The 121,979-nt window shown below is 31.8% G+C and overlaps 9 protein-coding genes and 1 pseudogene across 11 annotated transcripts; 6 read left to right on the top strand and 4 right to left on the bottom strand.

Annotated features, from left to right (window-relative positions):
• Nucleotides 1–740: 740 nt before the first annotated feature.
• Nucleotides 741–3,913, bottom strand: LOC105164142 (putative (S)-N-methylcoclaurine 3'-hydroxylase isozyme 2). The gene is made up of 2 exons (XM_011082724.3): nt 2,935–3,913; nt 741–1,479 (listed from the first exon to the last, which is right to left on the bottom strand). The coding sequence occupies exons 1-2, from the start codon at nt 3,841–3,843 to the stop codon at nt 880–882; spliced, it is 1,509 nt and encodes a 502-aa protein (XP_011081026.1). The 5' UTR covers nt 3,844–3,913; the 3' UTR covers nt 741–879.
• An 11,776-nt stretch (nt 3,914–15,689) lies between these two features.
• LOC105164143 (F-box protein PP2-A13) lies at nt 15,690–18,796 on the top strand. Its single transcript, XM_011082725.3, has 3 exons — nt 15,690–16,210; nt 16,660–16,778; nt 18,042–18,796. Exons 1-3 carry the CDS (start codon nt 15,881–15,883, stop codon nt 18,457–18,459), a joined length of 867 nt encoding a protein of 288 aa, XP_011081027.1. The 5' UTR covers nt 15,690–15,880; the 3' UTR covers nt 18,460–18,796.
• An 85-nt stretch (nt 18,797–18,881) lies between these two features.
• Nucleotides 18,882–26,034, bottom strand: LOC105164144 (putative transcriptional regulator SLK3). 2 transcript variants are annotated; one of them, XM_011082728.3, is made up of 11 exons: nt 25,914–26,034; nt 23,829–24,775; nt 23,488–23,616; nt 23,208–23,256; nt 22,695–22,906; nt 22,501–22,569; nt 21,247–21,347; nt 20,483–20,576; nt 20,336–20,405; nt 19,703–19,882; nt 18,882–19,531 (listed from the first exon to the last, which is right to left on the bottom strand). In XM_011082728.3, the coding sequence occupies exons 2-11, from the start codon at nt 24,711–24,713 to the stop codon at nt 19,152–19,154; spliced, it is 2,169 nt and encodes a 722-aa protein (XP_011081030.1). In that variant the 5' UTR covers nt 24,714–24,775; nt 25,914–26,034; the 3' UTR covers nt 18,882–19,151. The 2 variants fall into 2 exon arrangements, with proteins under 2 accessions (XP_011081030.1, XP_011081029.1); XM_011082727.3 differs by having other exon boundaries at nt 18,882–19,882.
• A 6,703-nt stretch (nt 26,035–32,737) lies between these two features.
• Nucleotides 32,738–39,743, top strand: LOC105164145 (lysophospholipid acyltransferase 1). Its single transcript, XM_011082729.3, has 8 exons — nt 32,738–33,186; nt 35,053–35,108; nt 35,904–36,124; nt 36,216–36,624; nt 37,849–37,934; nt 39,067–39,130; nt 39,218–39,330; nt 39,417–39,743. Exons 1-8 carry the CDS (start codon nt 32,879–32,881, stop codon nt 39,555–39,557), a joined length of 1,398 nt encoding a protein of 465 aa, XP_011081031.1. The 5' UTR covers nt 32,738–32,878; the 3' UTR covers nt 39,558–39,743.
• Nucleotides 39,744–46,487: 6,744 nt separating this feature from the next.
• LOC105164239 (BAG family molecular chaperone regulator 3) lies at nt 46,488–49,602 on the top strand. The gene is made up of 4 exons (XM_020694299.2): nt 46,488–47,041; nt 47,133–47,389; nt 48,071–48,217; nt 48,863–49,602. The coding sequence occupies exons 1-4, from the start codon at nt 46,807–46,809 to the stop codon at nt 49,073–49,075; spliced, it is 852 nt and encodes a 283-aa protein (XP_020549958.1). The 5' UTR covers nt 46,488–46,806; the 3' UTR covers nt 49,076–49,602.
• A 4,208-nt stretch (nt 49,603–53,810) lies between these two features.
• LOC105164146 (transportin-1) lies at nt 53,811–70,921 on the top strand. 2 transcript variants are annotated; one of them, XM_020694654.2, is made up of 29 exons: nt 53,811–54,249; nt 55,100–55,387; nt 55,813–55,902; nt 56,021–56,098; nt 56,204–56,284; nt 57,388–57,438; nt 57,621–57,706; nt 58,751–58,817; nt 58,908–58,964; nt 59,054–59,083; nt 59,165–59,224; nt 59,405–59,518; nt 60,317–60,430; nt 61,160–61,258; nt 63,436–63,561; nt 63,651–63,734; nt 63,868–63,939; nt 64,102–64,212; nt 64,838–64,921; nt 65,373–65,480; nt 66,018–66,119; nt 66,333–66,395; nt 66,479–66,553; nt 67,759–67,830; nt 68,568–68,692; nt 69,064–69,115; nt 69,208–69,276; nt 69,361–69,420; nt 70,133–70,921. In XM_020694654.2, exons 1-29 carry the CDS (start codon nt 54,052–54,054, stop codon nt 70,217–70,219), a joined length of 2,703 nt encoding a protein of 900 aa, XP_020550313.1. In that variant the 5' UTR covers nt 53,811–54,051; the 3' UTR covers nt 70,220–70,921. The 2 variants fall into 2 exon arrangements, with proteins under 2 accessions (XP_020550313.1, XP_011081033.1); XM_011082731.3 differs by having other exon boundaries at nt 53,813–54,249; nt 63,660–63,734.
• A 5,888-nt stretch (nt 70,922–76,809) lies between these two features.
• LOC105164240 (MATE efflux family protein) lies at nt 76,810–78,321 on the bottom strand. Its single transcript, XM_011082854.3, has one exon. The coding sequence runs from the start codon at nt 78,319–78,321 to the stop codon at nt 76,810–76,812; it is 1,512 nt and encodes a 503-aa protein (XP_011081156.1).
• Nucleotides 78,322–86,702: 8,381 nt separating this feature from the next.
• On the bottom strand, nt 86,703–88,458 carry LOC105164241 (sugar transport protein 1 pseudogene; annotated as a pseudogene).
• Nucleotides 88,459–100,128: 11,670 nt separating this feature from the next.
• Nucleotides 100,129–101,339, top strand: LOC105164147 (ethylene-responsive transcription factor ERF027). Its single transcript, XM_011082732.3, has one exon. The coding sequence runs from the start codon at nt 100,258–100,260 to the stop codon at nt 101,014–101,016; it is 759 nt and encodes a 252-aa protein (XP_011081034.1). The 5' UTR covers nt 100,129–100,257; the 3' UTR covers nt 101,017–101,339.
• A 14,458-nt stretch (nt 101,340–115,797) lies between these two features.
• LOC105164148 (dehydration-responsive element-binding protein 1E) lies at nt 115,798–116,804 on the top strand. Its single transcript, XM_011082733.3, has one exon. It carries the CDS (start codon nt 115,874–115,876, stop codon nt 116,501–116,503), a length of 630 nt encoding a protein of 209 aa, XP_011081035.1. The 5' UTR covers nt 115,798–115,873; the 3' UTR covers nt 116,504–116,804.
• The last annotated feature ends 5,175 nt before the right edge of the window (nt 116,805–121,979 follow it).

The raw sequence follows: 121,979 nt of genomic DNA, 5'->3' as shown, positions 1-121,979 counted from the left end.
CTTCTACTTTTATAGAAATAATTTTTGTAGAAAAAGTTGGAAGTTGTAGCAGAATTAAAAATGTGTAGTGTTTGTAAAAAAAAGTAAAAAACAGATAAAATCTAAATTGATAGCTTTTGGAGAAAAATCACTTTTAAAATAAATTTAATTGAGGAAAGATTATTTTGTTTTTACGTGCTGTGAAGATGCTATTTTTTTGCTTATTATTTTCCTTTTCCACCAAAAATTGTAAGTTTTATTTCGATTGGTATTTCATGTTTATATTTTTAAAATATTAAAAAATCAGTTTAATTTAATAATACTGATAATATAATTTTGAATTCATGTAGAATAGTTAAACTTGCATGATTGCAAGAAATAATTATTTTATTAATTAATCAAATAATAATATGTTAACGAAATAATATAATTAGATAATGTAGCATATAAAATATAAAAAGTTAAAAATATTAAGTATTTGGAGGTGCAAATTTAATTATTAAAATTTAAATTATTTGGGAACTTCGATTCAACTTTAAATATATAATTTTTAAAATAAATTAAAAATGATAAAATTGAAATAAAATTATTATAGTAAGGGTAAAATAATTAAAAATAAAATTTTAAATTTATTTATAAAAAAGCCAAAACAGCTAAAATGGTGCTTCTAACTATTGGCCTCAAAGTGCTTTTTTTTGCAGTTTTAAAATCAGAAGTTAGTATCTCAACCATTTTAAAAATAATTTTTTTGGAGCCAGAAGTTGAAAAGCACTATTTTGAAGCGCTTGCAAACACTCACTGAGTTGGGCAAGTTCAGACTAAAATGTTTCCCACAGAAGAACATGGATGCATGCCTTTATTAGTATAAAGATGAAATGAGCATGTGAATAGCAAAGTTGATCATTCTGGACTCATCTTTCTAGCTCTGGGAATCAGCAATAATGGCTGGACCATCTGTGAAGTTGCCCGAAACGTCTCATCAACAGTTGCATCCAGAAGTGACCAATCAAAAGAATACACCAACCAAGCAAGAAGGAAAGGAACAATCTTTGCAGCCATGGGTAGGCCAGGACAGATCCTCCTCCCTGCACCAAAGGGCAAGAGCTCGAAGTCGTTCCCTTTGAAGTCCCTAGTCGAGTTGAGAAACCGTTCCGGTCTGTACTCCACCGGCTCCTCCCACACCGTTGGGTCACGCCCGATTGCCCAAACATTGACCAGTACTCGAGCGTCTCTGGGAACAGTGTAGTTCATGACTAGGCATGTTTCACGGGCACGGTGGGCGAGCAACAGCGCTGCAGGAGGGTGCAACCTGAGGGTTTCTTTGACACAGGCCTGGAGATAAGGTAGTTGTTCCAAGGGGAAGTCTGTGAGTGAATCTTGATTGAGTACAGAATGAAGCTCTTGTTGAAGTTTGATCATGGATTCCGGACTGCTCAGTAGCTCTAACATTGTTCTGTTGATTGTTGAGGTGGTTGTGTCTATACCAGCAGTCAGCAGCTCCTGCCATAGCATATAGTATTAGGAAGCAATACATCAGATTCCTAGCTAAAACAAGAAAGAGGATATAAGCAATTCCAGTTTATGAATGCTTTTCTTGTGATTAAATGAGCAGGTATTGTTCCACGTCCGCTGGTATGCATCAAAATGTTATCGAAACAAATTCATTATGTCATTGATGGGATTAAATAATATATTTAGGGATAATTACAGTCCCCTCTATCGATGTTTGGTGTAATTACAATTAGATTTTGATTTGAAAAATTACATTTAACACTTCTGAGGTTGCTGACGCTAACAAATAAGTCCTCTGTTAGTCAAAATTCATCTAATTTGTTGATATTACCTAAATATATATATTGATATATATATATATATTTATATAGTTACTCTAATTGATTTATTACTGATTTATTGCAGGTCAGACAGGTCTTTGTCTATCCAAATTATCCTCATCCGTCTTCACGTATTAATGCATGTGAGGAGGTATATCTTCACGGTTATAAGGGTAGTTTAGACAAAATAAACTATGTGACCTGCAATAAGTTAATAATAAGTCAATCGAGAGTAACTATCAATTTTCATTCAGTTTTTTTTTATTAATATCAACAAATTTAATGGGTTTTGACTAACGATGAGACTTATTTGTTATACAAAAGTAAACATAAAAAATACTAAATGTAATTTCTTAAACCACATAAAATTTAGATGTAATTACACAATATTTATGAGTGTAATTATTCCATATATTCTAAGACCAGAGTAGTCAATTCATCAATTATATGTGCATTAATTCATCAATTATATGAGTGTAATTATTCCATATATTCTAAGACCAGAGTAGTCAATTCATCAATTATATGAGTGTAACTATTCCATATATTCTAAGACCAGAGTAGTCAATTCATCAATAATAGAAGAATCAGAAAAAACAGGGCAAATTGGCTGTATATGTGCATTTCAATCTTTTATAATGTAAAGGGGCTTGTAGTCTTGTATGCATATTCAAGTTCTTGGTTTAGAGCATGGTATAATTGATGGCAAGATATGATAACAAAATTGGTTTTAGAATAATTAATATTAGATAAATTGATCATGACGTCTTAAGGTTAACAAGAGAATTAAATATATATATATATATATATATAATGCATAATTAGATGAAAAATAATTATGATGAATAGTTTTGATTGATTTGATTCCAAAAGTGATAATTGAAAAATGAATTTTGCACTAGGAATACAGGTCGTCCATACCCTAATGAAAGAATCATGTATAAATCGAAAATTTTCGATAAAAATGTAAGTGTAATTTTTTAAAAAACATAATTTTATTTTTCGTTGTGTGTCTAACTGTAATTGACCCTATAACAAAACTTAATGTAATAGACATCCTTGAATTTTAAGAAAAGTAACAAAGGGTACTCAAATTTTGAATATGACAGTGCTGAAATCAAACCTCAAACAATTTGTTGATCTCTTCGTCAGTAAACCCTCTGGAAATGAGCGCGTCCAAGAAATCTCTGTTCTTCAACTCCGCCTCCGCCGATCTTCTCCTCTCCCTGACAACACGCTCCCACAGCCCCCACATCCTTTCCGAACTCTCCCTGTGCTTCTTCCTCAGCCCATGAGGATCAAATTTCCCCACAAACAACGGGTAGAAATCAGCCAAATTCGGAGCAGAAATCGCCTGAATAATCCCCCTCAAGAACCCTCTCACCTCATTACAACACCTCTCCTCCTCCACCCCAACAATGTCCTCCGAGAACAGTACATTCCCAAAAACATTAACTACCGTCGCAAAAACCACCCGCCCCAAATCCACCGCCGCCCCTTCCTTCGTCCGCAAACTCCCTACCATCTCCGCCACCTTTTCCTGCCACAGACGCCGCTGGGCCTCCAGAGATTTGGCCGAGAACAGCTCCGCCCGACAAATCGCGCGCACGTTTTTCAAGTGGTCGCTCAACGCATCGCCCCAGAAAGAGAGTCTCTCGATTTCGGACGCTGTTAATGGGACAGCATGAGGGACGGTCCGAGCGGAGAACGTCCGATCATTTGTCTTGAGGATTTCCACGGCGGCGGCGGGCGATGATGCGACGACGAGGGTTTCCATTCCGAGTTTCAGGGAGATCAGAGGGCCGTAGGTCTGGGAAAGTTGGGCTAGAGAAACGTGAGTGAGTGGCTTAAGGAGATGGATTGTGGCCAAGAAGGGGCATGGAGTTGGGCCTGGTGGGAGTGGGGGATTGCGGGGTTTCTTGATCAAATGCTTGGAAATGATGAAGTAGAGTAAAGGGAGGAGGAGAAGTGGAAGAAGGAGTATGTGAGTTTGTGGTGAATGAAGGAAGAGTTCAGCCATGGATTCCTGCATGGAAGCTTAGCTCTGTCGGTGGGAACTGGTGGCGTAACGCCTCGGTTGCAAACATATACCAAATAATTTCCACGTTTAAAATATAGTATAAATAAAAATAAAATATACAAATTAATATATTATATTTTATAAGAATAAATTTTATTTTGCTATTTATATTATATTCAGTTGTATACTCTGTCATTTCTTTTTGTTTTTTTTTTTATTGATTTATTATCTTAATTTTTAGAGATTTGCAATTTTGTCATATACCAACTTTTTTTGATCTATTTTTTTATTGAAAAAACATCACATACAGTATATATATGTGATATTTTAAGGCCCCACTTGGTTCGTTTAATTAGATATTATAAAATTATTTATGCATAATCACACGTTTAGTTGATATTATTAGAATTTGATATTAATATCGAATCCGATTTTATTTGTAAGAATTTACGAAATAATAGATTCCATCTCTTGAATCAGATATACAATCTCACTAATTATTATAAACATGTCTCATTTACCCTTGCATTCTCACTGCTCTCTCTGTCTCTATCTCTCCTCTTCCTCCCTTTTTCTTTCCTCCCCACGAACAATAATCAGATGACTTGTCTAAAATAATCCTCATACTTCTTTATTTTTCTAAATGATTAAGAAATTGTATTTTAATTATAATAATTAGATAATAAAAAAATATTACTTTTATTTTTTTTGTGACTTTTAAAAAATATTTGAGTTTTGATTAGTTGCCAAATTGAATGCATATGTAAAACTTATGTTTCTTATAAATACAGAAAAACTAAAATATTTCACAAATTAATTTTATTTTAATAAACAATTTTGAATTTTTTTAATCATTTACAAGCAAGAATATAAAAATAAAAATAACTTAACAAAAGATATCCTTAATAGTTTTTTTATATTTAATTATATTTTATAATCCCTTCAATCAAATACTATATTATATTATCATATGGAATATCGCACGTATAATACCTCAAACCAAATAATATATAATGGAATGTGGAATTAATTATCATGCAATTTCTCATCCCACCCAATCCCATCATGCCTAATTTTATCATATGAACCAAACAAGCCCTCTTAACCCTGTTTATATATACATAAATATACACATTTTCAGGTACAATATATACATGTAATCTCAATATCACAACAAGCATAATCAATCCACAAGATTTATATATACGCACATATCAAACACTACAAAATAAAACTATTATTTGTAATTCACCGTCTATATTTTTAATTCTTCTCAACACATCCCAAAATGTGATTTATATATCAATTGACGAATTAAGAAAAAATTGCATACCGGCCCGACCCGACTAAACGCAAAGTTTGGACCTAGCCCTTAATGGATAGACACCACAAAATCTACTCCTAAAAAAATATTAGTTGAGGAATGAGTTTGCAATTTAGTAAGCAAATAACTAGCACTATATATACATGTACAGTAAAGATAGTCCAGTTAAAACAAGATGAGCAACGTACGTAAAGTATAATCAATTTAGTTTCAACACAAATAAACTTTATCTAATACGCAGTCAACTCATAACAAAACAACCAATTAAACCCATCCTTTTCTAGTCTGCTTACCAGAAGGTGATATAATGTTTTCTCTACCAACTCAGCCTCACTGTTCATTACATAAGTGAATCCTCTTGACACGCCACACAGACTCATCAATCTCATTTCGCATTATAGCTCTTTTGATATCGCATCATAACTCTTTTCATATCGCATCAATACTCTTTTATTTTCATTTTGCCACATAGATTATTCAACAGCATCAAGGAGTATTCACATCACAGTTATATACATAAACACCACATACCTTTTAGAAAATTACAGGTACACCCGAGAGGTGTTGGTGGAAAGTTTCGTTATCCAATAGGAGGTGCACTTGTAATTACAACAAATACAAACTCAAAAAGATATACTTTTAATTTTGCTAAGGATATGGGATATTTGTGTAATTAGACCTACTAACCTGAGGGTGTGTTAAAGTAATTACCCTATAGAAAAAGAAAAAAACAGATAAAAACCAAATTGAGTAATATTTGGAGAAAAAGCACTTCTAAAACAAACATAATTGATTAAAGATTGTATTATCCTATTTGTTAAAAGGTATTATTTTTGTTGATAATAATTATTTTTTCTCAAAAAATAATAAATTTTATTTCAAGTATTATGTTTCATATTTAAGTTTTCACAAATATTTGTCATATATATTATTAAAATACAAAACTAACAGAAAAACTCAATGTTTATTTCAATAATACTCATTTTTCATTCACACACAACAAATAAAAATGATTGCCAAAAAGAAGTTATTAATTAATCATAGCAATTTAATTTATATTTTTCATGATATATGATAATATATAATACTAAATAAGTGAAGTGTAAATTTAGTAGTGTTAGATTATACAAATTATTCGAAAACTCTAATATGAACTTTAGATTATACTTTTAAAAGTAAATAAAAAACAATAAATTTGAATATTACAACACGAGTAAAGTAGTCCTAAAAAAAATCGAACTTATTTATCAACTCTGAGACGCTTCAAACAATTACAAAACATTCCAAACATTTCAAAAATACTTCAAAACTTTCCCGAAACTCATTATAACAACCTCTAGTACAAAAGAAATTAAAAAGCACTTATTCCAACCCACCACTACCAATTCCAACCCCACCACAACAACACAAGATCTGAGCAAAAGATTTGCAGAACATTAACTGATATTGACAGTTTAATTTTTTATATTAAATATGATTACTATCAACTATTAAAATTTAATTGATATAAGCAAAGCGTTCCATATTGATTACAAATGAGGAGTTTGAACAGTTTATAAATTTCAAGACATTCTATCTCTAATGAAGCGGATCTTCAAAATAAAATTTTGAGGTCCATGCAAAATTAGATAGGACAATATAACACGCAATAAGAAACGAATCGAATTGCAAGTCACGTTATTAGTATTATTTTTTAAAAAAAGTTGGTAAGAAGTTTGAAATTCAGGTTACAAAGTCGGGGAACCAGCTAACACGATTTAATCTAAGAATTGACAACTTCTCCAATTTTAAATATTAGTGGGACACAAATAACGTAGTACGAGATTTTGGTATTTTCAATTTTTTTTTTATCTTTTTTCTTTTAAAATTTTTAATTTTTATCTCCCTGTTCTCACTTCCACATATTTTTTCTTTTTTTTTTCTCTTACTATTTTTTTAATATTTCCTATAACTTTCTTCAAATTTTTTAGTATTTTTATTTTGTTCAATTAATATATATTTTAAAATAATGATTAATTTTCAGCTTGAGGTTTCGTAAAATTAGCTGTCGTAGCATGTAAGCATGATGTCCCAATGTGTATATAATAAATATTATTTTATATTATAAATAAGAATAAAGTATATAATCAACAAATTATATTTAAAAAAAATAACTTAAAGTATTATTGACACAATAAAATAATTAGTGTAGTAGTATCAAAATGACGTACAATCACTTTTGTTAGGGGTAAAAAACTAATCAAAATTAGTTCTTAAAATGTTCTATTAGAAATATAATTATCATATTTAAAAATTAATGCGACGGTATCATTAACGATCATTTATAGATACAAAGAATCTTTCTTTTTTATATTAGTATAGATAAGCTTGATCTATCAGAGCACACTTGGGCCACAATCATGAAACTTCTTGGGCCTTGGACTAAATTAGCCCATTTAGCAAATTGTTTCAAACTTTGAACCTAGTATATCCATAGGCAAGCCCAATGGGCCGTAACCAGGCTTTCATATTAACCTGAAAAATGTTTGCTTAATTCAGATCAATTGACAATAAAAAGATACAACCTAACTTATTTATTTATTTATTTATTTTTGCTGGGGTAACTAAATCAATTTTTTCCTTTTTTTGTTTTTTTTAAACATAAAAATTTGGATAATTTCGATCATGGCTAAGGTATGCCTCGAGAAATATTTTATTATTATTATAAAAGAATTTAGGTGATTCCGATTTCAATTAATATAAGTGATTCACATATCATATCAAGAATATTTATCGCTTATTGTAAGTTCTTATTATCTACCAGCACGCTTGCAGAGATACTTGTTATCTGCTAATGCAGGTTTTATACTGTAAACGATCCAAAACATGTCTCTAAAATCATAGACGAATTACTGTCATGCAGTCTTTATAGAGTAGAGAAATCAAATCTACAATTAATTTGATGTAGGCAAACATTCTACATTGGTTGCAGATGAGGAGTTTGAGTATTTTATAGACCTCAATACCTCCTCTCCTTAGTGAGTTTCTTTTTCAAGATCATACATCATGCAATAAGGCACCGATCAAATTGCAAGCCACACGTAAACAAAGTCATATATCCATCCGCAAGCGAGGACAAGGAGGCCCAGACCCCCTCTACATAGGAGGGCAACCTTTTTAGGATAATGGCATGAAATTCCTACAAAATCGAAACAAATAATACCTTACACAACTTAACACTAATTGAATCGTAAACCGCATCACAAATCATTAACACGTTATACTCTAGTGAAAATAGGGTTTAACTGCTGCGAATGTTTTCCGGCATAAAAGGAGTAAATTAGGCAAAAGAGTGGTTATGTTATATTATACCTAAAAATGAACATCACTTGGACGCCACGAATACAAATTTCGTTTTCTTTCCTACAACAGATTCCCATGGGAGACAATTAGAACTAACACTTGTGATGACTGAACATGCTTTTTTTTTTTTTTTTAATATTACATCGATTCATTTAATATATTAAAAATAATAAATAAAAATTAAATATATGCTTAATTCACTATTATATTCACATAATATATTAAGATGAAAAATAATATCAGTAATAAAATATTAAATAATAATTAAAATAAATATTGTAAGTAACAATAATTTTTATTTCATCATTTTCTTTTTCATGCACATAGCACACATGCCTAAAGTTTGAAATCTTGAAACTCAAAATTTGTCCCTTGAAAACTTATTTTATAATGTTGAAAACCTCGTTAGTGAAAATAATTTGTGCAAATTATCATTATCGATACGGCACAAGATAGTGACGATTATATTTATTATTGGTTTACTGTCACCGTATTTATTTCACTAGTTATTTATGACAATACCTTTAGACAAATTATCCTTAAGTACTGCTAATGATGATTTTTACGAGGACACTTGTGACGACTAAAATTTTAAAAATCATTATTAAAATTTTTGTCCCTTGGTACATATAATTAATGACAATTTTAATAACATCGCACAAAATAGCAAAAAATTAAAACCTGAAAACAACAACAAAAAAAGTGGAAATAAACAGATTAAGTAGAAAAAAAACTTTAATCTATCAAAATATAGATATATAGGAAGTGGGACAGTTGTAAAACGTTTATGTGGAGAAGAGTATTGTTTATGAATTTGTGGTGATGGTGTCTGATAAGAGAGTGTCAGTAGCCTGAGCTGTATAGCAATAGTGTTGATTTGGCATTTTGCAACATCTACCAAACTGCTTATGTTGGTAAAAAGTAGTTGCGTGCATCAACTCATTTCTTCACTACAACATTGTAATTATTTTTGTTGTTTTTTCCCCTTCTCTTACATTCTATTCCCAGTTACCATCTTTTGTTTTAATTCACTATTTTATCTTTGAGATACAAAGGGAACAGTGTTGCCTGCCCAATTATTATGGCTGCGCACTGTAACTAAACAGCCAATATGGTACTGTACCCAACCTTGAGTTGGTATGTTAATTTGGACATGTTGATTAACACAATTTGATGCTTTCCTAAAACAATACATGAGTTTTCTTATGACTAGAAACCCACCCACACCAAATAAAAAACACACAAAAAAAAAAAAAAATCAATCGTCACGAAGCTTTTTTTAGTAAAAATAATTAATCCACCGACACGACGGTCTGGTGATTTTTATTTGAATATCAGGGGTTTCAAATTTATAGAAATTTATGTAGCAAATTTACATTGTAGTATTCTTAATCAAAGTATACTTAATCGAATTAACTATTAATTCTTTTTATTCTTCCTTCCAATTTTTTAGGGAAAATTACACTTTCCTCCCTGAGGTTTGGTGTAATTACGAGTAAATTTTATGTGGTTTGAAAAATTACATATAGCACCTTTGAGATTTGTTTTGATCTAACAAATAAGTTATTCCGTTAGTCAAAATTCACCAAATTTGCTAATATTAATAAAAAAAATTCAAAATAAATAAATAAATTTAACCCCAATTGACTTATTATTGAGTTATTGCAGGTCAAACAAATCTTTTTGTAATCAAATTGCCCTCATACGTCTTCACGTGTTAATGCATGTGCGGAGGTATATAGTTTAGTCAGAAAAAAATTATTTGACCTGCAATAAGTCGGTAATTAGTCAATCGAGGGTGAGTATCAATTTTCATTTAATTTTTTTTGTCAATATCAGCAAATTCAGTTAATTTTGACTAATGAATTATGCCTTTTCTTTAATGAATATTATGAGGTATTTACAAGGGCATTCCTCGAGACCCTCTTACCACATCTATGTACAATATCTTTCTTAGTATTTGTGCTAATATTCTATCGGTTATTCGTAAATTTGACAGATTGATTGGCACATATTTTTACTCTCGAGATAAAAAAAAGTCGTATATTATTATGTTGGCGACAATTCATATCACTTTATAGTAGCTCGACTATTATAAGAATTTTCTAGTAACACAATGAACTGAATAATTCAAAACGATATTTTTCTCGGTTCAGTTCGTATTATTTATAATTCATATCAGTATAATTTTGTTAAATAAATAAATTTTATTTTCTCTTATATATATATATATATATATCTTGTCAATCCTTTTCTTTGTAAGAAAAAATCACATTACAATGTCATTATTGGTCAGTGTCAGTTGGATGATTCTCGTCATAAAAAGGACAAATTATGTAGATATATATCGATGTGCACTGAATTATGAGAGATGAATGAACTGATAAGGTATAGTGCTGTCTACTTATCAAACTTCACATATGATACCTTCACCTCAATTATTTGATTCAATTTACATTGATTTGAATTATTAATATATTGTTGACTATATTAATTCAGTCAAACAATATCTCAACGAGTTTTGACAAAAGAAAAGAATATTAGCGGAAAAAATACAAGTGCTTGAAAATTTTATCTTTTTCACGTTAATATTCTTCATGATTTTAACAGGATAATCATTAGTTACATTCATGATTTGTTGAAATTAATAAAAAAAATTAAATTAAAAATTCATAATTACATCTAATTAATTTATTACAAAACAAATTAATTCCCGTAAAAAAACAAACTCCAATTTACGCCCTAATAATTTAAAAAAATATAGTATGTGGGGAATTACAACGAGACAATAATACGTGGTTTTGCTGAGTCATACACACGTACCGAATCATTGTCTCACTCTTCATCGTACCTTCTTCCTCTTTTCTTTTACCATAAAATATTCAATAATAGTTATATATGTTGGAGATGAGTTCAGACGGGACTCGTTGTCTGTGTGCTACTACACTTATAACCCTTTCATTTATTCTTCTTCTTTGTTCTGCATAACTATTGCAATGGTTAAAAATGTTTGAATTGTTTATAAATATTAAGTGTCAAGTGCCATCTATTATTCTTGAATTGTGTACTCACATATATAAGTGTTTTATCTGTTCTTGAACGAAGTTTTCGAAATTGCTATTCGCAGATTTCAGAAGCTTGTTGTATCCTAAAAGTGAATTGTCATATCAATTCGGTAGCAGCTTATAGTGAGGACAATTATCACTTTAAGGAAAGTGTGTCTTGTCCACGCTTCAAGTCTAAATTTATACTGCTTCTTTCTTTATTCATTATTTTCCTAACAGATCGATATTTTATAATATTAGATATTATTTATTTTTATTTTTTTAGTTTAATAATTTTATTTAGAAAGGCATCTTATTGTATAAAATTATTGAAACTTTACAAAAAAAATATATATATATTTGTAACTGATGTGGGACGCGTGCTAACATCTGTATTAATGATAGATAGTACTGAAGTATGTCTGTATGGACAAGTTTGGTGGTAGAAGACGTGCACGCGTGTTGGCTCAAGAAGACCAGACATGATTTCTGGAAAACTGACCACGGAAGAATTTAACCTTAAAATCAAATATATTTATAAGATTTTACAAATTCATACATCTTATGATTTCAAATTTCTTTATTTTGAATTTTCAAGATGTTCTATTTCATTCTAAAAAGTAGTTATTGAAACATCTGGATGAAAATAAAATTACGAGATTTATAACATATATATGTTACTAAATATAAAAAAACCAAAATTAATTAAAATAAATTTAAAGTAACTAGTTAAGTTTTTTTAATAAATTGGGTCCCCCGTATATTTTTCTAAAAGGGTTCATATTCTCCTAACATATTATTTTTCAATCTTATAAATTTATTTTTTTTCTTACAACATTTCTTAAAATATTTTAAAAAATTTATAAGCTAAATACGTACGATGGATAGTAACAAGAGTGATATTAAAAACCTGAATAAATATAAAATTAAAAAAAAATACAATTTACCTTCTATGATATAAAAAATAAACAAAGAACACCATACAAAAAAATAAAATAATAAATTATCCACTGTATCATGAAAAATAAAGCAAATTACCCCTGAACATAAGAATGTAATTTTCTAAATGCTTTTTTTCATAAAAATTATCTATTTATTTCACATATCATACGGTACAAATTACATTCAACCAAAAAAAAAAAAAAATTAAGAGTGGAATGTATAGGAGGACACAGAGAGAAGATTGAGAATTGATGGTGATGAGTTATTGATAAGTGGTAGTGACTTAGCACAAATAAATGGAGAAATGAGGTGTTGTATGTAACTCATCACTCTCTCTGTCTGTCGCTCCGTCCCGACATTGATGCAGTTTTTGGCACGCAGGTTGCAAGGAACAATCATCTCAGAATTGAGAGAGAGATAGCTGCACGTGGATTCAAGCACACATGCGAATGCGTCCCACAAGACACGTACCCCAACCGAATTTCATTGTTCAGACCAAAAATACAAATAATATCACAAATTGATAAATTATTTTTTAATAAAAGAATAGTAAAAAAGTTATCTTCTCGTATTCTCTTAAATACAATAATTTATTTCTTTATATTTTTAAAAATAAAATATTTTTTATTTTTTTAGATAGAATGGTAAATTATTTTGTTTTTAAAATAATAATAAAAAATTATTATTATTATTATTATTATAGGAGGTGGTTTACTCATTTCCAGTAATAAATTACTATTCACCCTCCATTCATACATAGGCTATGACTATAGCAGCATTGTAAGAAGAGATGTTTGAATCTCAAGTCTTAAGAAAAACCACCAATCAAATAATCATTTAAATTATAATAAATAGCACAAAATCCTGTGTGTTTTTATTTTTTAGCTAAAACTCTTTTATGTGTTAATTTTATAAGCAAAATACCATTGTATTTTTTGAAATAAAATATATTATCCTCTTTTTATTGATTGGGTTAATGACGTTAAAATTTTTAAGGACTTGACCGTATTTTCAAGGGGTTAACGATATTTTTTCAATAATTCCGTACTTGTAATATATATGTATATATATTAAATATCAGGGAGATTATCGTAATTTAGCATTATATATAATAATAAAAAAGATGGGACATGTGTGATGACTGATGAGGAAGAACCTAGTACCTTCTACAGTGTTATATATATTCCAAAATTTAGGATATATATATGTGTGTGTGTGTGAGTACGAATGAACAGCAAAGAGATAGAGAGATGATGTGGATTCGCATAGGCATGCGCATGTGGTTTTCAATACTTTTTCGCTGGTTTCCGACTTGCTCATCCATTTTTTAATATATATTACCCGTTGCAGTATAATTTTCTTTGTGCATATAATAAATAATTTTATATTTTAAATTATATTATGAATAATAAAAAATATATATAAATTAATATATTATATTTCTTTAAAAAAATAAAAGCAACAAAATAAAAAGAAAATTAATTTAGGGGTGTAATTGATATAATAATAAAATTTGTGATACGTTGTCATATCCGTTATTTGTGAGAGAATTAAGAGTTTTCTTTTTTATATATAATATAGATATGCAATAACAAGAAGAAAGGAATAAAGCGTGTTTATGTTTGTTACGCGTATGTACTTTCTCCTCCTCATTATTTATTTTAACTAAAAATGAAGAAAATTAAAAGAAATGGTGAAATAATGTGAAAAAAAAAATAAATATATAATTTGAGACACAAAAACCTGCCTTTCACTAAAAATATTTTAAAAAATTATAAAATATATATAATATTATAATTTATAATTCAAAATAGCATTTTGGTCAGTTAATCACAAAAATTGGATGGAAACCTAAAGGAATAAGCTCGTTATTAGACGGATGTTAAAATCAGGAGAGTATTTGTAATTCTGCCAAACTTCAAAAAAGATGGTTGAAATTTATCCTTTTATTTAAATTAACAACCTCGTTATTTTGTTTAATATTTTTTAATTTTTTCAATTAAAATATATTTAAAAAAATAATTATTAAATACATACTCATTTAAGTGTGCCCCACACACTAATGAAACTAAATTATCCTAAAATGCAGTGATCAAAATGGATGAGAGATTTGAGGGCAAGAAAATAAAGTCAATCCTAATGTATATAATAAAATAGGGTAAATCTCAATTATCCTAAAACAAGTACATAAAAAGTCAAAAATAGCCCTAATCTAATATTGATTTTACACTAAATTCTTTTTAATTTATATACAGATTTATATATCTAAAGCAGTAATCTTGTTTCATTCTCCTTTTTTTTTTTGTTGTATTTTAATATTCTAATTATTTTCATGTTAATTAAAAAAAATCACATGATTTTTACAATTTTCCTAAATTTATTTAGCCTATTTGATGTGTTAATAAATAGGAAATTTCAATATTAATTCAGGAAAGAATGTGTGAATATTATTGAGATAATTACACTCCCCTCTCATTAGGTTCGATATAATTACACATAGAGCTCTTGTGGTTTGAAAATTTATCTCTAGTATCTCTGATATTTGCTTCCGTTTAACAAATAAGTCCATCGATTAGTCTCACTGAATTTGTTGATATTAACAAAAAATAATTGAATGAAAATTGATATTTTACCCTCAATTAACTTATTCTGACTTATTGCATGTCAAATAATTTTTTACCAAACTACCTTTATAATAGTGAAAATATATTTCCTCATATGCATTAATGCGTGAAGACGTATGAGAATAATTTAATTATAATTTTTTTTTTACATGTAATAGATCAGTAATAAATCAATCTAAAGTCAATATTTGCTTTTTTCTAATTTTTTTTTGTTAATATCAGCAAATTCGATAAATTTTGACTCACATTGGGTCTTATTGTTAAGCAAACCTCAAGGGTGCTAGATGTAATCTATCGAACCACAAGAGAAATACACGTAATTATACCAAACCTCAAGGTAGAGAAATGTAATTATCCCAATATTATTTAAACTTTAAGATAAAGAAAAGGAAAAAAAATAAATGGTAGAGGACAAACTTGTCATTATGCATCACAAATACCACGATTATCCACATATTAATCAAACCTAGATAGAGAATTTTGTTAATCCTCCACACAATTAAATATTAATTATCCTCCCACCCTTTACCCCCACCTCCCCCCACCCACCCCAACTGGTGTGCAGCTGCCATGTATATATTCACTCCGACGGCATCTTCTCTCTCATCACTCTCTCTCTCTCTCTCTAGATATATATATATATACATGTGTGTGTGTGTACACAAAAATCTGTATAGACCAACTCATTGTCTCACACTTTTTCAATTTGCTTCAGCCGAAAGGAAAAACAATATTCCACAAACTTATTCTCGCTTTTCATTCTTTCGCGGGAGATGGGCTTATCGTTTTCGTTCTTGGCTCGGAGTGGAAGCTCCGCCCCCGCTTCTTCGCAGGAGACTGGGTTGGGGGACTTGCCAGAGAGCTGCGTGGCGTCGGTGCTGTCGTACCTTGACCCGCCGCAGATATGCAGGGTAGCAATGTTGAACAGGGCTTTTAGGGGGGCATCGTCTGCGGATTTTGTGTGGGAATCGAAGTTGCCGTTGAACTATGAAGACGTTATTGGAAGAGTATTTGAGAAGGACGGAGTTTTGTTTAAGGGTTTGTGTAAGAGGGATATCTATGCCAGGCTTTGTAGGCCTAATTCTTTTGATGGTGGCACCAAGGTTTAATCTTTTTACCCTTTTGCATTTCTTTTTTCTTCAGATATGTGTTCATAAATTTCCCTGTTTTGTGTGACTGATCAATATATTTGCTTGTTTGTGTTTATGATTTCTTGGTGATTTTTGCTTGTTTTTGGAAAATTTTGGAATATGGAATAATAAGATTTTTATTGTTTTTCCTTGAGAAGGTTCTAAATAAAGTTGTAATATTCGACCTTTTATTTTATTTAATTTTGCGGGAGATTGGAAAATATCTCTTCAGGAATTTTGTATGTTTTAAAAAAATGGAAAATGATATGTAGCAAATATATACAAAGATGGCTTCTTGATTGTTATGAAATTTCTAAAGAATGGTCCCTTATTTAGATGATATATGGCCTGTAGAGAATAAGGGTAAGTTGAAATTTTATGTAAATGTTAATATGAGTTCTGTTTATTTGGATTGTTTGCAGAGAGTCTGGTTGGATAAGACAACAGGCAAGACTTGTATGTTGATATCATCAAATGGATTGGCTATAACTGGCATCGACGACAGGAGATACTGGACTCGCATTCCAACTGAAGAATCAAGGTGAGGGGTTTAGATTATTAGAAACGTTCTCGCTTTTATGCCGCCCAAAAATGAGTTTGAGATGGATTTATTGTGTTCTGAGGCATATTTTTCGAGATTGGTGGGTCAAAATCGGAGTATCTCCATGAATTCTCCAAATTAAAGGTTTTCCATGATTCATTTTTATTTTATTGCTTCAATGTTTTGCCAAGCTTTTGTCTGGAGATTGTGGTGCTATATGATAAACATATGATTATATATCCGTCTTGCTTGATGTAAATATACGAACTATACCATTTTATAGAGGTAAGCCTCTCAGGCCAATACCTGATCGTTCTAATTAATACCAATGGATAAATGTTGCAGCTGTTGCTTGTCAGTACTATTGCAGTGAAATTGTGGGAAGCAGTTAGTATTAGTTTGTGCACTATTATTTCTTTCATGAAAAAGATCAAATCTTGGGAATCTTTTTCTTTTGAAGTTGTAGAACGTTTATCTACCCCTTTTGCCGTTTGTAGAGCTGCCAAATGGGAGGTGATCTGGTTTTATCAAGCTCAGTGTTAACTTTTTAGGGATTAGTACTGGGATCTCAAGGTCAGCTGTGCAATTTGAATCCATGGTCGGCGCTGCCCTGCTCTATTAGGAAGTGTTGAAACAGCCACCACGATTCAATAGACTTTTCAGGGTTTCAAGAAGTAATAGTGCGTTTTATGTTATACATAAAAGATACACATAGGATTGCAGCCTGGCTTCTTGTTTTAGAGGGAGACAGATCACACAAGTTGCAATTTTTTAAAGTTATCCAAATAAAAGAATAATACATTTTGGATGTCTTGTACATCTTTACAGCCTCAGCAACTGGTAATTCAAAATCTTTGGTGACTATGCTTAGAGTCTTGGAATATGGAATTTTGAATATGATGCCTTCTCTTACTTTACTTCAATGGACAATGGCTAAAGTGTGAACTGATTGGGGTAGGGAGCATTATCTGTCTTTCATCAGACCTAAAGAAAGAGAAGGAAGAAATGGAGGGAATACATAATTAAAGGATTCGGACAAATTCTGCCGACTTAATCAATTAATTGTTGTTAGCCCCTAGCCGTATTTCTACTGAGAAACTTCTTTGACCTGGCATTTATGGAAAAGTATGCAACTTTCGGTTTAACATCGTATGTTCATTCAAAGTTACATTTCAGGATTTGTGCATTGTTGTTTCATTGGTCGGTCACCAGTATGTGTATGTATATGGATGCACTAATCTGGGATTTCATCTCTTCATGCAGGTTCTATTCCGTTGCATATCTCCAGCAAATCTGGTGGCTTGAGGTTTATGGGGAGATTGAGTTCCCATTCCCAGCAGGATCGTACAGTCTCTACTTCAGACTGCAATTGGGACGCATTCATAAGAGGTTTGGGCGTCGCCTTTGCAACTCCGAGCATGTTCATGGCTGGGATAAAAAGCCTGCAAGATTCCAGCTTTCAACTTCTGATGGTCAGGAAGAAACGAAACAATGTTACTTAAGGGAACCAGGAAAATGGATCCATTACCATGCAGGGGATTTCATCATCCCGAATTCTTGCAAGTCGATGAAAGTCAAATTCTCAATGACACAAATTGACTGCACGCACACAAAAGGTGGCCTTTGTGTAGATTCTGTAATGATAGTTCCTGTGGATAGAACCAGGCTGCAGCGTTTTTAATGCAACCCAAACTCTACATAGGAAGGTGTCCTCGGCAGACTAGTAGCAGTAGGCATGTAGTAGAAAAATGAGCAGTAATGGGTTGGTTGAGGCTTGAGTTGTGTCTCGAGAAGGCATGTATATACATAAAAATCCTCTCCCCCCTCCCCCCCTCTCTCTCCCCATCTATTGTAGAGCAGAGACATTGGGAATTAGAATTTTGTTACATAAATGCCCAGAAAATTGTAGTTTAAATGAGTCAAGAAGTGTAACAGATAGTATCATTTGACAAGTTTGAAGGTCGCAGATGTTCTTGATTTTCAAGAATGATAAGTTGAAAAGGTTAATGTTTCTCGTACTCGTTACAGTAACTTTGCTATAAGTGCCAGATTCAAGGACAAGTTTGAAGGTCGCTAATGTTCTTGATTTTCAAGAATGATAAGTTGAAAAGGTTAATGTTTCTCGTACATTCCAAATTATATCCATCCCATGTTATATTTGTATAGAGCATTGTTCTTGCAACAACATAGAACCCTACATTCATCATTCTAAATATCACAGATACTTTGAGCATTGTCCCATTTCTTGAATGGCTCGACAAAAAGGCTAAACAGTCCATTTCTTGAATAGCTCACCAAAAGGCTAAACAGACTCAATTTTCACCGTTGTTCCTATACCAAAAGCATGTTTCCTCCTAACAAACACCTGCAAAATCACCACATCAAATCCTCAATTTTAGACAGGCTTGTGGCTGAACCTTGGAAAGCTTCTTGGAGCTGCTCTGGTGAGCATGGTTCTGCTTTGACAGCAGCATTTTGACCGACGGAGGATATGCGACCGTGAGAGGCAGTCTGGGAGAAATTAGCTGCAGCTCTAGAGGCATCAGGCAAAATCACCTGTGCAAAAGCAGCCTTTGAGCTCTCAGCATAACGCATCTCATTGCTTGCTCGTTTTGGGTTGGATTGGTGGGCGTTATGCAGCTTTCCATATGGTTCTTGCATGCTCTTTTCCCTGTTGGCAGCTGCCATCTCCTGAAGCAACTTGTCCACTAGAGACTGATGAGGATGTTTTCCATGTTGGGAAGATTGGGATCCTTGCAAAATGGAGATGGGTGAGTTCTGTTCATGGGAATTTAAAGATTGAGTGAAAACCATGGGCTGGTTGGGATGGTCTGTCAAGCCCGACTCGTGCCCATTTCTTCTCATGGAGGAAGTAGAAGAGTTTTGTCCGAGCAATTGATGGTTAAGATCAAACAAGGCCAAACCTGAGCTTCCTGAGCCAGACATCATATCGCTTTCAGTCATGTGATAGCTATCAGCATGGCAACGAGGGTGAGGTTGCTGAGGGAATGTCGGTAGATTTTGAGCACCCGTAAATTGTTGCGTTCCTCGTGTCTCTTTCCAGTTACCAATCTTGCTGCCTTGGGAGTAACTGTTCAAGCACTCTACAACAAGATTTGAATTTAGTGTAGAGGGGAATTCGTTCACAAGAGAGCTACGTTACGTCCTAATGTCATAAAACAAAAACAGAAATGCAAAAAAGCTGCTATAAGGATGAGCATTTGGGTATAACTGCACCTATCTGGTCCAATAATCATCCAAGGTCAAAAGCTGGAAAACTAACAATACAACTTCAAGGACATGTGATAGCAACATCTGTGAAGACCTACATGGGATGAAAAACTAATAGTACAACTACTAAACCAATGTCCACTGATTTAAAACAAAAAGTAGTGCCTAGTGCCTCAAGTAGATAAATCAGAGACAACTTATAACAAACTAGTAGTCATGTTTTTTTTCTGGAAGAACATCGCTCGAAAGCAGGCACCTTTCAAACAGCAGAACATAAAAAGTGAAACTCTGATATCATTTATAAATAACTGAGTTTAGCCACATACCGATTGGTCCTATCTTTGTGTCATGACTGAATGATATGAGATCTTTCATACTATCGACAACTTCAGCTATCTGCCGACAATGAAGTTAAAAATATTTAACCATAAAAGAATTATAATACAGAAATCTCAGCTGCAGATGTTTTTAACCTGCAAGCACCGAATAAATCGTTTCGGATATCCTAAGTCATTCACCAATGGTAATTCCATATGTCTTGCAAGTTGATTTCCAGCCGACACAAACCTGCCCAAGGGAAATTTGCCGAAAGTCATGAGACTAATCTTAAGTCTTTATTAAAAAAATTGCAACCTTGAAACCAGATATTTTAAGTTCAACATATATATTCACAAAAAAGTGTAATATCAGTAGTTAATTCATGTGTCAACAATTTTATATTTAGCAAGGAATCTAGTCAACTCACAGCATGCAAAATAACCTTTTCAATACAACAGCAACCCAAAAATCTATCTTCATATTATTTAAAGTTAGTCAACTTTCATTTATACTATTAACAAAGCATGAGAGACTGTTTGGTGTTCTTATATTGTTTTACTAAAAGTACATTCTCAGCTTACTTGTAGAGTTACTACATGTAGTATCACACCATAAATAGGAGCAACCAAGACATGTTTAGTTTGATATCTTAGCTGCCACTTAATATTCTATAATAAATGTAACATTTTTACTTTTAATCAACATTTAATAAATTCACAACTAAAATTAAAAAATATATTATTAGATTTTAAAAGTTCACAACTATATAATTATAGTCAAGCATATTTTTTTTATATTTTGCACATGCACTAAGTGTCCTCACTTGCAAGCATTTACAGACCTCCAAGTAAGCACTTCGTCCTCAATGGGAAATAATATTGCTGTGCTGAAAGGGCATCTAAACAAGGAAAATGCTCACATATCACTTTTTTTTCTGAAAATCTCTGGTGAGACACTAGAAGATGCACCATTCCGAATATCATTTTCATATTTCTTGGCTGCTTGAACCAATTGATTAACCTGCAAGTAGAAAGAATTTCATTAGTGATTTTGTTTGGTATAGAATCCACATACTTTACACTATCTACCAACAATAGCACTTTGCTATGGTTTCTTATCAGTTATGTACGCTTGTTGGATATAATTATCATGTCCAGAAACACATGAAGCCTTTTGATTACTAGAAGTATTGCACAAATCGACCATTCCAATTGTCCATTCAACATGGCCCAAATGCCATTCATGATCTGAAACATTTCAAATGAGATAAAAAAAAATGGGGGTGGAATGCAAGCCGATTGTCAAAATTACTACATATATAATAAATGGGGTATTGTGGCAGACCTTTCAACAATAGACCTGGGAATCTATAATTTAGATGAACGTACAAAATTAATCTTCATGACCTTTTGCATTTTTATTTAGTTAAGATTTGTAGGTTGAGAAGTTTTTGTGTCAACTGAAGTGTCTAATGAAATCACTGATACGAATTATTCCTTCATTTATGTTGAAGACAAAGGCAATATTTACTCTTGAACAAGTCCAGTTACCTTGTTTTGGCATAAATTGATCAATACAATAACTCCAAATGCTATCAATGGCTTTTTCTGTCATTTACATGAGTTCAGGGGTTTTGAAGTTTAATTCATATTTAGGGCAGGCAAGGTTTAACAATGCATATAATAGAGGGGGTCAAACAGTAATCCGCTCATAATCAAATGGCATACAGTGTCACGTGCAAGAGTGCAGTTTCAGCGAACATGTTGATAGGGAATAATATCACTACAAACATTGGGCAAATATAGGAGTTCTTGAAGGTTCTAGTAAAACCCTATAGAATACTAGAAAAATATGTTTCTAACTGAACAACACAAGTTATATAATATCTAGAGTAATCATACAAGTATTCTTTTATGTGTTTCTCTTATCTATGAGAATCATATCTCATTCTTGGTTTATATAGATACATCTAGCTGTGACCGAAGTACTACGACGACATTAAGATTGGTCTCAAAAGGATAAGATCCATTTCTCCAAAGATTTAAACAAAAAGATAAAAGAGCACCAACAAACTTATAACTTGTTTCATGTATGAGTAGCCTCATGAGACGAAATTCCAAGAGCAAGTTATTGACCAAAAGCTGCATTCACCAGCCAAAACAGAACTAAGTACCTGAGGAGCAACCAGTCTACGGAGCAGATATTCCTCATGACTTTGTGCGCAAAATTCCCAGGACAATATCTATGAAATTTCAAACAATGAACATTCATATGAACAAAACTCAAATATAGAGTCACAGTTATGGTACCAAGTTAGATAGATAACGTAATGACATCAAATTATCAGTTTTGGAATATGAAACTTACCTTCAAGTCATATCTGAAAACAATGCGAAGTTTACCCTCGTGAACAACATGAAATTTTTCATAAACACTCTCTTGAATGGCTTTCCCGTATTCCAGCACCATTCCCGATGGAATTTGACATGCTCGCGGTAGATCTAGAAATAGGATCTCATCAAGCATACCACTCTCAAACTTTATCTTGAACAGCCTAGGAAGTATGTCGAAAGCCGCCTCTACCAAATCACAAGAATAAAAGCACAACATAAGCTTGTTTAACGCTAATTGTGAACACTTTAAGCAGCCACAAGTGGAAGAATCCAAAGGAACAAAAGCTTGAAATTTTGTGTAGAATAAATATTGTCTAGAATCAAAAGCTTGAAATATCGACTAGAATCACATCTGTAGGAAACTAGCAAATTTCAAAAGTCAGCAAAAAATAAGGACAAACTGTTCAGCCCCTGGAAGCAAAGACTGACAGTATATGGAATGTTATGCTTGAGAAGATACAGTACAGAAGGGCGCATGCAAGATTACCCAGTCCCTTCCCTGGTCTTGAACCACATATGTCGCAACACCATGTCTCCTGAAACAAAACAACTACTTCCCTTTCAGACAAAAGATGGGAAAAATGTTGATGGACTCGATGAAAATAAGATGAACACAGATTTGGAAATTAGGTTAACCTCAAAGATGAAATCAGATTAAAGCTGCATAGTTCGAGAATATATATAAATATATATATATATATATATTTATTACAAAAAAGAATATGAAATCTAGTTTCTAAGAAATGCAAGGTTCCATTGAGACTGACCATAGATTTAGGGCAGAAAACACCTGTGTGCAGGTCTATATTTTCATATGTAGAGAAACACCATCTTTTCTTTGAATCAGGGGCATAATACTCAGACACAAATTTCTTCCAATAGGAAATGTCGTTGTCCTGTTGGAAAAACAACGGTGTGTCAATCGAGATTTATGAAGACACACAAACAACTTGGTTTTTCTGTATTATCATTTCTAAAGTTACACCAATCGTTGAATTTGACAGGGAAGCAAACAAAAATGAACCAGACGCCGAGAAAATCCTAACACACATAGAAAGATGTAATATTAAGACAACTACAATATTTAAGCCATGAAAAAGTAACTAACATGTGTGTGGTTCCGGAGATGATATAGATACTGCATGAATCTTCGGGAACAAATACCACCATCAAGAAAAGGTGCACGAGTCCCTTGTTGATTACCCTGGTCTTGCAGAAGACTTATCATCTGCTGTTCCTGTAGCTGTTTTGGTAGCTGCAGGTGATAGCCTCTAATCTGTGGAGCTGTATGTAAATTCAGTTGTTGCAGCTGATTTTTCTGTCTATGCAGCTTGATCATTCCCTTTAGTTGTGGATTCTGGTCCTGTAACTCCTTCAACAATAATTCCTGAATAATCTTCTGCTGCTGGATGTTCTCCTGTTTGGCATAAAGTTTTGGTTTCTTTGGAATTGGAGTGAGAGTGTCAGGCTCCTCTTTTATTCTAACAGGAAATGAATCTTTACGAGTTTGTAGTTTTGACTTGTAAAAATGTGTCAAACCAGCAGTATTTTTAGATTCTTGCCTTTTTCTCTCCTTTTGTCCACCATGAAATAAACAAGACAATGCATCATCTTGACAAAGAACATTCACAGGATTGTCGCTTGAGAATGACATGGGTGATGAGGATACGCTGATGGAAGGTTCCATATTGGTGTTTCCATGACTCTGCAAATAAGGACCAGTTGGGAGAATCAAGTTGGCAACTGAAACACCAGCATCATGGCATACAGGGGATCTTGAAGTTGAAGATTTCCAGACAATCGTTGAGTTCATAACATCAGGATCCAAGTCTGTATTTGCTTGTGCCATACCAAGAATTGAATCCAGATCCTCTGCATTTATGAGTGAGTTGTGAGAACTTAGAGCCTCCAAAATTCCTCCACCTCCATTAACAGGTAATATTAGAGGAATTGGCAATTGGCTGTTGGAATCCAGAAAAGCCTCCAAAGCCATGTCTTGCTCGAGAGCAAAAACAAGATACGCCACAACTTGGAATGACGATCATGCGAGAAATCCTATAGAAATATGAAGCCAACAAAAAGGTAAATTTCTCCTATTCTTACACAAATGGCTCTTCACAATAAAAGAAGTAAACAGAGACTGCATACATTAAATTTTGCTAAACAATAATTCAAGCTTCAAATTTACCACTTAATCAGACAAGTAAATCCCTCAAATTTATCATGTATTACATAAAACTAATACCATAAATGCAAAGTTCCGAAAATATCTTGGAAATGAATGCAAAAGATAGCAATACAGAATCAGTGAATTGACTCAAAGCTAACAGAAACAATAACAAAGAAGATGGACTCGTGAAAGTGCCCAACAAAGATGCGACAATACTTGGAAAGAGTTATTCACAGACAGAATACGAAAGTCCATTTAACCCAGTAAATCATAAGCTTTATCTGTCTCTACTCAGCCGAAATAAAAGCCAAAATCTCAAACAACAAGCATAACCATTTTTTCAATGCTATACCAAAGAAAAAGCATTAATTATGAGGTAAGCCCAGAAAGAGTTAGCACGGTGTACACAATCACATCGAACAACCATGTCAAAAAGCAGAACAGGGGCAAAATGAAACATAGATAATTAGTTATCCAAATAAGAAAGAAAAAAAATGCTGAGACCAAAATAAAGAAACAAACACCTAAGGGAAGACTGATTTTTCACTCACTGTACTTACTTAACAGACATGCAAGCACAGATAAGAAACATTCTGCCAAATCCAACCAAAACTTAAGAAAAGGAAAAATAGAAAGAGAAGGAAAGGGGGGGAAACACATTTTCTCAAAACTCTCAGTGAAATTCCAAAAAAAAACCTTGAATAACATTTTTACATACAGAAATCACCAACAAAGATTTACCCCTTGATTCTATTGTTTTCCCTCAAAACTCAACTCTTTTTCCACCCAATTCTTCTTCCCTTTCTCTCGTTACACACTCATGATTCCGAAGTAGCTTTTAACAGCAAGAAAGGGAAGGAAAGGGAGGGGGAAATAAAAAAAAAAAGAGCAACATCAAAATAAAACCCAAAATCCAACACATCAAAAAGAAAAAAAGAAAGAAGAAGAAGCAGAAATCAAAATGGAACAGAATAACTCAAACTGATCATAAATGCAGAAGTAAACATTTCTTCATGAATATACCTCCCCAGAAGCTGATGAAGCTCCGGAAATCCTCTGCCATTTTCGCAGCAATGTGTGAACTGAGTGAGGAAAGATGGAGGGGGAGAGTGCGGTGTTTGTTTCTTTCTTATACGACGAGTTCGCGGGAAGAAATAGGTGAGTGGGAGTGACCGCCTGGTGCCAGTAACTGGACCCACCTCTCGACACGCGTCATGCGGGTCGGAGCCACCAAATGCCCTCAACCGCTCGGGTTTGCGGTGCGTGCCCGACAAAATATTTGGTAACGCTCCGTTTGTTTCACTTACATATCTTGAACTGACGTCACTCACCCATTCTTCCTTCTTCCTAATAGGGAGAATGCTTCATATTATAAATTAATAAATTCTTTTTTATGAAAATAACAATAATTTATTATTTTGTACTTTTTTAAAATACAATAATTTATATTTTTATATTTTTTAAATTAAATCATAAAATACATCATTAGATAGAAAGGTAAATTATTTTATTCTAAAAAGCACAATTTTAAAAGAAATATCACATAAGGTAAATTACTACTCACCCTTAATCTAATCTAATGCCAAAATTACATATTTAGTTTCCTAAGATAGGTGGTTAAATACTCCTAATAATCTGCTTTATAATATCTTTAAAATTATCCCAAAAATTTTAAAAATTCGACACATTTTTGCTTTTTCAATTTTCGCAAAATAATCTCGAAATTAGTAAAATTTGATACTTTTGTTCATTGCTTTACGAGATTCATGAGATTATATCTGGTCTAATTTTTTTTCAATTTTAGAATTAATTTGAAAATTCATAAAGTATGGGACTAAACATGTAAAATTTTCTCAATCTTAAAACTGTTTTAAAAATTCGATAAAACAAAGAATTAAAAATATTGAATCAGGGCTAAAAGTTCTAATTTTCTGCCTTGTAATTATTTGGCTGTAATAAGTTGGGTGAGAATTAAATTTTTTTTAAGTTTTGCATTTATTGAAAATTAATGTTTGGTGTAATAATTTATTAAAAGACGCGCGTAATTTGAAATTTGGTCATAGATTTATCCCATAATGTTTTCGAAATTTGTGAATAATTTCCCAGAACTTCTATAAATATGAGGTTTTGAATTAAATTCTCGCAATTAATTAGTTCATAAGTAACTTTAGTTAAATTATTAATTGATATAATAATATACTTTTTTTTTATTAACAAAAAATGAATATATAAACTAATAAAATATAGATTAAAATTTTAAAATCCTGAAATCGATGGTACCAAGAAAATTTATGAATATTTTAAAGACATTAAAAAATAGTAAAATATTTGAGAAATAATTATTCAATTTTATGAAAATAATTATTTTATTATTAGGTGAGAGCAAATTTTTGGTGTTTCGATTTTTTTATTATTATTTTGACATTATTTATAAAATAAAAAAGAATTATTTTCTTCCTCTTTTCGTAACCATCAAGTTGTTCGCTCTTGTCAACTTACACTAACTTTAATTTCTTATAATTTTCTTATTTTCTATTTTTATTATTTTTAACTTCTTTGATTAAAATTAATTATTATTTTGAAAAATAAAAATTAGTCTTTAAATTTTTTATTTAAGAATAAATTACAACAAGCTTCCATAAAATTTATCGTAATTACAAATACCCCTTAAAATTAATAGTCGACTGACAAATATCACTGGTAACAATTCATTATAAAAAGGTATTTGTCAAATAATCATTAATTTTATGGAGTATTTATAATATTCAAACAACAAAATATATTTATATTTATCGAGAACCTAAAAAACATTTTTTTGTAATTTACCTTTTATTTAATTATATACGTTTAATCAAGTGTCACCAGAAAAACTATGACAAATATAAATAAATCACGGCCTCGCAATGGTCATTAGCGGTTGTTTCTGTAATTATAGAAAAATTAAAATTTTTGCTTTGATTTTATTTAGCTATGATTAATAATATTGATTTATCATAATTTTTCATTATAGTCATTTATAATGTAGTGAAAACTCAATGTTTTTATATGGGGTGCTACAATCATATGTAATAATAATAGTAGTAAACAGTTTCCTAGGATTTCTGACTTGGGCCGTCCGGTTTGGGACAACCAATGTACTTCATTTCCAGTTCTCGAACAATGTACATCTTTGTCTCTGGTATCATGCCACTTCTCCTCTCTGGTCTAATAATTCCATATGATTTTAGGAAAAAACATATAATTATAATATTTGAATTCATAACTTTATTGGTTTGATAATTATTTTAGAAAATATAATTATAACTTTTGAATTTATAATTTTATAATTAATAATATAATAAGTTGAATTTATATAATGGGCATAATGATTGATCACACTGAAAAATTAAACTGTTTAAATTGTAAAATAAATACACAAAAAACTTTCATGTAAAAGATTTTTTTTGTTGGGATATTATATTTATTGTGTATCTATTATATTAACGCACTGCTTCACTTTTAATTTAAATTATTCTCTTATTAATTTTTTTAAATTAAAATATAATTTGGTGACAATTTAATGTGCAAATACCGAAATATATTGAAAATCATGGACATTCTCCATGTTCCCTTTCTTGTTCACTAAGGGCTTTCTGGAATTTTCTTCATATCATATATATATCTACACTAATATAAAAAGAAAAGTCCATCCACATTTGAAAACGACGTTTACTGATATCGCCGCACCAATTTTTAGTCAAAAGTGCCATTCACGATAAAATAATTAATTTAGTAAGCTTTTTAAAATTTATATTAATTGATATATTATTCTTTTTTTCTTTCTCTATTTTTTATTAATGTAATGTATTCATTTCTATATTTTACTCTTATTTATAGTATATGTTAAAGCGTGACAAATTATTTATTATATGCATGTAGAAACAACGTGCCACAACAGCTAGTTATTATAAAAAAAAATCTTTTTATTGTGTCAACTTTTGAATACTCAAATTTATCGTTTAATTTATTTATTTTGAAAGAAAATTGATCAAATTAGTAATTTCATTATTTTTTAATGATCCCATAGTTATAATTTTCTTTTCTTTTCAACCCATTAATGCGTTTGTCTCTCTCACCTTCTTCATATGTGTTTTTCGTCAAAATAACGGACAAATGAAAGTATGCCGTCCGTAAACAGGCACATTCGCATATGCCACAATTTCCCAATGCACTACAGCTTCACCGATAATTTCTAGGGCACTTTACACCCATTTTTTTTATTTTTTTAATATTTTAGGGTAGATTATAACTATCTATTGCTTTCCACAATTAATAAACCATGGTTCTCTTAGGTGTCTGTGATCTATGTGATGAAGGCACGAATAAGACGCATAGGCACTTATTCTCCTGATGCTGCTATGCCCGACGGTGTCTTATAGCTATTCGACGATCTGTTCGCTTCAATTGGCTGAACCGAAACTGGTCAATGGACATAGATTGGGCTACAAAAAAATAGAGGGAGCAACACATTATTAATTTGGTTTATCGTGCACTATTGGCTTTATGTGTGTATCATATTTGGAAGGAACGGAACTTAAAATGTTTTGAGCTGTTTGAGCAAAAACGACCGCACTTGCTGGAATCATTGTGGAAGGTTAGACAAAGAATTTTTAGTGCTTCTTTAGCTTGCTCTGTTAATTCTTATACGTTATATAGACTTTGGCGTATCCCTTGGTCTGTCAAGGAAGACGTCACTCATTGAGCACTTTTGTACTGTACGATTATACTATTTATTTAATGAAAATTACATTTACCTGGAACTATCTCTTCTAAAATTTAATATAATTAAGAATACTCCTTATTATTTAAAAAATTACTAATACCCCTTTAATTTTAATGATGGTCTAACAATTATCTCAATCTGTTAGATTTCATCCATTTTTTGTGGTGAACTGATCAAAATGCCCTAATAGAATATTAAAATTATAATTTTATTTATTTTTTAAAGTTATGTGATTTTTTTATGAAGTAAGTGGATAATTTTTAAAAAAAATTTATCCTCCCAGTTCGATTTTTTATAAATTTTTTATTTTTAAAAAAAGTAAAAAAGTACAGTACAGAGTTGACAATTTCATACATCCATCTAAAAATTGCATAATTTCATCAAACATCAGTGGGGTATTTTTAATTTTTCAAACGATGATGGATATTCGTAAATATGCCAAATCTAATGAAAAGTTGTTGTAATTTACCCAATTTTTTATGCAATAAATGCTTGTCATATATGAATTTAATTCTTTGTCTGAATTTATTAATATAATTAATCAGTCTTTAATATATTAAAATTACAGAAGGATGTATTAATCACTTTTATAATAATAATAATAATAATAATAATAATAGTAATAATAATAGAGTAGTACTTAATGCTTATGTAATCTATAAAGAGGTTCAAAAACTCGGTAAATGACCTCCGATTAACTATAATTAGTGACACGTTCAACTATTATTTGTTATTACTAGATGTTCACTATATATGCGTCACTAACTATATTTAATATGTGTCACTAATTAATTTTTTTTTGTCACTCATTTATGCTAATAACAATTTTACAAAATTATAACAATATTAAAATCATAAAATTCATTATTATGACAAAAATAAATGTTATTGTTACTAAATATATATACACATATATATAATTAGTGATGATATTAAAATTGATACTTGATTTTTCTTTTTCTCTTTCTTTTGTTAACTAATCTTCTATTTTTTGTAGTGATGTATGACCGAATTGTACAACTTCACAGAGACCATTGATACAATCTTCATCGTATGGCTGTAGTTGTGCATACTAGAGTTCGGGCATTGAACACAATTCAAATAATTTTGACATGAATCTAAAATCAATTAGGACTTCAACAGTATAACTACATTATTTCGAGATACCTAGATGTGGATGTGGTCCCTTCATCACCACTTTTGCATGAAGGGATTTTCATTTCAATTTCTAAACACAGCTTATAAGAGTAACAACGAGGCGGGTTTGGATGGATTCGTGGCTCGCGCTGCCAATTATAAGATAAACTCAGGACTCGCCCTTTCTCGATACAAAATCCATTGAGCCGGGTCAAAAATAATATATCAAATATCATATTTTGTATTAGTTAACTACAATAAAAAATATATTATTTATTACATCGAGAAATCGATAAACAAACTATTGATCTACTGTTGCTTTATTCCCAAATTATAAATTATTTAATAATTTCAGTTTTTAAGGAAAAAAATAAAATTAAGAACAAATACTATATTATACTTGACAAGTTGGAGCGAAGGAGAATCACTCATTGGAAAGAAGGGGAAAAAGTACATAATTACCCTCAACAAATGAACCACAGCCACGTGTTAAGAATTGGCAATCAATTAAATAGTAATACTGTCTTTACATCATAGTTGAATAAATTAAATGCATATAAATAACTCATTTATCATTCACAATGAGAATTTATGATTAGAGTCGGATAATTGATCGCTCTTAAATTTCTTACAGGCTTGAAATTAATTTGAGCGTAGGAGGGTTATCAATGAATTATTGGTTCAATGCTAAGTTTGATTATTAATTGGACTTGTGATTTGATTGATACCTCGTTGCATGATGTATTACTTTCGTAGGAGTCTCATGATTTTGTCTTGAAAAAACACTTTATAAGGAAAAAGGTCACCCAAGCTTCTCGTCTGTAATCAATGTTGAATGTTTGTCTACATTATCAATCCTAAGACGAGGGGCTTGAGACCGGCAGATAATGCAAATGAAGTAGTTTGCGACTCGATCAAAGGAAGGTTGTCTTAGCTTAGCCAATTCCATAGTAAAGTATTGTTCGCTTTGGCTGCGATCCCATATGAAGGAGCAACACGATTTTGTCCTATTAAAGCTCCTCATCAGGAAGATGAGGGATTGGAGTTTATAAGACACTCAAACTCCTCGTTTGCAATTAATATGAGATGGTTGCCCACATCAACATTTTTAAACAATTTTTTGCCAATGAAAAGGGGTCGAAATCTAAGAGTCACACATGTTGGGAGAGATTTAACTCTTTCACTCCCACCCCAAAACAAATTTAATTTCATGTCTAATGCTTCTGTTTGTTAGTACTGCAGTCTAACATCACGAAATAGTATATAAGTTACTGATCAGAGTCTCTTGTATTGTATCGAATATATGAATTTGGAAACAGTCGTATTTTATCCCTAATAACAATTCTTTTTTGGTATTTATTTGGATACTTCTAAATTAAAAATTATTTTAAATCATACAATTTTCATTTTGAACTGTGTTTTCAAATTATCTGGGGTTACATTTGGGTTTATGGAATGATTTAGATAAATGATTTCAAGTGACTCCATATAAGAAGAATTTGAAATTCATCAATATTTAACAAAACATCGATCAAATTTAGAGTTGAAGAATTCAAAATTTTTTTTTAAAATTATCCATACAACTCCAAATAATTTGTTACTATAAATTTAAAATTCATAATTTTAAATCCATTAATATAAATATAACGTGGAGTCATTTAAAATTATTTTCCTAAAATTCTAAATCATTCCATTGAATCAAAATCATTATATCCAAATGTTGCTTTAGAGAAATGATTTTGATATCTTTATATCAAAATCAAATATGAATTATATTTTTGTTATTTTTAAATAAAATTAAAAAAATATTTATAATTATGTTAAATTTTAAAAAAATTCATTATAATTTATTTTAATTTTTTAAATAACGAATAAATATTCATAGTTATAGGCAAGGGCATGTAGTTTAACACATAAACAAAGATTGTAGGTATTAAGGCAGCTAGGATGTGGGGACAATAAATACACATAGATAGACGAGCCCGGAGCCTCAGAGACAACTACTTACTACCTAGCGCAGCGGCAGTTGAACCATAGACTCCAAGTCCTCAGATTGACCCGCGGACTGCCCGACCCATCTCACCCCATTATGGAGCTGCCGGAGATGGAATCTATGGCGTCGGCTATCGGAGTCTCCGTTTCCGTTCTCCGCTTCTTGCTCTGCTTCATCGCTACTATACCGGTCAGCTTCTTCCATCGCTTCGTCCCTGGCGGAGCCACCGCCCGCCATTTGTACGCCGCCGCCACCGGGGCGATTCTCTCGTACCTTTCCTTTGGGTTCTCATCGAATTTGCATTTCCTGGTGCCGATGCTTTTAGGTTACGCTTCCATGTTGCTGTATCGGAAGTACTGTGGGATTATTACTTTCTTTCTGGCGTTTGGATACCTCATTGGATGGTACGGCTGGCTTTTCTTTTTGAACTTTTCGCTATTTTTGGATCTGTACGTTGCTCTTGCTTCAAGCATGGTACTTTTGGATTTTTTAACTTCTGGAAATGTTTGTCTTGGTATGGATGTTGTGTGTGGTTTTCTGTGAGGTTGAATTTTTGGAGGAGTTTGTTGTTATTGTTGCAATTATGTGTAATTAGTATGTTGCTTGGTTAAAGAGAATGGAAATATGACTTCAAAATGAATTGCGTTCTTCGAACTGAAAGCAACTGAGTTTTTCTTTCTCTTTGTTGAAGTCGAGCAATTAATTCAATAGATGAGTCGTTTGATGTAAGAAAGTGAAAGTATTTTATTTTCAATGGCAAAATGAATGTCCATTACATTTCATTGAATTTATACAGGTAGTCTCATGGACCTGACTTAGATATAATAAAATGTAGCGATTACATCTTCATTCTTTCTACTTTATGGTTTTTCTTTTCTTTGGCAAGGTGCCATTGAACAATTCACGTTTGATATTACGTTACTTGCTCAATGAATTGTCTGAACCTATGTAGCTGTAGGTAGACTCTCAGATGATGGAACCAGAATCTTTTCACCTTTCAAATGCACAAAACTGACACTTAATAGTTGTTTATAAAAGAGTAGAGGATAGAATGCATTAGTATTCACCAACTTGCTCTACATGATCTTTTTAAAAGAGGGATTTGGTTAAGGGTGCACCTGAAAGGCACCTGTATGACGGGATGCTCCAAATCTCATGGTCACTAGAGTTCTACTTTGCGCTGTTTATGAATCCTATGAAAAATGTGATTGTGTAAATACAAATTCCTACAAAGTATGTGTTACTAAAAAATTAAAAATTTGATGCTTTTTTCGCTTTTGTCCTTTTTCACTCTCTCTCTCTCTCTCTCTCTTATATATATATATATATATATGCTTACTCACAACTTTGAGCAGTCTCTTGTCCAATTAGCAAACCTAAATGGTATGAGACCTCTTTCCCATAGCAAGCAACAAGATTATTGTGTTGAGAAATTCAAAATGACAATTCCAAGCATCTTTTTGACATCACTACTCAGAGCCAAATATGTTGTTTCAATTTGGGTTCAACAACCAATTACTTTGAATCCCATATGAAAGTAAAATAAAGCATCTGACTGACTGGTTTCAAGGGTGTAGCATCAGCATTCTTGCTCGTGGAAGACACTGAATCCTTGGCATTGCCTGTTCACTTCTACTTGCAGCTGTCTAATTCAGCTTTAGAACGACGATTTGAGGGACATCCTCTGTTTACAAATGCCTTTATACATTTAAAACAGTGATTCCATAACTCTTTTGTACAGAATTTTGTTCTTGAGTTCGAAATAGCTGCGGAAAGATGCTCTCTTTTATTTTATGAAATGCTTCCCTTTTGGAGTTGGGATTTTTAAATTTTACTATATTGGCCCATCGGTAATGAACAGTTACTATTATGCTGGTGTTAAGTATATTTTATATTTTTGTCTTTGTCTAAGAAAACTTAACTTATAGAATCGTCAAACTTTCCTAACTGTTGAACATATCATGGATACAGATATAATTTGATAATGCAAATTTATCTTCTACCTTCTTTAGTCGATTTCTTAATATTTTCTTAATTTGGTAGCTGTAATTGTTCAAACGACCTGGTAATAATTTATGAGTGACCTCCATTTTCAGTTCTGTTCTTTTCTGAAATATGGGTTTGAATTAGTTGTTCAGTGGATGGTGTTAAGAGTGTAAAGTTCTCTGTTCTTTTCAATCAGAAGATAGTACTTCATACTAGTTGCATACCACTGTGTCTATGCCTTGTAATGTATTTTTTGTTTTTTTACTATTGGCATACATTTGCAGCCATGTATACTACATGAGTGGGGATGCATGGAAGGAAGGAGGAATAGATGCTACAGGTCAGCACCATTGAGTTACTGTTGCTGCCTTGTGAATTCATCATTCATCCTTGTCCATTAATAATTTTTATCTTCTGTTGCAGAATACTGCGTAAGCAACAAGAGAAACTTTTTCCAAGCACATAGTTTCAGAATGCACGGGTTTAGGCATATTAAGTGCATGCATGTCATAATGTACATTTTTATACTGCATTCAATCCAACTATGTTCAGTTCATGATCTGCTCCTTTCTGGTAGAGAGTTGTCAAATTGACAAGAGCAACTCTAGTATGCATTAACCTTATATGAGCTTATGTCAGCATATGTATGGTGGTAGTGCATGCATTTTCCTGTTTCCAATTTGTTATGCCTTAGTTATATATTTAGTAATCATTGCACAAGAGCACATTCTTCACTTGCTTTTGCTTTTTCTTAGATTATTAATCATGGTTTTGGTATTGTCAATTCAGTGAGAAACTTTGTCATTTGTTAAATATAATTGGGGTGATTGTTTTATGCACGGATTCTCCAAAAATTGATGTTTTGGAATCGATTGGGTTGGAGAGCACATTTCTCATTTCTGAAGTTCATACATTTTACTTTAGCAAAGTGGAGACAATTAGTTGTAATGTGTTGAAATTAGTAAATTGCCAGTGCACCTTTCTTGTTATCTGATGCTAATACGTTCTAGTTGGACAAATGTTCTTTATGTAAAAAGGCAGTAGTCTATTTATCTGAGTTCTGTTTAAATGAATCAGATACTTTTGTCATTTTGTTGAGGCTTTCATTCACGTTCTTGGTGTTCCCAATTTGTAGGAGCTCTGATGGTGATAACACTAAAAATCATATCATGTGCCATTAATTACAATGATGGATTGTTAAAAGAGGAAGATCTACGTGAGGCACAAAAGAAAAATCGGTTGCTCAAGTTGCCATCAATACTTGAGTACTTTGGTTACTGTCTTTGTTGTGGAAGTCACTTTGCTGGTCCTGTGTATGAAATGAAAGATTATCTTGAATGGACTGAGAGGAAAGGGGTATTATATTTATGTTTGTATTTCATGCTTCTGAATGTGTTATTTGTTGCTAGCATTGCTATGAATTCAGCACTAATTTTACCTTTGACAGATCTGGCAACCTACAGAGAAGGGATTGACCCCCTCTCCTTATTGGGCAACTTTCAGGGCTCTTGTGCAAGCTGCTTTCTGCATGGGCTTGTATTTGTATCTTGTACCACATTTCCCACTTTCCCGATTCACTGAACCAGTATACCAAGAATACGGGTTCTGGAAACGGTTAAGCTACCAGTACATGTCAGGCTTCACTGCTCGTTGGAAGTATTATTTTATTTGGTCCATTTCAGAAGCTTCTATTATTATTTCCGGCATGGGATTCAGTGGCTGGACAGATTCTAATCCACCCAAACCCCGATGGGACCGTGCCAAAAATGTTGATATACTAGGTCTGGAGTTGGCTAAGAGTGCTGTACAGATACCACTTGTGTGGAATATTCAAGTCAGCACCTGGCTTAGACACTGTAAGTTAGCTTTCATTTACCCTTTCGGTTAATGAATAAATACCAAGTAGTTTATAAGCCTGTTGATTGAAAATGGTGTTTCTCCTAGAACAAATTTTGAGCAAAAGTAAATCATGGCATATTGAGTTTTAAGTACAAATTATGACTTATTTGACCATAATGATAAAGTGATCCTTTACATGCCACTTGTAGTTTCTGTTCCTGATGAAAGCCATTTTCTTTTAATTTCTGTAATGCAAGGAAAAACCACTTACATAGATAAACATGATTAGAAAAACACTTTTAAGACTTACGGACAAGCATTGGCTGGATTGGAACTTCTGATCATCAATGATGTTGGGTATTTTAAGTATAGGAAAAAGGAAAATATGCATTTCGTTGCTAGACTATCACTTTAATGGTGTATCCAGTCTGTGTCTCTCCTTTTTGCATAGCAAACAATCTGTTACCTAATTTGAGGCCTCTAAATTATTTACTCATATAGCTTTCCGACAAAGGCCATTAGTTAGTACATTTATCATGCTTAGGCTTGTGCAGTGTCAATAAATAGATCAAATCATCCTCTTCGCCGTGGAAAAAGCTTCATAATTTTGTTACATTGAATAGAGTTCTTTTGGCAGAGTGTCTGTTCGCGAACAGCATGACATGACACAACAAGGATATGGTCAAAAGATCACAGGTAAAGAAGCAGAAAAGATGGGGATGAGGTCAAAAGGACATATATCTTGTGTTGGTTGCTTTGGTGGACATCAGAACTGTTGTTAAAGTTTTTAATGAAGTGATAATTTCTTGGATTGCTACTCTAATGTCAGCATTGGAAAAATATAAACTCTTTGTAATTTGAATTTTGGAGAATCAAAATCCTCTAGTAGTTTAGATGCTACTCAGACTTCCCTACATAAGAATATCTGATTTATTTATTTATATGTAAAATATGTAAATAAGAACTAGTAATTTTATTATTATTTTGATTATTGTACAAATGCTCATGCATGGATATCGTGTAAAACGCAATAGATAGTTGTTAGATGTGCAACTGAAGTTTTCAACTACTTGATTCAACTTTTGGATTGATGTTCATCTAAATCTTAGAGGTTGCATGGCATTTTGGTGATTTACTATGGATTTTGCTATATACTTGGGTTTTGCCTATGCAACAACCGTAAAATATGATCAATCATCTATAAGATAACTCTGTATCTGTCTGATTATTGTTTTGTTTAGATGTCTATGAGAGGCTGATTCAGAAAGGTAAGAAACCAGGCTTCTTCCAGTTGCTGGCTACTCAAACCGTGAGTGCAGTGTGGCATGTAAGCATAAAATCTATACTTTTTTCTCTCTTTCTTTTTTGACGCACACTCCCAGGTTTGAGCACATGTATGAAATCTATACTTTTTTGCTTTCCTTTAAGTTCCGAGTGTTATGTGTGTTTCGCTTTCTTTTTGTGATCACTGGTTGGTATCTGAAGAGCAAACAGCAAACTTGGTCGCTGTTGAAGTAAACTTTTGTGTCTCTATGCAATTCCCATAGAATAAGTTAGGGATCTCAAGTGAAGTTGTAGGAAACATATGGCCTGGGTTGATAATCAGTTTTCAAATGTAGGTTAGTTGTTTTAAATTCTGAGACCATGTTGGTTGGTGCATGGTCTATATATGCACATATGTGAGAGATACATTAAGAAATGGGAAGTAATGCTTTTTAAACAAATACATTGCCTGAGTTCTGTTAATATATCCTAAAGAGATGCAGTTTGACTGAACAAATTGTGATAAGCTGTTAACGAAAAGGGTCACGTGCTGCGAGTACATCTCAGGTTTATGAAATATGTCTATCTCAGTTTCGTCGGAGAGAGAAAAGAAACTAAACCATGGATCACTATGCCAGAACATTCTCCTTCAAGAGTCAAACAGTCATGATATTGACCAGAACTACAGAACTCTTAGAATTGCTCCCTCCCGTTTGTATTGTAGGAGTCTTTAGAAGTGCCTATTATATGTAGAGAGCCAGATTTGGCAAACAATACCTAATATTGCCCCCCCAATCAATGGAACACTTAGCCCCTATTTGTATTAAGTGTAACGCACTGCTGCAGTCTTTCCATGTCTATCAACTTCTATCATAGTGAAAATTTTATTTTAAATCTTATGTTGATTTTATTACGAGTTAATGTTTTTGAAGAAACAAAATAAGTTTCTCTCAAGTCTAACTGATTCGGAGCAGTCATGGTTTTGCTAATTACTACAATAACACCGGCATTATGATACCATGGAATTTGATTACATTCTCTCATCATATGAGATGCAAAAGCACCTACTCATAAAATGTATATTTGCTGAATTGTCTTGCTGATACCAACAGTTTCTGTCTTTTACCTGCATATTTGCACAGGCTAGTGAATCTAGACTAGCAATATGATACTGACTTAAATATTTTCATTTTAAGGGATTGTATCCTGGGTACATCATATTCTTTGTTCAGTCGGCTACAATGATTGCTGGTTCAAGAGGTAAGAATTCCACACATGCTAATATTGCATCATGGTTCAGCATTTTCTTCATCTCCTTCCTCCTAATTTCTGCTGGTTTATGTGCAGTTCTTTACAGATGGCAGCAGGCCAGCCAAACACCTCTGGTCAAGAAGCTCTTTGATTTACTGAACTTTGCTTACACACTTCTGGTTCTCAACTACTCCTGCGTTGGATTCATGGTTAGTCCGTCTGTCCACTTCCGTACATTGCTAGAACATTATTTATATCTGTTAGCAAAATGACTATGATGTTGCACTTTACACAGGTATTAAGTCTGCATGAAACAGTAACTGCATACAGGAGCGTTTATTACATTGGAACCATTGTTCCAATAGTCTTAATCCTGCTAGGCAAAGTCATTAAGCCAGCAAGGCCAGCCAGATCGAAAGCCCGGAAAGATGAGTGACACATGAGCTGCATCTTGGTACTTTTTTCTTAAGATCCTGGGATTAGATTAATGAAAGAGTAGAATTCTGATTCCTCTGCATCTTTATATTTATTCACAGTTTGTAACATTCAATCTCATAACAAAATGTCGAGCCTCGATTGGTTATGACAACTTAAATGATGGTTTTTTAAGTATATTTTCAAACCAAGTTGTTCTGACTACGTATTCAACTGGATGGAATTGATGATTTGGAGTTTATTTGTGAAAATTGAAAGCAATTTGGGGATTTGGGCCTTCTAGGAAGAGAAAATTGGGGATTTTTATGTTTGGTGGTACATGAATTTAATTTGGAGTCCTAGTCCCATTTTCATGTCGATCACGTGACTTGCACATGTCAAGAGTCATTAGGTTTTTACTACCATTATGGGAAGGAACCAAAACAGATCAATTTAGAGATGTTGGTTAACAAAATTGATACGATTGAAATAACGGGTACCAAAATTGGTACTTCTTTAGGTGATTAAATGTGAATTTTTCCCTATAAATATTTATTGATTCTTATTCTGATTATTTTTTATTTTTTAGCTATCTAATGTAATTATTGAGTTTATAATAAGAAAAGGAAAGAACAGCTGAAATAATGACAATACTATAAAATAAAAATAAATATGAGACAGAAAAAGATATGACCTTAAATTTAGAAATAATAAATTAGATATATTAGAAAATATTATAGTTTCTAAGATCCTTATAGTTTATATATAGTATTTGTGCCTTTATATATAATTGATCTTCCATTTTATGGTCTGTCAGTTTCTATTTTTCAATTATTTTATTAATCTCTATATTTTTAGCTCTTCTCAACTTTTACATTCCTTTTTCTTCTCACATTTTTTTCTATAACATCCTCAATATTTTATATTATTAATAATTTATTTATCTAATTAATCTATATTTTGAAATAAGAATTCATTTTAAAATAACTAAGTAAGCAAATAAAGTCCCAACAGGCTCCCTCATCACAGTTTGTGTTCCTAATTTCCAGAATGACTGGTTTGGAAAAGAAAAGACGAGCAAAGGAACAACTGAAATCCGACACATCTTTAAAGTCATAAGCAACGTGAACCTGACTGGATCAGTATCAAAACATCAAACCCTACAGCCCTGAAAATTGTTTGTCAAAGACATGAATGTAGGGCCAAACAAGGCAGCTGGATGGCTGACTTTGAACCCAATTCTTGAATTCATCAGCCACAAGGAACAAATACAAGTACTGCACTGCACTGCAACTATGTATACATATGTGCATAATTATGATGCAAAGGCAGAGCCAATGATGATCCAGTCTGGACCACTCAATGCTCTCTTATTGGCATAATAGCTAAAAATAAACCTGTTTGTTTGTGAAGTTGAGACATGTGCACAACATCCCCCCTATTATTGTTTAGTTCTTCTCAGGAATTGCATCAATGAACTGGCACTAACCCCACCTCCCCTCTCCTCTCCTCCCCTCATCCCCATCATCCAACTCTTTCTTTCATACCTTGCATCATTATTGAGTCGAGTCGAGTCTGCGTCTGAGTTGGGCTTTTTAAAATTTCAACGGATAATGTCTATCTTGTGTTAGAACACGAAGTGAATGAGTCGATAAGTTTGTATTCGAATTGGAGTTTATTTTTAGAATATGGGGTTCGAGTTTAATTGATTTGCAGTCGAGTTTTATTGAAATTCGAATCCAAAATCTGAACCAATGGTATTGTTGTAATTATTTGAGTATATATGGTTATTTATTGTATTGTGATCATTTTTATTGTAATGAGTTCATGATAATTGAAAGTTTAATGTATTTTTCGTATATAGTCTTTTACGGTCATTAAGAATAGTAATATTATTATTACTTTGAAGGCTATTAATGTTAGTTATAACATTATTAACAATATAGATAAATAAATAATTGTTTAGCTTATTTAGCATTTGAGTACCTCGAATCTGACTCTAAAAGAGTTGGAACCCGACAAACTGATCTATGAGGTTATATTTCGAATGATGGATTTGGAATTAGAAGTATCAAATCCCAAATAAATCATCTGAATTTATCTGAATAGTTTCACATTACCAAGAACTTTTGAATTTTTAATTTCACGTTCATTTTAAATTATACTTTTTAGGATACAAATGGCCTTCAAATTCATTTAATATGGAGTGATTTGAAATCTATTTGTTCAAATCGTTTCACTCAAACATTGGACATATCGATGCATGTAAAGAAGGTACTGCAAGAAGCGACTTCTCATAACTCGTCGTTGTCGTTTGTTTATTCTAATTAGACATGTCGCATGTCTGCAACAAGACATGTTATGAGCTAATCTGATGGACGATCATCAACCTAGTAAACTATTCTGTCAACATCTAATGTGCATATGTTGCAAAAATAAGTTGGATTTGTTGTAGTTTTGTTCATGGCTTTGCAGTTTAGGTGGAGGTTAATAATTCAACTAATACTTGAGTCTGATGGTTTAAGCAATTAATCAATTTAGTAGGTGGAAGGGATATGGTAACAACTATTAGGAGTGGATGTTCAAATTTTCATTATCCATTAGAGTTATATCTTTAACCTATCAAAATCTAGAAACCCTCTTATCCAATAGTCCACAATCATCGTATAGCATTGGTAAATTTTTCGTCCCATTGCCTATAAAAATTTTATTAATGGTCTCATAAATTACAAAAAAAATTTTATGTTTAGTATTTCATCAGATTTTGTTAGTATTTAGATGAAAAAGACCACGTGGCCGTTATCCAAAAGGCTAAAGAGTTAATGGTCACACGACTTCTAAAATACTAACAAAATCTGACAAAAAGATTAAAAGTGAGAATTTGTGTAACTTATAGATCCATTAATGAGAATCAGTAACTAATAAGACACAAAGCGTATTGACTAAAATACGGGAAGAAAAACATGCAATTTCCCTTAAAATTAGCTTCTCATTATTTTAAAAAATGAGTATTTTCTTCTTCAAGATAAAAAGAGTGAGTTACACTGTCCTACCCTATTATTATGAGTAATTATAGAAGAATCATCTCGTTTATGCTGTCCTCCCCTCCCCTCCTATGAGTAATCACACAAAATCCTCATTTGTCTTAGTTTTAAAAATTACATATATTTTTTTTTTGTCCTCGTGAATTTGAACAAAACTTTCTTACAACGTTGTGGGAATACGTAAGATCACTTTGGGAATTTTATAAATTTTTTTCATGATGAGACTATCAGCTAATTATGTGATAGAAAATTTCGATTGCCAATCAAAAACTAACTTCTCTATTAAAAAAAAAAAAAAGGGTTATGTAATCATTTGAAATAACCACATAATGCAATATATTTGTTTCAATTTAAAGAACAGAAAAAGAAAAACCACCAAGAAAACACCCCACAAAAGTAGACATGGAAATGATTATGAAGATGAAGACAAGCATGCCCATATCAGAAAAGAGTTCCACCCATATCAAAGTCCAGTTCTTGATAACTTGGCAGCAGTGCAATTAATGGGATGAAACTCAAAAATAATTGCATTTTGTTGAAGGTGCCACAGAGCATCCCAGGAAATGATGCATATGGGAACCATCACTTCAAGAGGGTAGGGTGGGGGGGGGGGGCTGTTTGTGTGGGGGACAGAAGCATTTGTAGAGTAGTGGAAAAGATGGGAACTGCACAGTGCAATTCACTTGTGATGTTTGGTTTGAGGGGAGTTAACATCAGTGTCTCTCTGGCATTTTTGAACTGACCACTAACTAACTTATAATGAGAGAGAGAGATGCTCACTGCACTGCACTGCACAAAACTGCACCCAGATTTTTCCAACACATACATACACCCTTTCCTATAGCCCATTTCTCCTAATTCACACTTGTTTTGTCACTTTGCTTGGACTCATTCATCACTTTCCAATTCCACGTGGATTAAAAATTGATTAAGTGATTATTTTATAGGTTCAGGTAAAAGAATTCAAATGAATTTATTGAATTTTTTTTCAACGAGTTATTCGTTGCTAAATTTTAAGATGTGATGAATTTGGAGGATAATTCTCATATCCAACAAACATAGCACATGACAATTTTGTAGAATGTGTCGTTAAAATAACGCACAAAAATTGGACATTCTTGGAGATAAGTAGTTGACAACGGTTAATATTTGAAGTCGCGTTAAGGTACTTAAGTAGAAGTTTGAAATAAGTAGTTATTTGCCGTGGCGACGTCTAAGGTTTGAAATAGAGAGAATTAGGCCTCCTAAGTAGGTATAGTAAAAACCAAAATTAATTGAAGCGACAAACTTTTTTAGAAGTGAGCATATCGAATGCAATATATATACTTGAAAATTAATATTTTTTTTATTTCATCTCCTGAAAATCATTAATCTTGTGTGTTGAATATTATTAATTGATATTCCTGAATTCTAATTAAATTATAGAAATCACCCATACTATTTGGATAATTATATCCGCACCCCTGTTAAAATTTTTCATTACATTAAAGAAACATTAGTATAATAAAAATATAACAACTGTTAGAACAACATCGGCGTAATCATTCGAATAACATGTGTACTTTTTTGTAATATACCAATAGTTGCGGGTTGTAAATATAATAACCTTATACTTTTATAGTACCAATACATGTTTGGTGTATGGTTAAAGTACCCTAAGTGATGATCATGCTTTTGCTAACAAATGTAAATGTGTTTTCCTTTTTCCTTTTCCCAAATTAAGAAATGTCTATTCACAATGATTGAAGGGATGCATTGTCTGGGGATGACTCACCAAACATTACTCAATTTGATTCAACAAAGTTGTAAGAACAGTTGCTTCAAGAAATTGGTTTCCCTTAGTATTTATTGGCTCTTTTTTGCATCTTATGCAATCATTTTCTATTAGTTGAAAAGAGGGGTGATACTATGATTCATGCAAGATTTTCAAAGCTCTATCCCCTTTCCCACTCCACCCACCATCAAAAGAAGTGGGAGAAGAAACCTATAACTTATAGACAGACAACATAGTTTACAAACATTGTTATCATCAAACATATTGTTGGAATGTAAAGTACCATGACTTGTTTTATTAAGATCTTTTAAGATAATTAATTTTAGAAAAAATGTGATTGTCTTAGTTTGGATTTATAGTTTTATAATAGATTATGTTAAGTTTAATGAAAGAATTAAAAAAAATTATTTAATGGGCACAATGGATAATTAGATGAAAATTAATTGTTGTGGGAGCAACGAGAGCTTTACTTGTTTAATCAGCTCAACGTTGATTTTTTTTCTTAACTATTGAACCATTTTCTTGTAGTGTGATATCCCAAAAATTATTACTAGAGAAGAGGTTAAACGGCACAAGAAATCGCGTTTGCACTTGAAACATAAAATTTGACATGCTCAATCTTAGGGCCAGACGAGCACTAAGTTGACCCATGACAACCGTACGTTGCGGCTAAGTGGTTAAGGTCGAATGTTGTCACACCTACGATGTGGGTTGGGGTCCAATTCCTTGCCAAGCTATTTGGTGGGGTTAAACAATTGCCCCAACTCATGTGTTGATTTCCACATGATGTTATAGAAACTCTGACAGACACACATGACACAAGTGCAATTTTTTCTAACAAGTAATTTTATTTTGTGATATTTTCATGTTCAATATATATAATTTTTTTTTTATCAAATTCACATACTTTCTTATAACTAGACAAGGATTAATTTTAGGAAAATGTGCGGTTTCTTGTTGTTTTTTTATTGATTTATTAATTTTTATTTTAGTGATTTTATCCGGGCAACACAGTACTGTGATGGGAATAAAGGAATATAAATGAGCAAAAAGCATTTAGTCTATGGAGAAATTCGAAATTGAAATTAATCACTATTTTTATTATAGGATTATGTACATGTACAAAATTTCAACCCGTTTAAAAATATATAGTACACATATACAATTTTTATTTGAATTAGATTTTAACTGCATTCAAATAATTACATACTAAGAAAATATTAATTAAACTTATCATTAATTATTTATTCTTTTTAAACTGTAATCCCATGACAAATACGGATAGTCCTTCCTCTGAAATTTAGTATTACACATAATTTTTTGTAATTTGAAACTTACATTTAGTATCCTTAAAGTTTGTTTCCATTTGACATTCTTTTGTTAGTTGAAATTCACTAAATTTGTTAATATTAGAAAAAAGTTTTGAATTACAAGCCATATTTACTTTGATTGATTTATTGCAGGTTAAACAAATAGTTTTCTAACCAAACTACTATTATAAGGGTGAAAATATATCTCCTCACACGCATTTGTGACGAGGTATAAAGATATTCTGATCAAAAGAGATTTATTTGACTTGTAATAATCAATAATAATCAATTCAACTAAACATGAATTTACATTCAATTTTTTTCTAATATCAACAAATTCTATAATTTTTCAATAACCAAGGGATCTATTTGTTATGCAGAATATATATATATATATATAGATAGAAGAGTACTAAATGTAATATTAAAAAGGTAAATCCCTTTTTAATTTGATCAAGTGTGTGGAATTTAACTCCACCTAAAATAATAAATATACATATGCATTTAATGTGGATAAAGAAGGCATATCCAAGAAAAGAATCCAAAGAAACCAAAGCCAAGAATCCTTTCACCTGTTTAATATAAAAAACTACCTTTTTTTATTTTGGTTTTTTTTTTTTTTTTTGCTATTATAAACTTGCATTTATAATGTGCAAACAGTAGTCATTTATATCAAATTTATAAAAAATAAATAAATACCACCAAACACAAAGACACAAACAAAAAAAATAAAATAAAAAAATAAAACAAAAAATAGTAGAAATTAAAGAAAAGCAAGAATCCAACCAAGACATATTCTCCTCTCCCACCCTTCTCCATCTTCCCCCACTCCCCTTCTTTATATACGTCTGAAAATTCTCAAAGTATCATTATCATATTCTTTCTGAAACTTCCCTGGAAAACTCCTCCGATTCTTACAACATAAAAATTGTGGGTTTCGTTCTTCATTAATCACAGGGATTTGTATGTCTACATACAGACCATGATTGTTGTTGTTGGCCTGACATAGTGGGTCAGAACTTGGTTCTTTCTTCGTACATAGGTTTTGTTCTTAGCTTAGCAGACAAGCAGTTTGAGATATAATTCATCAACTTCTTGCTATAGAATACCCTTTCCTTCATCTTCCCGAGTGTATATATATATATGATGAATAAAGACCACCACCATATGTTCAGAATGAAGTCTGATGGTAAAGGGTTCTCATCGCCGCCGGCAAAGGCCGCCGCCGGAGGGTGGGAGGTCAGGCCTGGAGGGATGTTGGTTCAGAGACGAAGTTCGGATTCCAATCAGAATTCAGGTCATGTTCCCAACATCAAAGTCAGAGTGAAATATGGGTCATCTTATCATGAAGTTTCCATCAGTTCCCAAGCCAGTTTTGGTAAATTTTTTGTTCTTATAATTTTCATTTATTTATTTTTTTTCGGAATTCTTGAATGGGAATAATGTTGATGAGTTCTTGGGGTTTCCAGGGGAGTTGAAGAAAATGCTGTCGGGGCCGACGGGGCTGCACACGCAGGATCAGAAGCTGATTTTCAAGGAAAAGGAGAGGGATTCGAAGGCTTTTCTTGATTTGGTTGGGGTGAAAGATGGATCGAAGATTTTGTTGGTTGAAGATGAACTGAGCAGGGAGCGAAGGTGTTTGGAGATGCGCAGGAATGCAGTCATGGAGAAGGCATCTAAAGAGATTGCAGCTATTAGATTTGAGGTTGACAAGCTCGCAAAACAGGTAATCTCTTGCAGAAAATTCCTGGAATTTACTCTACCCTAAATTACAATGGCCTCCCCTACTTTATCGAAATTACAAATTTCTCTCGTTGTTTGATAAATTATACATACTTCTAAATTAGTTCACGTCTAATAAATATTCCTACATCACATCTATTATAGGGGGATTTATTAAAAGATCGACAATTTCAACAAGTTATATTTGTAATTATGACAAATTCTTGATCAGTGCTTGTTTGTTGACATGTTATATTTTTTTCAATAATTTTCATAATTATTATAAAAAAATATCAATTTTTACGCTATTACCATCCACCATCGTATTTATGTTGTTATTCTCAACAGTCATATTTTACGTTGTTGTTCCACAAGTCAAAAAAGTTGGATCATATTATCAAAACAATTTCTCAATTTTTACATTATTATCCACTACAGTTTATTTTACATTACAAATTGCTGCCAACAATCAGGCGTTTCAAGAAAAAAACTACAATACAAAAACACGCCTATCATGTAATTTTTGAAAAAAAGGAGGAGTTTTGATGCAATAATTCTAAATTTCATGGACGTCAACATAATAATATATACTTAATAATATTTTTATGGGAGAAGGCTTATTTTTATTGATTAGTTAAATAGGTGACAGAATGGGCTGTTGTTGATGTATTATATCATATGGTAGGTGGCATCTATTGAATTGGAAATTAATGGAGGGAAGAAAGTTGTGGAGACAGTTCTACTCAACTTGATTGAACTGCTGATGACACAGCTAATAAAGTTGGATGGAATTTCAGCTGATGGAGATGTGAAGTTGCAGAGGAGAATGCAGGTATCCATCTTACATCACAATATCAATGCTTAATTTCTTTTTTCCCCCTCAAATTACAAGTACCTATTATGGGTTATTTGCAGTCTACCCCCTGGAAAAATACTATTTCCGCAAACTCCCCTATTTTTTCTTTAAGAAAAAATAGCTACAAGATCCCTTACTTTTTAGGGGACATTGTAATTTCAGTCCCATAAGTACGTGGGTAACAATTTTAGTCTTGTACTTACGAATTCATTTTGCCAAGTTTGTCATGTAACTATAAAATTTTCGCACATTGAAGACAAAAATGGCTGGAAAAATACTCATGACATGCATGTGGCCAACTTAGTTGGGTGCAACTTTTCCAGACATTTTTAGCAAATTTCGCCCGATTTTGTTCTGAATGTGCCAAATCTTTAAAATTACAGAATAAAATTGCCGATCCCCATATATGCCGGACTAAAATTGTAATGTTTCTTTAAAAGTAGTTCACTGCTTCCTGCGTCAGGGGTTTCCTTGCTATTTTTTCAAGTTCACGAGGTCGTGCTCCTTATATTTAAATTATTTTTTCGCCTATTATATATTTTTTCGTGAAGGGTCTGTTGCATTTAACCAATTACAAGTATATTTCCAAGGTCCTTGAATTAAATGAAAATGGGGTTGCAGGTGAAAAGGGTGCAGAAGTACATTGAAACTCTTGATGTGCTGAAGATGAGGAATTCTGGGCTAGGCAAAGTGCATTTACAGCAGCAACACCAGATTCTTACTGGGCCCAAAATTTACCAGAAGCAGCAAGAACAGAGGAAGCAGGTGAATAATTTTACTGAGAGGGTGAATCCAGGGCCTGTAGTGGTAACAACGAAGTGGGAAACATTCTGAACAAATCAATGCAGTTTGCAAATTACTTCTCAGTTCAAGAAAGTTGCTGTGGTGATATGAGTAAATATTAGTAAATGACAGTGCGGTAATTTTTTAATAAATTGAGCTGTTCTTTGCATGAAAATGGTATATATAAATATGGACATTTGTTTGCTTCTCCTCGAAATATATTTGATGTACGCAAGCGTTCTACATTAATTCTAAACGAGGAGTTTGAGTGGTTTATAAGCCGCAAAACCTTCTCTCCCCAGCGACGTGCCTTTTCAAGATAAATCCTGAGGCTAATACGAAATCAAAACGGAGAATACCTCACGCAATCTGACATCATAAATCGAGTCGGAAGCATCATTCATATTTCTTTTATGTACTTAAATTTTTTGGGATCTTATGGTTTATTATTATTTAGGATGTGGTGGGCTTTTTCCTTCCAATTTGTACATGAAATTTGGTGTAAAATGAAGGTTGAAGGCCTTGTGGGAATACTTTTCTTGTCATATATAAAAGGAATGAAAGATTACAAGTTGCAATCTTGTTTCAATGTCAAATACAAGAGAAATAAGATCAAGCTATATATTAAGTGACAAATTCGTTCATTTTGTACTCAATTTCATAGTTCCTTATTTTCTTGTACATATTTCACTACAAAATAAAAAAGATTTTTTTTTCGTATGTTATAAATGTCTATGGTTTAAAACTCATTGTAAATCAATATTATCTATTACGGGGTCAAATAAAATCCAAAAAAAAAACCCTAATTTCTTATCATGTTTAACTAGCATTTGCCATGATTTTAGGTATGGTCAGAACATTTGTCATGATTTTTAGTTACGGCCAATTTTTTGGTTTTACTTGTAAAAATACGATTAATAACCGTTGCACAGCTGTAGTCAATCCATATATTGTAATAAAAAAATTAGATTATGGATCGTTAGAAATACAGAAAACCCACCGATACATAAGATAAATTAGATAATTTAGATGTAGAACTAATTGTAATGTATGATCATAGATGTAGTAAATAAAAGTAAAAAATTAATTATATTCATATGTACCTATTTTTTTTCCCTTTGATGTTTAGTGGGAAATAAATCTCTATATTTGATGTAATTAGTGAAGGCAAAGAACCATTACCTAATCTCATGCACAAGATGAAGCACAATCTTTGGTTTCATTTTTGAACAATTTCCGAGATAAGATAAAATAAACTCAATGTTTGTCTATTACTTTTTACACCTTATCTGTTATTCTTTTTTAATTTTTGAACTTTCTATGTATAATATATATACACACTTATATATATAAATATAATATAAAAAATATATAATTTGACAATAAATAGTGATTTTTGTCTAAAAAAATACAACATTAAACATATAAATATTTATATATAAAATAAATATGATTTGACAATAAAAAGTGACTTTTGTCTCTCAAATCTCAACAACAAACGTACGCCCACTTTTAAAGTATTTTAAGTTACTTCTAAAAACAAATCCAAACATATCTATATTTCTAATATATACTTATTCATCTCTATTTTTTTAATATTATCTCGAAAACACAAAACAAAGCATTCAAAAAAACAAAAAACCAAACACAACGCTTTGTTTTTGGTTGATGATGCAATAATGGAGCAGCTGCCAAGACAACACTCTTTTTGGCAATTACTTAACTAATTATTACAACCAAAATGATAAACACATGTATTGAGTGTTTGACTTTTAGGCATACACATTTTTTATGCCTTTTATTATTATTAATTTGCTTTACTTAATTAATCATTATTAGGAGGCCACATTGCTTTTGTCATGCATGCTTCTGAACCCTTTACATTCTATCTGTAAAAGAATTAAACTTCAAGGAAAGAATTATTATGGAAAATGTTGTGGCTTGTGAATACATCATGTCTATCTATTACAACCCTGCAATAATGTTGATCATCTGACTCTGAATTTAGACCAAGTCCTCCAGATCTTCAAACTCTACAATTAGGTCCAAATCTCAAATGTTCGGATATTACTACTTCATCCTTTTCTGAAACTATTTCAAAATAAAAAAATATATAAAATTATAATTCATAATCCGAAAGGAAATTTTGGTAAACCTAATGGAGGTTAACGGAATAGACTTGTTATTTGACGGATATCAAAATTAGGTGAATATTTATAATTTCAAAAACAATAATGAGGTATTTGTAATTATGTCAAATTTAGGGAAAGTAATTGCAATTTACCCTTAAAAAAGAGTACGTCAATCAAACCCTTCGTGGGAAACAAAATAAGGAATCAAACTTTAAAACAAAAGGGGACTAGGAAAAAAAAAAGTTAGGAAAAAGAACATTATTTTTTGAGAAAATATAGAAAAACAGTTGGGGAAAAAGTGAGATAAAGTTTTTGGAATCTTCAAATTGATTGCAGGGTTAATTATATTTTCCACCCCTAAAGTATACCGATGGTCGCATTCACCCCCTTAAAATATAAAAAATAGTGCCCCCAATAACATTGATAATAAATTTTAAAACGAAAATGCCTTAATCATTTAGCCTCTTTAAAATATATTTATTACAATCATTCCCTAAAAAATTTGAATTATCATAAATTTTGTTTTTACTAAATCAAACTTGTTCAAAATTTATAATTTGAATAATTAGTATAGAAACTTGAAACTCTATAAGCTTACAACCTCATATTTTCAGATAATTATTTGAAAATTTACATACTTAATATTTTATGTTGTTATATATATGAACAATTACATGTTATTTATGAAATTTTTTAGATGAATGAATCCTGAACGGAGTACAAAAATTATTTATTCTGATCGGCTAATTGAATCAAAATATATTTAAATATAGTATATTGGGAAAATGATTCACCGAAAGTTTTACGAAGCTCAAATCCTGAAGAAGTGAGATCCACGTCAAAAAACAAAGTGGATACCGACGATTGTAACTTTAAATCTCATCTTAATTATAATTATCATGAAGAACCAATCAAATTGCATTACCTCATCAAACAATCATGACAGGAATTTCCACCTTACGACTGTAGATATGGGTATTATTTAGTAATTTCACGTGATAAGTTAGTCAGATAAAATAATAACAAGTCAAGTCAGGTAAAGTAAGTAAAGCTCCCAAATCCAAAGCTCTCAAGTCTCAACCAAGTCTGCAACCGCAACTTCTCTACATCTTTTTTGGTGTCAAATCATCAGGCCTTGATGCCAAACTTCGAGGTACCCCGTCATTTTTTTCCACAAGTCCGAAAAAAACTGTGCATCTGGTTCAAGAGTAAATTTTAGTGTAAGTTAAGGTTGTTTATAACTTTTTTGTCCCCTAAATATTTTCTAGATTTTAAAAATACCCTATAGTTATAAACAAATCTTGCCATTAAAATGCGAATTTTGACATTTAGCAAGTAAGTTGATGATACATAAATTTTTTACCCAACACTTCCATATATATAAACTTTTATAGACAAATGAGAACAATTTTTAACCTTACTTCATCTTTTTCATTGATCTTAACGGTAGAAATTTAGCGCGATGGAGTACTTGCCTACACGTCAAAGAAAATTTACTATCGATTATGGACAAAAGAGACGTAGTGAATAATTTTTATTAATTATGATTAAACAAAAATCGATATAAAATATTAGATTATCCACTATGAAAATTATTTTGTCATTATTTTTAGCCCGACAAGCGTTTTAGTCATATGCGTAAAAATTACGACCAATATTTATTGTGTGGCCATAATAAATGACTATTTACTATGATTATTTATTTTTTTAACCATAATAATTAACTATAATAAAACATAAATTTCTCCTCGTGGCACGATTCATAGATTGATACCTAATTCCCTTTTAAAATATTTTTTACAAAAAAACTTTAGAAAACAATAATGATTATTTGTAACAATTTTGTAAATTTGAATTTAGAAACTTCGAGAATACATATATATATATATATAATTTAAATATTTGTGTGCGAATTCCATGATAAATAACTTGTGATTTAAAATTGGGAAATTTCATTTCCTGTAAATATGAATTGTATAAAATCTTGAAAATTTGAAAATAAATTTAAAACAGTACCCTTGTATATAAAATCTCAAATCTTTATTATGTCAAAAAACGCAGAATTGTGTTTTTTCTTTTTTTAGTAGAAAGCGATTAATTTTTATTAAACAACATCACGACCATAATCGTATATAGTTTGATAAATTATATATTTATTTTTGTTTAACAAATAAATTTATTCATTTATCAAAATTAATTGAATTTTTGGATATTAGCAAAAAATCGAATGAAAATCTATATTTACTTGCGATTGTTAATTACTTATTTATTACGAGTTAAATGAATTTTTCTGACAAAGGTATCAAAAAGTTCGGTGGATTTTGACTTACATCGAGATCTATTTACCAGACGAAAAAAAACGGCAATGTTCTAGATGCAATTTTCAAATTGTAGGGGCTTTATATGTAATTATATTAAACATTGGGGAGACTAAGGTAATTATACCTGTATATATATATTTCTAATTTTCTAGATTGAGAGGGGAAAAAAAAGAATAAAAAGATTAAAGAAAATTGGGTAACAACTCAGGCTGGTCTTTCTGCTCCCCACTATCCACCGCCCACTTGGCCCACACCACCCAAAAGCAAATTAAAAGAAAAATTAGCCTTGAAAAATTACAATTGGCTGTTCCGCAACTTTTCCCTACACCTTCCCGCACACGATCCCAACTCTTGGAAGCGAAAAACCCACAAATCTCTGTCTATACAGTTTTCGGTCTCTCTTCTCCGTCTCCTCGGTACAGAGCCTTCAATCTCGTCATCGGCTCTGCTTCTGCTCTTCTCTCTCTGAGTTGTTGTCGGAATATTGCGTGGGGTTTACTTCCTCCGATCAATTATTTGTTTTTAACCGAAAGGTTTGGAGAATCGGAGTAGTTAGTGTTTGAGAAAGAGAGGAATGGCGTCGGGTGCTGGCGGTGGCGAAGCGTCGACGTGGCAGCCGCAGGAGGATGGTCTGAGGGAGATCTGTGGGCTTCTGGAGCAGCAGATGGCTCCCACCTCCGATGACAAGTCGATGATTTGGCAGAGGCTGCAACACTACTCTCAGTTCCCCGATTTCAATAACTACCTAGCCTTCATTTTAGCGCGGGCTGAGGTTTTCTTTTGCTTTCTGAACCATTGATGTTAGCTTGTTTTGGAATTTAGAGGTCATTAGAGCATAATTTTGCGTATGGTTAGTTGAATTGGGTGATAAATGCTTTATGATGTATGATGTTGCGAACTTAGCGTCTTTTATTCTAACACGTGGAGGAAAGTTTGAATGTGGAAGGCTAGGCCTGTTAGGGTTTAAGAGGATTCTTTCGTTTCTGGACAATGCTGCTTAAGTTGGACTGCCGTTATCAACTATTCTATTGGAGAATTATATCGAACACCAGCAGAATACGGGTGCTTTGTAATTTGCATGAATGTGAATTAAAATTGAGTATAATAACTTCTAGTTGGTTTTAGAATTGGTTATCCTCTGTATCCCTCAAATTGTACCATTACACTTGACGAGATATGCTGGAATTGGAACTGTCAATAAGGATAATTGGAAATAGTATGAGATTATAAACCTTTTATTTACCTTGATATGGAAAGAGTAAGGATTGATAGCGAATTATATGAAAAAGTAACAGAAAATAGTTAGCTTGTGAGCTCTATCAAATTTAACTGGGCGTAAAAGTAACAGAAAATAGTTGGCTTGTGAGCTCTATCAAATTTAACTGGCGTAGTGGGTTAATAAGGTATAGATTTTGTTACAGTAGTAGGAGACTGAGAGGTATAGTTTAAATTGATTGACATTCTGCAACTATTCGAAACCATGATATTACCTGGTTTATTGATGTGTGGTTGATAAGATCTTGTGAGCAACAACGAAACTTACATATCTGATGTTAACTAGCCATTAAGAGTGGAATTTCTGTTATTTTAGTAATGAAATTTGGGTGAATGTCATGTAACAGGGAAAATCAGTGGAGGTAAGACAAGCAGCAGGGTTGCTTTTGAAAAACAACCTTAGAACTGCATTGAAAACCATGCCACCATCAAACCAACAATACATAAAATCGGAATTGTTACCTTGTATGGGAGCGGCAGATAGGCAAATTAGATCTACAGCTGGGACCATCATTAGTACTTTTGTTCAGATTGGAGGAGTTGGGGGATGGCCTGAATTACTACATGCACTTGTGAAGTGCTTGGATAGTAATGATGTCAGTCACATGGAAGGTGCTATGGATGCATTGTCGAAGGTATACATTTCTTTTGCATCTGGGTTACATATGAAGGCTATGCAAGCAATTTTGTTTTTGTTTCAAAGTGAGTTGTCTCATTGACTATGTGCTATTTTGGATTATCTGAAAAAAGTGTTTTAGAAGCTACTATTAAGTTCTTTTACAGCCTCAAAAAATGCAATGTGATTGATGCAAGAACTTAGAAAGGCAGTTGTCTAGCTGGTTATGTAATCGAATGTTAATGGTGATGGCAAATATAGTCCTCTAAACTTAAAGCTACATAACTGAGTTTCATTTGGGAGGGCTTGTTCCTTTCTACGGAGATTAAGCTGATTAAGAAAAAGAAAAGGTTCAGTTTAATATGTAGTTCTTAGAAGGTGAAATTGAAAACAGAATCTGTGAAAGTGCAAAATCTAATTCTCTGTTGATGTATCTGTATGTAGATTTGTGAAGATGCACCCCAAGTTCTTGATTCTGATATTCCTGGGTTATCTGAACGACCTATTAATGCGTTTCTTCCAAGATTCCTACAGGTTCTAATGATTTCTTCTTTTCGCATCCACCCAATTTCACCAGAAAAGAAGACGGAAAAATCTTTCATCCAAGACCTCATAATATCTTACTATTTTCTTTTCCTTCCTATGCAAACAGCTCTTCCAGTCTCCGCATACTACACTAAGAAAGCTTTCATTGGGTTCGGTGAATCAGTATATTATGCTAATGCCTACTGTGAGTAAGCTCTATTAGGCTTAAAATCATTACATTCCAATCTTCTAATTGTGCTGGTTTTCCAAAAATGACAAATTTGTTTTGATAATTTGGACAAATTTGCAGGTTCTATATTTGTCTATGGATAAATACTTGCAAGGATTGTTTGTTCTTGCCAATGATCCTTCTCCAGAGGTTCGGAAGTTGGTAAGGATTCTTTCAGTTGGTGTTTTGAATTGGTAAATATTGTAAATATGTGCCATTGTATCTCTATTGAAAAATGTATCAGCATTATTTGATATAATTCGCCAATATAACAGACCTTGCTCTTGTTTCTCCTAAAACACTTTGTTACTCATACATCACATTGTTTAAGCTGAATTGAGGTATTAGCCTTATGTTGGCTTTCCTTAATCTTTGTGTTGTTTTTACTTTTTGATAATTATGCTTATAAACATAGTTGTGGAATTGAACTAGATACACCATTGTGTATACTTTTCTGAAGGATTTTGTGCTTAACTTAGCTAGTTGTTTCCTGGAGAATTGAGAATTGTTCACCGGCATATGTTAAAGATATTGGCCATATAACTTCTATTTACTTAGTAAAGTGAGACGTGTAGCCTTTGGTCTGGTGGAGCCTGGCTCTGGAGTTTGAATAACAGGGTTTTGGGTTCACATTTTTTATTTTCAAGTTTCTAAAAGCTGAATCATGTGTTCTTAAGAGTTTTCTTTCCAAAAACTTCTTCACAGTGCCATGTGCATGGCCAGGTTGCTTTTGAGCCAGTTATGATTCTGAACAAACTGCTTGTGAGCTGGACTTTGTTGCACATGGGTTCTGATTTGCTGTGTATGTACTTGTCCTGTTCTTGGATGTTTGAATGTCCAATATTTGTTTTCTGAGGTTGCTCCGTACAACTTGTGGATTTCTGCACCTTTGCTGGCAATAGGCATATTGACCACTTTTTGTGATTACCGGTATCTCTTATTTCTTTGTTTTGTATTTGTCTGGAAATTTGATTGACTTTTCTCTTGATATACTATGTTCCATTATTGATTGTTTGCAAATCTAGATCAGCTTATGTCCTGGTTCACATTTAGAGAGTAAAGCTTGTTATGTCAGTAGATACGATGCTACTTATGTAGTAATCCCTTTCTTTTTCTGGTTGTTCCTTGATGTCTTTCAACATGAATCACATCTTTTCTTACTTATAGTTTATCCTGTAACTTTTCAAGGATTTTCCAATTTTTATCCCACTCAATTGAACTGATTATTAGGACTACCACTTAGCTTTTGCCCTTCTTCTGAACAGGTATGTGCTGCATTTGTTCAACTAATTGAAGTGCGTTCTGCTGTCTTGGAGGTGGTGATTTCTTCTTGGCAACCTCACTTTTTCAAATGCTGTGTATACTTGTAAAAGTTACCACACTTCACATCTTTTTTGATACTTTTTGCATGACTGATTTGGTGTATTAGCTCCTGATTTGTAATACTTAGGATGTATCTCTGCTATTGTTCGTAATACCATTTTAATATAAACTGCAGCCACATCTAAGGAATGTAATCGAATATATGTTGCTAGTCAACAAGGATACTGACGAGGAAGTGGCTCTCGAAGCCTGTGAATTCTGGTAACTTGTTGGTCTTTAGACTACATTTCTGTATGTTTTAGTCTATCCATCAAGCCATCAAGGGATTATGTATCCGAGGATGACTTGAAATTCTTGTGCATTATGTTATTCTTTCTGTTTTGTGAATTGTGGTTCAGTTTGTAGATATTGGTTTTCAAGGTGGATATCTGTATTTTTAAATTTGAAATTTCTTGAGTTCTGGTAAGTAGTATGGGATTTTGTAAGTTTAGTTTTTTTAATCTATTTCTACTATGGATACCTTGATCAGATCCGTCTTTGTGCTGAGAGAAGAACTTTGGTTTGGAAATTTTTCAAGTTGGCTATATGAAAATTTATTTTGTGGTCTTGAAACTAGGGGATTTCTCTTAAGTCCTTCAGGGTAAGGAAGAGATACTTTGATTGATTATTATCAGATTGGGTTGCATTGATATTGGGATCTTTTTGTAAACACACACATGTAACAGTTCTAGATTGTTAGTCCGTAGTATGACAATGAACCGCCCGAAAGTTTTCCAATTAATGGGGAGCATTCACTGGAAGATGATGCCATGACCTTCAAGAAGTGGTTTACATGTCGATTAGCTGATTGTCATATGCTAGGATCATCTCCAATTTATATTTCAGTATGTACAGTAGATGCTCAGCTACAATTTGGAAGGTCATGAATTTTGAAGGTCTGTCCCCCTTTTACTGAAATGAGGAAGAACGAGATTACGAAGCTCTTGGGTGGAGTTTAGAGAGCCTAGATTTATTAACTTTATGCACTGGTGGATATTACTTGGATGAAATGTGCTAGAAGTTCTTTTAGAGTGTTTGAGTTATATTTTAACTATATGACTAACTTATTGCTTCGAATGATTCACTCTCATGTCGTCTACTGGTACTAGCTATATTGCCTTTTGAAACAGGACTTGTGTTCATCTGTTGTTTGCTTATGCATTTATTTGTTCAAAATTCACCTTTTTGACATGGTTTTTATTGGTTTTGACAACCCTTGAGTAATGACTTCCCTCTTGTACTCAAGTAGCTCACATTTCTTAACAGGTCCGCTTACTGCGAAGCTGAATTGCCACCTGAAAACTTGAGAGAATTTTTACCGCGTCTAATACCAGTATGCTTCATGCTCCAATGAGAGTTTTGCTCTTTCTAATTGTATGCCAATTGTTTACTGTATTTTAATTATTTTATGCAATTTGTGTAGATTTTGCTATCAAACATGGCGTATGCTGACGATGATGAATCTCTTCTAGAAGCTGAGGTTTATTTCTCTTCCATTCTCTGAAGTCATGTTAATACCATACATTTTCTGAAAATTAATGCTGTTTTTCTTATTCACGATGTCTGCAGGAGGATGGATCTCTTCCAGATCGAGATCAGGTTCAGTTGCATTTCTAGATGTTGCTTTTGATATACCATGCTGATATACTGTGTATTGCTCATGGCAATTATTTCATGCAGGATCTGAAGCCTCGTTTTCATTCTTCACGGTTTCATGGATCGGAGGACGTTGAAGATGATGTAAGTATACTTGTTTACACCATTTGTTCTAGGGTGTGGTTGGAGAGGAATGGGTGACCTCAACACTGGTTGCGCAACATAATTAGATGCTCAGTCCTTTTGCCTTGCTTTGGATCCTTTAGTGATTCAAGTAGTTAGTACAGTATTCTTGATGTGGCTGCTTGGATTTTGTAATTGCAGGATGATGACATTGTGAATGTTTGGAATTTACGTAAATGCAGTGCAGCTGCTCTGGATTTTCTTTCAAATGTTTTTGGGGATGAGATTTTGCCCACCTTGATGCCTATTGTCCAGGTGGTTAAGATGCATCTAAAGTAGTGTAGTTTCTGCAGTTTCTTTTTCCTTTCTATCTTATCTACTGTATGTTCCTTTCGTCCTGATAGGAATCTGTTGGTTGATGTGTGGTTGGTAAATTTGGCTTTTTGGTTTGTATCCTGATTTGAGCTCACTCAAGGAGATTCTCTGCATTTTTGTACATATATTGGATATTGTGGGTGTTGTTGCATTGACTTGATTCTATAAGAACCGTATGTATGGTATTTTTCTATGATTTACTCGAATCAGTGGGCATAATTTTTTTTAACTAATTCATGGTAGGACGACTAAAAGCATATCAAGTAGGGATGTGTATGTGTTTGAACTTTGATGCACCCAAACTCACTCTTTCTAGGAATGTTTTATGCACAGCAAACAAAGCTGTGGCGCTTTTAGTTATTTTCTTATATAATGTATATATCTTCAAGAATATAAAATGCTGTAGTTTCTTTGAGTAATGAAATTCTAAAAGCAGTAATCAAGTTACTGTAGTTTTTGAACAGTAGATGTAGTTGACTGACTATGTGCCTTAAGTAGTTCAGGTTGCATCATGCCCCTTAATGTTTTTAATTTTATGCTTAACCAAATATAAAAGATGGATCTTATTCTCTAGCAATTATTGACCAGAAGCTGTTTGATAAACATAATGTGCCATGATAAACATGAAAGGCACATACTTGGCTTTGTAGTATTCTGCATGATATTTCCCCGATCCTGTCGCTATTTTCTTCCAAGGTCTCAAGCTTACAGATCTTTTGTGTTTACACCACTCCGCAGGCAAAGTTATCATCTACGGGTGATGAAGCTTGGAAAGACAGGGAAGCTGCAGTTTTAGCACTTGGTGCCATAGGCGAGGGTTGCATTAATGGCCTCTATCCTCATTTGTCTGAGGTGAGATATTAGTAAGATTGGTCAGGATAATGTAATGCCATATCTGGATTCTGATTAGCTGTGGATCAAAGGTTGCAAATGATTTTAGACCTGGAAGCATATTTATTATTTGATACCAGAGAACTTCTCTACTTCCATTTTCGATGGTTCCTTTCACTTGTGAACTTAGTTTTCGGCATTCTATTCCTTATCTCTTTAATGGCTGGGTGCAGTAGTGTACTGACCCCTTTTTTGCACTGAAAAGCCTGCTTGCTTGCCTTGTGACCCATATTTTAATTTTATCCTTTTTCTTCTCTAGCTGTGTTTCACTTTACTGGATCTCCTCTCTTGGACACAGCCTAATTAAGTAAGGTTGTATATGAGCTATATGCTTCTGTCATCATGTAGGTTTTCGTAACTTTCTGTTGTTGTGCAATTTATTTGGCACCAGAGATTGCTCATGTTCAAAGTTTAGCCCCTAGTATGCGTACACAGAAACTTGCCTTCTACACCTTCTTCGAGGACATAAATTTTCTTGTCGAGACCTTCTTCATGGCTCTTGATGTGTATTATTGTAGTTGTGCGTAATTTATCAATACTTTGTCCTAGTTGGAAATTTATTTGTTCATTATGGTACTTACAATATTCAGAAGTCCAACTTCTGATGGATAATATAGTGTTACACTTGTCGCCAATCTGAATTATCTGGATGATCACTTATATTCTTCTTCTTGGTCTTTTTTGTGGCAGATTGTTGCATTTCTTATTCCACTGTTAGATGACAAGTTTCCTTTAATAAGAAGCATATCTTGTTGGACGCTTTCACGTTTCAGCAAATATATTGTTCAGGTAATAAATTAGAACTTTCTTGTTTTCCGTTTGAAAATAGAGAGCAATCAAGTTTTTTCAAAGTGTTGCAGAACCCAGCAGTATGTTTTATAGTGCTTGCTACCTGTTTCTTGATATTTGAAAGTGTTTTTGATGTGAACATTACATTTGAAGTTACTGTTTAGGCTGAAGTTGAAGTCAGGATAATTATGGTCGAACTAATCCATTGTTTTTATTTAGTATTGAAACGTATGTCTGTAATTTCTTAAATTTATGGTAGAGTTGTTTGTGTTTTGATTTTGAAACTTTTGTCCTTGTCCCACTTCATATTTCTAAGTATCAGTGGAAGTCATAAATTACACATTCTTGATTCTTAATGTTTGTGTTAAAGTTGGTTCTGAGAAAGCAATTATTCTTATGTAACATGGTTAATTTTATCCATAAACTACAGCAGCACCTGGTTCCTAGTTCATATAATTAATGGTATTAACAGTTTTATCTGAGATGTGCAGACTTGAGTACATATCCTCACCGTTCTGATTATAAAATTGAAATGTATTTTCTTATGGCCTGAGTATGAGTTTTTAGATTATATTTTTTCCGAAATTGCATAGTAGGCACTTAAGAAAGCAACCCAAGGAACCTAGTCTGTGTTATTTGAACGTTTGTTTAACTGACTTAAGGCTGAAAAGTATTAGGAGCTAAATGCCAAAATTCCGCTTAAAGAAAGTGCAAAGCCAAAGATGTGAAAGTAATTCATGTACTAATTCAATCTGCATCCTTGCATAAATTATGGAGTTATCTCTTTCGTTAAACTAGATAAGTAACCCTCCCTTTGCTTGTTTTCTTTGAGTCAACCAACCAGCAAGACACAATATCTTGCTTATTCTGCAACTTTCTTATCAGCAGTCACTGGTGGTTTTAATTATGGACATATTTTGGCACTGATACAAGTAAATTCACCTAAGCATCACATAGACAGGCATGCATTACAAATGTAGCGATGATGTTTGCTATTGATATCAATTAATCAAGAGATGACTCTCAAACATGAAGCATTGAGTTGCCACATATTTTTTGATAAATTTTAATAAAGCTTATTGTGTTTGCTACAGCAATTTTCAGAGGCTACAGTGGTGTAAATTTAGATTGGCAGCGATAACTTAATAAAGCTCATGATTTAAGCGAGTGCCTACATTCTCTACGAAAAAGCACTTTTGAGTTTTTTGTTGAAAAAATAATTTAAAAACAAGTGCAGCAAAAAAGACATTCTTCTGCTTCTGAACCTTTTGGATGCAAAGCATTTTTAGGCCAAAAGCTGGAAGCAGGTAGGGGAATTGTTCCTACATGCTTCTGTTATTTTGGTAAATAACTCCAAGTTGCTTTGCAGAATTTAGCCCTTAACAATAATTTGATAATCCCACATTTTGTTAGAGGCAAATGGGTCTTTCTATAAGTAAGTTGATCATGAAGCATCTTTTCTTCCAAAAATTCCCGCCTTTTCTCTTTTCTGTTTTCTGCACACTTTATTTTTGCTTTTAGTTTTCTCTATAATTTATCACTTCCCAAAAGGTACAAAAATTTGCAAACAATCCTTAAATGGAGCACTTACTTTGTAGAGATGATCTGTTAATCATGGCAAAATCTTCATCTTCATTCTGCATTATTTTGTGCTTTCACTAGCATCATTGCCTCATTCCCGGAGGAATATATATGGCAAATGAGCCTTTATCCTTCTTGACGAGTGAAGTGGCTAGATGCCCAACAGCACGTGATATGTGCTTAACAGGGAATGCTCTGCATATCATCAATATATTAGAACGCTTTTCTAACTGATCTCTACAGTGTGATAATGAGAACTGAAATAGTGCTTTCTCGTGTTGTTTTTAGTTCCATCAGATGTTTTATTCTTCAAATAACTTCCAGGTTTTTGTTTGACACTCATTGTTTTATTTATTTTTATTGGGTTTTTCTGATCATTTTTCAGATAACATGGTCTGTTAGACTTTTCTTAGAGATACCTGGATCTAAATGTTCAGGAACCAACATATAAAAGCAATAACTTTTGGTTTTGCATTGTTGGTTTTTGTTTGCTTAGTTTCCAAAATGACATTACTTTTAAGGATTTCTAGATTCATCATCATTGTGATGCATTTAGGACATTTCGGAATTGACCTCTCTTTATCTGTGTGTGCTAGGGTATTTCGCATAAAGAAGGTCATGATCAATTTGACAAAATTCTTATGGGGCTGTTACGAAGAATATTGGATGATAATAAGCGGGTGCAAGAGGCTGCTTGTTCAGCATTTGCTACCCTTGAAGAGGTCTTTTTTGGATCCCTCCTCTCTCTCACTCTCTCTCTTTAATCCCACTTGACTGAAATTTAAATTAAGATGGTCCCTGAACTTTTTAGTATATGCAGGAGGCTGCAGAAGAGTTGGGACCACGACTGGATATCATATTGCAACATTTGATGTGTGCATTTGGGAAATACCAGGTTGTTTCGCTATGCCTTTTTTCACTGTTCTCCTTGCTATCTGGCTAGGCATGAACTTGGTTACAGATTATAAGAGCTGAGTTCTGTTTCCTGTTCCTTTTTTCTCGTAGTATAAAAGTATTTTTCTTTGCAGAGGCGGAACCTTAGAATTGTATATGATGCTATTGGAACATTAGCAGATGCTGTTGGAGGGGAACTGAATCAGGTAACATTGATATGCGCTATTGTGCCTGCTGAGGTGTCCGTTTATTCTTATCTGGATCGTCGTTTCGGTGATGAGTTATTGGAGGAAAAGCTTTACTTTCACACTCGTTCATTATCATATTACCAAATTATATTGCCGATCTAATTCCATTTGTAATTCCAGCCAAAATATCTTGAAATCTTGATGCCCCCATTGATCGCGAAGTGGCAGCAACTTTCAAACTCTGACAAAGATCTTTTTCCGCTTTTGGAATGTTTTACATCAATAGCACAGGTACTTCTAGTTGTCTTTGAGCATTTCTGTATGTTTAAGGGACAACTATTCAGTCACATCAAGAGACTACTCTTATCTAATCTTCATAATATTGTGAGGTAAGGTTAGATTGAACACTGCCCTAAATTGGTACCAAGTTGGATTTTGATGCTTATGGTCCATATAATATTCTAACCGTGAGTGCTTGGCAAAGCCCTTTCACATTCTTATACTGCTAGTGCCAGTCATTAAATGATTTATCATTTCTGTATGTGTGTTACACACTAAATCTCCAATATTGGACATTCTTAGCCGATGTTAAAATGGAAGCACAACCCTTCAGCACAAATAATTAGGAGGCATGCAAATGATTATTCCATTTATTTTGTAAATGATGGTCATCAGAAGAGACATGACATTTATTAATTTCTTGTGTTGTAATGTAGAACCTAGTGGTCTCATTGCAAATATAATCTTGTCTTATGGAGGACACACTTGTCATGCATGTATAGCATCACTGCATGTTTTCTACTGTTTGGTAACTGGATACCACTTCTGATGTTCTAGATTTTTGAATAAATACTTTATTTCATTTACATTTGTGTGAAGCCTAGACCAGGAAGTGAATAATGTGGTTTCTTTTCAGGCACTGGGTACTGGATTTTCACAGTTTGCTCAGCCGGTGTTCCAGAGGTGCATAAACATCATCCAGACTCAACAGTTGGCAAAGGTTTTAATTGATGCGATCTGTTCACTGAGTCATTTAGCTTCCTTGTTTTGCCACTTGATTGACATTCACTACTCCCGTGTAGACATGTCTTCTAGTAGCATTATTTCCTCGTGCCGTATTTGTTTGTCACTAGACACATGCTCACACAATAGAACCTTGCTATTTGACACACTTGCTAATGCTTTCCTTAGATTACCTTAATTTGGATGCACTTCTCCTTATTGCCATATTGACCCACTATTCAGTGGTGAATACTGAACTGCTCTTTTCTCTGCCCTGCTATGCTTAAATTCTTTTTAATATATCAAGTCCTATACTCTCTGGTGTAATCTTTGAATTAACTTTTGTTTTGGTTTCGATTTTGTTCTCTTGCCCAATTCGCACAACTGTCCAGATTTTGATTCATTTGTTATTGTAATAACTTTGCTAAGTGTGGGATCTTTGGTTTTAGGTTGATCCTGTTTCGGCTGGGGCGCAGTATGATAAAGAGTTCATTGTTTGCTCCTTGGATCTTCTCTCTGGACTTGCTGAGGGTCTTGGCCCTGGATTAGAGAGTTTGGTATTTCCACTTACCTTATGTCTTACACCAAAATACAGCATCATAGTCTGCATAATTGCGTAGGACTGCTCTTCTCACTAGTTAGTTATTTAAGACTGATCTCAGTTACCAACCGACCAACCCCCTTCCACTTATGTCTCTGGTGGACACGTGATGTTAAGATATGATGTTCTTTTATACAGCATTCTATGAGAAACAGAAGATGCTAAAAACGAAGATAGATGAAGATTATAATTGGGTAGTGTAGGTGCTCTGTGAAGCCAATGATATTCGGGGCCCTTGTTCTCTTACTTTTCGTCATTTTGTATCTTCTATATGAGTTGTGGTTCTTGTTGCACGGTTCTTTGGTGAAGTTTGATAACAGTGTTTATAATGCTATATTCTCTGACATGCTACATCACCAGACTTTCCTTAGAGTTTACACTAATACCTTGAACAACATATACTTCAGTTCGTAATATCCTTTTCCTTTTGTATATTGTATTGTAGTTTAATAATGTTCCATAACATTGTTTGTCTTATATTTGTGTTTTGTAGGTTTCACAAAGTAGTTTAAGAGATTTGCTGCTGCAATGTTGTATGGATGATGCATATGACGTCCGACAAAGTGCTTTTGCGCTGCTTGGGGACCTTGCTAGAGTAAGCTGAGAATTCCTTTGTTTGAGTTTGTGTCCCACAATTAAGCTTGGCCCATATACCATCACCTGTCATGCTTTTCTCAAAGCTCTTCTTGCTCCCCATTGGCACACTTGAAACATAAAGGCTTCTTGTTTCCATTTCAACTTACCCTACCTCTAGAAATTATATCTTGCAGCAGTGAGATATTCAGGGTTCTTTTAATTATTTGATCAGGTTTGTCCAGTGCATTTGCATTCCCGTTTACCTGAATTTCTGGACGTTGCTGCCAAGCAATTGGTAAATAAATCAACACCCTTGATTAAATAGCTTTAGTTGTGTAACTCCATTCCCCATCATTTAATTGCTATGTTTCTTATCAGAACACCGCAAAGCTGAAGGACACTGTGTCTGTTGCCAATAATGCATGCTGGGCTATCGGAGAACTCGCAATAAAGGTACTGCACTTTATTCTCATCATCAAGGTTGGCAGAAATAAGGCAATGACAGTATTGAGCATGATTATTGATCACATTACAAATTGGTACTTTCTTCAGTTGTTGATGTGTTTTGTTTTATTCTTTTTGGTAATTGGGCTCCTCCCTACATGCTTTTTTTACCTTAACTGGAAACCCAATTGAGAATTGGGTTTTGAGGATAATGATACTGTTGAACTTTTATATCTGCAGCGCTGGATTGTATGAACTCCATAATGGTGGAGTGTGCATCTATATAATTCAGTCTGGCATGAATTTTTTGTCAATTTTGCTGAATAATGTGTAGGAATACTTTCTTTGAAATAGTACAAAGCCATGCTTGTATCACTATCTAGTATGAGAACTGGTGGCTCTGTCATTTCTATTGTCATACAAAGCCTAGATTCTATTGCCATTTTCTCTTCTCTCGTTGCTTTGAGCCTCCTGAGCTGTAAATGTCTCCAGGTTGGTTCTCATGGGATTTGAGCATGGAATTGCGACGAAGACATTGCTTGTGGTCTTAGTGCTCTCTTTAGTTTATTCAGCCATTCAAATTGCCAAGAAGCTCTATCACTTTCCAAGTGGCAAAAGTGATTGTACAAATGCACAATGAATTTAAATCCTTGGTGTCACCAAGTACCTATATATAGAAGACGGGGATGATGTTGCTGTAAAATGGTAATATATAGGAGGAATTAACATCTATTGCAGTTATCTTACTGCACAAAATCACTTTCCCAGAACTTTTGACTTTAGCATAATAGATTTGTGATTTAACCTTACAACACATGGATAAGGAGGTACATTGAAGGCAATTCAAGGAAGTAGTGCCTGAGTGCAAATTAATGGATATAACTTACACATGTGTCTAGTTTATTTATGTGTTGGTATCCTTTACTCTTCATATGATACCATCCTTCTTGTGTTAAAAACCCTTTTTCTTTTCCCATTTTTCACGTTTCTTTCTGCAGTGGTACCCCTGGCAAAGTTTGTGTCGTATCATACAGTTCATTGATTATCAACTTTTTCGCTTCAATTATCTTATTGGTGATTGGGATATTTATGTGTCTTTAGAAATTTGAGGTGGTTGCTTCCTTATGGTGATCGTCTGCATTTTGTGTGGTGGAAAAAACTTCCTCCCATTTGTACTTCATTTCTGAGGCGAGGCTTGATATTTTATATTTCAGGTTCACAAGGAGATGTCTCCAGTAGTTCTTATGGTAGTCTCATGCTTGGTCCCAATACTTCAACGTCCAGAGGTGGTAATCTGTCCTTAGTGTTTGATTGCTTGTTTGTGATGTTCTTGCTTGTGGCCTCAGTATGCAGTCTAAATTTGGGTGACTTGCATTCTTTTCTGAAACTGATTCAATTGGGAAAATCTAATATGTGGGTTTCTTTCTTTTGGCTTTTGCTGGATTTTTGCTGTGATGGATCCAGAGATATTGATCTTTTTTCCGCTGTGTTCCTTTTCTTTTTTGTGGTGGGGTTGGGGACTTTCTGTTTTTGGGTCCCACTGGATGCAGCTGCCGCCACCCTACTTAATCCAACTTCCCTCCTAATTTGATTATTGCCTTGTTCGACAAGCCTGGGGACAAGATTTTGGACACCAGTACCTCTTTGGTCTTCTCTTGTGACTTTTTAGAATCCTGACATTGGGTTAAGAAAGATTTAAGTTTCTGCATGTCCCATGCTTTTATATTCATCAATTCACCAAAAATTAGTATTAGGATGCTTTTCAATTTTTTAATAAAGTTGACTCTGTGAAATAGGACCTTTTCTAGAAAGTACATCTCTTAACTGCAACCAATAGGAGAGGAGACAAAATCTAATTTGTGTTGTAGAATCACGTTTAATTGGTGATCGTGCATGTACCACTTACAAATCTCCCAAGAGTAACATCATTTAGTTCCTATGCCATAAAACTCATCTCATAGAAAAGATTGGTGAAAAGCATGTCTGGATTGGTCTTCTTATGGTGTTGGTTGTCTTTGTGAAGGGCCTGAACAAATCACTCATAGAAAATAGTGCCATTACACTTGGAAGACTTGCTTGGGTTTGCCCAGAGCTTGTCTCACCACATATGGAACATTTCATGCAGCCATGGTGTATTGCTTTATCCATGTAAGATTTCGCTTTCTCTATACTTGTGATGGATAGTGTTTTCTCTGTATATAGAAATGCTGGTTGTTAACCCATTATATGGTTTTTGAAGAGAAAAGACTAAAATTACACTTTTGTAACTCATGCAAGTCAGCTGATGTATGGCAAAAAAAGATTGAATCGGACAGTGAAGAACACATGAAAACCTGTGTGCATTCGCTTGATGTATTCTTTGAGCAGACAATAATGCATGTTGTCCTTGTAATTTAGCATGCCCATATCTTGTACTGTTAGGCACACTACCAAAACAACGTAAGATAATGATTGACCTTTTCTTTGTAAATGAAACCTTTAATTGTCCATGCATCTCATTGTCTGTTTACTTGTGATAGGATACGTGATGATATAGAGAAAGAAGATGCTTTCAGAGGTTTATGTGCAATGGTAAAATTTTACTGTTTTGATATTCCATTGAGGTTCAAACCACCATTATGGTTGCACTATCATTTCATTTTTTTGTTATTGATGGCTTGCAGGTCAGAACCAACCCATCAGGGGCTTTAAATTCTCTTGTTTTCATGTGCAAGGCTATTGCAAGTTGGCATGTAAGTGATGTATTATCAATTGGTGGTTAATTCTTTATGCAACAGTAAAATTTGGTTCTTTTTAATCTTGTACTCTCTTCATAGGAAATAAGGAGTGAGGACCTACACAATGAAGTTTGCCAAATATTGCACGGATACAAGCAAGTAAGTCACTGCGTGTTTATATTTTAGAGATAATTATGCTTCGCTCCCCCTTGTTACTTTGGCTAATTATATAAACCTCCCCTCTTGTGGAGAATACATTACCGTATGTTGTATTTACTCCAGCTAACAGCTACCCGTTTTTGGGTAGTTAACTTGACAGAATTTGATAAGGTCATCAATGGACTTTTGTAAGCATCCCAAAGTGATGTCACATATTTTGATGACGTCATCCAAAAATATTACCATTACCTCATTGTTAGATAATGACCCGAACTTCCATGAGCAACAGTGCGGTATAATTATCCATGACATATGGATGAGGACCCATACTTGTTGCTTGGTCAAATATTTAATAGAGAATGTTTTGGAACAAAGACCACCTATTCTGTTATATTCTAAACCATATGACAAAAAAATGGTCAAACAAAAATATAGTATCCCATTCCCATTTGATTTAAAGAAAGTACACATCAGAACATAAGATATCGAGGGTGGAACTTATCATCTTTTGTAAGTTCAATGAAGAACAGAGATGTTTAAGGTGAAATGTACCGCTCCACCCTCCTTTTTGTATGGTCACACTACATATTGGTCCCCTGGATGCCCCAAAATGTGCTGTTTGCATCTGAATATTGATTTCTACTGAGCGTTTGATTTCTCAGAGGGGATAATGAAGTAGTGATGATTTATTGAATAACTTGAACATGGACAGATGCTAAAGAATGGAGCATGGGAACAATGCATGTCTGCCTTGGAGCCACCTGTTAAGGATAGGCTGTTGAAGTATCAAGTGCAGTAATTCTGTGGTAGTGAATGTTTCTTCAATCCTATCGATCACCTTCCATGATTAGCTGCTCCGGAGGTGTATATTCAGTCTGCATCTGTATTGTTTGTCATTTTGGGCATGTTTCTCATAGGATGTGGAGCCATGTTGCAGCCTAGATTTTGATCATGTTTTCCAACACATTCGATGTTTTATAACTGCTCTGCTTCCAAGACTGGTTTCACAAAATGGGACTTTATTTGGAACAAAAAGCTGCAGCCCGCGAGCTTGGATTGCGTACGGGGCTGTACTGTGCTTGTTGAACTTTCTTGCTCATTCCTTCCTTCTGCAGAGTATAGAAGTCATCTAATTGAAGCTTACGTTCATATTTTGGCTTCCTGGACCATCAGGTGCGCATTGTTGAAGCGTATGGTGGATAGAAGCCAGTCTACAAATTCCACAAAAGTTTTGTTAGAAAAGGTGTCAATATTGTGTTAGGGCCAATTTGTAGTCTTATTTGAAGGCAGAGAGGGTTGATGTCGCCCATAGGGGTTTTAACAGTTTGAACAATAAATTTGCCATATAGCCTCAGAGTGTGTGATGATTTTTAATAGGGAAGTGAGAATGTATGCATAAGGATTTATTATTGTATGATTGTGATACTAACCAATTTTTTGATCCTTTTTTTCTTTTTTTGGTGATAAATTGATAATATCAATGATTTTCTTGGACAATAAACTTATTGTTATCCTTCTGTATCATTTTGTTTTTTGACATTAGTGGTGTTTAAATTTATATTCTTTTGGTATAATTGGTTCATAGTGGTTTTCTGTTTATTGGAAAAAAAATCAGGCTTCTTGATTCAGCATGACTTGGAAGAATGTAAGAATTGTGCTAACTTTATTTACCTTATCGAACTGAGAAAAAAGAATACGGAATAGTAAAGACCGAATCTAATTTCTTTGACAAGTTACAGTACTATCTCAATTTATTTGATCAATACATCAAAATAACTAAAAATATTAAAATAAAATCATACTAAATTTACAGAAGTGAGATAAATACATACTTGGTGGAATTTGAATTTGTTTAAATACTCAATTGAGGTAGTAAAAGTTTCTCACACCTAGTAAGTATTTCTTGAGAAAAAATGTTTCCGAGTCCAACTTGACTATGATATTTATTGAATTAACCTCAGTTTTAGGGAAAAAAAGAAATTTTCAGACAAGTAATAAAAAGCTTAAAGTATGATATTTCTTTGACTATAAATTTAACACTGAGGGTGATATCACATGATATCTTGTTTATTTCTCGATTTAATTCCACAATATTGAAGCATCTTTCAAATAATACTGTCATGTATCGATTAGTTATTGATATTTAATATTAATTGATATATCAACTGTTGATCCTTGAAAGTCATAGTGATGTAATGGTACCCAATTTACTCAAAAAAAAAGAAAAAAAAAGAGAAGAAAAAATGAGTATTTAAAATTAGAAAAAATGAGTATTTAAAGAAATATCAAGAGCTGTATTTCATTTGTAAATAAGCTTGTGAGAGAATAAGAAAGTGATCTGGAGGAAAATACACATATTGTTTTCATTATATTCTATTAGAAGTGATAGACCGATAAACTTAGAATTCTCTAAGTTTATAACATGTTTTTCTTTTTTTCTTTTTACATAGAAGTGATAATTTCATGATTACGGGAGTGTTTGCAAGCGCTTTTCTTCTAGCTTTAAAAAGACATATTTAAAGTGTTTGAAACGTCAGTTTTTACTTTTGAAATGACAAAAAAAAGTATTTTTAGGCCAAAAGCTAGAAGCATATTGGGGTTATTTTTAACTGCTTTGATTTTTTATAAATAAATTTAATTTTATTTTGACTACTTTACATTTATTATAATAATCTTAATTCACCTTTACCACTTTTAATTTATTTTTAAAATTGTATATTCAAAGTCAATATCGGAGTTTTCAAATAATTTGAATTTTAATAATAATTAAATTTACACTTTTACATATTTAATATTTTAATTTTTTTATATTTAATGTGCTATATCATCTGATTATATTATTTCACATATTATATAAGGAGAGGAGCGAAAGAAAGGTAGCGAAATAATATTTTGAAAGCAAAGAGGAATGGAACTAATTAGTGATATATATATATATATATATATATATATATTCGCAATCATTCAAGTTTAATTAGTGTATGGATCAACAATCATATTATTTAGTGGGAGTATTATTAAATTAAATATATTTTTTAATATTTTAAAAACATAAATATAAAATACTAATCGAAGTAAAATTTATGACTTTTCATGAAAAGATAATTATTAGTGACAAACAACAAGTAAAATAATAAATAAAAAAATAGTATCCTTTTACACATAGAGACAAAACAATCTTTCATCAATTAAGTTTATTTAGAAGTGATTTTTATCCAAACACTATCCATTTTAGCTTTTTATCTGCCGTTTACAAATACTATTCACTTTTAATTCAGTTACAACTTTTAATTTTTTATGTAAAAATTACTTTTTTAAAAGCAAAATTTTTTGCAAAACAATTGTTTCAAGAAGTTGAGAGTAAAACGTCAGTTAAATTAATACACTAATATTAATATAACTATGAAATAATAAATTATAATAAATTCACATAAAATAAAATAAACATCGACACGTCTAGTCGGATTCGAATGTATGAACTCCAATTAACATCCAATGAATCTGCAAACTCCTTTTAAGCTTTATGGTTTCAAAATCTTGACTGGGAAAGGGAAAAATTCATTTCACTGAAAACTTTTATGTCACGTTTTATTACATAAATGGAATATAATTGTCCCTTGTTTAATTTTCAGAGTCGATTTTCCTACAGCATATGCATGTTTATTACGTTGTAAATAAATAAACAAAGATTCGTTTTTTTTTTTTTTTTTTTTCAGATATTCGTAAAATGTTATAGGCCCATTTATATAGTGAAAAGTTCCTTTGTTTTGTCATTAACATAAACAACTCATGCACCTATGATGTCTTAATGAAGAAGTTCGAAATTATGAATTCAAATTTTATTATATGTATATGTATTTTATTTTTTTACTTTTTATAAGTTTATTATAATTTATTTTATTATTATTATTATGTTGATGTATTGATCGAATATCAGTATTGTAATTGGATATATATATTACTCAATTTATTAAGATATTAATCAAATGATGCAGTTAAAGTTTTTTAAAAAAAAAGGATAAATAACAATAAGCTCCCCTCAAGTTTGACATAATTATAGATGCTCACTCATTGTTTGAAAAATTACCAATACACCTTGATACTTGATGAAATTATATAATCTTTGGTGGAAGTCCGAAATTGTTAACTTTGCTCTTGTTGTGTTATTTTATTCTTTTTTATTAAAAGAACAAAAAATTATAAAAAAAAATGGAAGAAGTAAGATAATTGCCCACTTAGTGTGTAAAAATCTTTTGGTATAAAAAATAAGAAATTATAATTTACTGCACACAAGGGTATTTGGTCAGTTCACCACAAAAGATGGATGAAAATTTAATAAAGACTAACGAATTAAGCTAGTTGTTGGATATCCGTTATAATTAGTGCTTATTATTAATTTTTTAAATAATAAGTTTACCCTTAAGAAGAAAAAAAAAACAACTCATGCCAATAGCACAGCCGACATGTATTTGCAAGGGCCTGCCCACGAACAGGAGATTTTGATCGTTTTCTCCAATTATTTAAAGCTCGTATGAAAATAACATCGTTATAGCAACAATATTGTAGGGATTCAGAGGAAAATTCTACTTTTCGTCCTGTACTTTAAAGTAAGTGTATTTTTTGTTCGATTAGTTATGGGATTTTCTTGATGATCACAAAAGATAAAAGTTCTCATTTTTAATTGTCAGAATCTGTTAGTAGTTTGGTGAAAAAAAATCATATAATAAGCACGTAACTGTTAACTTTTTGACCTTCTGATTAATGGGCACGTATATTTTGCAACAAAATATTAATAAAATCTGATGAAATGATTAAATGTGTAACTTATGTGACCATTAATGAAAATTTTGTAATTAAAAGGATCAAAATGTACTAATTCTAAAATATGAGATGGAGAATGCTATTTGCCGAAATATGCACATTAATAAAATATTAACTTAGTAGTAAAGGTTGAAATTTATGAACAAATGCAAAATTTTGTACTTGAATTCAATTAGATGTACGAATATTTGTTTCGTTTTATGTAAATATTTTATATTTTATTCTTCTCTATGGTTTGGTCATTACTTGGGTAAACTATATTTTTGGTCTCATAAGTGGACCTGTTTCTATTTTTGGTTCCACATACAGACCAATTTGCATATTGAGTCCTATATGTAGTTTTCTTTTTTTCAATTTAAGAACTATTGAAGGATTTTCGTCCAATTGATAATGGCAGGTGCTATCTTCGTTAGTCAATACAATCAAAATAAAGGTAAATTATATTTTTGATCCCATAAGTAGACCTGTTTTCAGTTTTGGTCCCACTCGTAAATGTGCGAATTGGCCTGAGATAGTGTGACCGGTTGATTATTATAAATTAAAATAATTATATATTAATAGGTCCAGTTTAACCGGTTGATTAGAAGGGGTATTTAGAAGGGGTTGGATGGATAATAATGAATAATAAATTTAGAAGGGGTTGGATGGATAGATGGTGATTAGGTGAGGTGGGAACACGAATCCTGCTGCAATTAATTACTACATTCAGCCATTTTTGGTAATATTTTTGTGTCTGAAGGACAAATTTTCAATTATTATTCTATTATCTTTTGTTGTTCAAATTTTTCGGATAGACCAGAATTTATTGACTAATTAGCTTCAATCTTGTTCAATATTTGCAGGTTCCTTTTTTCTAATAATTAAGCTCATACTTGGGAACAACTCTTTTTCGTAATAACATGAATCATTAAAGTTTCCACACATATAAAACAATTTGGAACCCACAAACATACATGCACAACTTCCATCCGTTCTTAGAAAATCGATTAGTACGGAGGAAGATTATTACTTTACTCCTTAGGTTTATTAAATGTATTTTTTATCCCGTATTTTTTATTTCTAGAGTAATATTTTGGTCCTAAATATTTTTAATTTTCATAATTTTAAATCTTTTTATTTTTTCGTCCGAGTTCGCTTCTCGTTGGAAAAATATACTTAACCCTTAGTCCTCATAAAGCTAAAAAATCATTTGGAAATGGACTGTCACGTTGTGCTCTATCCAAGCTATGCATGTCTTCAGGCAGTGTGACCCTCTTTTGGACCACTCCTATCTCAGACACTCACACACAGATCTCATCTTCCACCAGGTATTAACAGACTCCCGCCTATGATACCACGCTCTTTTTGTTAAAAAATTAATTTATAAGGAAAAAAAAACATATTGTATTGAAAAAAAATCAAGAACCTTTGATCGAATTAGCGTAATTTTATGAGCAAAAATATTATTAATATTCAAAGTACATACAAACATATATACTAGACAAGAAACAATTGTCTGGTGAGGGGAACAACTGTAGCCTTTGATGAACAAATATGTAATAGAAGTGCACAGTTTTGTCTGAAAAATAAAAGTTGGATTAGTAATAGAGGAAGTTGAACCTTTGAAATTGGTGCTTCAATTTATGGGAGCAAGCATGCATAGTTTGACAAGTTGGTGGGAGAAAAGTCCAAATTCAGGTACGCACAGACGACGTTGCAGTTAAACCCCATCCATCCCTTCCTTCATCCATCCGACATTCATATTCAAACATGCCACACAGATTCTTACATACTTCACTCTGTCTTTATTTGTGTCTGAAAACAGAGGATGTTGGGGTAGTTTTACTCGTCTACGTAAGCCGGCGGTTGAGAAGATTGAATGGTCCATCCTCATTCATCGATCATCCTATCCTATTGCACAATTACAAAGTCTTTCACCTTTTAATTTCCTCCAATCAGAATCAGAGTCTCATAACCCATGAGGTTTCATGCCACTTACTTGGAATGTTTACCCGTAAATTAAACACGTCATAATTTATATATATGACGAGAGTATTATGGTCATTACAAGAAAATAACTCAATAGAGATGAAGAAATTTGATACTAAAATTAGTATCGAGCTAATTAGCAAATTAAAATTTTCGTTGCTAATCTACATTACTTAATATATATCTTTAACAATTCGTTGTTAAATCATTAATAAGTAAATATCTTGTATTAAATAATGTAGATTAATAGTGAGATTTTACTTGTTAATTAGCTCGAGTTAAGGGATTTTCTTATAGTGATAGTTATTGTATGATTAGTTTGAGTTCGAGCAAGATTGTTGAAATTTTGACTTGAAAAGATACTTTGGTGAATGGCATGACTTGAAATAATATATCAATATAGTATATCCAAGAAAATTTACTCGGAAATTAAAAAAATTGGGAAAAAGTTCATATTCTTGTACCAAGAACAAAATCTTTGTTCTGAATAGTTGACTCACTTGATCTAACCATCTTCTTTATGCCTATCCTTTACATAGAAAATCCCCCCCTCCCTCCCCCCCCCCCCCCAAAAAAAAAAAAAAAAGAATAGATTAAATACTAAGCTGGTGAAGTATCCAGCTTTGTATAATCTGATATACACAAAGAATCATCATCGTCAATATCTCCATCTTCATGGCTGGTTTTGCCCGTCAACTCTTTTGCTCTCACTGCCTGAACTTCCCAATCAGTTCGGGCCAAAACGAACAGCATGGCCACTGCACAAGATCCCTGCGCCGCCAATAACCCCATCCATAGCCCCTTGAAATCATAACCGTAGTAGAAACTCAGCAGCACTGCCACCGGCATTCCCACCAGATAGAAGCACCCCAAATTTATATTAGCCCCCATTTTCGGCCTCGCCGTTCCTCTCAGCGCGCCGCAGCCTGTCGTCTGCGGGCAGTTTCCGAGCTCGCAGAGGCCAATTATAGGCAGGACCGTAGACGTTAACGCAAGAATCTCTGGGTCTTGAGTGAATAGACTAGCCCATATGTTTCTCACTGTGAATGCAAAGAAAAGAGCGGCAAGTCCCAGGAAAAAGCTTGCACATAAACCTAGTGTTGCTGAGAGTTTGGCGCATTTAGGCCTGTTGGCTCCGAGTTCGTTTCCAACCCTCGTGGAGACTCCGAAACTCAGAGACGAAGGGAAAATGTAGATTAAGGAGGTTGTTTGAATGAGAATTCCCATCGATGCAACGGTTGCACGAGGATTTATCAATAGGCCGCATAACAAGATCATGATCTCGTACCACCACCACTCCAAACACACGCTAATGCAGCTTGGAATTGCGAGGTTGATGAGTGATCTCCATCCCTTAAAGCAGTCTGAGGAAATCCCGGCCCACGTCTTCTTGTACGCTCCCGATATTGCAACGTACATGATCAACGATCCAACGAGGTTGAAGTTGGTCCAAACGCCGGCGAGGGCAATGCCTTTGATCCCGAGGTTGAGGACTGTGACGAGAAGATAGTTGATTGGGATGTGTAGAAGAATAGAGAATGCGGCGCAGTAAGTCAATGGCAATGTTATGGACTGAGACCGTAGATATATACGGAGAGGGTGGAGAAATGACTGTGCAATCAGATCAGGAAGGGAGAAGAGAATGTAGGATTGAGCTTCCATGGCTATGTCATGATCCTGGCCGCAGACGATCAGGATTTGCTTCATGTTGAGCCATAGAAAAGCAATGGGGATTGATGTGAGAAGCAATAGAATGACTGTTCTTTGTAGGGTGAGGCCAAGAAGCTTGAATCTTTGGGCTCCGAAGGCTTGTCCGCAGATGGGCTCCATTCCCATGGCGAGGCCGGAGAGGATGGAGTAGCCGGTGATGTTGGCGAACCCGAGGGCCAAGGCGCCGCCGGCAAGGGAGAGGTCACCGAGGCGGCCGAGGAAGAGCATGGATATCATGGAGCGGGAGTAGACGAGGAGGCCGGTGAGGATCATGGGGAGAGAGATGTTGGCTATGGATTTGGCTTCTTTGAGGGATAAGGAGAGATGATCATCAATTTTCTTGCAGCTTCCATCATGTTCTAATTGGGATGTTGGAGTTTCGGAAACCAAAGGATTCAACATTTTTTGTTCTTTTTTCTTTTGATTTGGCTGAGGATTTGAGTTTGGAGTTGGGTTGCAACAATAAGTAATGGGCTTGACTCCTTTTAGAGAGAGAAAGAGAGGAGAGAAGAGGGTTTATGGGAGTTTCGAAAGATTTGAGGGGTTTATGAGGAGTTGGGTTTTGAACAACCTTAACCCTGTTTTTGTACTGGCTGTTGCTGTTGGCTGCTGATTTCCCTTTTTTTTTTTTTTTTTTTTTCACGTTAAGAAAATTCGATTTGTCGTGGGACGGCCAATTTTTATTTGAAAAACATGCTAATCTTGTTTGACCAGACAAGAAACCTTCCAACTTCCAAACATAGCTTTCGTTTAAGGAAAACAAAGGTATCATTTTTATGGACCTTCGCTTTCAAAATAATTAATGTTTCATCCTCGTGTAATATATACATATATAAATTAATTTCAAGATATACAGATAATAAATTTTATATAAGACACATAAAAATAAATGAAGTATAAGATAAAATACCAATTTAAAATACACAATCTAATCCCCATAATTACAATGAAATTTGGAGTCCCGCAACACTTGTTTAAAATAATCACGTCAAAAAAAAAAAAATTTCGGACGCCTGACAATGTTTGACTTGAGTACTAGTTACATTAAATAATACGACATGGTTGTTATATGCTACTATTAGTACGAGCGCTCAAGAGCAGAAACGTATAATGTTTAGTGAAAATACCGAGTTCGTCCTCTTCCAAACCGACCATAGCGTCACAACATCCATCTCGCCTGCAAGAACATGGTACACTCAAATTTTTGCAGTCGTGAATCAGCCAGCATACCATGTTTTTCTTTATTTTATTTGGGGTTTACTTCATTAATTTATTCATGTCGTACAATTAGTGTTTTTTGTGGGCCTAAAAAATTGATATTCATTTTTGTCAACACATACGAATGCAGGAGATTTTTTTTTTCAACAAAAAAAAAAAGTACGTGAAAATACATATGGGCTAATTTGTATACACCGTAGTCTTTGAATTTTTTGCTGAGGCTCCATGAACGAGAGATCATGGGTTTGAATTATACTTGTGTGGCATTAACAGTAGTTATTAATTAGTTATATATATAAATATATTTTGATATTGATAATTAACGTATATTAATTATAATTGATTCATTTAACAATAAATAATATCTGCAGTTTTATTTTATTTTATTTTGAGGATGGAGATATCAATGGGTGGTCAAAGAGAGAATGTTTGGTTTTAAATGGGAGTATTGCATAAAAGTTGAGGAAGTTAAGGATGCATTTAATGTTGTCGTAAGAGAAGGAAACTGATATATGCCTGAGTTGATTTTGGTTCGATCGTTATAACAGTAATTAATCGTGATAGAGCGTTAGCATGAGGTTGACTAATGTTTTGAGTACTAATATGGGGCCAATCCATTCTAATTTTAGTCCTCTAATTTAGGGGTGATATTTTTAATCTTGTATAAATTAATTTTTGTAATTTATTCCTGTAAATTTATAATTTTAGTTCTTCTTCGATCAATTTGACCGAAAATTGCAATTTACTTGCAATTTTAGTTTTGTAAATAAATTTATAAAGGACCAAAAATCCAACTTTCCTAAGTTATAGGACTAAAAATGCAACGTCTCTTAAGTTACAGGACTAAAGTTAGAATTTAATTGTTCTCTACAAGTCAGATGCAATTTTCGGGTCTAATTGGCCCGGAAAAGATGAAAATTACCAATTTTTTTAAATTACAAGATTAAATTGCAAAAAAATCTATTTGCGCAAGACCAAAATTTCCATCCCCTAAAAGTTGTAGGACTAAAATAGTATTTTCCCAACAAATGAAGTATGTACGTGAAGGACCAAAATGTTCTTAGGAATAGTAGAAATGTCAAAAATAAGACACGAATTCATTTGGACCACATCAATCTGAATTATGTTATGGTTTGAAATGTGAGTTTCAGATTAGGTCTAATCTGATATAAGTGGTACGGGAATACCACTGCAGTCATGTATACAAAGAAAAGATGTGCTCTGTAATTTTTTATTATAGGTAGCACTAATACAAATGTTGGAGGACTATAATTATAAGAATCCACTTGGTACGTTTCTAGTAGGGAAAGATCTTTATCATGTATTACAAATTAGACATTGTAGACGAAAAGCTTAGGCGGTTTATAGACCTCAATGTCTCCTTTCTCTAACGAGGTGCTGTAATAGGACAAACTTCCTATGAGTTTGAAGCCAAAACGGACAATACATTGCTAAGGAAAATGATTGGGTTGAGAACTGCTCCCTTGTGAGGCGTCTTTTTAGGATAAATTCGTGAGACTCCTAAGAATTTAGAGCGGATAATATCTTATGTAACGAGACATCAATCAAATTTACAAGTCACATCAGTTTTCTTGTATCTTTTAATTTGAACAGGTATGTCAATAAATTATTAGTACTCATGACACTGATATGTAAGACGAAAATGTTATGGAAGATTGATAGTGGATCCTAATTGTAGTTTGTGGCGTTGTGGACACAAGATTAAAATGGAACAAGGATCATGTCGTGCGGCATTGCCGTCCTGATTTTGAGTAATTAATATATTTAGGGTCTCATCAATTTTGGAGTTGATTTGGGGTGAAATAAAGCTCAGTTCAAAATTGACTATTTAATTCACCATTTAAAGATTCCATCATATTTATCTATACTGATATACATATAAAAAAATATTTTTTATTTATAAATAACAATTTATGACATTACCATACTAATTTTTTTATTATATCAATAACACTTCTAATTTGGGGTTCTTTTCTTTTTTTCTTTCTTTTAAAAAAATTGGTTATATATTTTATTTTTATTTATAATATTTTAAAATGTGAAAAATTATTTACAAGTACGGCATGTCACAATGGTTAATTCTACTAATTAGTAATCCCGTTTTATGTGAATGCTGCCTAGTTAAGTTAGCAAAAAAGTAAAGTACCATAGTTAGAAGATCGTGAATTCAGATCCTATCAACGTGTAGGTGTTGTTCTACTCTTGCAGTAGCTATAATTATACTTATTAATTAATTATTAATGTATGAATTGTTATCATATTCAATAATTTAAACTATATTATAATTGAAATTAATTGATTTATTACAAAGAAAAAAAAGGTCTCATTTGATATAATCTCTATAATACTTAAAAAAAATAATTTGCACTTTTTGATTGAAAAAGTCCTGATGAAATAAATAAATATTGTTTGTGAGTTTAGAGTACATATGATTTTATTTATTTTATTCTTTTTAAATTGACAATGAAATAATGCAATCTAATTAGTGTTCAAAGTGTAATATTAATTAGATTAGAAACTATTATAAGGGTTGACTTTGAGGTTGGAACCCTAAAATTATTGAAGAGCTTGATAATATTTTAGCGTTGACATTTTAATTTCTTCATGATGTATTAATCCTTAATTAATTCACCAAAAACAAAAGTCAATGTCTAAGATAATATGTGCTACAATTGGACCTTTTCATCTATATATTTTTATGTCTCATAAAACAAAAATATTGATAATTAAGAAAAATTCTTTAAAAAATATCAGTCTGATCAATTATTTATTTTTTTCTCTTTTATATTATTAAATCAAAAAAATAAAAAAAATTATGCACACACATTAAGCGTACGTCTTTTATAGTTGTAGTCCTAAACTAAATCTAAGCATACATGTGATATGAACAGTTTAAGGCTAATAATCCGTCCCAATACTTAAGAGTATTTTGTTTTTTTATAATTAAGCTGCAATGATGTTTCCTTATATTATACAATTTTTCGTCCTGTAATTTGTGTTATTTGATATTTTTGTACTTCCAACTTTTTAAAGTAGTATTTTACTTTTGCATATTTTAAATTTTTGCGATTCCAATCATATTTTTTTACCAGACTTCAGCGATACTGACGAGATGTGTGAACTCCAATGAAAAAAAAACTGAAATCATAAAAATTTAACGATGTAAAATTAAAATACTATCTCAGAAAGTTAAAAAATAAAAATACTAGAAAAAATGAGCCAAAATGAATGGTAGTCCTAATTTAAAAGGTCACGTGAGATGCATATGCAACTTTTTTGGTGAAAAAAAGTGAACTTTAACTCCAAAAAGGATTGAAACTGCAAAAATTAAAAAGATAAAGGACAAAAAATATTACCTTATAAAGTCAAAAAATGAAAAGGCTAAGAAACTAAGTTACGAGAACAAAAAAGCTTTTAACCTATATCATACCTAAAAGGTTTGTATAATTTACTAGTGACTTATGTAAAATGTCGGATTTTGATTGGAATAGACTCTGAATTAGACAAAATTAAGAAAAATTGAATTCTTATAATCAATTCTATTATAAAAGAAAACCCATTAATTGTACCAATTTTTTATTGTTCTATTTTCCCTTTTTATTTATTTTATTCTTTCAAACAAAATCGCCTATAATCGTAATTTTAATAATTTTTATTTATTTTATAATTATTATTTTTTCTTTCAACCCACTACTCCATTTTTCTCTGTTATGTCTTTATATTTTTTGCCCTTATAAACTTTCATAAGTCTAATATATCTTATTACAATTAATTTTCTCTCATACATGCTCCATATATATTTTCTTAAAAGCTTCTATATTTTTAATAAACTTACAATGATAATTTTTTTTTTATATTTTAACCCTTTTTTTTCTCACATATTTCTCTTTTTCATCGCCTCATTACTTTTTACGTATTTTTATAATTTTTTATCCTTACCTCATATTATAATTTTTTATATATTCGTCGAAACCGCGTGCAACAGTTAACTAAAAATAAAGAGAGAGAAAGAGGGGGATAGAGACATAAAATTTTTGAGTGGACTATGTTGCTCCTAGTTTTGTCAAGATTGTAGAATTTGGAGGGATGAGATCATTTTATACCTACAATCCAAAGGCTTTAGGTGAATGAGATAATATATACATCCAGATTATTTAAAAATACCTAAAATTCTGTCTTTTTTGTGTAGTCGGCTAATAAATAAAGAAAAAAGAATTTAAAAAAAAAAAAAGAAAAAAGAAGTGGGTTCCATGGACAGCACATGATCAAATCCAAAGGGTTTGACAACATTAAAATAAGCAAATACGACGACGCATTCCTTGTTAGCATCCTCGCCTGCACATCTACTTTCATGTTTGTCCACTGCGTGACAATGGCCAACGACAAAATCCAGGATTATTATAATGTCAAAATCAAGCTATTTAAATCAGTCCTTTATTTTCTTTTTTATCAGGATTTTTAAAATTAAACTTGAATAAATTAGAATTTTGGAATTTGTAGAACAAGACAAGTGTTCGCGTCTTTTTATTCTGGTCGATCCGACTACCTGACACAACAACAGTTGATCTTGAACTTATCTAAGGGTATGCTATTGGAAATGCGGATCCGTACATGCTATCTGGCGCAATGACTTCATAAGATATGTATTATTTATGCCTGTGGGATCTAACACTATAACGCCAATATGAATTTAAATAAATGACTTAAATTATAAAAAAATTTAATTGAAGGCAACCTCAACAAGCTTATGACTCGCGCTGCAAGCCAATCTACAATCTGGATCGAGAATAAGAAGTAGACCCACCTCGAACACCAGACATCAGACACAGCTCATAAGATCATCACTTACCTTGACCAAGATCAATCTTATTTGTTATATTATTTGATACATGATTAAATACATTTACAATCCAAAATTATAAAAAAGAAAAATAAAATACATGCAGAACACTCAAATATGCAACCTTTTTCTTAAAATCAACCAAATATTAGTAAAGTATTATTTAATTATTTAGGTTAATTCATCTTAATGTGTTTAATATAGATTAATATTTCCCAATATAGTCCAAAAATTTGATTTGGTACGCCATGAATTTAACATTTGAAACAAAGCTCAAAATCATTTCAAGAAGTGGTTGGTCATAGAGATAAATTATATATAAGCTCATTAACTTAATTTGTTTGGATAAGTTATAATAATTTTTTAATTATTTAACACCCAATTTTTTGAACTTTTTCCATAGTATCTATTTTTTCCTCAATTGATAAAAAAAAAAAAAAAAAAGAAGAAGAAGGTGATGTTGGTGTGGGGGGCATGAATCATATGTTTGTAGCATCCCCACGTAAATAAATTGTGGTTGAGTTATGAATCGGGGAGTGAAGTAAATGTTTGTAGCATCCCCACGTGAACCTACTAGCTAATCAAAACAACCAACCCTAATTAAATTAATTAATTTCATATGATTTGACAATAATTAAGTTTGTTAATACAATAATTAATGCAGATTCATCTAAATTTCACTAAAGGATATCTATAGCTGATGGTCTTCTTGCATGACATGCTACCACACTATAATATTCACCTCTCTCTCTCTCTCTCTCTATATATATATATATATGCTTTTAATATAGTTTTATTAAACATGAAATAATTATATGAAGAAGAATGGCCATTTGGCATTTTTAATTACATCCTAAAGGTAGACGTGATTTGCTTGCTACACCTTTGAATTGTTTAATATATATAGGAGTAAATGTATTTTTAGTCTCGTAAATTAGGTTTGATATGTTTAAAAAATGCACGGGTCCAATAGATTTGGACAATCATTCAAGGCTATGGTCGAAGTGAATGTAAATCCTGAAGCGGAGATTTGCAGAAAAGGCGTTAGAATTTCGACGCTCAAGTTAGTGTTGGGCCTTTTAAGCCTAATGTTTTGACGGGCTTTGATCATGATCCGAGTTGAGGGATGTTCTGGGCCTCATCCCTTTGCCAATCTATTTTCTAGGGAACACCCGTCAGGGCCGCCTGCCAGGTCCTCCTAGGCCTTCTAGAATGCTACGGGCGTCTTATTTCTTTTTTCTTTTTGGATCGTTTGGCCCTCTTTGGGTAACTTATTTTTATGCAAATCAAGGTTATTTGACCTTTTCGTTCTTTAATTTTTTAAGATTATATTTTTATCCCACATCTTTTTAATATTTATGGTTTCAATTATTTTTCTGGTTAAAATTCATGCCCACCGGCAATAAGAGTTTTCAGAAATTATTGCTCTTAAGTAGTTTAAGTTTTCTGCATTCAATTTAGAGTTTATCAGTTTCAAATAAACCTCGAAATTTCTCTCCCTTCAGCTAATTAGAGTATGAATTTCAAATATATCGCATCGATAATGGGATCGTAGACTCCAAAACGTAAGCCGTATTTACATAATTCCATATGAACATATAGTAGAAGAATTATAACTTTTGTGTACGACTATAGAAAAGAAAATGAAAATTCATGTTGAATACTAATTAACGTTATTCATTATTTTTGCAGGCCACACTACAAAAAAATAATTATTGTCTCTACACTATTAATCATTGTGATAAAAGTCTATCAGTGTCAGACAAAATTTATGCAAAAATTTAAATTAATTAATATGCACTGTGGTTTTACCAATGACTAAAATATTTGTCATAGTTTTTAGTTGTAACAAATACTTTGATCTCGCTTGTGAAAATAATGGCTATTAGCTGTTGTGCAACCGCGATTAATTAATTAGTAACCTCTATTTTTTTAACCTTAAATAACACCTGAATGTTGATTAATATTTTATCATACCAACTTGTGAATACCCCAATTTATCTTTAATTAATTTCTTTCTTTCAAATTAAAAAAATAAAAATTAATCAAATTAGTAATCTTAATATTTTTTAATAATCACACAAATTACAATTTTTTTTCTCACTTTTCTTTTCCATGTTCCTTTTCTCAAACTTTCACATTTTTAATAAACTTATAATTATAATATTTTCTTTTCACAATTTTTTTTTCATCTCACACCATAATGTTTTTTTATATACTCGCACAGACTACGTGCAACAAAGACTAATAATATAAAAAATAATTCATTTTTTATAGACGAATAAAATTTCATAGAAACCTATTTTATTTTGCTTTTTTAAGAGGGGCTATTTTATATTCAAAACCCCCAAAAATAGTCAGAATTAATTTCTTGAAAAAATATATAAATCATGTTAAAATTAATTTTAATATATCATCAAACACTCGTACTAAAAGATTTCAAAAACTCTCAAAAAAAATGTTTAAGAAGTGGCATCACCTTAAAAAATTTTGAAATAAGTTCGAACAATAAATCACATATATAATAACAATAACCATTAACATAATTAAATAAAAAACACAAACAAAACTAAAAAGCTTAAAAACACAACTTCCTCAAACGAATTAATTGATATTACTTTCTACGAAGACAGTCGAAATAAGCACAAAAACAAAACAAAAATCAAAACAAACTGACAAATTAAAACTCTTCAAGAATTGTTCATCAAGGCTCCCCAGTCTTTTTTTCTTCTGTGATCTCCGTTTCAACCTTTGTGTCTTCTCCCGCCTCCTCCTCCTCCTCGACGTAATTCTTCCAATACGGGTGTTTCTTCCAAATTCCACTCATCTCCTCGATAGGAATACCCTTCGTTTCTGGCAAGAATTTGTAGATAAAAAGGGACATTGCAAACACGAATGCCGAGAAGAATACGAACAAACCAAACTTCATTGCGCAAAGCATTTTCAGGAACAGTTCGGCGATAAAGAAGGTAAAAATCATGTTCACAGCAACGTTGATGCTCTGTCCGGCTGATCGGACCTCCAGCGGCAAGATTTCGCTCGGCACCAGCCACCCAAGAGGCCCCCACGACCATGCAAATCCGGCGACGTATACGCATATGGCTATAACCACGAACATTGCATACCAATGAGGAAGCTCGCCTGGGTTCCCGTTGACTCCGAATTTGAGTGCAATGCAAATAGTAATGATAATCTGCAAGTTCAAAATGTAAAATGTAATGAAAATATAGTTCAGATAAGTTAATATGAGTGAGAAATGAATCGATGTTTAAATTACCTGGCAAACGAACATTTGAGCACCGCCTTCCAAGAATAGGACCCGTCTCCCAATCCTGTCGACGGAGAAGATAGAAACGAGGGTGGCAGCGCAGTTGACACCGCCGGAGATGACAGAGGAAGCGAGCGAAGCGTTGTTCCCGAAACCAATGGTTTTGAACAGAACAGGAGCATAAAACATGAAAACGTTCATGCCTGTGAGCTGCTGGAAGAAAGGGATAAAAATCACCATAGTCAAGTGAGGCCTATACTTCCGCTTCAAGAGATTCGCCCATGGATGCTTTATCTTCTTGGAAGCAACGCTAGCAGCCACCAAATCGTTGAACTCCTCTTCGACATTCTCAATTCCTCTGATATTTCTCAACCTCTTCAGGGCTTCTTCCTGCTTGCCTCGCTCTATCAATGAATTGGGCGTGTCGGGGAGGTACAACGAGCCAGCAATGAACAGCAGGGCGGGCACGGCTGCGCAGCCCAAGCTTATCCGCCAGCCCTCGCCGCTCTTGATTTGGGCCGTGAAGTAATTGATCAAATTGGCAGCAAGAATCCCGATGGTGATTGTTAGTTGGAAAAACATGTTAAGCATCCCACGGTACCTGTACGGGGCCATCTCCGACAGGTAAACAGGCACTGACTGCAAATACATCAAAACCCTAAAATCTTTAGCAAAAAACTTCACAAAAATACTAGTAATATTGACAAATGTGCAGTTAGATTGCACATATAATCACCTGATTGGAGAACCCGATGCCGCAACCTAAGAGAACACGGCCTATAATAAGCATAGTAACATTCTGGGCGAACCCGTTGACGATCGCACCGGCAAGAAACAGGATTCCACCCAAAAGCATAGAGAACTTCCGGCCCAACATTCTCGTTATGGTGGAAGCAAACACCGACGCCACCAGGGCCGCCAAGTACAACGACGACGTGAAAAGGGTCAATTTGGCGTCGTCGAACTTGCAATACTGATTCGTACCGCCGACGTTCAGTTCCTCCTTCCGGTACACACTAGGAAAGAATTTCATCAAGAACGACGGCATGGATGTAACTCCGCCTGAAATACCAATGTCGTATCCGAAGATTAAACCGCCCATGGCGGCGACGAAACACGTAGAGAAAACTCTGCATGTGAGTTTTCCGGGGTATGCTTTACCGCCTTTGGCGATGACGCCTCCTCCGGCCATTTTAGGGTTTGAAGAAGGAGATTGGGAGTAGAAGGTGGGAGGAGAAAGATCGATGAGACGTAAAAGATCTTGGAAGTAGTATATATATAGTGATATGGGAACTTTGTAGTTTATCTTTATAGGATATCTTTGTTTGTTAAAATGAACTGAGCTTTACCTAATCTGACTTGGTTTAAGATGCAATCTGATAGAGATTCTCTTATCCGTATTCATAGATAATTATAGTTTCAGTGTATCTCAAACACTAATGCAAATCCCATGCTATCTTATTAATATTATATAACAAATTCTTATTCTTATTATTAAGAAAAAAATATAATTTTGGCCCCAGAATAATACGAGTGTAGAAATTTTAATCCTATTGGAATTCAATTTGCATATGCAATTTTAGGGGAAAAAAAATAAAATTGGCATATTAAGAATAAAATTTACGGAAAATTGCGACAAATTAAGACCAAATTTATAATTTTCAATGAATTTCGTCCTTAAAAAACAAACTTTATTTAAGTTTCAGTGTTTAATTGTCAAAATGAGTTTCGAGAGGACTAAAATTACCATCCTCTAATTGCTCACTAACAATAAGGGTGGTAATTTTAGTCCTACTGAAACTTAATTTTATAATTAAGTCCTGAAATTTTAAAAAAATTGACGCATTATAGATAAAATCTAGCAAAATTGCAAATTTAGTAAGAACTTAGGGATAGCGTGGGGCAGACATGCCAAATTCCAGCTAAATTTACAATTTTCCACATATATTTTTTTTAAAATGTGCTATTTTATTTTTTTAATTGCCAAATTAAATTTCAATGGTCCTAAAATTGTCACTCTCTATAATTACAGAATCAAAATACAATTCTTTCTTATTATTTTTATTACAATATATATAAAAATTTAAGTATTTCTAGAAATATTGTCAAAGCTTCCGAACTTCTGCAGTAGTGTGTATATATATATTTAATAATTTCCAATTCTGAGTATATAAATAAATACATGCATTTGTAATCTATACAATTATAAAAAATAAAGCTCATCACAAACAATAGTTAGATCATTTTTAAAAGTTAATTATAATTACTTCTTTTTTTCTACAACAATTTATCCACGCCATTTAACATCACTACACTAATTCTTTTGTTGTGTTCATAATAGCTTAATTTGATTTTTTTTATAAATGTTATTTGTTGGTTTATATATGTGATTCTTATGTATATATAATATAATTTGAAATATGAAATATTCTTCATTATATGCACGACGTGTTATGACTGCTAGCATACATTAATTAAAACCTATAAATTGAATAGGATTAAATGCTTATTTGGTCCTGTAATATAAGTCATTCAGTAATTTCGTTCTTTAATTTTCTACAAAAGTATTTTGGTCCTACATATATATTTTTAACTTTAGTCCTTTTACTTTGCTGAAATTCACCTCCACCACACGAGAAGGGTGTACCAAAATGTCATTTTAGAAACTTAAAGGATGAAAACACCAAATAATTGAAGTTACGGAACAAAAATGCATTAATAGGAAATTAATAAATCTAACTAATTAATGAATTTATCAATTTTAAAAAATTGAATTTGATTAATTTTCATCCAACAATAACCTACTTATTAGACCACGTACGGATTGAATTTTCTGTTCTATCTTGTATTTCATTTAACATGTACATATTACATATATAAAATATTTTCTTTATAAATAAAATAAATGATATAATATCATTTATATATATATGATGTGTATATATTAATTAACGAAAAAAAATTTAAAATAGAAAACCTAACCTGCTTTTCTTTTTTAACTAATTATAACGATAATTAAATTATAATAACTCATCTCGATAAATATATCGATATATCTTACAGTAACTCACCAACACTCATGATATAAAGTGAAACAAAGATCATAAGTCCGATAAATCTCGAATTTGTTGGGACATCAATCCTAACTTTAATTATTAAACTAAGACATTATCGATGAAAAACTAGGGCGCTTGGATAGAGCTACTTGAAGTTTGCAAGGAGCATTTAGTTAGAAATTAAGGTGATTGAGATACTCACAATGTAATAAGTGTTTGTGGTTGGGCCCTAAAATGAGATTAAGATTCATTGAACTTCCGGTCCAAACATAAGACAAAGGCTTACTTTCACTATTTCAAACTTCTCCAATTAAAAAAAGTTGAATTTTCTATAAAGGAACAGTTCAAGTAAACAATGAAACTTTAAACTGAATGTCCAAATTTCTTGTCAAATTAAAAACTGTCCTTTTGAATTTGATCAAATTGCATGTTAACAACTTAATTATGTAGGATAATTACTCCAAACTGAATTAATTAAACTAAAACTAACGATTTCTACCAAAAAAAATACTCCTCCAATGATTGAGTAATGAGTTTAGCTCACATATTTGTAAGTTTAATTATACTGAATAACTTATAAAATTAAACTCGAAATAATATCATAGTCAATACACTGCAATATATTGTCTCGATAGTTACAAAAAAATTTGATACTAAAATCAACGTCCAACTAATAAGTAGGTAAAATTTTCTTTTTCCGGCAAGGCGGGCCAGGAGTAGGAGTGTATGCGGTGCCGGTTGGGTCAATTTAGATAATTTTTCAGCCCAACCTAATATTTGCAGTTTATAAAAAGTTTAGTTCAAACTCAACTTCACAATCATCAAAACCCCACTTTGCAGTCTAATTGGGTTGGGGCGGTTTTTGGGATTTTTATTATAAAGTTAAGCACTTGTACAATTATATTAGTATTTTACGACAACTTATGCTTTTGGTCTAATTATCTATCATAATAAATGTATTTTTCTGTAGTAATAGTTAACAAAAATATAAAAATAAGATATATCAATTACAATATGTAAAATATACATGGTTATATATTTATCAAAAAGAATAAAAATAAATATAAAAACTTACCACTTTTTTTTAATAAAATTGTGAAAAAAGCCCTTATTTTGAATTAAATTATAAATTAAACTATTCATAATGATATATAAATACTATTTGAAATAAATAAGTTGATTATGAAAATAGATTGTAACAAAATAATAATATCATCTACAATAAGCACACAAAAAGACACACACATGTATATGTATGTATATGTGTAGGATGTACAATGACTAAGACAGATAAATACAAATATATAGTAATTGAGTTTTTTTATATGGATAATTAATGCACATATATGTATTTCACAATATAAAATATATTAAAATAAAATAAATATATTTTTACTTGGTGTTTTAGATCATAGTTTAATATATGTTCTTAAATATTTTTCAATAAGTCTCATACATTCTCAATAAATATTACTTTACCTTAATGATCATATTACATAAACAAACACTGAAAATAATGGGTATTGTCCCACAGATTATTTTCATTCATAAAAAAGTATGTTTTTTCAAATTTCTACATCGTATTTTCTTCTATTTATGTAGCATATATATTTTTCCTAGTTACTATTAATTTTTTTTAATATTTTTATTTATATAGTTATTAGTTGTGACTAAAACTCTTCATTATTATTTATTTTATTAGAATTTTGTTTCAATTCAACTATATACATAATTAACAACTATATTATAAAAATTAATTGTAAAATTATTTATTTGGGCATAAAAAATCATAATTCTATTATTATATAAAAGGATATATTGGCCAAAAAAAAAACATAAAATTTGACAAATCACTCATACATTTATAATATAGAAAATAGGTATATTATAGAATATCAATAAAAAATATAGTAATTATTATTATTATTGTCTCTCTTGCCAAATGAAATAAACCAGCCAGCCAACACAACCTTGTTTGCGGTATTGAGGTGTTGCCCAAATAATCCCTTTCCTCCAATTCTAGTACATAATCCCTTTCTTTTCTATGATGTTTTACTTAAAGTTTAGGGTAAATTGCAACGAGAGGTTTGACATTATTACGAATATTTTCTTGTTACGTAAAAAATTTATAAATATCTTTCTCAAATTAAAAATAATTGTGTAACTCCTAGACAGTAAAGTGAACATCACTTTTTTACTCTTGTTGAATTTTTTAAAAATATATAAAAAAATATAAAGAAGAATATGAGAGTGAAAAAAATAAATAATCTAAAGGGAATATCAATTCACAAAAATATTTTAAAAAATTATAAAATTAGGGGTATTTGTAATTTTTTAAACAACGAGAAGATATTTGTAATTATACCAGACCTCAGGAGAGGTGGTAATTCTAGTACGAAATTATTCTATTTAATTTCCACGTTAGTAAATTGTTGTATTATAGTCAAAATTATATTTTTGGTTTTGTGACTTTAGATTATTAGCACTTTTTGTCTTATGACTTATTTCATTTACACATTTAGTCCTTTTTTATGACTTTAGACTTGAAAATCTCATATTTAGTTATTTTTTGATAAATTTAATCATATGCTGACAATTTTGGTCCCCTTGACACTGTAATATATGGATATCATTTTTTATTTTATAACTATGAGTCGCTCGGACCAAAATTATAAATACGGAACTAAATTTATCAAAAAGGGACCAAAATATGATATTTTCGTGATTAAATTCATCAAAAAAAGATTAAATATATAAATAAAATAACTAACATAATCGAAAACGTTAATGACCCAAAGTTAGTGAACTAAATATATAATTTTACCTCAACTGTATTTCCAATGAGTTGTAACTTGGAAGGCGTTCTTGGAATGGAGTGATAAACTAAAAACAAGTCATTATGTTTGGCTTCGTTTTTGGGCCATCTCGGAGATGACCCAAAACCCAAGCAATGTTTGGCATTCAATATTTTGTCAATTTTTGTCTCGTTTCTAGGTATTTTGTAACCGTGAGTAGGGGATAAAACTAAAATTTCTCTCTCTTCATTTACAAATGAATTATATATATATATATATAAATATATATATAAAAAAGATATGATTTGACAATAAACAGTACTTTTTGTCTCCTCACTACCCAACATCAAATATACTAAATTTATTTTATATTATCTCTAAAAACAAATCCAAACATACACACTATCTCTAACTTATTTTCATTTATCTTTGTTTTTCTCTCTCTATCTCCACAAAATACCTAAAAACAAATTAAAAACAAAACCAAAGTGATGAGGGACATAACCAAAGTGATGAGGGACATCTGAATTTGAGATAGGGGGGCTGGCTAAGACTTTTTGGCACATAACCAAAGTGATGAGGGACATCTGAATTTGATAAGATATAAACTACACTCCATATTCATTTATCAAATTACTATAAGTCAACCAAAAATATAATAAAACCTCAACTTTTAGTAGAGAAATCATTTTATATTGAGACATGCCCAATTTGAGTAGGCTATGACGTGGGGGTCTGCACAATGACACTTGGAAATGATATAAATGCCCCTCAACTTTTTAATAATATAAAAAATAATTAAAATTTTGACCACATCTATAGTCAAATTTTGACCACATATATAGTCAAATTAATTATACTACAAAAAATAAAATTATCACTAAAAATATATATTATGTGACAATAATTTTTATCTTGTTAATATATAATTATTAGTGATAAAAAATTTGTGAATAAACTTATCAGAAAATATAATTAGCGACACATGTATAATAACAATACAATATAGTGATAGTAATCATTTGTTGTTTAGATCGTCACTAATTATATATAGTGATAACTTTATGCACCACTTTTTATCATTTTAATTTTCACTAAATAATAATTTTTACAGAATAATGGTAATTACTAAAATCATGAAATTTATTATCACGACAAACTAAAACTTCTTCTCACTAAATATATACAATTAGATGCAACATTAAATTGTCACTGAATTTTTTGTTGCTATCTTTTTTTTGTGGTAATTTTTGTCATTTTTCAGTTAATTTCACAGAAAAATTATATGTGATTTGCACAAGATCCAATTAAATTACAATTTTAGTCATGTAAATCAATTCACACAGAATCAAAAATGCCAACTCTTTTGAGTTACATGACTAAAAATGACAATGCTTACTAAAAAACCCTGCACAAGTCTCTTTTTTTTTTTTTTTTATAACTTACAGCGAGCTCTCTTGAGATGCATAACTACGAATACCCTCTCGTTATCTGAAAATTAACCAATACGCTCCTCCTAACATTTGATGAATAATGCGTTCCTTGGATGAAGATCTGAAATGTCCACTTTGACCTTATTTTTTTTGTTTAAAAAATGAAACAATATATATATATATATATATGTAAAGGTCGAGAGGTGAAATTCTCTTCATGCCCTGCTAGTTGTGAATAAAGTGTTAGAAAATTGTAAAAATAAGTAAAATAATTTCATCATCCACAAACGCATTTTGATCAGTTCATCATAAAAAATTAATAGAATGAACTAATTGTTGGACGTACGTTAAATAAAAAGGTATTGATAATTTTTTAATAATAAAAAATATTTTTAATTATGCTAAATCTGAAAAAAAAATTATTATAATTTATCCTTTCTTTTTTTTTTTAGCATCTATCTACGTACACAAATTCATTTATGAGGTATGTGAATTTTGGGCTACCAATGCTGACATGGGTAAATGCCTGTACTTTTTTGCCCTTTCAAGTTAGAGTAAGTCCGTAACAGGCACATATCCATGTCTTCTTGTCTGGATAGGGCAAAATTGGACCCAAATTTTGGGCTGTCAATTGAGCATTACGTGGCACCATCTAGGACATCATAGTGACTGACAAAGAACAATAGGGATACCTATAAATAAATTGTCCCACATTAACGTTTAGGTACATTGAATAATATTTTATTATTAAATTTGTGTGAGATCGTTTTTAATTTGATAGTCGGAATTTAGCTGGAAAAGACCTCGACACCCTAATATTTCTTGTGAATTTCAAACTTATTTCTAGCAACTCAAGGAGCTCGAGACCGCAAATCACATGATCACGACCCTATCAAATGCTTTTGCTTTATTGGATCTTTCTTGAACTTGAACTGATTTAAGAGTCAAAAGCTTTTCAAAAAATCAATTTTTAATCTCTGATGTTGAGGCTGACCTAAGAGACAGATTGGTAATGGTCCAATCAAGAATATTTTTTGCAACATCATGAGTCCATAATTTTAAAAACTCAATTACAGAAAAATACAATTTTAGCTTTGTAATTTATGGAGGGTAGCATTTTTGTCCTGTTTAAATTAGTTTTTATAATTTAATCCTGTAATTTTAAAATTTTGGCAATTTTTACTTTTTCCCGCTCAATTTGGGTGAAAAATTACATGAGACTTGCACGTGGCTCAATTAAATTGCAATTTTAGTTCTGTAACTTATAGGGCATTAATAGTTTTAGTTTTTTTTAACTTTAGGGAGTCGGCAACTTTGGCCCTATACAAATTAATTTACAGGATTAAAATTTTAATTTAATTTGGTTAAAAAAGAACTAAAATTTCCAAACATATAAAGTTACAAAACTAAATGATAAAAATTAATTCGTGCAGAACCAAAAAATACTATTCTCTAAATTAGGGGACTAAATTTATAATTTTCCCAATTGAATGAGTCTCCATTCAGAATTTAATATAAAGTATATAATGACCTTTATAATAAAATCCGGTCACCAATGAAGCCAAAGTCCAAACACATTGGTCCATTCGGCTCCGTGATTAAGCAGTTCAAACTTTCATTTGGGCTGCAAATAAAATTTTTCAATGTGTATGGGCTCCTTTGTAAATTAGGATTTAAGTTTTAGTATCATCGCCCATCACTCCTTATTAATATTTATCTATTTGCATATTAATTGATTTTAGTCCTTTCGAGGCACGATTTTGGTTCCTAATCTTTTTATATTGTTATGATTTTGGTCCAATCATTAAAATCGGAGTTTTAGTTAACGGAGATGGGAACACGGTTGTATTGCGCAACAAGAAAATAAAAATGAATTAGAGAAAGTAATAAAAATTGATATAGGAGTCAGTTAGATATTTGAAAATCATAAAATAAATTATAATAAAGGGAAAAGTATTATTTTAGTCCGCTAAGTATATGTAATTTTAATTTTAGTCCGATAACTATATTCATTTTTGTTTAGGTCCAGCAACTTAAGAAATTGCTTACTTTTAGTCCTCTGGCTGATTTTCGGACAATTTTACCCCTATGCAACTTTTGAAAGGCAGTTTTAGTCCATATGCACTCATAGGGGTAAAATTGTCCGAAAATCAGCCAGAGGACTAAAAGTAAGCAATTTCATAAGTTATTGCACCTAAATAAAAATGGACATAGTTATCGAACTAAAATTAAAATTAGGCATACTTAACGGACTAAAATAATATTTTTCCCTATAATAAATTCAATACAAGAAAATGACCCAATAACAACGAAAAAATTAGCGTCGAGCTAATTAACAAGTAAAATTTTTATTGTTAATTAGATTACTTAATATAAAAAATTTACTTGTTAATAAATTTAGCAGCGAAATATTTAAAATATATATGAGAGAATATAGATTAGCAACAAAAGTTTTACTTGCCTTAATTTGATTTTAGCATAAATATTTTTTTATAGTTATTGAGCCATTTTCTTGTAGTGATTAACATACAAACTCATATAAAATGAGATAAAAATCAACACACACATCTGAAATGACTCGAATCTACCATCAAACTTATTTATAAAAGCTTAATTTTAACCATGGAACTAAGAGATTAATATTGACCAATGTGCACAACTTTACATGAGTTGTTGACAAATTCCTAAGTCAAGACATGATGAACAAATCGAAAATCTTGAAGTTGTTGAAGTCTGCGGGGAGGGCTATATTGAAAGAAAGGGGCCTGGTTGGTTAAATATGAACCATTGAATTAAATATCAGACAAATAGGGAAAATAACAATTTAGTATCAGCCAATGAGGCCTAACTCAATTGGCGAAATTGGAGTTCCATAATTTTGAAGGGCATGGGTTCGAACTCCACCAGATGTGTGGAATGTTGTATATTGTATAGTAGGAATTAGTCTACTGTATAGTAAAAGTTATTGTCTATTGTAGTAGTGGGTGTTATAAACAGAATATAATTATTGTAATAGTATTTATTAGAAATTGATGTCGATGAAAAATAATTATACTTATAATTGATTTTTTAACTAATAATTAATAATCGCTCTTACCCTAAAAAAAAGTAATAATTTAGTACCAACTATGTTGAGAATCGAGGCATCTTTCGGCTGTCATTGTCCAATTCTTGTTTCTTACTAGTCCTAATATCTAACATGAATATAACTATATATAGGCCCCAAAAGGAATATGATCAACTACACAGATTTAATTTATTTCAGGGCAAAACTGTTTGGACATGTGATCTGATTTATAGCTATGTTATAGATATAATAAAAAAATATAAAAAAAGGTAAATTATATGTAGACTTCTTCCAAAAATACGAAAATTACAAAATTTTCTCAAAATCTTTGGTATTATATTTGCACCATTTACGAGAATTCTCTTTTTTGTTGAACCCCATATTCTATGAAATAAAAAGTGTAATTTCGCCACTGGGAAAAAAAAAAAAAAAAGCTACAGTTAAACAACAATCGATGCAAAAACTTAACTTATTCACCATGAAAATTAATTGTCATGGTTATGAGTCATGACAAATATTTTTACCATATTACAAATAACAAAACTACAGCTGAAAGCATAGCGTACCCATAATCAATGACTTTTTGCTACGACAATTAATTTTTAAATTAAATATTTATTTCTTATAGTACACCCGCACGTCTCGTTGAACTTAAATCCATGACCTACAACTTATTGTAAAATTTAAATTTGAACCACTAAATTAAAATATTATTTATGGAGACGGCAGGCTGCAGGTTTAACACCCACATTGCACGTTCAAATGTTGTTAGGAGTGTTTTGTTTCTTTTTCCTTTTCTTGATGAGAAAGTGTAGACGTTTCAGGGCAGAAGACATTGCCCCTAGAGCTAGCTATACAGTGTAAAATCACCGTTGAAAAACAATAAATATATATACATATGTAATAAATAAATGAATGAACTATTAATGACATGCCATGTGCCCATCATAATATAAATTTATCAATTTGGGTTTGTCTTTAATTTCCTCATTTTAAAATATCCTCAACTCAAATTATACATGATTTTATTCGACAAAAACAAAGCAACTTGATACATGCTTAAATACTTATTTAAAAATTTATATCTTGATATGTTAATTTATAGAATATCTGAAAAATGAACTACAAAATCTTAGACTCAATTTTTTCTACTTTGTAATTTGACTAGTCATTTTATATTAAATCTTTTATTGTAATTCTGTATGTTATTTCGTCTTTTTTGTTTTTCACTCACAAATTTCAGACAATTTATATATATGTCAAGCATATAATACAGAAATATTTAGTATATGTAACTTTTAAATTCATAAAAAGATAAAATATACGGGTGCACCATACTCACGAATGATTCACAGGGAATATTTGCTATCAGTAATTGATATTTATCAGCTTATTGTTGAAAATAAGTTTTAAAAAATAGATTTTTGGGGTAGAGCTTATATATTTAAACTGCTTAAAAGTAAGCCTTCTACCAACTACTGTAACTTATTAATAAAATTGTAAATATGAAACTGTTTTTTCAAAAAATCCAACTTAAATATTTTTCTACTTCCGCTTTTATTACCAAATATTTAAACTTTTACTTATTTTATTTTGACCAAAAAATAAAAACTATTGCAAACACTTCCACAACATGTAATTAGCAAAGCTGACTAGTGGAGTACGTAATAAACTCTACATTCAGCAGCCCAAGACTTAGGGGATTTGATGATGCTGGTCATATGAATTTGTACCCATATAAACTAACAATTGTTAGGTCCAATTCACAGCTCATGTGGGTACCTATTCGGCTTAAATCCATTTTTAGACTGATAATACAAATTATTTGGATTTTTCGTCTTTTAATTTTTTAGAGTAACATTTTGGTCCTGTATTTTTTTTTTCAATTTTGGTCCTTTTTTCAGCCGAAATGCACCCCTAAAATCGTTTAAAAAAATTCATGTGCATTTCATATAACTTTTTAAAATTGGGGATACCGTACCTGTTGGCTCATTTTTTTTCCTCTAATTTTTTTGGATAATATTTTGGTCCTATATATTTTAAATTTTCGCGATTTCGATCCTTTTATTCACTGGAGTTCGCCCTTCTAGCAGGTACAGATGAATTTTGATGGGAAAGAAAAGATTGAAATAGCAAAAATTAAAAAAATATACTATCCTAAAAAGTTAAAACATGAACACACCAAATAACCTGAATTATAGGGGGAAAAAAAAAGTACATTTAACTCATACAGATTCACATGAATGACACTGAATTGACCACCCTAACCAAGTAAGAAGAATAGTGGGATGGAGTAGACATTTTGCAGTTATTGAAGACACTAACTAATAAAGATAACGTGTGCATATGTAAGAAAACAGCTAATAACTAGCTTGTTTTCATACCTGTACTCTGTGTGTGTACTAATAACTACTAAATTGTCTTAAACGTGTGCTCTCATATTTACCCACGAATTCCCCACGCCTCCACTTTCTATTGAAGTTTTCCCCTTATATATCAAACACACACACACACATTGACTGTCGCCTCTCCAATTCTATCCCTACCTCACCTACACAAAATACATATTTTAATATATACGTACACAGAGTGGTATTTTTATACACACTTTCCACTATGTGTATACGCATATAAATATACATGGCTGACTCTCCACATCATCCTAACATGAGTAGACAAGACCCTCCACACCCTAACCAGCAACCTTTTACCTCTCCTCCTCCACCGCCACCACCACTTCCGCCGCCCCCGGCACCTCCACCTCCTCCTTCGAGGGATCAATCTTCACATCTGCAACCAACCATTACAAGTGAAGAACTACCATCTCCCAAGAAGGTCAAGAAAAGCTCCACCTCTTCTAGCGGGTCTCCCAGCCGCCCTGCAGCCGGAAAACACCCGTTATACCGCGGTATAAGGAGTCGCAGTGGAAAATGGGTGTCCGAGATTCGGGAGCCCAAAAAGACTACCCGTATATGGCTCGGCACCTATCCTTCACCGGAGATGGCTGCTGCCGCCTACGATGTGGCGGCGCTGGCCCTCAAAGGTGGTGACACATTATTGAATTTCCCGGATCGTGTTGGCACGTATCCGGTTCCGGCTTCTCCTTCTCCAACGGATATTCGGCGAGCAGCCGCCAGCGCGGCCGCGTTGATGAAACCTGAGAGCAGCGGTGAGGCGGCGGCAGATGGTGGGCAGCAGGGGCATGACGAATCTGTTTCTAATGAAGAAACGTTGACTAGTGGGCATGAGTTTATAGACGAGGAGGCACTGTTTCACATGCCCAATTTGCTGATGGACATGGCGGAGGGAATGCTCGTCAGCCCGCCGAGGATGGCGTCGCCGCCGTCGGACGACTCGCCGGACAACTCCGATGCTGAAAATCTATGGAGCTACTTCTGACAAGCCTCCAAAGCAGTATCATGAGAAATTAACAAGCAGACATGAAAACTTTCATTGTATCATCTTCTTCAATTACATATATACAGAATTTCTGCTCAAACAACAAGAATTAAATGCATGTAATGCATGGACGAAATGGGTTTTTTCTTTTTTTTTTTTTGAAGAAAAAAATGATCTGTTAATTCAGGATTCGTTCAGAAGATTCAATTCGTTTCAGACAGCTCAAACCTGTACGATTTTAGGGTTAAGCAGAAGCTGTCTCTTGTAGTAGATTGATTTCAATTTCAAACTGAAAAATAAAAAATTATATGTTGTTCTGGTCATCAGTGTGTGCAATGTGTGAAAAAAGCTGATGTTCTTTGCTCTTACAATGACAGGGGAAAAATGATTGCCCTAATATGCACAGAAGATCATTTCTGCAGGTTCTGCCGCTTCTTGCCTTTCTTTCTGATCAATTCTTCTTCCTTTCAAAACTTTCTCTTTGTTGCTTTCTTCTAAGTAAAAATTACAATTTTAATCTTGTAAATATGGATGGTGGCATTTTAGCTCATTTGAAATACAACGAACGACAATAATTTTAAAAATAATTGCATATTGAGGACATTTTTATCTGAAAATTACAAATTTGATTAAAATCTTTCTAGGAAAAAAGTTTAAAATGTATAACGGCTATTACATTTTCTCGCCTAAAAATATCCTTAACTCAATGTTTTTCTTTTAAATTAATATTCTTTATTATAAAATCGTCTTACAGAATAAAAATTACAAATTTTCCGAGTGTAGATGATATTTGATTTTGTACGTATGACCTTATTTTATTATATATATATATATATATATATAAATCTTCAAGTATAGTTAGTTTGTAATAATGTGGAGAATTTGAATTAATTGAGAAAGATAAGACATAATGGAGAAGGGTTTGGAGAAAGCAATTGATTATTAGGGACAAAAAGGTTGATTCATGATACTATGAGCAACAAAAAGTCCTTTCCGACATTTTAGAATTTTCTGGTCAAACCGAATCGTCCTTGGACTCCATTTTTAACTGAACCAAACACCTAATGCATACATATTAACTTATTCCCCTCATAACCATTATTATTATTTCTGTTAGAATTACTAATTCTTGTCAACTCCTACCTACAAATTCTTACTCCAACCAAATTTTGTTAAATTTGAATTAAATATATGAAAGATATAATACACTTATTGTGTGGGTGGTATATAATACTCCAAACAATGTGATCAATTACATTATAAGTATACACTACAAAAATATAACATTTAACCATGGTTAATTGTCATAATTCATAATAAATAGCAATAAACAGATAGCTATTGACCACAAACATGCAACGGTTGTTAAATTGAGTAACTAAACTATTTGTCATGGCTAAAACGCATGGCAAATGTTTTAACATGGCTTTTAGCTCTAGCAAATAATTTTTCATAGTAGAAAAACTAATTCTTTTTTATCGATTTTATTTAACTATGGTTAGTAATAATTATTTATCATAGTTTTTAGCCATAGTCATTAATATTATAGCCAATAATAATTTTTTTTAGTGGTATCACACTTGCTATGTGATTGATTTGGTTCAACCTATTTTAGTTTGGATACAAATTGAAAAAGATACAATTTTAGTTTTATAACTTATGGGGGGTGGCATATTTAGTTCAATACAAATTAATTTTGTCAATTTAGTCATTTAACTTTAAAAATTTGATGATTTTCATCCTTTTTTAGCCAATTTAGACGAAAAATTACATGTGATGTGCACATGACTCAATTAAATTGTATTTTCAGTCTTGTAATTTATGGAGTATTGATATTTTTAGTCTATAAGTAACGAAAGATGGCGTTTTTGGTCCTGCATGAATTTATTTGCAGGACTAAAATTGCAAGTAAATTACAACTTCAGGCCAAATTGACCGAAAAAAAACTAAAATTATCAATATTATAAAGTTAAAGGACTAAATTAGGAAATTAATTCGTATAGGATGAAAAATACCAACCCCTTAAATTACAGAATTAAAATTATAATTTTTTCGATATGAATTATTCCTCCTAACTAATCTAGGTTGAGAATCAAGTGGTACAATGATGGAACCTTACTTATGTGAAAGATAAGTCAATTTAGGGGAAATTGGGTAACAAGCTCCAATCATTCTTGGAAAAAAAAAAAAAAGAAAAAGAAAGAAAGAAACTCGTAGCTGCTCGAGGGATGCTCACTTCTTTTCTTTTCTTTTTTTTAAAATAAAATTTAGTGAATTTAATAGATTATTTAATAATAATGTCTAAAAAATACAAATATACAGTCATAAACATAATACATCGGAGACGTACGGATTGACATTCTATTTTACTCTTTTCTTTCCGAAAAAGTTTGATTTTAGTTTGAGCAGATGTATATGAACTTTCGAATGAGAATAATTATAATTATATATAGTATAGATAAACCTCGACCAAAGTTACCGTAACTCACAACCAATAACCTAGAAAAATATGGACCTAAATGAAAACTATAAATATGAAAATTAATGAAAGTCGGTTGAAAAATGAAATTTTTTAAAGAAACACCCGAACAGTAGCCGAAAGATGGAATTTCACGACAAACAATGATCCTTCGTAATTGCATGGATAGGTAGATATCAGTCCGTAATCCTTCCCATCCAAGATAAAAAAAAAAAAAAAAAAATACGACTCTTTGAAGTTTTACCGTGAAACCACACACTTCAAGCACTATGCTTTGTACTTTGGTGATTCAAACTCTTATTTTACATCACCTTTAAAAAACTTGTCGGGTGTCGAACATGCACTATCTATTATGTGATTCTGAGTCTAAACATTATTTTTATAAAAATATTAATTGCATAATTACATCAATATCTCAATAAATTGCACAATATATTCATTCAGTATTTCATCAACGCTCAATTAGTGCATTAATATAACAAAAAATTTAAAAAATAAATTAAATAAACACACATAAAATACAATAAATAAGCATCCAAATACCCATATTCCTGAAAAAAATTAAATGAATTAATAGACCATTTGAAATTTGATTCTCAAAAACTAGAACTTCCTTATCTTCTATGTTTTTTCTAGATAAATATTTATTACAACTTTATTCATAAAACTCCAACCTTAACCACAACACCGAAACATAGACGTTGTCGTGCTGAACTTCCTTATCTTGAAATAGGTGATGTGGGCGTTATCAGCCGGACAATCTGAATATATATTGAGGGACCAATTGACAATTGATCCTACGTAGATAGGGATTTTTCATACACCTACTGACCAATACAACGTGCCCCTGTCAACTCAACCTTGGAAATCGCCCCCAGTTTTAACAAATTGCACCACATCCCAACCATGATCACCAAGCCTCTCAAATTACTGTCTTCCATGTTTCAACATTTTACAAACTATATTATTACATATATAGATTCAAATCTTATCAATTAAATTAAATAGGGAAAATAGCTTCTTTCTTTTTTCATCCTGTAATATAGCGTTATTTCAATTTTGATCCCATTAGTTACTATATTCTCATTTTTTATCGCATAACTCAGAAAAAAATATATCTTTTGTCACATGACACCTTTCCGTTAGATATTTAATAGAAAAAACCACGCGGCCATTTTATGTATAGGACCAAAAGTGATAATACTATAACCATATACCAAAAAATGTGAAAGCATTAGCAGTCATGAGCTAAGCACATCACATTTTTTGTCAAAATATCTAACGGAAATGTGACATGGACAAAAGATCCTACTTTTTAAAAATTATGGGACTAAAAATAAGAATCTCCTAACCAATAGGATTAAAAGTGAAAAAATTCTGAGTTTACTACTTCCATAATCGGTGTAATAATTAAAAAAAAAACATTTAGAAAAAAAATTAAGAAAAAGAGAAAAATCCCAATAAAGGGAAGGTGGCGACGGTTGGAAGAAGATAGAGAGTTGGTGGAGGTCGGCAATGGGACATATATAACATCCAATGTTAAAAAGTGTTCTTTCTTCAGTTGTCTTAATAATTAATGTTACGATATTATAATATCATTATAGTGAGAGAAAAAGAAAAGGTGTGTTTATTTGGTGGGGGCATTTGGTCTCATACAGAATCTGAGGATCTATATGTTGGTAGAAGAAAGTCGGAATGGGCTATATTATATAGAAATAATTACACCGTCGTTTTTTGAGTTTTAGTGTAGTTGCATGTTAATTTTTTATGATTTAAAAAATTATATTTGATATTTTTAAATTTTGTTCCGTCCAACAAATGGATCTTTTCATTAGTTATAAAATTTATTGATATCAGCAAGGAATATAAATGAAGATTCATATTTGCTCTAGATTAATTTATTACCAACGTATTGTAGGTCGAACATATTTTTTCTGACCAAAGTACGTACATTTCAGATAATAATGTATGATAAAAGGTACATCTTCACCCTTATAAGGATAATTTGGTTTGTAAATATTTATTCAACACGCTCGGGGATAAATATAATTTTTTATTCAACTTTTTTGTTGATTCTCCAAATTCTGTGAATTTTACTGACAAAATTGAATCTAATTTTTTAATGAAAATAAATGTCAAAAATATTAAGTGTAATATTTCCAAATCACTAAAAAATATATATATATAGATATATATAATTATACAAAACCTGACTGAGAAGCGGTGTAATTATTCAGATCATATATGAGGAGAGGGAAGGAAAGGGAAGGGAAGGGGTTGTCTTTGACTATTGAGACACATTTATGGCCGACATTACATATATAGTGTCTTAGTCCTAGTTGGTGTTGGTGGAATGTCTTTGTCTCCAATACTAAGCTCCTCACCTTCATTTATTTTCTCACCCTTTTCACCTCCAAATTCAAATTATGACCTACAACTCATTTTACTTTTTAAAATTTGGGGTAATTATACGTAAATTATTTGTAATTTGAGAAATTACATTTAATATATGTGACCATTGTTTTCATCTAACAAATACATCCATTCATTAGTAGATTCACAGAATTTGTTGACACCAGGAAAAAAGATGAATGAAAATTCATATTTACCCCCGATTGTATTATTACAGATTTATTGCGGGTCAAACAAATTATTTTGAATTAAACTGCTCTTATTGTAATTTTATTTTTTTGGTCAGAATCAAATAAATGAATATATTAGTTTTCAAGAATTCGATGTAATGTATATACAAAGACACGCACGTCATTTGCGAATAATGATTTAATGTTGTCTTATCTTAGTTGTTTATTTTTTAAAATTATATAATTACATCATATAATCAAGACTAATGAAGTAAAAGATAATAAATTCACGTAAAGTGAGATAAACAATCACATCGACAGATGAAACCATGATGTCGAACTTATTCACAGAAGTTCAACCTTAACAACGTACTAATTAGGTTAAGAAATCATTGGGTTGAGTATGACATGCATGATGTCCCTGCAAGCAAGCAAGCTGGTGATTAAATTTTAATGGAATTATATATGAGAAATGCATTGTTGGGAATATAAAAGTAACGGCCCAAATCTTGAATTCCCAGAAATGGCCAACAGAAGTTTGATGAAATGATGGAAAACAAGAGATTGTTTATTGCCAATATTCCAATTCTGGAAGCTGACAACATGAACATGAGACCAACTAACTACCTCCTAAATAAACAACTGATATTGTCCCTTTCCACCCACAATGAGAATAAGTTGCTACACTCTCTTAATTAATTCAACACTCCATGCTTTTTATATATATGTAATCATAATGGTCTCATGACTTTCAGAATATCAACAGAAAGGGACAACAAATCTTATGCAATTCACTAACTATTTGCTATAACATATAAGTTTATTATTTGCTTACTTGTATTTCTCTTTATTTTTGTTCCTTTTTTTATGTTTTCTTGAATATATTATTTAATTAAAAAAATTGTAATTTTGATTTTGTAACTTAAACAGTGGCATCTTTAGTCCTGTACGAATTGATTTTTTCAATTTAGTCCTGTTATTTTGGCAACTTTAACTAATTTGACTGAAAAATTGCATGTCACTTGTACGGGACCCAATTAAATTATAATTTACTTGCATGTAGCTTGCACATGTGACTAAAATTGCAATATAATTGGGCCATATGAAAGTCACATGTAATATTTCTGTCAATTTGGTCTGAAAAGAACGAAAATTGCCAAAACTTTAAAATATGTATAAAATTATAATTCGTAATCTAAAATGGTATTATAATCAATTTATCATAAAATTAAATGGAACCCTACAGAGGCTAACGAAGTGGGCTTATCGTTATACATATGTTAAAATAAAGAAAATATTTATAATTTTTTAAATAAATATATATATCATAAGGTATTTATAATTATATGAAACCCCGACTATTAACATCTTAACAATTGTATTCATAAAAATGAAAAAGAAAAATAGACACACTGACTTTTATTTATTTGGACTGAAATAATTGAACTAAAAAATCTTGAGAAATTAATATGTGTTAAAAAAAACAAGAATGATTAATTAGTTCTTCAATTAAATTAATCATAAATTATTAAGTATTTAGACCTTTGAAAAAATAGTCAGACAAATCCATAACAAAAGGACAGACCCAATGATGCATATCCCTTCTTTTATTTATTTATTTAATTAAATTAGAAAAATTTAATATTAAAAGTGGAATAATTATAAAAATCAATAATGGCCCACTAAAATATGTCCCTTAGTTACTCAAATAATTATGTCCATTCAGTACTTCCACACCTTTTATTATTTCTTCACCTGCCTTAATTTTTCCTTTATAGTACAATTAATCAAATCAAATGATTATCTTAATTGGATGTATTTTTATTTTTAAATTTAATTATATCTAACACAAAATCTTCTTATTGAGTCATCCACAGTAACCATACAGACATCAGTCTATCGAACCTTATCTATATACAATAAAACAAAAATATTAAAACTATTTAAATAAACGCCGTGTATGTGCATATTCGGATGATTTATTTGAATTTTACTTTGTCATGTAAAAAAGTATTTTTTTTTATTTCTTATTTATATTTAGATAAATGTATGATTGTTTTTAGTTAGTAATACAGTTTAAACTTTGATTTTAATGTCAATTATAATTTATTTTCATGATCATTATACTTTTGTGTTTTTACACTTATTAATTACTTCAGTTTTAAATTTTAGATTACTTAACATTTACTTATTTTCATATTTTAAAATTTAAATAATTTATGACATATTATTATACTTAACGACATCAATATTTTTAACGGGCGAACACTGACAGCGATTTTGAGGGCCATTTTGATACGTTTCATAGTTTAGGAGTACGTATGCGACATTGATCATAGTTCAGGGATGCAGTGTGTATTTAATCCAAGAAAGTAAGAAATTGTATATGAAAACTCAGTAAAATATAATAAAATTCAAGATTTAATATATCTAAGTTCATATTAATTTGTTTGAACTTGACATTTGTTTTTCTTATTTTATTATTATTATATAATTATGGCAGTTAATTAGTTATTCATGGCCAAATATTTTTATAGGACTGGAGTAACTGTGGAGGATGGATGTTGGAATTGTTTGTCGGCCGTTTGTTGTCATATTGGTAGTAGTTTATTTTATTGCATATCAGAATCTTTTGATGCTCTTGTTTGGTGATTGGATTGCGTTCTTACATGTTTGAAAAACACACATTTCTCTTCATTTCATTCTTAAAACGACAAACATTATTAATTTGAACTAATCATTTGGGTGTTGAGCAATACAAATTTAAGATACCTAACTCATCTGAGAATAGGGATCTTTGAATTCATTTCTAAGTGAATCGATTTTGTTTTTTTGTTTTGTGTCCAGGAATATTACGTTCAAAAAATATACATATGTGCTACAAATTCGTAAGAAAAAATTACGCCACACAGGTTAAGATATAGGTGTCTCATCAAACCCAAAATCTAAAACCACGTAAAAATCAACACACAAGTCAGCCTCGTATGTTTAGCAATACCAAACATCTTGACAATGATTCAAGCTCACATTATTGGTGTAATAACATTCCACCTTAAGAATTAGACCACAATAATTGATAATACATCAATATGTTGCACTTCTTTTTAAAAAAAAGGTCCTAATGTAAGATTTTTGATAGGAAATTTTGAACCAAATCGTCGAGTTGTCCCCCGAGGGACAAATTGGGCTTGACATTTCAAAGCCCAGATAATTGTGTTTAAGTACCTGCGACTGTAGATTAGGCCCATAATTTTAGCCCACATCAATTAACCATTGCAAGCCCAATCCAAGCAATTTATGGGAGATTGGGCTTAAAATTGGGCCAGCGGACATTGGTATTAAGGTTGCCAAACGCACCACATACATCACAATTAAATTGACCATCTTAGATAAGTGAGAGTGAATAATAATATTAGGAGTGACAAATGAGACAAGCAGATTGTGTCCTAGTCTGGAGACTCATTTTACTTTTTTAGATCCAGCGAGACCAGTAGGCGAGTCTTGAGCCATGTCCTGAACCCTTCGTCCCCAGTTACATTTATAAACATATTTAATTTTTTTAAAATTTTGTTTAATAAATAATATGTGAATGATATCTTAGTAAATATAAATAATAACATTAGATTTTAAAAATATTTTAATTAATTGAAAAAGAAGAAGAAATTTTCATTAGAATTTACGGATTACACAAACAGAATGGGTGTGACTAAACGGGGTGGATCTAGCCAAACCCACTCTAGCTAAATCCAACCTATTGTCATCCCTAAAAAAGATATTTCGGAATTTAACTGCTAGTTGATAATTTTTTCATCTATTTTCTGTGGTGAACGGAACAAAATGCTCTTTTAAAATATATATTATAATTTTATATATTTTTCAGATTTTTTTAAAACAACTTTATGAAGTGATATGCTTGTTAGTTGTGAGGCGGTTATATATCATCGGCATTTCATTGGTCCACGTGGCTTGTTAGTTGCCAGGCGGGAAAGTTCTGTATTTAAGAGTCATCGTCTTCATTGTCTCTGTATCAGAAAATTTGCAGATTCAATTCTCTGTTGTTGTTCAATTTTCTTGAGTTGGTTGTATGTCTGAATGGTCGAATAATTGGGATCAACGTTTTTCGTGATATTTTGATAAATCGTGTCTGAAACTGTTAAGTCGTTGAGTCAACCTGGTTTCTGTCCCAACAAACTATTACTTGTCCAGAATCTATAATTGTGGTAATAATTGAGATTATTGTTTGTCATTCACTACTCTAATGATACATCAATGTTCTCACAATATATATATATATATATATATGAAGAAATCTTGCTCATTAATCAATTATTAGAAATGATAATCCCAACTTAAGTATGATTATCTTAATCTTAATCTTTTTAATTTCGTAGTCGGACCATAAAAAATAAATGGGCAAAATATTCTTTTAGTCCTATAAAACGAGTGTAGAATTTATTTTGATACCACAACTATGGCAAGTGTCGCTTTTAGTCTCATAAAATTCATAATCATGTATTTTTAGTCCCAAAAAGTCAAATGCATGGTGGGACTAAAAAGGCCAAAAATGTGATGCATTGTGGTTTTGGGACTAAAAGGACGTGATTTTGAGTTTTATTGGACTAAAAATATCACATGTTATAATTGTTGTACCAAATAAAATTCTATTCTTATTCTATGGAATTAAAAAAATATTTACGAATTAATAAAGTCACCGAAAGGTTTGTTTTTTTTAGGCTGGGGGTGGGTGGGGGAACCCTTTTTTTGGGCCAAAATGTGAAAAGGAATTGGTCATTTTCACTTATGTTTGTTATGAAAAAGAATAATCATAATAATTTGATATGTTGGATTATTTAAACACTCTATGATAAAATATAGGGTGAATTATATCTATTTTGTGACGCCCCAAAAATTATAATATATAATTGAGGGATCAATTGATAAGTTTTTATGAAATTTTGTTAATTGATAAATAAATTATGTTCCATAATTAGAATATAATAAAACTTAAATAGGTTAAATTGAAGTTTGTTATAATATTTTAGAACAAATTATATTAATTAAAAAATTAGAAGAACGTAATAGGTATTTTGAAAAAAGTTAAATTAAGTAAATAAAATAATAAAATAATAATATTACATATATATATTTATGTGTGTTAGTAAATAATATATACATATATATATAAATAGAGAGAGAGACTTGAGAGTGGGAGGTGGGGCCACCAACCCCCCACCACCTCACTCTCTCTTTCTCATTTTTTGTTCTTTCTCTTTGTTGCTGTACACACACATAACACACAACACAAATCATAGTGTAAATTGCAACTTTTTGGTGGAAAGAGAAAAAGAAACAGAGGTACGAAAAACTGTAATTTTAATTTTTATTAATTCATATAATTATATTATTTAATTAGTTCGTTTATTAAATATTGTTTATATTAAACGATGTACTATTTAATTGGAATATTTTACGAGTTTGGCTATTTAAAATACTGTCAAATTAAATATCAAATCGAATATAAAAATGATATGGTTGGTTAATTAGATTATTAAATTTATTATATTTGAATGTTGCTATAGCCAATTTATACAATTCCATCGGAATTGTTAACCAAATACGCAATTCTACGTATTGTTATTTAATTAAATTGTATAGTAGCGGGAAATTGATAGAAACTTTATAGAAATATTTCGAAAATTATATTTAATAAATGGTATGTTAATAAAGAGAAAAAACAAAGATTTGTACTTCGATAGAAATGAAATATTAAAAAATTAGTAGAAATTGTACGGATAATATTTAATATTATATTTAAAAAAATTACGACATTCTCGATATATTAACTGTATGTGATATAACTCATTATAGGACACGGGGGTAAAGCGAGAAGACTGAACCACTACCTATTGGATAGATAAAAGCATTGTAAGGTCGAGGTAAGTAAATAATTAGTATTATCTATATATGTATCTTTAATTGTGATTTTACTGTTATCTGAATTTGTGGTTCATGCTGATATGGATTTATTTGAAAGTATATGAGTGATGGATGATTTGATTTGATTGATGGTAGTGTGTACGTGGAATGAGAAAATACGTTGAAATATTATGTTTGTTGTTTGATGTGTTGTGGATGTCTGAAAATGAGAATATATGGATATACTGTTTTACGTTACTAGTTGCTTACAAGAATGGTGATATGTGGAAATGAGGGAGTGGTGGAAATTGAATATAATTGTGGTGTGAATACCCCTTGATGTGTTGAAAAGCCTATAAGGCGAAAATATGATATGAAAGAGCTATGTGCGAAATGAAAATGCCATGTGCGAAATGAGATTGATGAGTCGGTTGTCAAGGGGGTTCACTTAAATTTATATAACGGTGAGATTGAGTTGGCGGGAAAACACAATATCACCTTCTGGTAAGCAAACTAGGAAAAATGGAGTTTGGTTGGTTGTTTTATTATGAGATAGTCATGTGGTGTAATAAAACTGATTATGTTGGAATTAAATTGATTGTATTTCATTCGTGTTGCTTGTTTATCTTGTTTAGGGTTGTGTTTGACATGCACATATAGATAGGGCTGGTTATTTACTTACTGAGTGGCAGGCTCATCCCTCTGCTGACATTTTCTTTCAGGAGTATACTTTGAGGTGTCTGACTATTGAAAAATAGGTCTACGCGCTATACTCAGGCAGGTCGGGCCAGTATGTTGTTTTCTCCTCTTTGTCAGTTAGAGTACAAATCACATTTTGATGGTATAGAGAGAACATAAGCATGGAGATTACCTGTGATGGACTACTTATAGTGTTTGATGTGCATATATGATGATGTAGGTTCATTACGCTTGTTATGACGTTGGGGTTACGTATACATATGGGTTAAATTATTATGTGCATTTATATTTATAAACATAGGGATTACTATAAGTATGATGTTTAGCGTAGATATAGCCCTTGTAGCGAAGGGGGTGCTACATATTTCCTCTGAAATGTGTTATAATTATGAATATTCTTTCATTATTTAGAAAATTGTAAATACTTTTCTTAAATGAAAAATAATTATATAGCCTCTAAACGGTGAGGTAGATATTATTACTTTACTCTTACGGAATCTTTTAAGAAATAGAAAAAAATACACATTTGAAAAATTATATAAAAAAAAATGGGGTGCGGTAAAATAAGTAATTCATACGGCATGTTAGTCAATAAAAATATTTTAAAAAATTTTAAAAAACATATGAAATTGAAATTTATAATCTAAGACAAAATTCTGGTCAATTCACCACAAAAATTGAATAAAAATCTAATAGAATGAGCTCGTTGTTAAATGGACGTTAAAATCAGGATGATTATTTATTACTTTTCAAACAACGAAAAGATATTTATAAGTTTTCACATGCAAAAAAATACGTGTAATTTTCCACCACATAATATTAAATTTGGTTCATTAACTTTTTTGAGGAATACATACATTCTTATAACAAAAATGAAATTTACATTTATCGAGAAAAAAATGAAGTTCAACGTAAAATGTAGCAAATTCATGGGTGATTTTTTTGAAATAAGGAAGATTCTTACGAGTACATTGCATGTTATCATTTTCCGATGAAGAAGTGGCCTATGAACACTTGATGTGAAGGCTACTAATGAACTCATTAATTAAGGGTAAATTTCAACGAGTTTTCATTAGATTTGATATAATTATAAATATTTTTTTTTTGTTGTTTGAAAAATTACCAATATTTCTTAATTTTAACGGTCGTCTAACAACTAACTCAATCCGTTAGTTTTTGTTAGGTTTTCATCCATTTTTATAGTGGACTGATCAAAATGTCATCGGACTATCAATCATAATTTTATTTATTCTTAAAATTTTATGAAACTTTTTAATGAACAAAGTGGATAATTTTTTTTATATTTTTTTATCTACTCAGCCCGATTTTTATACGACTTTTAAAATTTTATTAAAAAGAAATAAAAAAACAACAAACGACAAAAATGACAATTTCATACCCCCATTCAAAAACCACATAATTTCACCAAATATTAAGAATATTGAAATTTTTTAATAATAAAGAAATATTCATAATTATCATTAACTAATCAACACTATTATTGTGATGGATCCCACTCTGAATCAACGCAGATTAAAGTCTTGTGAATTGTCCACATCCGCTAATCAAACTCAGAGGAAAGGTCATAATTAATATTAATATTAGTTTCTTTTTCCATAATTAATAAAAAAAATTACTCTTTAAATAGGCCAACTCTGACACTAAAAGCGATACAGTCTTTTTTCTTTTATGATTAATCATCACAATCAGATAAAAAAAAACCATAAAAAATACAAATTAATAATAATTGACGCCAAACACTACCTATTGTTAAAAATTACATCAAATCTGACAATAATTAAAATTATAGTAAATATTTTAATTAATTATTATCCAAATTTAATTTTTTACATATTGCTATTTGATCGCACGTTGTAGAAAGTATTGAATTATTATAATTTTTAAATCGTAGTGTTTATAGTGTTAAGAATACTCAATTTTTCGACAGCTGACCAACATAAATATTGAAAGGGAAAACTATCTTTTTTCATAATAAGCTACATTACATAAGTTATTTCTAGCTCTATTTAATTAATGTTCGACAGTTGATAGATGTAAGGGTTTTTTTTTCTTTTTTAAAATTATTTATCATTCAATTGTGTGTGTATGAATGATGAAGAAATGACTAATTTTGAACAATTGACTCACTATTTCAAATTTATTGTTTATATTTTTCTTCAATTTTATAATATATTCTCTTTTCGTGTTCTTTTTTCCCTCTTTTTGTAATTAAATGGTAACGGAAAATTATTTCTTTAAATGCAAAAAAAAATATGAAAAATGTGTGTGTTTCAAATTTTTGAAAATATAGGCAGACATAATTTTTCAGAAAAAAAAAAGAATCATAACTGCTAGATTCTAATTCTGACACAATTTTTTAAAAAAAGAAATTACACCAACTGTATGACAAGTATATTATTTTATTTTTTTAAGAGAATACCTCTGTCCTAACAATCACGTCAAAACTCATAGTCGATCTTAACAACAAGTGATTAACTTGGTTTGCCAATCTACAAACAAAACATAAAGTAGGTAACCTATCATCAAGAAACCTAAGTGTAATATCAGTCAATTCTCATAAATATATTATACTTAAAATCTAACTCAAACAAAAATTCTATATGTACTTTCTAATGATTTAATTTTAGACATAGGAGAATGAAATAATATCTTAATTTAATAATGCCCACAACACAACACAACACCGTAATTGCCCACCATCTGACTCAGGTGACGTAGCTTCAGGTGACATAATACAAATGCAATGACTACATAAAGGTAACATTTAACCAAAAGAAAAGGGAGGTGGGTGCGGGATTTGTTTCCCCCAACACTAACTACGACATAACTAGCGCACTTTGTCTGAAAATCAAGATCGACATAGTTCAGAGACTGACACGTCAGACATCAAACCAATTACCACGTTTTTTTAGATGTGGACCAGTCCATGGCAAGCAGTCGTGCATTCTCACTTAAGATTTAAGATTACCCAGTCCCTGATGTGATGTCACACACTCTTTCCTCAGTCATTCCGTGTCCATTTCGTATCCATGTGTACCACCCCCTCCTTTCCCACCCTATTACCCTACTATATACGTTCTTCATCTTTCCTTTCTTCTTCATCAACGGTCAGCGACTTAACACTTTCTCGCTGCATTACTACTCCCGGATTATAATCGACATGGAATGTTCTCCAACTTCCAGTTCTGATCCCATGCCACTAGCCCGGTCTGCGTATTCTGATGAAGAGCTTATCCTTGCCGCCAGCCGCCCCAAGAAGCGAGCGGGGAGGAAGAAGTTCAAGGAGACTCGCCACCCTGTGTACCGCGGCGTGCGTCGGAGGAACTCCAATAAGTGGGTCTGCGAGCTGCGGGAGCCCAGCAAGCAGAAGCGGATTTGGCTGGGGAGTTACCCCACCCCGGAGATGGCTGCGCGGGCCCACGACGTGGCGGCATTGGCACTCAGGGGGCAGATGGCGTGCTTGAATTTCGCGGACTCCGTTTGGCGGCTGCCGATTCCAGCGTCGAAGGAGGCTAAGGATCTCAGGAAGGCGGCAGCGGAGGCGGCGGAGGCGTTTCGGCCGAGGGCCACAGAGGAGGTTTGCCAAGAGCAGAGGAAGGAAGAAACGTCGACGGATAATGATGGAGAAAAGAAGGCGTCTCCGGATTTATGTAATGGTATTCTGTACGATGAATTGAGCATAGCGCGGCTGGCGGAAGGGGTTTTGCTGTCTCCGCCGCCATGCTTGGGGTGGAGATTTAGCTGGGATGAGGTGGGAAGCGATGCTGAGGTGGAACTGTGGAGTTACTGAAATCGATTGTGTTGAGGCGCCGCAGAATAAGGCGTCTAGTGTTGTGAAGTGATAGAGAAAGAGTGTAGTAATTAGTAGGAGGAGAGCAGAGGTATCAGCCAGTAGGGATTTGACACATCATTCCATGCCACTTTTAGTCTTGGTATGAAGTTCAGATTCAGATTACATGGATTTGAACCAAGTATATAGCAGGTGTGATATATTTGTTATATGATTGATGTGCAGTTCAAAAAAGTTGATCACATGACAAATATATATCACACTTACTCTATAAATTAGAATTTTTCCCTTTTTTTGTTAAGCATACAAGTACACAATTAATCCAAATATTCTTTTATTTTTTGAATTAAAGTGAGCACAAGTCAATTGTATAAACACTAGTTAAATTACATGTGATTAATATATATCTAATGATACACTGATGTATGTGTTTAAATTTATTTGATGTATAATTTAAAAAACTATTGATCCAAAAACATGACCCGCACTCATCTCTAGCTAATCTTACTATCTATTAAGGGCCCGTTTAATTTTGTGGTTGAAATATTAAATGGTTGATAGAGCCCCGTCAGATAAAAATATAGGATGTGATAATTTTAATATCGTTTTATAATATTTACCATATAAAAATCTGATGGATTGAAAAATATGTAAAGTAGATTAATGTGATTGTAATTTTGATTAATAGATGAAACGAAAATTTTATCCTCGGTAGAACTATGGTCGTTCCAAAATAATCGATACAAATCCTGCATTTTTTTTATAGTGCCTATTTATAGGAGGCTTTAGAGTAGATCCCGGAGTTGGTTAGGCAATCTGCATGCCGTTAGATACCTGCAGATGCTAGCTAACTAACGAAAAATTGAAACATGATTTGGGCTTATTTAGATGAAGATATGACTATTTGAAAGAATCTTGTCCAATCAACTTGAAACCTGTAGAGTTTGTCACTTGCGACTTATCAAGTACACTTCCGCGAATATAGAGAGAATGAATTGAAAGTTTTTTACTATGATGTAGAGTGTGCGACGTGGAATCTCTGTTGTTTGCTGAGTCATGTTGTTGAATTGGACATATCTGTGGACCCTACCACATTAGCATAAATGCAAATTTTATGGGCTAACTACCTTACCCACGGGCCTGTTGGGATGCTTTGTATGGGGCCCACTCCATTTATTTGGAACCTTAGAAAAAATAACTGAAAAAAAAATATCACATATTAACATTATAAACTTGGCATTATCAAAATCATATACGTTTCATAACCTTACATATTTCAATCACTCAAAAATCTTACTTTTAAATTAAAATTTAGATATCTTATATATAAACTATAAAAATGATCTTATAAGATTTTTCAAAGAAAAAAGTATGGGCTAAGTTGTTTTATCGGTGAGGAGGGGCGTGAAAGTATGAAGTAGCCAGTGTCCTTTTAGGGTTTGAATTCAACTAATCTTTTGGGCATAATATACATGCTGCAGCGTGCGGATTGTACTTTATTCTTGAATGCACGTAACGTTCAGGTCAGACTCGATAATGCATTTGACCTTCGTAATCATCGAATCATAATTGGATGAATAATTTATGACACGTAAATCGTAACATTTAAAACATTTATAAATATATATTTTCATATAGCAAGTACAATTTTTATTATCGCATCTCTATTTTTGAGTTTTGTCTGGCCACGAATTTTCTAACATATACTATAATTTAAATTTTTGGGATGTTATTCTTACCGACCTTATGATTGCAAATGAACTTGAGACCAAAGCAAGAAAGATACCCAAATTTAGGTGTGAGGGATGGGATTGGAAGATCTAATAAAATATTATATATATTCAAAAAGATACGTAACGTCTTCAAAATATTTATGTCGGATATCATAATATTAATTTATTAGCACTACACGTGCGCTTTACATTTTAAAATATTTGTAATGAAATAAATAATAATAATATATTAGCCGTTCACGTGCCATTTTCTAATTTCAATAATGAGATTTTAAATCGAGAACACTGCTATAGATCCCGCGTGGATTGATCAGTCAGAATCGAGTAAATCCCTGTTCAATTTATAGTACAATAATTATAATTAGTAATTTGTCCTCTGTAATATTGTAAATGAATAAATTATTTTTGTATTAAAAAAGAATTAATAATTTATCTTCTCATGTTAATTAAGACGAAGCAATTTAACCCCCATGTCTAGAGAAATAAATTGCTTCATTTTAAAAAGTATAAAATGGTAAATTATTACATTTTAAAAAATATAAGGGGATAAATTACTACTTTTTTTTTTCATATAGAGTAATTTGTTCATTTGCAATAACACATGGAAATTGCTTCCATTTTTCCTAAAACAATTGAATCATATATATAAAATCAGATAAGGTTCAGAATTGTTCTTTCGCCGAAAATCATTCTGAACAGTTGTTTGAATCGATGACCAATTCATAATATGACTTACGAATTAGCTCATTATTTATCGATATTAAAATTTAGAGTAAATTACTTCAATATGCCTGGCCCTAAAATTATATTAAATTACACAAACTTTCCCTGTTCTTTATAAAATGACAAGAATACCTCTCGAGGGGTGTTTGTATAAAATTTTATCGTTGAATAAGGATTTTACTTATAATTACAACTATAATTTCAAATAATGCATGTGTAATTTTACCAAAGACATAGTGTTTTTATAATTAGACCTAATTTTAGGGAGTGTCTAATTTATCTGCTATAACTTAATCCTAATTGTAAATAGTTCACATTTTGTGTTATCTACGCAATTTTACTATTTTTATTTTTTATTTTAAAACTTGAACATATTAATTTGATTATCAAATTTGAAATATTTTTAATTATGTGTTTATATTTTCTGTATTTTTTATTATTTTATTATATTTTTGTTATGACATAATTATAATATTACTGATTCAATCACAGTTGATTCAATAGTTACAATTAATATTTCGATTCGAATGTGAATTCGAGTTTTAAAACATTGATTAAGAGCTCATAAATTTAAATGTCGGATAATTCAGTAGGCCCCATAAAAGGTTGTTAGGCCTACCTTGGGCTGGGTTGATTGATGGGCTCAAAGAGGCCCAATTCCATGAGTGAATCATTGATCTCGATGCAAAGATTTCTTATATTAATTTATAAGGTAAAATGTTGACGATCCCCAACGGATGGGGTCATTTGCACTTTGGCCCCAATTTTGTTTTTATATATTTTTTCACCCAATTCTTTATTTTTATTGCACTTTATAGTTTTTCAAGAATAATAATAGAATATTCCATCCACGTGTGTATATGTGCCAGAGGGTGGATTTGGGTTCAGTAAACTTGTAAAAGTTAAATGCAGATAGCCTTTAACGTATGGAATCATTTGCACTTTACCTCACAACCTTTTAATAGAAACAAAATAAATAAAAAATAGGAAAAATAGAAAAAAAATCTAAAAAATGAAGAAAAAATTCAATATATAATTTGCAGATAAATAATTTCACATTTACAAGATAATATCAAATGGAATAATAATGAACTTTCTGCAATATCATGTGTGTGAAACTCCTAAATCGAACAAGAAAGCTTTAAACTTCAATTTACAAAAAAAAAATAACTTCAACACAAATACAACATAAGCAAAACGTTATAAAAAGTGAAAAAAACCCAGATGAGAAAATAAGAAAAACTCACCGACCCAACTGAAGAAATTGAACTTCAACAACCCTAATGAAAAAATCACGAAAGAGTGTAACTTCACAACAAAATCAAATACACTACAATTGTATAAAAAAGAGAAAAAATTAAACCAAAAAATAAAGGAAAAATCATGTATTTCTGTCTGCTCCTCCATCAAACATGTGTATATTTCCATCCGTACCAATATTACATTTGACTTGTAATGTGAAGTAGTTTATCTGCAAATCAAGCATTAATTTTTCTAAAAATTCTTTTTTTCTCCATTTTTCTTCTAATTTATTTTGTTTTTTTTTTATTTTGTAAAAAGGTTCGGGGAGGGCACAATACAAATGATCCCATACGTTAAGGGCTATCTGCATTTAACCTTTACAAATTTATCGAACTCAAAATCACCCGCAAGCACATGTATACACACGGACGGAATATTCAATTATTACCGGTACCACAGGACTTTTAGAAGAATTTGACTGAGTTCACATGTCTTTTTTGCTATATGGAAGGTTAATAGCGCTGCAGATTTACTAGTCACGACCACTGGTTATTTGTTTGTGTGATGGAATTTGCCTACACTTTAATGCCTAACAACTTTTATTAATGTAAATAATCCATCCATCTTTCTTTCTTTCTTTCTTTTCTCCAGGTAGTCATCGCCAATATTTTAAAAAATAAACAAAAATTAATATAATTTAATTAATTTGATTAAATATAATTAAAAAATAGAAAAGGTTAAGTTAATTAATGGTATTATAGTAAAAAACATAATTTTATTAAACTATATTTAAACTAAATAATTATTCAGATTAATTTATAAAATGTAATTTTTACAATTAATTAGCTTTAGTCATGTAGATATTTAATTTTGAAAAGTGGATTTACTATATTAATTTTTATATTGTAATTATAATTTAATTTTTCAGCTGATATATAAAACTTAAATTTTTTTATATATTTTCTTAATGTTTTGGTATTTAAATAATGGCCAGTCAACATTAATAGCTATGCGTGTCATGACACGTGGTTGTACACGTCTATAAGTTGTTGGAAATTCAACAAAATACTGCCACCACTAGGAAAAAAAAAATGACTATTGCCTACAATCGTTATAATATTTTCTTGGTCGAAAATCTATGTTTAATTCTGTTAATGGCCATTAATTCTGTTAATAGCCAGTCATTTTTTAATCACCATAGCAGATACCATAGTCAACAATCGTTGCATGCCATGATCAATGACTATTTGCTACAACTATTTATTTTTAGCCATAGTTAAATGTTGCATCTTTTGTTGTGCACGTGGGCACTTTTCTAGTTGGTTTTCAAAATCTTGTCAGAAATGGCAAGTAAAACCTTAATTCGGACTAAGTTTCTTCAATTTTGAAACTTAAAAGACTTAAGAAGAAATGGACATAGTTATCGAACTAAAATTAATATTGGGCATACTTAACGGACTAAATAATATTTTTTCCCATAATTATAAGGAATTAACAAAATTAAACTCGTTTTGATTATTCCAATAAAATGAACTCAACTATCACGAGACTGAGAGAACTCGACGTGGCTAAAAGCGTACTTGCATGAGCTTATAAATTTTTTATAGCATCTTATAAGGTATTGCAAAGTGTTCCGCAATTTGTTTATAATAAGAGTTTGTAAGATACAAAAATAAGACGCTAGTAGCTTATAAGCTCCTTTAAAAGAGTAAAGATTTCTTAACTTGTTATAAAAATTTCAACAAGTTACTTCATTTTTTTTTAAATTAATTATAAAT

Source organism: Sesamum indicum, linkage group LG6, assembly GCF_026168435.1.
Source record: "Sesamum indicum cultivar Baizhima isolate 11 linkage group LG6, ASM2616843v1, whole genome shotgun sequence".
NCBI classification, from domain to species: Eukaryota; Viridiplantae; Streptophyta; class Magnoliopsida; order Lamiales; family Pedaliaceae; genus Sesamum; species Sesamum indicum.
Note: the sequence above shows the minus strand (reverse complement) of the source record. Positions and strands in the feature narration are given on the sequence as shown.

What these genes read in the sequence shown, in the direction of transcription:
- LOC105164144 (XM_011082727.3), bottom strand. Translation starts at nt 24,713, where the DNA reads ATGGCTTTGGAGGCTTTTCTGGATTCCAACAGCCAATTGCCAATTCCT. An exon ending in GTAGACTGGTTGCTCCTCAG is followed by an intron (nt 21,348 to 22,500) that starts GTACTTAGTTCT and finishes TTCTACTTGCAG; the next exon opens with GTTAATCAATTGGTTCAAGC. An exon ending in CACAAAGATAGGACCAATCG is followed by an intron (nt 19,883 to 20,335) that starts GTATGTGGCTAA and finishes ATCTTGTTGTAG; the next exon opens with AGTGCTTGAACAGTTACTCC.
- LOC105164143 (XM_011082725.3), top strand. Translation starts at nt 15,881, where the DNA reads ATGGGCTTATCGTTTTCGTTCTTGGCTCGGAGTGGAAGCTCCGCCCCC. An exon ending in CTTTTGATGGTGGCACCAAG is followed by an intron (nt 16,211 to 16,659) that starts GTTTAATCTTTT and finishes GATTGTTTGCAG; the next exon opens with AGAGTCTGGTTGGATAAGAC. An exon ending in ATTCCAACTGAAGAATCAAG is followed by an intron (nt 16,779 to 18,041) that starts GTGAGGGGTTTA and finishes CTCTTCATGCAG; the next exon opens with GTTCTATTCCGTTGCATATC.
- LOC105164148 (XM_011082733.3), top strand. Translation starts at nt 115,874, where the DNA reads ATGGAATGTTCTCCAACTTCCAGTTCTGATCCCATGCCACTAGCCCGG.
- LOC105164239 (XM_020694299.2), top strand. Translation starts at nt 46,807, where the DNA reads ATGATGAATAAAGACCACCACCATATGTTCAGAATGAAGTCTGATGGT. An exon ending in CAGTTCCCAAGCCAGTTTTG is followed by an intron (nt 47,042 to 47,132) that starts GTAAATTTTTTG and finishes TGGGGTTTCCAG; the next exon opens with GGGAGTTGAAGAAAATGCTG. An exon ending in AGTTGCAGAGGAGAATGCAG is followed by an intron (nt 48,218 to 48,862) that starts GTATCCATCTTA and finishes ATGGGGTTGCAG; the next exon opens with GTGAAAAGGGTGCAGAAGTA.
- LOC105164146 (XM_020694654.2), top strand. Translation starts at nt 54,052, where the DNA reads ATGGCGTCGGGTGCTGGCGGTGGCGAAGCGTCGACGTGGCAGCCGCAG. An exon ending in CAATACTTCAACGTCCAGAG is followed by an intron (nt 67,831 to 68,567) that starts GTGGTAATCTGT and finishes GTCTTTGTGAAG; the next exon opens with GGCCTGAACAAATCACTCAT. An exon ending in AGGCTATTGCAAGTTGGCAT is followed by an intron (nt 69,277 to 69,360) that starts GTAAGTGATGTA and finishes CTCTCTTCATAG; the next exon opens with GAAATAAGGAGTGAGGACCT.
- LOC105164147 (XM_011082732.3), top strand. Translation starts at nt 100,258, where the DNA reads ATGGCTGACTCTCCACATCATCCTAACATGAGTAGACAAGACCCTCCA.
- LOC105164240 (XM_011082854.3), bottom strand. Translation starts at nt 78,321, where the DNA reads ATGTTGAATCCTTTGGTTTCCGAAACTCCAACATCCCAATTAGAACAT.
- LOC105164142 (XM_011082724.3), bottom strand. Translation starts at nt 3,843, where the DNA reads ATGCAGGAATCCATGGCTGAACTCTTCCTTCATTCACCACAAACTCAC. An exon ending in AGATCAACAAATTGTTTGAG is followed by an intron (nt 1,480 to 2,934) that starts GTTTGATTTCAG and finishes ATGCTATGGCAG; the next exon opens with GAGCTGCTGACTGCTGGTAT.
- LOC105164145 (XM_011082729.3), top strand. Translation starts at nt 32,879, where the DNA reads ATGGAGCTGCCGGAGATGGAATCTATGGCGTCGGCTATCGGAGTCTCC. An exon ending in CCGTGAGTGCAGTGTGGCAT is followed by an intron (nt 37,935 to 39,066) that starts GTAAGCATAAAA and finishes TTTCATTTTAAG; the next exon opens with GGATTGTATCCTGGGTACAT. An exon ending in AATGATTGCTGGTTCAAGAG is followed by an intron (nt 39,131 to 39,217) that starts GTAAGAATTCCA and finishes GTTTATGTGCAG; the next exon opens with TTCTTTACAGATGGCAGCAG.